Source organism: Ursus arctos, unplaced genomic scaffold (assembly GCF_023065955.2).
Source record: "Ursus arctos isolate Adak ecotype North America unplaced genomic scaffold, UrsArc2.0 scaffold_31, whole genome shotgun sequence".
Taxonomy (NCBI): domain Eukaryota; kingdom Metazoa; phylum Chordata; class Mammalia; order Carnivora; family Ursidae; genus Ursus; species Ursus arctos.
This window is the reverse complement of record NW_026622997.1, coordinates 25,498,682-25,642,860: the sequence shown is the minus strand read 5'-3', so window position 1 is coordinate 25,642,860 and position 144,179 is coordinate 25,498,682.

Below are 144,179 nucleotides of genomic sequence, written 5' to 3'. Positions count from 1 at the left end.
AATAGTCTCCTGGACTTCAGGTTAATTAAATATAGCTCTCATCATCGGAACAAAAGACCTGGAGACTGTGACCCAAGAACCCTGCTCTATATTGGGAGGGAGGGATTTACAATTTTTTTCTTTTTAAAGAAAAATCACAGGCTTTCATCCCTGGGAGCTCTTCCCCCCTGTCCCAGGATATGTTCTTTCATTCTTGTTGTTCAATTAAATTAACCCATGCGGTGTTCTATAAGATAAAAAAATTCATGTAGAATATATTTATGTTTTTAAATTCCTTTCAGTAGCTGCCATACTTTTATTGCATTGTATTTACCTCTACTTGTTTTATTTACTTATTTACATCTTCTCTTCGATACTTCTGATTTAGAATAGTAGATTTCCATGTCTGATCTTCCATTCAGCAAGGAAACCAATGGTGGTAATAGCACTGAAAGTTATTCAGATGTTTATTTAGGCATTTGTTAACTGTTCGCGCACATCACTTGTCAAAATGCAAATTGTGCAGTTTACATCTCTGGCAAATGACTTTAAGGAAGCATACACGAGATAGAAATAAAGAATTATCAGGAAGCTTTAATTTTAGTTATCAACTCTAACCATTTTTACAGTCTTACCAATTCATTCCAAATATTTGTTAACAATTCAGATCTTTAAAATTCATATACTAAAATTTATTGGGGACGATTAGCAACCAAAGCATAGCAATATGATATAAGCTCCAAGAACTCTTAAGAGATGTTTAAATAGCGGGCCACGGAGGTACAGATAATAAGTCAGTAATTATATCTAGAACGAGTCGGAAAACCATCAGAGGGGGAAAACCTTTAGGCCAGAACTTTTTTAAGACAGAAATTCCTCTGGGTGCCTGGGTGGCTCAGGTCCTGATCCTGCAGTCCTGGGATTGAGTCCTGCTAGTCGGGGAGCCTGCTTCTCTCTCTACCCCTCCCCCCTGCTCCTACTCTTTCTCTCTCTCATGCTCTCTCTCTCAAATAAATAAATAAATAAATAAATAAATAAATAAATAAATCTTTAAAAAACAAAAACCGAAATTCCTCAGCCAGTCAAAAGGCAAAAGAATACCCCCTTCATGGCAGAGGAATGTGCATGGTCAAAAACAGAATGGACTTGGGAGCTCAGGGCAAGCAATCAGAGAGGCTGATACATGGTTTCTACATTAACATGGGGTTACAGAGGGGTGGATACCCCAAAGTATACAGGGCTGTCCGTGACGATGACACTGGAAAGGCTTGCCTAATGGCAAAGACTTTACCGGAGGCCAGTGGTTTCCAAAGTTTAGTGTCATAAATTCACAAAAGTAAGTTCTGTATTTAACGCAATATACAGCTTCAGGTGCTAGAAAAGATATTTTTCTCCAGTAGATTTCGTATTATTATTATTATTAATTTTTATGTCCTTGTTTGTTTATTCTGTGTTTGTAGCTTTCATGCTAAGCTTCCCCCTTCCATGTTTAGGAAATAGTGAACACTAAAAAAAATTAATGAACAGTCAATGCGTGGTTCACATCGAAGAAGGTTCAGTAGCACCTTTGCTATTTTCTCTGGCCTTGAAAACTTATGAGAGAGAAATGATTTACATGTTTTCTTTCCAGTAGGTCTACAGGAGCTAGGGCTAATGAGTAAATCGATTGCACTGCATTGGCAATAGGTAATTTAAAACAAGACTTAGGGTAAGGTTATTGACTTGTTATAGATCCGTGATCTAGTCTTCATTAAAAAATAATAAATGAAGCATCAAGGTATTCACTTCGCATATATCATTCAAATGAGCCAAGTTGCTTGAATGACTCGGTACACAGAACCACCAGAGGTCAAAATACTCCCTACTCGTCTTTCAGTTACTGTAAGTAAAGCTAAACATCTTTATTGCTAATAGTATGTCTCTTTTTAAAATAGGATTCTCTTGGGGTGCCTGGGTGGCGCAGTCGTTAAGCGTCTGCCTTCGGCTCAGGGCGTGACCCCAGCGTTCTGGGATCGAGCCCCACATCAGGCTTCCCCGCTGGGAGCCTGCTTCTTCCTCTCCCACTCCCCCTGCTGTGTTCCCTCTCTCACTAGCTGTCTCTCTCTGTCAAATAAATAAATAAAATCTTTTTAAAAAAAATAGGATTCTCTTGTGTCTCCATTACTTTTGTCACTCTTTTAAGAAATTCCTTTCTCTTTATCAGCTTCTCATTTGTAGCCTGCACCGTTGCAAACCTTATCTGTTTTAATTTTTTCGAGATACCTCCTGTTCTTTGCTTTTGTTGGTGTGTTCATTTTTCTCTTTTACCTTTGGACCATTCTTTCTGCCCCCTTTATCTTCTGTTTTCTTCGGTGTTTAGTCTTCTAAGAATTTTTTTTAAAATATTTTTTTAAGTCTTTGCCTGAGTAAATTTTAACCTCGTGAAACGTTATGTCTTCTTCAACATTCAGCCTGGACCTTATTTTCATTAGAGGGTTTTACAATATTTTTACATTTGTTGCTTACCATTCTTTAGTCCCTCATTTTCTCTGTGACTTAGTAATACACTGGCTTAGATGATTTATTGCATAAACTGGACTCTAAATATGAGTATTTAGAAATTTCATAAGCTGAGTTTTATAGGTAGCTTTATTACCACACCTTCAAATCAACTCTAAGAATTAGCCATGTGATCATTACTTCCTCTCCCTCAACAACAGGTGGTGAGTTTATATAAAAGCCACCTTAAGGAGACATAATCCGTATTAATCCCAATAAATAAAATGTGAATTACTAGAATTTAATAGAAACCAATTGTGATTTCGAGTGGCTCGGAGTATTTGCTTGCTACTTGACAAGGTTACATAATAGAAAATAACGTACCCACAGCATTTTATCAGTTCCCTTGGCTGAGTGTGCAAAGTTACTTTGCATCAGCCTAGCTTAGAAATTAATTTTCTGTACATACAGATGGAAGACCAATACTGTATTCAAACCATAAATTTGTAGACAGAAATAAAGATCTTTGAAGGTTCTATTAATCAACCAATTAAATTGAAATTGAATGTTCCAGAATGGTTTTGATATTACAGACAATTGGGGGAAGGAGAGGGAATTTGACACATGGTTAGAATTTTTCAAAGGGGATACAAGCTAAGATTTATAAGCACATTATTGCTACCTACATCATTGAAGTGATTTATAGAAAGTACCATGCCAAATCTGAGGAGTGAGTACAGAAGGTATGTTATCATTCCCATTTTAAAGTCTGAGAAAAAGTACAACTATTGGTCATTTAAATTATTCTGAGTGTATATAGATTTTCCTTACATTAATCCAGGAGTGTCAGCAAGCCCATTTTCATCATTGGATTTCACTGTAAGAAATTTCACTTTTTTACAGACATAAAGCTGCTTGAGCAAAATAATTTTCAAATCATAAAACTCCAGTTGATTTCTCTCTTTGCAGAGCTGTTAAAAATAATAATCTATACCAATAAATTTTAAAGATAAGGCCAGGAAATACAGCTAAATAAAAATATACTTGTAAAAGTGATATACCTAGTAATCACAGGAGTAAGTCCTCTGTTGCTGAAATATCATTTGTAGGTCTTAATTCAGTTATATTTATTACTATAGGATTCATAAAAGTCCTCCAAGTTTTAGGGATCTTTTAACACACAAATCCTTTGAAGAGAAATAGAAATGGTTAATTTTTTTTATACACATTACCTGTGGGTTTTTTTTTTTTTTTGAGATCAGATTTTATAATGTGCTAAAATGTACCCACATTTAGAGTCTAACATCAAACATGTAACATTTCACATTGCTTTTCATTTGCTTTATGATTTTCTCCCTTAGGATGTTTGACTTACCAGTACAGAAAAAGGATTTCGGATATATCATAAAAAGCTTATTGAGTTCTTTTTATTACTTTTCCGGTTTCCTAGTCATTGCTGTTGTATAATCAGTGGGTGGTGAGGTTTTTTTGGTATGATATATTATGTTCAAACGTTAGGTGTTCTCAAGAGTTGGGAAATTTTGGAATTAGAACAATACCCCAGCCGAAAAATGAGCTACCCATTTGCCGTTTCATTAAAGACTACACATGTTTTAGTAAAACACACACCAAAAAAAATCAATACTTTTCTAGTAAATATATAGAGATTCAACACCAAAATTAATTAAGAAGTGAAACAATCAAATAAAAAATCCAATCAAATAAACAATAAAAACATGTCATTATCGAAGAACCCATTTGGTCATTTCAGACAAAGCTAAAGATTCACCCTAACTATAAATTCTCAATATCTTCTGTTTATCCACTGCTCGTTCACGTCACTGATTCTGAAATCATAAGTTCAAGCACTAAGATACCACCACAAAACAGCTTCTAAGGAGCAGAGAGGCTCGATTTAGTCTCTGTTTAGAAATCATCTATCTATATAGCTAATTTCAGGTTTGTTTGGTTGTTTTTTCTTTCAGAATAATTGTACTCTCCTGAGTTTATAGCACCCTCTCGCCTGTGATTAGAATGTCTGTATCAGGTTTTTCTGGTTATTTTCTACCCTTGTCTTCTAAGTGACTGATTCCATGCAACAGAAAAGTCAGACTATTAACATACAGGTTATACACAGTTAAGTATTCAATATACCTTTTAGAAGTTGGCTGTAATTACATTCTTTACATTTTCTACCGATATTCAAGTTTATCTACTAACTGATGAACTAGAAACTCTTCATTGTGTGACACAGGAAAGATACCAGCATCTGCCACTTCTACAAGTGCCACTTGGGCATCAGGTGCATTTTGAGGTAAAAACATTTGAAAAGCAGGGGCGCCTGGGTGGCACAGCGGTTAAGCGTCTGCCTTCGGCTCAGGGCGTGGTCCCGGCGTTCTGGGATCGAGCCCCACATCAGGCTCCTCCGCTGGGAGCCTGCTTCTTCCTCTCCCACTCCCCCTGCTGTGTTCCCTCTCTCGCTGGCTGTCTCTGTCTCTGTCGAATAAATAAATAAAAATCTTTAAAAAAAAAAAAAAAACATTTGAAAAGCAAATCTGAGAAGAGTGTTTGACTTTCCCTTTTCTTCCTGAAAGCGGGAGATAAAACTCCTATATGAAAGGTGCCCTCCCTATGCCAAGACGAAAGAAACATTCTTATCACCGAAATGGGGAGTCAAGGCCAAGAGAAACCTGTACAAACAGACCCTGCTAAAAACACAAACAAAAAACCCCGAAACAAACAAACAAAAACCAAACTGCGCTTCCATTAGTTTCCCCTACATATTTCACTTACTTCTCAATGAAATCCTCTCTTGGTTCAATCTGATATAAAAACATTTAGGTTTGGGACTCCCTTCAGTCTGCATTTCCTTGGAGGGCTCCCATTACCAAAAACATAAAATAAATCTGGGTGCTTTTCCCCTGTTCATCTGGTTTATGTCAATGTAATTCTCAGGTCCCGCTGAAAACCCTGAGAGGGTCGAGGTAAAGTTTTATCTCCCCAGCATGTGCATGGTAGAAAAGCTAAGAAAAGTGACTAAAACAACCTCTGAATCCACATTTACTATGTTTCGCTTTATTATGAAAAGGCAGGAGGTAACAAGTGTTGGTGAGGATACAGAGAAAAGGGAACTCTTGTGCACTGTTAGTGGGACTGTAGCTTGCTGCACCACTCTGGAAAACAGTTTGGAGGTTTCTCAAAGTATCAACTGCCGCACGATCCAGCAATCCCATTGTGGGTATATATCCGAGGGCAATGAAAACAGGATCACGAAGAGATATTCACACTCCATGTTCATTGTAGCATTATTCACAATAGCCAAGATACAGACACAACCTAGTATCTGTTGATGGTTGAATATACATATATGTGTGTGTATATATATATATATATATATATACAGAGAAATTTACACACACACAGTGGAATATCATTCAGCCTTAATGAAGAAGAAAAGCCTACCATTTGTGACAGTGGGGACAAAACTGGAGAACGTTATGCTAAGTGAAATAAGGCAGAGAAAAAGACAAGCAATGCATTGTCTCTCTTACACGGAAACTAATAAAAGGGGGCAAACTCACTGAAATGGGGAATAAGATACTGGTTGTTAGGGGATGGGGGTGGGGAAGAAGTGTGGATATTGGTCAAAGACTAAACTTTCATTTTGAAGATGAGCACATTCTGGAAATCTCGTATACAGGACTGTGACTAAAGGTTTTTTAAATTTCAGCCTTACTGAAGTATAAATGACATCTAAAACTGTAAGATATTTCACGCGGACATTGTGGAGATTTGATACATATACAGATTGTGAAAGAATTCCCCTCCCATCTAATTAAATAACACATTCATCACTTCGCTTCTGTATCTTTTTTTTTTTTCTTTTTTGGTGAGAATATCTAAGATCTACTATCTTGGCAAATTTCAGTTATACAATACAATGTTATCTATAGTTACCATTTTTACATTACAGCCGAGACCTTATTCATCTTGTAGCTGAAAGTTTATACCTTTCGCTGACCTTTTCTTTTTTTTTTTTTTTTTAAAGATTTTATTTATTTATTCGACAGACATAGAGACAGCCAGCGAGAGAGGGAACACAAGCAGGGGGAGTGGGAGAGGAAGAAGCAGGCTCATAGCAGAAGAGCCTGATGTGGGGCTCGATCCCATAACACCGGGATCACGCCCTGAGCCGAAGGCAGACGCTTAACCGCTGTGCCACCCAGGCGCCCCTCGCTGACCTTTTCTAATACCCATCCAGTTACTGGCAATCCCTTTTCTACTCTCTGTTTCAATGCGTTTGACTTTTCTTTGCTTTTTAAAAAAATATTTCTTATACCATGCAGTATTTGTCTATATCTATGTGGCTTATTTCATTTAGCATAAAGACCTTAAATTCCATCCATATTGCTGCAAATAGTAGGATTTCCTTCTTTTTCGCGGCTGAATAATATACCATTGTGTATATACATGCACCTTCTTTATCCATTCATCCACGGAAGGACACTTAGGTTGTTTCCATATCTTGGCTAATGTGAAGAATACAGCAATAAACAAGGGAGAGCAGATCTCTCTTCAATATCCTGTTTTCATTTCCTTTAAATATAAACCCAGAAGTGGGATTGCTGAATCATATGGTCATTCTTTAAAAATTTTTTGAAGAACCTCCATACTGTTTTCCATACTGGTTGTGCCAATTTCCATTCCCACCAGCAGTGGACAAGGGTTATTTTCTCCACATCATTGCCAATACTTGTTATCACTTGCCTTTTTGATGATAGCCGTTCTAACAGGTGTGAGATGATACCCCATTGTGATTTTGATTTGCACTCCCTGATAACGAATCATATGGAACACCCGTTCATGAACCTGTTGGCCATTTGTATGTGTTCTTTGGAAAAATACCTATTTAGTTCAAATGCTCATTTTTTCCAGATTGTTTTCTTGCTATTGAGTTAGTTGTATGAATTCATCACATGTTTTGGATATTAACCCCTTATCAGATATATGATTTTCAGACATTTTATCCCATCCCTTAGGTCACCTTTTCATTCTGTTGATGATTTCCTTTGCTGTACAGAAGCTTTTTACTTTGATGTAGCCCCATTTCTTTATTTTTCCTTTTTGTTGCCTTTGCTTTTGGTGTCAAATCCAAAAAATCATTGCCAAGACTTATGCCAAAGTGGGGTTAGTCCCTGCTATCCTTGTGTTGCTATTTCTCTCTTCAGGTATGTCTGTATTTGCTTCATATATTTAGGTGCTTCTGTGTTGAGTTCATAAATATTTATAAATGGTGTAGCCTCTTATGAATTGATACCTTTATTATGATATAATGACCATCTTTGTTTCTTATGACAGTCGTTGTCTTAACGTCTATTTTGTCTGTTATAAATATCTACTCCTATTTTCTTTTCATTTCCATTTACTTGGAATCCTTTTTCTATCAATTCATTTACAGTTTGTGTATCCTTAAAGCTGAATGAGTCTCTCGTAGGCAACATATAGTTGGGTCTTTTTTTTTTTTTTTTTATCTATTCAAATCTTTGTGTCTTTTGATTGGATAATTTAGTCTATTTGCATTTAAAGCAATTATTGGTAGGTATGGGCATAGTATTACCATTTTGTTAATCATTTTCTAGTTGTTCTGTGATTCTTTTTTTTCTTTCTTTCTTACTCTCTTCCTCTTTGATTTGATGATTTTCTGTAGTGGTATGCTTTGATTTCCTTCTGTTTATCTTTTGGTATTTAACACAGGTTTTTGAACTGTGGTTACCATGAGGCTTATAGAAATCATCTTTTACTTGTAACTGTCTATTTTTAAGCTGATAACAAACAATTTGGAAACATACTAAAACTCTACATTTTTATTCTCTTTCCCACATTTTAAAACTTGGATGTCACCATTTACATCTTTTATCTCTTGTTTCTGTTGAGAAATTATTGTAGTTTAGTTATTTTTAATACTTTTTTCAACCTCCATAGTACATTTATATGTAGTTTAGCTACCCCTTTACATTAGAGTATTCTGAATTAAAATATATATATATATTCACCTTTATGAGTGAAACATATGCTTTCACTTCAACTTGAAGAAGTTCCTTCGAAGTTCCTTGAAGTCCCTTGAAGAAGTCCCATTTTTTTAAGGCAGTTCTGTGGTGATGAGCTCCTTTAGCCACTTGCTTGGAAGACTTTATTTTTTTCTTCAATTTTGAAGGCTAACTTAGCCGGGTAGAATATTCTTGATTATTGGGGTTTTTTGTTTGTTTGTTTTGTTTTCCTCTCAGCCCTTTGAATATATTGTGTCACACACTTTTGGCCTACATAGTTTCTGTGAAAAAATCTGCTGATTGTTCCCTTGTGCATAACAAGTTGTCTTTCTCTTGCTGCTTTTAAAACTCTCTCTTCGTCTTTAAATTTTGACAATTTAATCATAATGTGTCTCAGTGTGGGTCTCTTTGGATTTATCTTATTTTGAACTTTCTGTGCTTCCTGGATTTGGACATCTGTTTCTTCTCCCAGGGTAGAAAAGCTCTCAGCCAATATTTCTTTAAATAAGATTTCTGCCCCTTTCTCTCTCTCTTCTCCTCTGTGATCCATATAATGGGAATAATGGTCCACTCAATGAAGTCCCCCAAGTCCTTTCATCTATGTGGACTCTTTTTCAGTCCTTTTTGCTTTTGGTTTCTCTGGATGAACGACATTGTCCTGTCTTTGCATTTGTTGACCCTCTCCTCTGCTTGATTTAGTCTATTGTTGAACATCTTTACTGAAATTTTTCAGTAAAGTCATTGCAATCTTCAGCTCTGTGATTTCTTTTTTAGCATTTTTAGTATTTTCTATCTCTGTCGAAATTATTCCTTATTCATCTGTTGTTGACCTTGGTGAGCATCTTTATAACTATTATTTTGAATTATTTATCAAGTTAATCACTCATCTCCATTACATTAAGACTGACTTCTGGTGTTTTATCTTATTCTTTTGTTTGAAACAGATTCGTCTGTTTCTTGATTTTTCTTTGCATATAAGATACAACAACTGTCTCTCCCAGTCTTGACAGGGTGGCTCATATAGAAGATAAAGTTTATTGCTACACTCATCCCAACCTCTTGGTTTGCTCTTAAATCTTTGTGATTATCCAAGCTTCCTTCCTTGTTTCTAGTGACTTTCAGCACATGGGGTTGTCCTATGAAATTTCAGTGTCCCAAAAGGGAGGATCTCAATTTGGACCTAGATGTAGGCTGATTGAAGTCAGACACTTGAAGAACATATTTTAAAGTATGCAAGCAGACATCTTTCAGGGAAAGACTATCAGACTATCAGTTTGTCTCTTCTCCCTCTGCACTGAGCACCATTTTTTGATCTGGATATTTTCTCATTTATCTAATCTGTAGGAATAAATCAGCTAGTTTTTGGATTTCTATCAGAAGGAATTTCTTCATGTATAGCTACATATTCAATATATATATTGGTCCATGGGAGGATGTGAATTCAGGAGACTTTTATGTCACCATCGTGGACCAGCACTCATATAAGCAAATTTAAATAATTCAACTTAGAATAGATTACTCTGTATTATTTGTATGGACCCAATGTAATCACAGGATCTGCATGGGTTGGTAATGGGCGAGAAGCTCACTCCTGCTATGCTACAACATGCTAGGTAGCTCTTGTCTGAGGAGGGTGATTCTCAGAAGGTGCAACTGCGAGAGTTAGTAGTCAACACTCAAAGCAGCTGAAGAAGGGTGTACTCACATAATGGGGCTATTTAAGAAAGTCCAAAATCCTTAAGGTAGTGTATCAGGAAGGGCAGGCTGGAGCTCTCCACCTGGGGATAAACCTCAATTCACCGATGGAATATGTTCTGGTAATCTATGTAAAGGATTGTGGTGTAGTTAATAATACCATATTGTATACTTTAAATTTACTAAAAGAGCAAATATTATGTATTCTTATCACGAAAAGTTATAACTATTTTTAATTTTTAAAATTTAATTAACTTGGTTGTGGTAATCATTTCATAATGTATACATACATCAAATCATGACATTGTATACTTTAAATATATACATTGAACTTGTTAATTTTATCTTAATAATGCTGCAAAGAATAAAGTAAAATTAAATTAAAATAAGCAAAATTAAGTTCCATTAACTGGGCAATGAAGGCCATTGTTGAAAAGAGAAAAAGAAAATGAGGCTTATGTTTTAGTAAAAATTTATAACTTGATTTCAGAGCTCACACTAAGTAGGTAACCAGCATTTTTGGTTTTAGCATGAAATGCGAACAACATTATTGTGGTGAATAAAACAATGATTTACTAATGGTTCTCATAAAAATAGAATATTGCCTTTTAAGTGCAAACAGACTTCTGTGTTGATAATTACAGACTGAAATATAATAGAGGAAATACTAGTGAGTGTTTATCATCTAAGCTTCACTTTCTGTATTCTTACACAAAGTTTAAGACAGAGGAAGTGTCTATTTCAGCATGAGGCAATGAGAAAGTGACTATATGGTATCCACCATTGAGTACTGGGAATGGAGCTTTCATACCCAGGTTCCAGTCACTTGCCTCAGCCATGTGGCCTTGACGTTTAGCCTTGGTGAGTCATTTATCTCAATTTTCTCCCTAGGTAACTAAGGTTAATGGTAAAATCTGTCCTGGTCCCTTCTGGTGTTGTTGTGAAGATCAAAAAGATAATTCATGAAGGTTATTTAACTTTATATAACCATGATATTGGTGTTGATACTATCATCATCCCTCCCCCCCACCCCACCATCAATATACAAGGAAGTTAAATACTGATCACTTCCAGTGTTTGGAAAGGAAATATATTGACTTTCTGAATACATATAAATATAAAAATGGTAATAATCAATCCTGTTGACCAGATTGGGCAGTTACCCATGTGAAATTGTTCCAGTGACAGTGCAGAATTTAAGAACTTAGCTCAGCAATACATTTTTTTTATTTAGAATATTTATTTTACTCATTAAACTTCTATGGTCTCCTTTCTTTGTCTTTATTACCTGGCTTCTAAGCTCATGCATTCGTTATTTGGGATGTTACTGTTTTTCTTTTTGATGACTCTAGAAGAAGTTTGAGGATGAAGAACATAATTCTTGTTGCATTCCCATCTTTCCATGTGGCACTTCCAACGTTTCCAAATCTCAAGTCAGAGGTCAGGTAGGGATTAGTTCAGGTAGCATAGATCTATCAACTACTTCAAAGTAGGTGCAATAACTCAAGGTCCATTTAAATTAAGTTATGGGGAGGCTTGGATGTTTTAAATTATTTGACAATGGATCTGAACTAAACTAATTACTTTCCACAGTACGCCTTTTTAAAGGAAGTGGATTTCAGAAATACCATATTTATTCTATTCAAACAAAATTTTAACTTAAAAATATGGGAATAAGATATTTTATTAATTCATACTTATAAATGATTATTACCATAGTTGCTATTGTGGCCCAATATTCAAAAGGAAATCGTATATGACTATATTTTATGTTAATCTTGGCATGCAATATAATTTGTCACTCTGAAAGATTTGGAGTAATTACTCCTTCTTAGTAGACAAGCATACCATGTTTTTAAATATCATTGCCCTAAAGAAAGAGTAAGTTCCTCCAAACAGCTTCCAAATCGAATATCTAACTTGGATTTTATAGGATTTTTTCCCCATAAAATACTAGATGGAATCAGTTACAGTTGTCTTCTGCAATGGAAATTTTTGTGGAAAATTTAGCATTGATCTTCAGGAGCTAAGCCCTAAAAAGATCAGCCTTGCCCAAAGTTTGCAAATGTATGCAAAACTGGTTTTGTTTCATAAATAATTATATAATATAATTATAAATAATTATAATTTCCATTGTGTTTTATTTTGTTTGTTGCTTATAGATTTTTATATCACGAGTGATATAAAGTCATCTTGCTAAAAGAGAAATTTTCCTGTGTCTTGTTAATGCCGTACCACATTCCCACATTGCCCCGAATGCTATATTGCCTACTTGGTACTTTGGTATGGATTTTGAGTGATATGATAATAATAGAGTGTTATTCCTGATTGTAATTCATTTTGCTTGCATATCAATCTTGCTGTATTTGAATGTATACAAAGAATACTAATCACTGTACTGTATGTCTTTAATCTCTGTCATAAAGAAGCATCTTTATTTGCATATGCATGAATTGCAATAATATTTGCATAAAGAGAAAGTCAGACACTTTGATTACCAGTAATCTTTTTACGATTTATAAGGTTTTACACTGATTTTTCCCCCTTAATTATTTTTTTCTTGTCAGGTTGAGTTTGTTCTCATTTTAACGCCCATCTTAGAGAATGTGTCAATAATAGCTAATACGCAAGAAGGCAGAATAATGAGAGAACATCCAGCAAAAATTGCCAATGTTGATTAATAAACTGTCAATTTAGGTATACGCTCAGAACAGTTCTCAATCCAAAGAGGTGAAAAATGAATTATTTACCCCTTTAACTATAATATCTTTCTCCTTCCCATTCTCAGATCATAAAAAGTAAATTATCAAAGATCCAATGTTTAACATATAATAGGTAAAATGTTTCAGAGCTTGTCTAACAAAGAGCTGAAACAACATTTTTTAAAAAGCTACAAAACAAGTTACATCTCATAAAAGTTTCCATGAAGCAACGAGTCTGTATTTTGTTTCTCCTCTCTTTAATGCTACAATTAACCTTACTCTGAAATGTGTGAAAATCTGCAATCACTTCTTGTCCATGAAAAATGTGAGGCTTCTCTGTTCTAAGGCAAGAAACAGGCTAAACCAGATAACTGTGGTTGAATTTTATGAGGGTTTTCAACTACAGTTATCCTCTCTACCACAGTGACAACTTTTGAACATCATGTTGCTGCAAATCCACCTGCTACTTTGTTTTTCTCCTAATCCCACTAAATCTCTGAAGATCAGATCCGAGGTCTCCTTCCATCTGCTTCAATCTAGCCAGTGAAGTTCTGTAATCACTAACACTCTCCTGTTTTCATTTTAGTGGCTACTTTCATATAAAATTGTCTTCATAGTTAACAACCGTTTAAATATATTACACACTAAAGTTTTGATAACGTTGGATATAGGCTACTATAAAATATAGAAGAATTGATGGAATTTACTTATTAGTAACCCAAACTACTAACACATAGAGCCTATAGAGTTTGTTACTCTTTTGTTTCCAAAACAATCTGGATTCACCTCTCCCACCCCCACGCCACTACTTCGTTGGGTCTCCTATATGTATAGATATGTTTCAGACTTCTGCAAGTGCTTGGGGTTCTACCACCTGCTTTATGTTGCAAGAAAACACCTTCACAGTAGTCCTGCTCTCAAGTACCCAAGCTAGTGTTTATTTGTGAGATGTTTTGCATTATCTCACAAACATGAGAAATAAAGTTTAGTATAGTTATACCCATTTTGCACACAAACTAAGAATGAGCATGTGGAGTATGTTCTCCAAGGTAAGTTACCTGGTAAGCCAGGACCTCTAGCAGCCCAATCACATTCTGAACCAATGTGGTTCTGGTGGGCTTCATAGCTGTCTATTTTCACAGGTAAGGTGCATTCAGGCTGGCCTTAGATGCAATAGAATGATGACAATGGCATGATGCATTTTCTTAGTTGGTGCTACTCATTCTGTGAAACAGGCAGTGAGAATTTTTTCCTCTCTTTTTACATATCAGGAAATTTTTGTTTAGAAAGATTCTATGAATGGCCCAAGGCCACAAAGTTAGTTTATGTAGAGTTTAGGTCAGAATCCAGGTCCCTTGAGCAGAAATTCCAAGTATCTAGAGTTTTTTCCCATAGTTATCCCGTGATTATCACTGTTTTAATGCCCTGCATTTGATTTGACACACATTTTCAAAGTGTGACAACCACAGGATGCAATGTTAGCCCAAAGAATATGTTAAGTCCAGTCGTCTATGGGGAATGAGAGTGGAAGTTGTTATTCTGAATTTCAGGACAATTATTTTCCAGAATATAATTGAAAATTAAAAAATTGGTACTAAGGGATGTATTTTGCTGTTTACTTAGATACATCTTGACTTTCCTAGATTTCTAAGCTGCAGGTGTTCTTAAATCACAAATAAGGTTGTCATATAATTTGTTGTCCAAACTAGAACATTTTTAAAGGTGAAGAGAGGCACTATTAAAAATGTTGCCAGGACAGGCAAACCGGGATAGGTTCACCCTAATTGTAAAGGGCACTGACAACATTTTTTGTTGTTTGTTGGTTTCCTAGAAATAATTGCCTGCCTTCAAGTCCTTATGTGCTTATCTGTAAAACCCCATGATGGTATTTGGAATTGGTTCTATTATACTTTATCCCTTTAATTTTTTTTCTTCTAGGTGAAATTGTAATAATTCCTATATGCCTGAATACAATGGTCAGCTAGTTTGGTAAGGATGAGAACTTCAAGCCAGTATGTTTTAAAATATTTCCCATTTGTATCAAAGGGTTTAGCTTGCAATGAACTTGGCTGCTATCTTTTGAAATTGGAAGGAATAAAACATGTCCTTGACTTTTTTGTATGGTGGCTACCTAAAAAATCACATTGTAAGAGCCTGTAATCACCCCCATTTCTTCCTTTTATTTAGCCTAGAGACACATATAGGAATTAAAAACATTCCCAGGGGACACCTGGGTGGCTCAGTCGATTAAGTGTCTGCCTTTGGCTCCAGTCATGATCCCAGGGTCCTGGGATCGAGTCCCACACTGGGCTCTCTGCTCAGTGGGGAGCCTGCTTCTCTCTCTTCCTCTGCTGCTTCCCTGCTTGTGCTCTTTCTCTCTCTCTCTGACAAATAAATAAATAAAATCCTTAAAAAATAAAAAAAATAAATAAAAATAAAACCATTCTCAGGAAGATCAAGTCCATCAGCTTTTCTCTCTCTCTCTCTCTCATAAACACTGGCAAGTGTGCAAGAATCAAAATCTGATTAAAAAATGAATTAATTTCCTTAAACCTGACATATCAATGATACTGAACTGTGACATACTGTCAGGTGTTCTTATTGAGAAGGACCAACATACTTCCATGCATTCCATTTCTGAGGGAGAAAAATACACACAACTAAGCAAAAATGCATGCAACTTTTTTAACCCATGCCCTCTGCATCTGTCCTGATTGCCTATCAAAGTAGTGAATTCATGCATTCGACAAATACATGTTTGAGCACCTGCTGTGTGCCAAAAGTAATGCTTACCATGCAAAAGGAATAAAGACTTTATATCTGTATTCAGTACAAAAGGAAACACCAAACTGTGAAGACTGCCATCTGAGTCAGATAATAAAGAAGAAAGAGGTGGCACTGACCTGAACCATATGATTGGGATTAGGGGACAGGGTGAATTGTCAGAGCGAAGGGTCAAGTGTCATCATGAATAGAGGTCTTGAACCAGAAGGAGCTTGGAGACCAGGAACATTGTACCTTTTTGCATCATGATATGTCTCAATATAAGGAAGCCAAGACTTTTGTTTGTTTTTATCTATAAGCAAGAATTTGTTTTACAATATTCTAGGCAATTTCCTGTTATGCAAGATGAACAAGTTCCGGAGATCTTCTGTATAAAGCAGTGTCTGTAGCTAATAATCCAGTGTTGTGCACTTAACGATTTGTTAAGGGGGTAGAGCTCATGTTAAATATTCTTACACACATGATGAAGGTGCAGGGGGAAAGTTTTGGGGGTGATGAATGTTTGTTACCTTGATTGCCGTGATGGTTCCATGGGTACATGCATATTTCTACGTTCAACAGATTATATATATTTAATGTGTCCAGTGTTTGTTTTTGTTTTTGTTTTGTATATCAGTTATACATCAGTAAAACTGTTAAAAAAAATCCAAGGCAATGGAATAGAAAAATCTGATGTGTAATGTCCAAAAATGCTACATCATTCTGCCGACTCTTGCTCCTAAACACTTGTAATATCTTTATATTCATGTGTGTGTGTGTGAGAGAGAAAGAGAGAGAGAGACATTGCACTGCACTTCCAAAGATTCAATGCTGAGATTTTAACTGCTCTTCTCAGAACAGGGAAAGGCCTGGGTGACAGCTAGAAAGCAGCAAAGTCTCATTCCCTTTTGCTTTGATTATATTTCCTCTGGACTGACTCAGAACATACAAATTGGTAGAAGACATTTGCAGAGATTTTAGATGTTTCTGTGGAACACAAAATGCTATGAATTCATAGTTCCCCCCACCTGTCCCCTTAGAAAGTTCACTGTTTAGAGTTCTTAAATGAAGACATCACATCGGTGGTGGGGGGCCATTAATGTTATCTAATAGTTACTTTTACTCTGAGCTAAATAATTCAGGACTATTGTTTGTGAAGATTTTGTTTCTTTGAGAAACAGAGGGCGTGCACATGAGCAGGGGTGGAGAGGGGCAGAGGGAGAGGAAGAAGGCTGAGCAGAGGGCCTGGCTAGGGGGTTCAATTCCAGGACCCTGGGATCATGACCTGAGCCAAAGGAAGACACTTAACTAACTGAGCCACCCAGGTGCCCTGGAACTATTTTTTTAAGGCAGTCATTATTTCATTAAAAAATGCATCAGTCTTTTCAGGGAGCAGGTTTAAGTTGTCCAAGATTCTAATTCTGTCACAACATTGAAGCACCAGCAGGGGGGTTCCCCAAGTTCTAAGATAATAAAGGTCAATGGGATGGGACAATGAGCGGATATACTGAAGATGCTCCAATGGACTGAATTATGTACCCCTCCCATTCATATGCTGAATTTCTAACTCTTAATGTGATGGTATTTAGAGATGGGGTCTTGGGGAAGTAATAGGTTTAGAAGAGGTCCTGAGGGTAGAGCCCTGGTCCAGTAGGAATTAGTACTTTTATAAAAAGAGACACCAGAGAGCTCGCTCACTCTTTCTGTGCACATGTATCTAGGAAAGGCCATTTGGGTGCATAGCAAGAAGGTAGCTCTCTGCAAGCCAGGAAGAAAGCCCTTACCAGAGACCGACCATGTTGGCACCTTGGTCTCAGACTTCTAGCCTCCAGAGTGGTGGACAATACATTTCTGTGTTAAAGCCACTTAACCAATGGTATTTTGTTGGACAACCCAAGCCAGACTAATACAGATGTGGCTCTCAGGATTCCTATCCCTGAACTATCTGAGCACATGGGCTACTTCAAGCAACACCTTCAGGAAACTTACTTGAAAGTCACATGGACACCTGTTAAAATGCAGATTCCTGAGCCTACGTGGACTTATTTGATCAGAATCCCTAGAGATGGAGCCCCAGAACTTACATTGCACTGTTCACGGGTGTTCCTTGAAAAGTTTGATTGTAAACAGCACAAGGACAGGGACAAATTCTTGTTTGTTCAGTGCTATGTGTGTCATAAGCATTTGGTGAATCTGGAACAAATGTCCCATTTGAATTCTCTAGGTTACGAGAAGGTGAAACAAGACTGTGAAGATGAAGAGCCATTTGGGGTAGTATGGAAGTCCAGTGAACTATCAGAGACAAACCATGTTGTCATGTATTCTGAGTTGAACTACTCTCTTACTTTCAATGCCCAAGTTGGAAAAAGGTTGCTTTTCACGAAGCTCTCTGACTAGCTATGTAAGAAGCTCTTTTCTATTTACTAAGTATATCCCATTTATTTTTATTATTTGTTTATATATCATGTACTTATCAATACATGTAGCCAGTGTCTTTCTTGCTCCATTTCCCACTGTTAGTGCAATGGGGCAGGCAACATACTGAGAATAAAAGTTCTAGAATTTTATCCCAACTCTGACATGGGCTACATATTCAAGGGCAAATCCATTAGAATTCTATAAATCGCAGTGTCATGGTGTTAGACTTGTGCTTGATGGTCTAAACACAGTAAAATTCAATGATTCTATGATTTCATCATCAGATAATTTTTCTTTTCTCCCAAATACTGGTAGCTTCACCTGGAAAGTTTTAGGAGATTTCAAATGACATTCTGAGTTCGAATGGAGCAAGAACTGGGCACCTGACATGGAAGGCCTTCCAGGTTTTTGAAGAGAAATAGATCTCCATATCGATCATGTTTGCGTCACCATAAACATTTTGCTTTTGTTATTATTATTATTATTATTATTATTATTATTATTATTATTATTATTTTGCAGGGACATCAATGGGGCATGTAAGTGGCAGAAGAAAATAGTTACCTGAGGGTAATCTGGTATGTTCAAATAAATCCTCTGTCACCCTAGTATAGATCCCAACATGTCCCATTCGAATCCTCTCGGATACAGTCAACTAGATTCAACTCTGTGTAAATATTGGTTCATAAACTGAAAAACAAATTTAAACTTGGTTTACAATGAAGGGATAACTTGATTTTTATTGTTCATTTGCTCACTCTTTGGGTGGGAAAGGACAGTTGCTGATGGAGGATGTGATTTCATCTGGAGAAATCAGGAAGTATTTGCAGGAAATAGAAATAAAATGACATGCAAATTTGTACAAATTCTAGGTCACCACACAAAGCCAGATCTGCATCCTGTTTTCCCCTGCGGAATGGAGAAGAATCAGACCAACACACTCTCAGTCATTTGCTATCAACTGCTTTCAACAATTCTTAGACGCTCCCGCCATTTGCCTCTGTGATGGATCTGGCACGTGAATGCAATGGAGAAGGTAACAGATCACTGGGAAAATCAACAAACATTCCCCAAACCAGCTCTACGATTTCATTACCATGCCTTTCCCACTTCTGTTTATCCTCCAGATCCAGGGTTTTGAAGTAAAATAATGACCACCCATTGTTCTCAGGAGCAAAGAAGGGAAGGACTAAACCATGGAGCACGCATGACTGCTGTTAAGGGAGAGTGGAGACAGTCTTTACTGTGTCATTGTCCCTCCCATGATAATTTCCTGCCTGCTAAGAGGGAATACAAGGGCCTCTGGTATTCTCAGAAGGCCTCCAAGCAGTGTGGGAGAAAATAACCTGATCCAAGAAGCAGTGGTAAGATTAATTTTGTTTGGAGAACACTGAAGAGAATAGAAACTTCTTTGTTTACTTTAGAGGTATGTTGCCATTTGATTGTATTTAGTGCAAACAGCAACTGTTAGGAAACAATATATAGATCCAATCTATTACCATAGCAGTAGGAGAGCTTTAAATGAGCCTACTGAAAGCCTTTACTAAATGAAATACTTTGCATATTAGCAGCATATCTGCACCTCCTTGATTCCTGAGGAAGGGTGCTTACACAGAGGGTGTGTTACCTGGGGAGATGGATTACTGTTTGCAAACAAGGCGCACTTTTAAGCAGCGCTTTCAAAGCAAGGCTGCAAATCTGGCCAGCCTTCCCAAGCGCCTAGACTTGGCCATCCTGTTGGCACTGTTCCTTCTAGGGCAGGGGTCCAGTTCATCCTCTCTCCATTCGCTCCCTTGGTATCTCAGTCTTTCCATCAACGGTCCTCCCACCCCAAACATACGCACGTGCGCACACACACACACCCTTATGTGAATTTCAAATAGAGATCTCCCCTTAATATTCACCTACCTTTAAATTAGGTAGTTCTTGAGGCCATTCTAAGTCATTAATCTGTAGGGAGACGATTCTGGTTTTGGTTTTACTCTACAGAAATTCTCTTTTCTTTTCTCTTTGTATTGCTATTTTGCCAGGTAATACCTTAGGGTATTTTTTTTCTACAATTTTGAAGCTGTATTAATTTAAACAGCATTATTGATGATTTATATATAATGAAATTTACCAATCTTAACAGTACATGGAATGTGTTTGGACAAATGCATATAATCAAGTAACCAACACCAGAATAATGTTATTGAATATTTCCATCGCCCCAAAGGTACCCTGTGCCCCCTCGGAGTCACTATGCTACTCCCAGCCTCAGCCACTTGCAAACATATCTACTTTCTGTCACTATAGTTTTACGTTTTCTAGAATTTCATTCAATAGAATTGTGGACCGTAAAATCTCTTGTGTCTGGCTTCCTTCTCAGCATAATGCTTTCAAGATGCATGCGCTTGGTTGTGTACCATTAATAGCTAGTGTCTTTTTATTGCCGAATAGTGTTTTATTATATGTGCATACCACGCTTTGTTTATCCGTTCACCAGCTGATGGCCATTTGGGTTGTTTCCACTTTCTGGCTATTGGGAAAAAAGCTCCTATGAAAAGTAGACTGCAAGTCTTTATGTAAACATATGTTTCATTTCTCTGGGGTAAATAGCTCAGAATGGGATGGTGGAATCCTAGAGTCAAGTATGTACAACTTTATAAGAAACTATCAAAGTGTTTTCCAAAGTGAATTATACATTTTGTATCCCTACCAGCGATATACAATGCTTCTTATTGCTCTATCATTCTTGATGCGATCAGGCATTTTTATTTTAGCTATTCTAATAGGTATGTAATAGCATCTCATTGTGGTTTTAATGTGCATTTTCTTAAAGATTTTGTGCATATTTTCATGTGCTCACTGGTCATCTGATTTTCTTTTTTAAAATGTCTGTTCAAATCTTAGTGTGTGTGTGTGTGTGTGTGTGTGTGTGTGTTTAAAGATTTTATTTATTTATTTGAGAGAGAGAGCATGAGTGAGGGAAGGGGGCAAAGGAAGAGGGAGAGGCAGACTCCCTGCTGAGCAGGGAACCAGATGTGAGGCTAGATTCCAGGACCCTGGGGTCACGACTGAACCAAAGGCAGTTGCCCAACCAACTGAGCCACCCAGCTGCCCCCAAATCTTTGGTTTTTAAAAGTAATTTCCCCCCTTCTTATTGATCGGGAAGTGTTCTTTATATATTCTGGATAGGAATCCTTTATCAGATATGTGTTATGCTGATATTTTCTTCCAGTCTGTGGCTAGTCTTTCTATATTTTTAACAGTTTTAAGTTCAACAAAGTCCAATTTATCAACTTTTTTCTTTTGTGGTTAGTGTTCTTTCTGCTTTAACTAATATTACTCTATGTAAGTTTGTAAGATTTTTTTTTCCTAAGTTGATGTATACAGGTTTTAGAGTCTCAGTTCTTATACGTAATTCTATGATCCAATTAGAAGTAATGTGTGTACTTTTTTCAGAAATGCATTTTTCAGATGTATATTGTTAAATTTCCAAATATTTGGGGTTATCCAGATATTTTTCTGTTATTGACTTCTGCTTTAATTCTGTTTTGCTCAAAAAATATATGATTTATGTTTTCAAATATTTAAAGTTGTTGAGATCTACCATTCAAAATATGATCTATCATTGCCAATATTCTGTGTCCGTTTAATAAATTATCTTCAACTATTGATAGGTGGAGTATTTTATAAACATCAATTATATTAATTTCATCAATAATGTTCCTCAAGTCTTTTGTATTTTACAGATTTTCTACCAATTTTTTGTATTAATTACTGTGAGCTGACTGTGATAACTAATAATATATATAGACTTTTTCTTTCTATTATATTAGTTTTGCCTTTATGTATTTTGAAACTCTGTTATTAGGTACATATCCATTTGGAATTGTTGTCTTTTTGAGTTTTAACTTCTTTATGATTATAAATATCCCATTTTATTCCTGATAATTTTATGTGCTTTTTGCACAAAAGATACATCAGGGACTCACTCTTTTCTTATATATACAATCTGACTTCTATTTGCATTGTTTGTATAATTTATCCTTGAAGTAATTATCACTATGTTTGCTTTACATATTTCCTCTTGCTGTATGATTACTACATACCCATCTGCATATTATTGCTTTTCCTTTTTTTTCTTTTTTCGTTCCTTTCCTTTCTTTCTTCCTTCCTTCCTTTCTTTTTTTTTGACTCACTTTTGCATTGACATATTGTATGATTACATTTTTTCTTGATCATTGTCTTTAGTTATAGTCTTGTGTTTTTATGTTTTTGGTTGTTCTAGAATTTATAGTGTAAATCTTTAATTTTTCGTGGTTGATTTCAAATAATATAATGCTACTTTACGTACAATATTGATTGCCTTAAATTGGAATATTTCCGTTTACCCACCAGTCATTGTGTGATTGTTTTCATATGTGGTTATTGTTTTGTTTTAAACTGTCTATGGTCTTTTAAAGATATCTGAAAATGAGTAAAATTTCTTTTTCTATTCATCATTCTAGTCATTATTTCCATGACGTTTCATTTTTTTGTGTAGACTCATATTTCCATTTGGTATAATTTTTTTCTACTTGAAGAACATTTTTCATTTCTCATAGTGGTCATCTGAAAAGTAATAAGAATAAATTATGGAGTTGATAGTACATGAAGAAATAGAATGTATGACAACAAAAAACAAGTTCTAGGAGGGGAGAACTTGAAATATACTCACACACAATGTCGGAGTGGCAAAAGATCAATTGACTGTGATAAATTAAGATGTGTACTATAAACCTAGAGCAAACACTAAAATAAAACAAACAATAGTTACAGGTAATAAGCCAGCAAAGGAGAAAAAATAAAGTCATAATTAATACTTACTTCAAAATAACAGAAAAAAAATTATTCTAAAGTAAAAAAAAAAATAGAAAGGACAATAGAGCAAATAAATAGCAAATAGCGTGATGCAAGATTTAAACTCAACCATACCAACTATCATGTTAAATTATTTGATCTACATGTTATAGTTAATGACAGAGCTCGTCAAATTAGATGCCATATAAAGAAGCCAGTGGTTAAGATAAAGTACCAAAATAAGATCACTCTGGCCTAACTTTGTTCCAAATAAAACTGGAAGGCCTCAATAGTGGTAGAAACAAATATTTGACATTATTCAACATCCATTAATGAGAAAACCTCTCAACAACCTAAGAATAGAGGGAAACTTCACTATGCTAAAAGGCGTTTACATACACCTACAGCTAAAATTAAAATTAATGATAAAATATTGGCATTTTCCTCCTAATACCAAGAACAATGCTGGGATGCATTCACTCACCCATTTTATCCAACACTGTACCAGAAGTCATAGCCAGGGTAACGGGGAGGAAAAGGGATGATAAATGGCATGACGATTGGGAAGGAAAACATAAAATTATCTTTACCCACAGGCAGCATCATTGTTTACCTAGAATATCATCTGGAATCTTCAAAATAATTGCTGAACTTAGTTTATTTAACAACTTCTCAGGATATAAGCTCAATATTCTAAAATCAACTGTATTTTTTCTAGACCAGCAGCCAATATTGGAAAATAAAATCCTAATATTCCATTTCTGATAACATCAGAAACAAAGAGCTAAAGAATAAATTGAAAAGAGATGCAAAACCTCTAAATGAAAACCACAAGTCTCCGTAGCAAATAAGTAAATAATAACTAATAAGTGGAGAAATGTACTATGTCCATAGATTTAGGAAACGCAACATTTTAATGCAAGGCCAACCACAGCCCACAGGCTGCCCGACCCATTACCTGTTTTGGTAAAATTGTGTTTGAACACACCCATGCCATGTGTTTGTGTATTTTCTTTGACCGCCTTCATCCCACAACGGCGGGTTGATTTGTTACAACAGATGTTACAACAGTACGGCCCAGCCACAGAGCCGAAATTATTTACTCTTTAGTTCTTTACAAAAAGGATTTGCTGACACATTTTTGATGTGTGAATTGCCCCCAAATTGATCTATGAATTTAACATAATCCAACTCAAATCCCAACTGCCATTTTCATAAAAATCAACAGGTTAATTATACACATTTTTATGGAAAAGGAAAAGATTTGAAATAGCAAAAGGAATCTTGAAGAAGAACATGATTGAAGGACTTATGCTACTGATTTCAAAACTTGTTATAAGGTTAATTATGGAAAGACCACGGTGTTGGCATAGAAATAAACAAAAAGCACTAGTAAAACAGAGTAAGGAATTTAATATTAGGCCTTGGCCTACATGTCAATGGATATTTTTCACAAAGGCACTAAGTCAATTCAATGAGAAAAATATAGGTTTTTAATTGCTCTGTAAAAATTAAAATGGTTCACTAAAAATGAATCTAGTATTTTTATCATATGATACACAAAAATTGATTTGGGGTATGTAAGAGTAATGTAAAACTTGAAACTATAATATGTCTAGAAGAAAACATTAAAAAAAAATCTTTATGACCTTGCAGTAGGCAGAAGTTTCTTAGAGAGGACGCAAGAATCACGGAGCAAAAAATAAAACACTGGCAAGTTGAACTTAATGCAAAGTGAAAATTTCTATTCATCAAAAGACACTATTAAAAAATTAAAAAGACTGGCCCAAAAATGAAATAATATATTTGAAATATACATAGTTAATAAAGATCTTACCCAGAATATGCAAGAACACTAACACAGCAATAGAAGAGGCAAAGAATACCTCTTCCCCAACAAATATGGGTAAAAAACAGTCATGAAGGTATATGAACAGGCAATTAGCACATGAAAAAATCCTCAATATCATTAATTATCAGGAGAACTAAAGCCAGACTATAATTCCATTTCACATCCATTAGAACAGCTAGATTAGAAAGACCAAATGTTGGTCAGGGTCCGGACAATTGGAAATCTCACAGATAGCTGCACAAAATGGTACTACCAGTTTGGAAAACTATTTGGCCATTTCTTATAAAAACTAAACTACTTCATCAATTTCACTTCTGAGTATTTTCCCAAGAGAAATGAAAACACATCCCCAGAAGACTTGTATGAGACTTTTTCATAGCAGCTTTGTTCATAATATCAAAAACAAGAAACAAAACCAACCATTCATCAACAGGAGAATAAGTAAATCAGAGATATTCATACCATGGTGGACTACACAGTGAAAATAAAGAATCCACTCATGGTATGCCCATAGCAACACAGATGAATCTCAAAACCATTATGTTAATTGAGAGAAGCCAGAAGAAATGAGCATATACTGTAGGATTCCGTTTTGCTAGAAGTCCAAAAACAAGCAAAATTAATCTATGACAATAGATCAAAGTGATGATGGCTGTTGGGGGTGAAATTGATGATGGAAAAACTGAACTATTTTCTTGGGTGTTAGCAGTGTTTTATGCATTGATGAAGATAGGACAGGAGTGTGTTGATTTATTAAAGCTTATTGAATTATACACTTCATTTCACTTTACACATTTTACTTTATGCAAAGTTTATTCTAATACAAAGGAAAGATAGATGATAAGCATTGGGTTGATGAATAGAATTGTTGAATCACTATATTGTACCTGAAACTAATATAACACTGTATGTTAACTATACTGGAATTTAAAATTAAAAAAAAAAAAAGAAGCATGCCCAAGAAGGTATCAGATATAAACATGGCGAGATGGGGTCTGTTCCTTAGGTGCAGGCTTTAGCCTGGAAGTTACTGTGGTGCTTGGACAATGCATGACCAAGACCTGCCTATAACATTGTCAAATTAAGCACTGAATAAATATTGTTAATGAAAAAAAAAGATTTATAGTGCAGTGTTTTCTAGATTAATCCTGCAGGTAAGCCAAAAATTAGTACTTTAATATATTTCATATTTTCATGATCATTTTCGAACTACTTAGAACCTAAGACTTGTTCAATGACCACTGCCTCTAGTTGTGAGTGGATAGTAATTGGAAAATTGAAAAATATATATGTCAGAGGAACAGCAATTCAAAAGCTCTGAAGCCAAGTGAGGCTTAGAGGTGGTCTCAGGGTCCCCAGATGCCCCATGGTCTGTTTGTAGGCTCAGGGCTACATACAGAGCTCAGCGTCTTGGGCCTCTCACCATGCGGTGAGAATTACATAAGTATTCAGGTGTTTCATGCATCATGGGCTTTACAACAGAGGGAGATTATTTGTGCAAGATAGCAGCGTATATTAAGGCACACATGCGTTTATATTGTTTTTGGCATCCAGGGGCCCTTTTTACTAGATTTTGTCAACCATGTTTCCTTTTTGAACAGAGGCCGCATACAACAATTGGATGAACAACTTTGCAAAATCTCTCAAGGGGCCTCTCTTGAGGCTAAGCCTGTATGAGATCACGATATGAGAATATGGCTTGGCTGGACTTTTATTTCAGTAAGTGATCTCATTCACTTAAAGCACTAATCATTTTAACAGGGAAAAGTATAGCCTTCCAAAATCACAGCAGGAAAAAATAAGAGAAAAAGCATGTTAGAGTGATCTTGTAGAGGTTCCCATGTGATCTTACCCTGAAAATTTTCCATTTATACATCATCGGAATGGATGTATAGTCTAATATTACTGGTGAAAGATAGATGAGAAAAGCCAACCTAATGTAAACAAATAGGATTCCAGGCTGCAAAGCTGACTTACCTGGTTTGGGTTTGTTACATTTGACATGAAGAAAACCACGTTCCCCTTTTGGAAGTCTTTCCATTGTAAGACACATAACATCTGCATGAGCGTAATTCGCAGATGAGAGAGAACGGAATATGCTTTAGAGCAGGTTTGATACTAGTAACTGGGTCTACCTGATGTATCATACCTAAATGAAAACTGGAAATTTTAACATGGCTACTGTACCATGCATCCTGGTTTAACTTTATGTTTATATTCAGGATGGCTAAGCAGAGCTCTTTCATTTATATTCCCTATCTTTCCCACTGTAAATCTGTCCCTTTGCTTATTTCTGATTAGCCACAGTAAAAAGCTGCTCCGTGTGTGCAGCAAAGCACTTTTAAACATCTAAACACTATAGGGAGTAAGATTACTTCCAGCTAACCCTAACAAGTCTGGAAAGCACATCAAACCCAGAAATAACATTGGCCTAATTCTGTTTTCCATCAGTGAATGCATCAGGAACAAATTCAAGCTAAGTTCATGAAACGGCTGTATTTTTAACAAAAATATGTCTCTATTGGGGAAAAAAAAGAGGGTGAAGGGGTGATGAGCATTTCTATAATTGCATGTGCAGCAATCATCACTCCCGGATTTCTGAATAGAGTCCCAGGTAATGCAGCCCGCTGTGCGATATGTCAATTAGAGCAAGACTGAGTACTATAAGTGGAGATGCTCGTATTTGGTGGCTCCTGTGGATTTATGAAGCATGGATTCATGATGAGATTCTCTCAGTTTCTATGACCCAACCTCTGAGCATTCGAACTCCTCCTTAACCCTTCAGCACACACATCACAATGGAGGGGGCTTCAGTGTAGGAATCTCATGCCCAGAGCCTTGTCATCAGAGCCAGTACGGTCAATGCAAATCAGAAGCTCCTCACTGAGTACCCCTTTTACAGTAACTCCAGCCATAGTTGGTTTTTCCCAGATGAATAGGAAACTCTTACAGCAAATCTTAGAAGTATGTGGCCAGTTTAGTCCACCATTACTCAAGTCTGTTATCCTTGTTTATTGCCTAAGATCTGAGTCTTTCTACTCATCGACAGTGTACATTGTCAGTTAATGTACTCTGCTCAGTACTCATCCTCTACGTGCCTTAGGGAGACCCTGATCTGGTTATCAATTTCTCCCTCATTTGTGAGTTGTTAACTGAACATACTGACTCTTTGTGATCTTAACTGAAAGTAGACTTTGCCATGCAAAACTATTTTCCCCGCAACCCTTTCATTTGGATTCCATTTTTTCTCTGACATCTCATGGACCTCACATCTGGGAATTAGATTGGCATCTCTCTGACTTCCATTCTGGAATCTATACTACTTTTCCTTGTCTGTGGAGTAAAAGTCCTGCTCTTTGGAGCCTTATACAAACCCCTCTTCACCCATCTCATAAATCACCCATGGACTTTCTAATCACTCTTGCTCATTTACTGATACTTTACTAATATTTTAGTACCTTGTCATAGTGTTTCCTCCTGGTTAAGGTGGGCCTTTATTTTAGATGACTTCAACCTCACTTTGGCAACCATCTAACATAATAGCCTTTCCATTTCTTTATTTTTCTCATCCTGTTCCATCTGCCTCCAGTCTACTTTACAACTTATCGCCATGGGCTCATGCCAGAACTTGGCTTCTTGTGAAACTCTTTTACCACTGGACTAACCTTTCAGAAGCTTAGTTGAGATGGACAAAAAAGGAAAAAAAATAGAGGAAACAGTAAAAGATTGTTTTAATTTCTCTTTTATACACAGAATATTTTCAAATACATATTCAAAAAGGATTCAATGGAGAATAAGTGGTAGAAAATGACGAGTTTCATTCATTAGTGATGGAGAAAAATGTCTAAGAAAGGTGAAGAAAAATACAAAAGCGTAAGTGGAAAGATTGGACTTGGCTAGAGGGAGAACAACGTGCCCTTTGAAAGAGATGGAAAGAAGATAAGGACAAATGTTTACATTACTGGCAAGTTTAGGGAATGCATGTGCAATGGTTTCTAATTTCTCTATAACGAACAAGAACAAATTTCCTGCAGAGAGTGAAAGAATGTGGTTGGAAATGAGGCAAAAGAACTAAAAAAATTGTGAAAATTTGGAAGAGAATTATCACACATTGTTGCATATCCAGATGAAAACTCAAACCATAAATGAGTTGGAGTAGATGACAAAGGAATGGCACCTACATAGAAATTTGTAGCAGAAGGCAAAGAGGCTGACATTGCTGGTGAGTGTGTAGTTATGGACTGGTGGGTTGACACTTGGTAGGGAGGGAACAAAAGCCATGCAAGAAGGCCAAGAGACTGAGCGTGAACAGGAGGGATTGAAAGACAAAATGCCTCAGAAAGATCAGAGAGAAAAGCATGAGGAAAATAGGAGAGAGAAATTGAAAGGACAAGAGATATAAAAGAGCAAAACACCCCAAATGGCCACCACCATTTCTTTCTTGCATAAGAAATGTCATGACAGGAGGCTCACGTTAACCAGTACAGGAATGTCATTTCTGCCTAACAAGTTATTAGGGATTCACATAAAGCAGATAACAACCATATTTTAGTGACACAATCCATTTGTAGTTTGGAGACTGATTGCTTGTTTGGCCTTGTCGCAGCCTAAGTGAAGTGGGACCTCTAATCCAATAGTTTGTTTAAAGAGGAGAAATGGGAGCTACAAAAGGCTCCTTAAAGGAAAACAATGGAGAACACAATTCCATATCTAATTTCCTTAACCACAAATTGCTTTAATCCCCACCCTCACAGCAGACAAGCAGATGGCAGTCATTCCTTTCAAATATTGTTGCCGATGAAATACAGATTGCAGATTGAATCATCATTCTTTTTTTAAAAAGATTGTATTGATTTATTTAAGAGAGATAGACAGAGTACACAAGTAGTGGGGAGGGGTAGAGGGAGAGGGAGAAGCAGACTCCTTGCTAAGCAGGGAGCCCAATGCGGGACTCTATCCCAAGATCCTGGGATCATGACCTGAGCCAAAGGCAAACACTTAACTGACTGAGCCACCCAAGCACCCCTCATCATTCTTTAAAAAAAAAAATGCATTAATATAAAAAACAGAATCAAGCGTCTACTTCATGCAATATTTTACTTAAAAATCAAAAAGATGGTTTGACATAAGCCAAATGAAGCCAACCCCAAGTAAGAGTAAGAGTCAAAGGAAGAATTAGACAGCCCCACGAGTAAATTGAACAAAACTATTCTGAGTTTGTGTGTGTGTGTCAGGAATTGCTATTGTCCATCAAAAGGAGAAGGAGAAGGCAAGCAAGAATAGTATTTTCAAACATTAAGAAAAGATGTATTTGTTCTGTGGAACTTAGCCCTCAGGGTAAATGCAATGGATCTTCTAAGAACGGCTTCTTTGATAAAGCCTGGAAGTTCAGCATTTGGAAATATTCTCTATCTGATAAAGTATTTCTTGCAATCATATTTTGTTCTAGGAAATTGGTAGACAGCAGGTGTTTGCATTGTGTTTTCCAGTAGGTTATGGATTCCAGGCAAACCGTTTTTAGCCAAAGGGGATATTGATTATATCACTGCTCTACACTCAACGAGTTCTCTTCACTGGGGACTATGACTCAAGTCCAACTTGTGCTCAAAGAGAAATATACTTGCTGGTGTCAACGAAGTCTCTGGTAGACTATCAGCTGCACAGAATTCAGTTGCAGTGACAAAAAACCTTGGCCAAAGCTCTCAAAGAAAATGAAATATAGCAGAATTCAGTCTCTTTGGGTCAACCTGGAGGCCAGTTGTTTGGGGAGTGCATTACTGACAGAGATGGAGTAGAGCAGAGGTATGTGTTCTGTCCAGATTTATTGAGAGATAATCAGAGGTGAGGGGGTCAGCAAATGCTTTCCCTGCCCTTGAATTGGGTAGAAGGAGTCACAAGGAGAACTTTCTCATTCTGGGAGTCAAGTATGCAACCTTAACATCATAATTCAGACATGAATTATGTAAATTATATCTTCTCCCTGATCTCTGCTAGAGTAACAGTTATCATAATCAATCTTATCTAAACCTGGTTTAAGTAACCTTTTCCTCTGGAAGGACAAGGAAGAAAGGAAGCAACCAAAATACTTGTGCATATTTGTTCATTTATTCAACGAGTATTTATTGACACCTGCCATGAGCCAGGTACTGTTTTAGATGCTTGGAATACATTGGTGTTCAAAATAGATGAAGCTCTTAGTGGAGATTACATTGTACTGAGGAAAGTAAGCAATAATAGCAAACATTGTAAATAAATTAGACAGTATATTAGAGAGTGATTGCTTTAAGAACAACCAGGAAGACCAAATGAGAAGAGGAAGGAGATGCTTTGAATTAAATAAGGCACTTGGAAATGAGACCAAAAAAATGGCATGTAAGCCAAGTCTTTGAAAGAGTTCAAGGAGTGAATCCTGCAGATATCGGGGAGAACTGACATAAGCCCATGGAGGAGGATGAGTTTTGAAAAGCAGGGGCTTCAGTCTTCTACCTTCTCTGTAAGGTAGAAAACAAGATCAGATACTAAGAACAATATGGGCTTGGAATAAGGAACTAGTGAGAATAATTAGAGTTTGGAAGAGCCACTATGGGACAAGCACGATGAAGTAACCAGGGAGAGTAGAAAATAGATTCTTAGCAGTGCTGGAGGCTCAGGTAAGTTGGGGGACGCCAACCACGTGTAAAGACACACACAGTCTGAATGGTGGCATGCTTTTCTGAACACTGTGCTTGACAGAGTGAAAAGTGATTAAATCAATTCTAAATTGGGAATTGAGTTGGCAAGACAGAGGGACGGGGGCTGGGGGAAGCCAAGCGTGCTGGTGAAGGAGCACTTGGGGAGATGGGCCAGCAGATTCAAGTTCAGTAGAAAAGAAAGTGAAAACACACATGGGATCCATCAATGGAAAGAAAACAAGGGGTTTCAAGGGCCAAGAGATCAGGAAAGTGAGTAGGAAGACCAAAAAACAAAAAAAGACCATGAGTAGTAAACAAAATGTTGTGGTTTGGGTGGACGGTAGATTCAAATTTTGAGGATTATACTTATTTCAGGCACTGAAAAGGTGTAACCTTGGGAGTAAGTTACTTAGAGGCTGTTGGAGAAAGCAGTTTGGATTATAGGAGATCATCAAAACTTCTGTCCCATCCAGCACTCCTTGAGGCTGGGAGGCAGGGCGTTTCATCTACCATACCTCCAGGAGGGAACACATGAGCTTGGCAGTTGAATTTAAAGAACATAGGCCTTTCTTTCACTTACTAGCTCAGTAACCTTGAGCAAGTTCATTAGATATAAAGAAATTCAGTTTCTTCATTTGCAAAATGCTTAAAATTAGATGCAAGGCAAGACCACTGAGAAAAATAAGTGAGTTAATGCATGTAGTATGTGCCAACACAGTGCCCGGCCCAGTAAAAGAGAAACAATCTACAGATACAACGTTTTTTTCCATGCTAAGATATTTTGCACATTTAAAACACCTGTGGGATGCCTGGGTGGCTCAGTTGGTACAGCGTCTACTTTCGGCTCAGGTCATGATTCCAGGGTCGTGAGATCGAGCCCCACATCAGGCTCTCTGCTCAGCGGGAAGTCTGCTTCTCCCTCTCACTCTACCTACTTGTGCTCTCTCTCTGTCAAATAAATGAATAAAATCTTAAAAAAAAAATCTGTGATATGTTTTATAAGATTCCTCCTCCAAAGCTAATACTAAATCAGTGATGTTTCTCACTTTCTTACAGTTGATCATGTTTTAGAATTGAAGCATTATGACCATTCCTTTCCCTCTCCTCCATCATTTTTCCCTAGTGAATGTGGAGGACTAATTATAAACTAGGAAAATTATAGCTGTAAGCACAAGCAGAGGCTGAAAGAAAATGTCTAGCTGGAATCTGGAAGGAAACAGTGGCTTTGCTGGAAGGTATGAAATCCAATAATCCAGGAATGTCACGGTGATGGCATTGACACTACCACCTGGTCTGACATAGAGCTTGATTTCCCCACACTTAACTTTGAGCTCTTGCCCAAATTCTCAGGAAAAAAATTGTAGGAAGTTTCAAGGATTTGAAGTCAAGGGATCCAAAATTGACTGATAAGAATGCCAAGAAAAGATTGAGCTATAGTGGAAGAGCACTCTTTCCTGTAGTCCAGAAAGAAACAAGCAACTGGAAACATTCTTATTTATCCACTAAACATCTTTTCTGTCCAGATATGACAGGGAAGGGATGCTATGTGATAGCCTGAATAAAGGGAGTAACATAATTATAGATTATACATTAATTTGAAGAGTAAGAGGGGCTTTGGACCTTCTTGTGAGAGCAGATATGTGGGGCTTTTACTAAACTAATGGACGAGTATTAAGAGGAATCTTTACAATACCTTCATCACTATAATAATGTGGGCCTCAAGTTTGAAGTTAGAAGTTATATCCAGAAATTTCCTCAAGTTGAAGGCTCCCCATGAGCTGGTTCCCCAGAAAATGTCATGGACATCTGCCTTCAAGGGTGGGTGGTGAGGTGTAAGTTTTCAAATCCTGGCTGGACTATTTGGGTTATTTACAAAGAGTAATTCATAGCAGTGGAGACAAAGAAGAAATCCATCTCCTGGTAAAGAACACAACAGGACAGCATTGGCAGTGATGCTGAGATGAAATCAGGAACAAATAAAGCTGTAAGTGTAAAGGAAAACAAGTTCAGAACCCAGAATCATCAAGAATAGATCAGAACTTGAGTAGGGTCAGTTGGGTCAGTCTGAGTTGGGTCAATCTGAGGACTCAAGGCAGAACTGAGAATAACAGAGAGAGTCAATAGCCACTTTTTAGTGTTAGCATGAATGTTAATCTGCTGATTGAGAAAAGACTAAGTAACTGGGACACATCTTTAGGACCTAGATGTGCTGGATATAACCCTGGAGAATCTCAATATTATTTAAACCTGATTATAGTTGCCCCTATTCAAATTTTTGTAAGTAAATATTTATTGCAAAAAAAATTTTTCCTAACCACAAAAACTACCCGTTTGCCTGGTAATTAGGTAATACTTATCCCTGAAACAACTATAGGTCTGATGGAATGGACTATAACTGATATATGGATAACACATGAGATTATCTTGCACTTATGCAACTGTAAGAGTTGAGGGATTTTAATACCAAAGCACATGGCATTAGGATTTTGTCTATTTCACTTAATTTTTTTGAACTGTTCTACATAACATGTGATCCATGATTTATGGAGTACAATTTAACTCACGTTGAGGTCACAGGGCCACGGGTTATATTTCAATTGGTGAACTGCAGAACATAGCTTTTTCATTATAACCTGATAGATTTTTACAATGGAGCCAGGATTTTATGTCATTTTAAAATCCTCAATCTTTGACTTGGCTTCTGTGTCAATTTCATACAGAATCTTACTGTGTAGTACTCTTAGTCACAGAAAAAACAAAATCCTTTTTTTCTATTTTTTTTAAATATGTCAAACTGGTGTCCAAGTAGCTCCCTGATTTAAGATTGTATGCTAATAATAACCGTAATGTGTCTATGCTTCTATATTATTTATTGACCTTTTATAAGTACCAGGCACTGTGCTAAGAGTTTCATAGGTATTATCTCATTTAATCTCCATATCAATTAACTATAACAAGTATTACATATATAAAATTTTCTCCGTTGCACAGATGAAGAAACCAAACTCTAATTAACTTGCTTAGAATTCCAAATCTTGTCATGGAAGGAGCAGAAATGTGAGGCCTGACGGCTGAGTTTTAATTCTTATAATTAGCCACCATTTTGTGCTATGTTCAGCTGTCTTTCATCGAAATCCCCTTAAATCCTTTGTGGATGGCTGTTGATCAGCAATTCTGATGTTCTCATGTCCTGTGGTTTTCCTAGCTTATTCACCCCTGGTCAGCTAATATTCTTCATTTTGATATCCTATGTAAGTCTTCTATTCCAGCTCTAATAAAATTATCTTGCTTTCAGATCTCCAATGTACTTATCTCATTATCCCGGTCATTCTCTTAGTGCACATTTCTGGGCCTTTACTTCAAAGACACAGACCAGTCAATCCTGGTTAGGTCACCTGGCAGTCCATCCTTGTTTGTTATAAGCATTAGTAAGAATAAGGCTGGCACAGGCTCATGATGGCGCCTCCCTTTAGCAGATAGTACTTATATTTAAATCTATGTCTCTTTTGGCAATGGCTTTTCTTTGCAGAGGTTATTTTCCCTCAATTGTGTCCTATGAAGTTTATGAGCAGTGACTTCTTTGCTTTAAACAGAAGCATCTATCTAGGTATTATTTTCATTTTAACCTTCTCCGTGGGTCCCTCCCAAATGAAAACATTGTAGGTCAAAGCAAATGGACACCAATAGCATTACTGAGACAATAACTTTCATACCCTTCTCCCTGGTATCCATTCAGTTTGGCTTAAGTGACTCATCTTACAGTATACTCCTAGTAAATATGAGGTAGAATTTGCAAAGCCACATAAGCGGATGTTGTCTAAAAGCCTCATTGAGATTGTGAATATCTTATTGTGTGTCACTAGTAATATTTAAATTTTAGAGTTAGTGGAAAGTATAAAGGGATATTGGGTTCCATTTCAAAATGGTAAAGCTGTTTAATATCAACACGTCTGGAAGCAATCAAGATATTTGGAAATGAAGTTGCCAAGATCATTCATTCATTTTCTTTCCCTTAAAACTTACAAAATTTTTATCCAACACCTATTTTGTTGTAAACGTTAAGACATCATGCTAACTACTGGGTATTTACCCAAAGGATACAAAAATTCTGATTTGAAGGGGTACATGCACCCTGATGTTTATAGCAGCATTATCAACAATAGCCAAATTATGGAAAGAGCCCAAATGTCCATTGGCTGACGAATGGATAAAGGAGATGTGATATATATACAATGGAATATTACTCATCCACAAAAAAGAATGAAATCTTGTCATTTACAACAATGTGCATGGGGCTAGAGGGTATTATGATAGCAAAATAAGTCACGGAAAGACAAATACCATATGATTTCACTTATATGTGGAATTTAGTAAACAAAACAAATGAACAATGGGAAAAAGAGAGAGAGCCAAACCAAGAAATAGACTCTCAGCTACAGAGAACACACTGATGTTTACCAGAGGGGAGGTGGGTGGGGGGATGGGTGAAACAGGTGATGAGGATTAAGGAGTGCCCTTGTCAAGATGACCGCCAGGTGATGTACGGAAGTGTTGAGTCACTGTATTGTATACCCAAAACTAGCATGACACTGTATGTCAACTTACTGGAATTGAAATAAAAACTAAAAAAACCAAAATTTAAAAAATGCTTAATTCTAAAGACAAAGCATGATTCCTTCTTTCTCTTAAGAAGGGGAAACTAGATGAATAAGTGATTATAATACAGTGTGAGCGTGCTGTAGTAGAGGCAGAACCATTCCTGGTAAGTTATTTTACCTCTAAGGAACCTTTTATTCCAATTACAAATCAACATCTGATGCAAATAATATAATGTACTCATGTACGAACATAATAGGTGTATAATACCATCATATATTTATATTTACAATGTATTTATTTATTTATTTATTTATTTATTTAGAGAGGGAGAGATGTTGGGGGGGTGGGGCAGAGGAAGTGAGACAGAGAGAGAATCCCAAGTAGGCTCCACGCCTAGTGTGGAGTCTGACTCTAGGCTCCATCTCACAACCCTGAGATCATGACCTGAGCTGAAATCAAGAGTCAGACGCTTAACCAACTGAGCCACCCAGGCGTCCTACAAACTTTTTATACAAATAAAATATATTTATTTACATGCATCTTTATATTTTTGAGTAGTATGATAGCATCTGCATATGGTTTAATTATTTATTTACATGTATCTTTATATTTTCGAGTATCATGATATAATCCGTATATAGATTAATTGCACTTTTTAAGACAGTGTCTCCAACTTCTTTTCAGTCTGAAGTCAGGACAGCCACCTCCCCATTAAAAAAAAATAGAGTGGAAGAGAGAGGAAAACATAACATCAAAGTAGGGAATTTACTGGGTCAGTTTACAATGCAGCCAACGCCTGTTTATCACCTGATGATAGTTCCTTTGCACTGTTTTTGCCATTCCCTGATGGAATGGAATCATTTCTGTTGGTAGAACTGAAAACCTAACAACTGTTGTTATACTTTCTCTGCCTGCCTGCCTGCCTGCCTGCCTGCCTGCCTTCCTCCCTCCCCCCTTTTCTTTTCTTTCTTTCTTTTCTCTTTCTTTCCTTCCTTCCTTCCTTCCTTCCTTCCTTCCTTCCTTCCTTCCTTCCTTCTTTCTTTCTTTCTTTCTTCTTTCTTTCTTTCTTTCTCCCTTTCTTTCTCTCTTTCTTTCTCTCTTTCTCTTTCTTTCTTTCTTTCTTTCTTTCTTTCTTTCTTTCTTTCTTTCTTTCTTTCTTTCTTTCTTTCTTTCTTTCTTTCTTTCTTTCTTTCTTTCTTTCTTTCTTTCCTCTTTACCCTCACAAATTCACCAGCACTGGAAGGACACGGCACTGTAGTCACCCCACTGGTTATAAAGAGAACAAAAGCACAAATTGTGATGAGAAAGTAGTTAAGGTATAGGTTTTCTTTTAGGCAATACATTTCAGTTTTTAAAAAATATTTTTTGAGTATAGTTTACAGACATGTTACATTAGTTTCAGGTGGACCATACAGTGATTTGACGACTCTATATGTTATGCCTCACTCACCACCAGGGTAGCTACACTCTGTCACCCTACAACACTATTATGATACCATCGACTATATTCCCTCGGCTGCGTTTTTTATTCCCACAACTTATTCCTTCCATAAATGGAAGCCTGCGCCTCCCCCTCCCCTTCACCCACTTTGCCCATCCCCCCACCCCCTCCCCTCTGGCCGCCATCAGTTTGTTCTCTGTTTAGGGGTCTGTTTCTGCTTTTGGTTTTTGTTTTGTTTTGTTTCGTTGGCTGTTGTTCTTATGTTTTGTTTTTCAGATTCCACATATGAGTGAAGTCATATGGTATTTGTCTTTCTCTGACTGACTTATTTCACTTAACATAGTACCCTCAGGTCCATCCATGTTTTCTATTCAGTTTTATTGGAAAATATATCCATTTTGTTACAAAAATAGTTTATGTTGGAATCCTTGTAATTCTCATTAAATGTTTTCATATATTAAATGCTAATTATTAATTATATTTTTTGGAAATTAATTATCGAACCTCTACTAAATTAAATTAAACTAATTAGAGTGAATACTAATGAAGTCTTGCAAGGGTAGTGTTTTATAGACCTTAATGAAAATTGTACTGAATAGAGTTATACATGTCCATGGACAAGTGAAGAGGGGGGAGAATGTTCTATGAAAGGAGAAAGCAATAAAAATGCCCAGATGCAAGAAAAAACAATAAAATATATTCTTAAAACTAGAACAGATTTGATGTTTTTAATGTATACAGAAGGCAGGTAAATTCAGGATTTTAGGCCACAAAGATGGTCCAGGGCAAGTTATAAACATGGTGCAGGTTGTTGAGGCACAAATAATGACTTCAGTTTATAAGGAAAAGGAAAGAAAAGAAAACTGTCTCCCTCCCAAGAACGAGTAGGGAGCTCTTCTGGGGCATTAGGCTTGAGGAGAAAGTCGTTAAAAAGTGTGCAAGAGTGTCAAGGAAAATAAGGTAATTTTTGCATCTTTGAAATACCTGTGAGTTTGAAGACAAAGACTTCAGAAGATCAAAATCAAGGGGGTTGTTATAGACTGAATTGTGTTACCCTAAAATTTACTCATTGAAGTCTTAGCACCCAATGTGACTGCGTTTTGAGACATGGCCTTTAAGGGGGCAGCTAAGTTCAATGCGGTCATAAGGGTGATGCCCCAATCCAAGAGGACTGGTATCCTTATAAGAAAAGGAAGAGACAGGGGTGCCTGGGTGGCGCAGTCGTTAAGTGTCTGCCTTTGGCTCAGGGCGTGATCCCAGCGATCTGGGCTCGAGTCCCACATCTGGGATCGAGTCCCACATCAGGCTTCTCCGCTAGGAGCCTGGTTCTTCCTCTCCCACTCCCCCTGCTTGTGTTCCCTCTCTCGCTGGCTGTCTCTCTCTGTGAAATAAATAAACAAAATTAAAAAAAAAAGAAAAGAAAAGAAAAGGAAGAGGCACAAGAGGTCTCTGTGTACACAGAGAAGGGGCCATGTGGGGACACAGGGAGAGCATGGCCATCTACAAGCCAGGAAGAGATACCAGAAACCGACACTGAGGGCACCTTGATCTTGGACTTCCAGCCTCCTGTGAGAAAGTAAATGTGCTTTGTTTAAGCTCCCCAGTCTGTGGCAACTCGTTGTGGCCGCCTGATCTGACTAAGATAGGGACCATCTAATTTAGGGGAAAAGAAGACATTGTAGCATGTATCAATGTTGGGAGTTTTGCTGTATATTGTGATGTGTTAGAATTTTAGGAGGGCAATAAACAACAAAATAATTACATACTGTATTTAATACAGTATGTAATAAGTGTATGTTATTTGTTATACACTCAATTCCTTTCTGAATTGAGTCCACTGAGATAAATGTGGATTATACAGATGATGAGATTATTAACTATCACTGTTAAGATAGTTGGTGTTTATACTTCTGATTTCCAAGTTAAAGGGCTCATAAACATTACAGTCCTGCATTAGATAGATCCAACCCTCATCACCAACATGGCTAGAGGACCACATGGCACAGACCAGAATGCATACCTCTTACAGACAGACCTTGATGCAAAACAGAAAGATGATGGAGCTCTTCCCTAGGGTTGCTGTAACAAGTATCACAAACTCAGTGGCTTAACATAAGAAGTACTTATTCCCTCACAGCCCTGAAAACTACAAGTCTGAAATCAGTGTGTTGGAAGGGCTATGCTCCCTCTGAAGGCTCTAGCAAAGAATCCTTTCTTGCCTCCTCCTTATTTCTGGTGGCCCCGGCAATCCTCAGTGGTCCTTGGCATGTAGATGGATCATTCCAAGCCGTGCCTCCATCCTTCTATGGCCTTCTTCCTTATTGTCTCTGTGTGTTCTCTCTTCTCTTACAAGAACACTAGACTTTGGAGGTAAGGCCTACCTTAATCCTGTATGACCTCATCTTAACTTGATTATATCTGCAATAACTCTATTTCCAAAAAAAAGGTCACAATCTTGGATTCTGGGTAGACATGAATTTGGGAGGGGGTTACTATTCGATACACCTCAAGCTGGACTAGTAATGCCCACATATTTCTTTTAAATTCCTTGCCCCAATATATAATCTCTTCCTCTAAGAAAGGAGAGTGAATAAGAGGTGGAGAGTGAGACCAGGAGTGTTAGTCTAGTGGAAACAGAAAGATGAAAATAGGAAAATGAGGTCAGAAAACTAGAAATTTTCCCAATTACATTTCAGCTTTTTGTTTTCTTAAATGATTGCATTCAACTCTCAGATCTGCATTCCACTGGCCATGTGGGTACTCCTCCCAGAAGAGCCAAGCCCCATTCTATGAATACTGTCCCACTTATCTCTCTTGAGTCCATTCCCCTAATTCCTGTTACTGTTTGGCCTTCCTTCTGCTCCTAGGAGTTTAACTTTGCCCCAACAGATGTCTGAAATGGGGCACTTGTATATATTTAAGGGAAGACTCTGCCATTCCCTAGGGCAGAAGAGTATTTCTTATTCTCATTTTTCTTACTCAAAGTACGTTCAGCCACATTTCATAAGATAACTTAACCATGTGTTATGCTATTAAATCAAGTGACAGCATGAAAACATTCTAATAACTTGTCAGCATTATAGAGATCTCCCAAATTTAAGTACAAGCACCCCTCATTACCACAGGAAGAGAAATGAAAATGTCATAAATTAAATCTTGCAAATCTAAGTCCACAGAAATCAAAGATCAAACTCTCAAGTTAACACCAAAATAAATTTCAAAACACAATTATCTTGCCTTTAAATACTAAGTTCAAAAAATGTCCAAAATCTTCAAGTTGAAGTCCAGCAAGCATCATTGCCAATGCTCTTGTTTGAAGACTGCTAACTCTCAGCCAGAAAGCAGAACCCTAAATCAGACGTCTGAGTAGATGCCTGTCTGTCTCTCACTGGAAGGGATGTCGCTTTGCAGTGCCTTTGAGATGGGATTACTCCTGCCAAGTTTCTTATGTGCTCCTATTTATAAAAAGTCTAAAGGAACAAAGGAATATCTTAGCATTAAGCCACACACTCACAAAAAGAAGACAATAAACCAATCCTCAGCCCTAATAGCAGTTACCCCAAACAAAAGGAAGGTTCTAAAAACACAATTAAACTAGACCCACATTCTTCTTGCCTAAGACTTAATGATATCTGAGCAACAGAGGAGAGATAAAATCAAGGAAAGTCTTTGTTTCAGGCTCACCAGGTTGCCATTCATTCTATCCCGGGGGTCTAGGCTTCAAGACTTGAATTAAAATTTCGTAGGGAGAAGCATCTCACCACGGAATTAATTATGGCGCTATTTAAATTCTCCCTATATTGGAGAGAAAGCCTTCCCTCTCAGTGTGTAACATTAGAATAATCCTGCTATCTTGGGGAGTTCAAAATTTGCAGTGGCAGTAAGCCCGTTCTTCAGACTTTGTTCTCATCTACCACATTCAAAATACCTTCATTTCTAGTTTCTCTCTGAACTTCAAGGAGTTGGTGTCCCAGTGCCCCACAGAGTGTGGAAAATTCGCAGTAACAAGCCTCCCCACCCGCTGCACACACTTTCTTGATTGGAAGGCTTGTTTACTCTAGTTCATGACAGCTTCCTGCAGCCACAGACTCTTGCAGTGGCTTTATGCCTCCAAAGCAGGGTTCCCCCAGCCCCATCATTGGAGAATCACCATTAGCACATTACCTGAAGAGGGCTGCTGTTGTTGGATATGTAACTCATGCCCCTCGGGCTTGATAACTACCAGTCACTCAGCTGTCCACTCTATAAGACACTATCTTTACTTAATTTTCCTTAATGGTTGGGTTTTGAGAAATGTTTTTGAACATACTTTTATGCAATAGTGAGATATGTCCACTATGTCTCCAATGGCCTTTTCTCCCCCTAGAGTCCTTACTCTTTTGGGGAAAGCTCAGCTGGATTTTAGACACCCAACCCTACTTTTTGACCTCATGCAAGACTAGCATTTTGTGCTAGATCTGGGTGTCTCCTTATCTTTGCCTTTCTCTTTGTCTTCTGGCTCTGACATATCTTTTGCTAACATTGTCTTCTAAGCTTTGTCTTGTGTGATTCTTCATAGTGAGAGATTTGGAGTCAAGGGGTCCTAATTTCACTTGAAAGCACTAATTGTTCACAGAATTTTTACTCTAGCACAATATCCATGATCCCCATCTTAGTCATTAACAGAACCCTGATTTTGCTAAAAACTACTTACCTCTTAGGCTCTTGCACAGAAAGAATGACTGTGAGACCCAGTTCTAGCTACATGATGTATATGGATATGATAGTGTGGGAATTCAAAGAGGCTTTAGAAGAAGACAGACTTTGTCCCTTGCCCACTACCCTTTCACTGTTTTTCCTCCTGGAATATAGACTCAATTTCTGTATATACAGCATTACTCTTGATCAGCATTTTTTATCTACCAACACATATGTAGAAGTAATACCCTGTGAGTACAGTGGCCATTTGACTAACATCCAATCAGGGCTAGGTTCAACCTAACACTGACCATACTCAACACCTTCAAGACATTGTGTCTGATCTCTATGCCTTTATAAACTTGACTCCATACATTTCGTGGATGGATTCCAGTAGGCAAAGAGTGATATCCCCACATGTAATATTTCAAGCTGAAAAATTATTTCACTAATTCCATGCTGGTATTTTTTTTCTATAACTCTCAGATCATCCCAAGTATTATGGAAGTCCTTGGAATAGGTCCCCAGTCTTCAAGGGGTCATTTTCTGATAGCTCTTATTTTGAGTCGGCTTTAAGAGAATGACTCTCAATTCTTGCCTGTATTTGGGCTAACTCTGGGGAGTAATTCCACGTTATTTATGAGATTTTGACTTCTCTGTCTTGACAAATTTCTTTGGGGGCCCAGTTTCCATTTCTGGCTTTAACATCTACTAAATCAGCTTATCCCTTCTCAAGACTCTTGGAGAGTAACCAGACCTGTGTGCACCCTTGCTCAGCTTTCATTTCTGCTCCTGTTGCATTCAAGGCCTCCTCTCTCTCTCTCTCCAGATCTGTCTTGCAAATCTTCCGTAATCGCAAGCATTTTTTTTTCCATGGGTGGCCCCTTTCTCCACCTTAATGTTTCTAGCATCATTCTTCTTTCATCGTCCCACAGCTCCTGTGCAGACAGTAAGGCCAAAGGATAATTTTCAGACCTCCCCAATTTGTCTTTGGTTTCCTTATTCTTAAAGGCAAGGATTTCCAAGAATAGGGCATTTTACATTGCCTTTTTTAGCCTTTGGATTCCCAATAATTTCTCTGAGTTGTTCAAATTATCCAGAGAGGGAATTTGCATGACATCTCTCATTGTTTTGCTCTAGTCCGATCTTCCGCCTCTGGTCCACTCACACACTGCTTTTAGAGCTGGTGGCCTCCCCTAATTAAATCACACGGGAAGCATTCCAAGTAAAGCTGCTCCTTCACTGCAAAATGTGGGAATCATTTTTCTGAAGCAGTTCGGGAACTGGCAGACACTGAGCTAAAGGAAGGAAGATCTGAATGAGGTCCTAGAGTCCAGGTGGGCACTGAACCAACCTCTGTAAGCAGGTGGGTATGGGTGTAAAGGAAACATCTGCCTCCACTCAAGGGAGAAATTGCTTTTCTCAGTCACGTGTCAGTGAAAGCTAGAAGATAGGAATACACCCTTGGAATAGAGTATTGCAGTGGTACTTATTTATAGGAGTTCTAGAAGAAAAGCATTAGGAAAGAAAGAGGCAATGAAACATAAAGCCAAGGGAGGCCTGGGTTAGCTCACTGTGTTAATAAAAGAAAAAGAGAACACTGGTGACCTGATAGTGAGCTCACCTTTCAGATGGCAATTAACAGTGTCAGGGATGTGAGCAATTAACAGTGTCAGACCCAAGGCTATCATGGGTCCAGATCACAGATAACTTCATATGCACCATGAATACATCCAGTTTTATTCTGGAGATTATGACATTGCTTGCAAGAAGTCAATACAGGGACCCAAGCGCTTTTTAAAAATACAATATCTTGCCAGAAGCTACACCAGAGTTACGATATGGCTGTTGGTCACAATATACATCCAAGCAAACCTGTATTATCTGATTTTAGATAAAAGGAGAATATGGCTCAGTTATGAAGTTCTGTAGGTACTTTATAATAATATAGAAACTTGGTGACAAACACCAGAGTAAATAGCCCAAAGCAACATAATATTTATAATATACGCTTACGATTATGTTGGTGAATGGCCTAGACTAGTGTACAATCAGGCTATGTACAAGTGACACTTTGGATCAACAGTGGAGAGACTGCCTTTTTTTTGCACAAAATATATTAAATGTATTTTAAGTGTCAGTAATGTGAAAGCATGAAAAACAACATAATAGTTCCATTTTTAAACAGCTCAAGAAGGCTGCCTGCCTTGATATATATTTTAATAGATAAAATATTAGTATCAAGCTGGAAGACCAATGAATTCATAAAGCAAATACTCCTGAAAAGCCATTTCCCATGTTGTAATCATTTCTTCATTTAAACCATTCTGCTTAATAATCGAGCTTACTGGGAGCATAATGAGGCAAAAAGCTATCGAAGTGATTGTTGCTATGAATGCTGAGATTGAATAATTGTTCACTTTTCAGCAAGGTCTAGCTATAACCATAGGCAAAGAGGAAGTCAGGACAAACATTTACATTTGAAACAGCCTGCTAGGAAGTAACAGACAGACCTGCCTACAATTAACTCTGCCCAGAATGGAGATTTTTAGTTAGCATATGCAATGAAATGTCAGGAAACAATGCATGTTTTGTTTTGGTTTTTGGTTTTTGTTTTCTTTAACAATCTTACAAAAACTCTGATATATGATAGAAATCTAAGGAGTTTGATCCTGGCTGGTATGAGGTGGGGCGGGAAGGGAACCCTACTGATTTCTTCTTCCCTTACTAGTCTGTTATGACATCTCAGGAAGTTTTGGAAGACTCTAGGGCTCTGCAGAAGGAGGCTTGATAAGCATTCTTCTAAACTGACAATTGGAATGACTCCAGGTAATTAAAACCACTGTCAGGATAGAAAACCCTTCTTTGATAGGTCATGTTAAAGGAAGCATAGAATTATGAATTCTAAGCACTAAAGAGAATGTAGAATGCCTGTCCAACCAACCACATAGCCTAGGAGTCCCTGCAAACTATTTCTAATAGACAAGTCATCCAGTTTTCTAGGTATTCAGCCATCCATCCTTGTATTCTCTACTTTGATTTCTCATTTTCATTCATCTGGTAAAAAAAGATCCAGTCCCGGTTTATCCCCTGCAATCAATATATATATATAGATATCTATATATCTATATAGATATCTATATATATATAGATATCTATATAGATATATATATCTCCTAAAGCAAACATCTTTGTCCTTACTCTTGATAAGGAGGAAGCAGCCCAGACATCACGGACCTGGGCTGGTCTATAGGTCAGGTCTTGGTGTGGCTGCAAGCTTATGTGACCCTCACAGCTCGACCTTGATGTTCTCCTGTTGAACATACACAACATCACAGGATGTCGATATCATTCAAGGCTGCTCTGGACCCTGATAGATCAAGACAAAATCAAGATGACTTTGCAATCTTATCTGAACACAGAGAAAAACAATAATGCTGTCCAAACCACAGAAATGGCCCAAAAGCTCATATGCTGGCTAATATGTGTGACTGCTTCTTTACCTACTATATCTATATCCTTGAATCTTCTCTTCTGCTGGATTATATTCATTATGAAACCCAATTTAGCCCCACTTCTTGACAACATCCAGTCCAGAGAAAAGCCCGATGTCCTCCCCAAAATCACCTAACCCAAACCCAGATCCTATAAATCCTGCCATTCTCTTACTAAAGCACCCCAGAGTCCCTTGCTGCAAAGAGAAATTGGCCAAAGCTATCTCCCTGGTGGTCTTTGGATGAGATCGGTGCTAACATCCGTAGTTCACAACCTTTCTCCATGTCACCATCATCCACGGCATCACATCCTGTCTAGATATTTATCATGACTCTGAAGTTCTGCCCTGATTTCATCCCCAACTTTATGCCAAACCTCATTGCCATTACTATTTTTCATGTAGCACTTAGGAAGTCATGCTAGGTATGAAACGATGTATCTGAATTGCCTCATTTACTCCTCACAACAATCTTGAAAGATCGGGGCGCCTGGGTAGCGCAGTCGTTAAAGCGTCTGCCTTCGGCTCAGGGCGTGATCCCAGCGTGCTGGGATCAAGTCCCACATCGGGCTCCTCCGCTATGAGCCTGCTTCTTCCTCTCCCACTCCCCCTGCTGTGTTCCCTCTCTCGCTGGCTGTCTCTCTGTCACATAAATAAATAAAATCTTAAAAAAAAAAAAAATCTTGAAAGATAATGTAAAATTATTTCCATTTTTCACCAAGGAAACAGAGATGCAAAGAGGTTAACTAGCTCTTGCAAATCCACATGGAGAATTGGGGAAAGAAGCAGAATTTTTACCAAAGCATGTGTACAAGTCCTGTGGGCTTTCCATTGCACTATGCAAGGGACAGACTACTTGGAATCACTCAAACATGCCTTATACTTTCTAGTTCCTGTGCTCCTGGTGCTGCTACGAATGTGTTCCACTGTCTTCAGTATCCTTCAGGAGTCTAGCTCAACCTGCTGCTGACTTTCCATGATGCCTTCCCTCCAGCATTCATTCACTTGCTCATTCACTTCATTGACACTCACTGGGCTCTACCTATATTTCCATTAGAACCAAATCTCCAGGAAAGCAGTGCTATGCTTTTCCAGTGACGTTAGTAAGATGCAGGGGAAGGGTGGAGAGGAGGTGAAGCATGATGAAAAAGATCCTCCCCCAAAGAGTTAAGAACCATTCATATGTAGTTTGCAATGATTAGTATCATGAATCATTTCTGCACACATGTGCATTTCATGGTTCTCCTTTTTTGCACCTCTTTCCTAGAAATGTGTTTATTATTCACAGATTTTCCTTGCAAATAACAGGTGAATGCTGGCATTTGCACTGGGCATATTCTCGTAGCCAACTCTCTCTCTGCTTGGCCGGATGCTGGCAGCGCTCCGAACAGAGCCAGCCTTGCAGAGGCTCCTGCGGGCTGCACCATGGAGTCCCGACTTCGTTCTTCATCCAGCGCCAACCAGTGCCTACCAGCCTCTGCTGCAAAATCCCCTTTCACTGCCTCATGGTCCTGGGGGCGACCCACTTGTCCCCAGATCGGTGTCCATACAAAAGGAACACTGCAGTGGCTCAGGAAGTCTAATGAAACCCCCACACTTCCTGCCACCGTGCTGCTAATTTGTGACCTTGCTCCGGAGAGGTGGGGAACAGCCTGGGGGACGGCTCCTATCCAGAGTTCTAGATGGGGAATGGGCAAGAGGAGAAAGAGCATCCCTCACCCCCAATACAGCACCCAATTCCATACGGCAGCTACGTGCAGACTGCTCTCCCATGGCCATTCCTGCCTACACATGGGCTCAGGGCAGGCGGCCCCCCAGGAGCCTCTAGGACAGCACTGGAAGGAGGAGACAGCACCACTGCCCTGAGATAAAATAAACCACACCCCCTACACCAGGCCACGTGAGGAAGAGATGGGGGAGAAATACCATCGGAGAGGCACTTTATCCCATATGGACCTCACCATCTGCGGGCATTGCTAAATACTGGGAAGGGACAGAACACTTTAAACTGAATACAAATAAAAGTGCCTTCTCCTCCTGGCTTTAACGAATGAGTATGGCCCCTGGCAAAAGGTCAAGTTAACTATTAGAAAAACAGGGATCACAATCCTCTCCGTGCATTCTGTCATTCTGTGTCTGGACTTGGCCTGAGACCAACAAACCTCACTGGCAGGTCGCACCTCTAATTCGTGGCCAGTGACCACAGGCACGCAGGACTCGCGATTTCGGCAAGCCTGTTCACTCTTGGACTCTCGTAAGTGACTATTTTATGTTTTCTCCTCTTTCCTGAAACCTCCTCCCTCTTCCTCATTCTCAGCTGCTGAGCTTGCTTCTTTCTTCACCCTTAAACTAAAGCAGTCAGAAGAGAATTTCCGCAGACTCTCAACGACCGCGTTCCAGCATCTGGGCCCGGGGAAGGTGTGTTAGCTCCAGGTAACACAGGTAAGTGCTGTGCCAAGTCAGCCCCTCGGCTTGTCTACCACGCCCCCTCCTTTCGGCCCCACCCCATCGCTTCTTTCTTCTGTGCTGGATAATTCTCATGGGCATATCAAATATTACCATTTCTCCCATATTAAACAAACAAACAAACAAACAAACAAAATAAAGCTTCCTTTGACCCTACGTATCTTTCTCAGCAGCTCCCATTTCTGGCCCTTTTGTAAAAATGATCTTCGAAGCTGTTGTCATTATTCGCTATCCCCAATTCTCTCCTCCCATTCTTTCTGAAGCCTACCCCCAAAGATTTCCCCTCCTCTCTGCTAATTTTTTTTCTTTTTTAAATAAAGGTCACTGGCGATCTCTACCTCATTTAATCCAATGTTCAAATTTCAATTCTAATCTCATTAAACTATCAGCGACATTTCACATAGTTCATCACATTATTCTTCTTGAAATACTTTCCTTGCTCTTCTGGGTGATGTGCTCTATTGCATTTCCTGTGATCTTAGGGGTTCATTCTCAGCCTCCGAATCCTACGCCCCTCCTCAGCCTCTTATCCTCAGAGTGACTCAAGGCTTCATCCTCAGTCTCCCCTCCTTCACGGCTATCCTCTCTCCTTGACGACCTCATCCAGGTTCATCATACCATTTTATTTTATTTATTATTATTACTATTATATTTATTTATTTACCTATTTATCTGTTTATTTATAGTATTTATAACTTTAGCCCAGACCTCACTCCTGCATTCTAGGCTTATGTGTCCAACAGCCTGCCTGTCAGACAAGTATTAAGTCAGTATTATACTGGTTAAGTATCTCAAGTACAACACACGCGAGGATTAAACCCTCTGCGTTTGTCAAACTTGTTCCTATATGTCATTAAATAGCGGGAAAAAAAAATCACTCCAATTGTTTGGGACAAAACTTCAGTCATTTGTTTCTCCCTTTGTCTTCCAGCCCACATGCTTTCAGTCAGGAAGCCCTCTGTCTCTGTCTTCAAAATAGGACCAGAATTCACCCACTTCATACCATCTCTACCAGTAAGATTCTGGTTGAAGTCACTCTAAACTCTCACCCACATGCTTTCAAAAGCCTCTGAATGATGTTGCTCTTTCCATCTTACCCATTTGCAGTCTATTATTCACAGTGTAAGCTTTTAAACATGTCAGTCATGACTCCTCTACTGAAACCTCTAAGAGTTCCCGATTCTCTTTAGAGTAACCCCCTGCATTCTTACAGGGGTCTACAGAGTCTTAAGGGTCACAGCCCGTTTCCCTCTGACCTCATCCCTTGCACCCCCTGCCCATCCACCCTATTGTCCCTGCACCACTGTCTCAGTATCCTGGGCACAGTCTCTCCTGAGAACATGCGCTCTCTGTCTCTTCTGGAATATTCTTCCCCTCAACATCCATGTGATTCATCCTTCACACCTTTCCTCAAACGCCGCTTTCTCCATGCTACCGATCCTGACACCCTGTTTCACATTGTACTTTCTCTCTCTCGAATTCCCTTAGGCTACTCTAGTTCTTGCTTCTTTTCCTATAGCACTATTTGGCTTCTCACATAGTATTAAGATTAGTTATTATATTTATTATGTTGTCTATCTTTTCTTTCCAAAATATAAACTCCATCAGATCAGAGTTTGTTTGTTTGTTTGTTTTTAAACTGTTTACCAAAGCGCTATTGTATCACAAGCGTTTAGAATAAGGTCTGAGGGGCGCCTGGGTGGCTCAGTCGTTAAGCGTCTGCCTTCAGCTCAGGGCGTGATCCCAGCGTTCCGGGATCGAGTTCCACATCGGGCTCCTCGGCTGGGAGCCTGCTTCTTCCTCTGCCACTCCCCTGCTGTGTTCCCTCTCTTGCTGGCTGTCTCTCTGTCACATAAATAGATAAAATCTTAAAAAAAAAAAAAAAAAAGAATAAGGTCTGAGACAGGAATGAGTGATTAAATGAAAATCTGAGGTAGGTATTTCACAGAGAAAATGTCTTTCATGCTCTAAGTTCTTAATAAATATTCCTTTCCTTCCTATCCTACCTTCCCATTTATTTCAAGCATCTTATATTGTCTATGTTATTGATGAGTTCCTTTCTACATATATAGTATCATTTGGCTACAAAACCCACAATTTTGTCCTTATTGAGTGTAGACCATATTTAGGACAAACAGAACCATCCACGTACAATCCTGGCTTGCAGAATTAGGAGGAATTATCCCAGATTTGAAAGATCAGCATTCTGTTTCTTATTTTAAAGTGGGATTGATTGTACGGAGCAGAGTGTCTGTGCAGGGAGTTGGTCTTTTGATTAATTCAAAATTGTTTATCAAACTCTGCCATGGAAACATTGCAATTGTGACTACCCTGAGCATTTTCAGCTTAGAGAGTGTCTTAGGAATACCTGATAGTTTCATCTTAATTTAAGCTTCTCCCCACCCCCATTTTTCCATTCCTACCTTAAAAGGTAGCTTTCCGATAAAATGTCTTAGACCAATGAATGACTAAAGTAGCAGATAAATAGCTCTATATATCCCAGTGCTAGTTCTGAGGTCCAGGCATGAATCTGCTCTGGGATGTCAAATTGGATTTGTACCATTAGCATATTTGAATTTCATTGTATGTGCTTTTGACACAATTTGTTAACAACAGCAAGAATGTTTCTACCAGTCACAGTGATTTGCAGGCTGCCAGTCCCCTGATAGCAAATTTTCTCTGGTTCCTGGCACTGATGTTCTTTTATACAGTAGCATGGGCAACGTGACATAAATGACTTGTCCAAGAAATTTATAGAAAATTTGGAAAGATAATGGGGTAAAGAGAGAAAAAAAAAAAAAAAAACCAACAACCCACAGTTAGATGAATTAAATAGACAGCATCAACTAAAGTATAGATTATAGAACATGTTTCATCACCTCCACTATAATTATAACCTTGATTATCTGAGGGATCTTTCCCAGAGACAGCATGATATTTCAAGCTGAAATTTCTGTAGTTTTGAAATTTGCAGTTCAAAGAGAACGCTTGACAAATTGGCCCCCAAATTAACTTGGCATCTGTTTTAGGTCATTGGCAACTATCTCCCTGGCATGCTTTTCCTTTTGCCTTGCATTTTACCCTAATTCCTCATGCAACCCCTCCTTATGTGTTTTTAAGCAAATAAACCATGTGATATTTTTGCGGCAGAAAGAGGGGTTTTATTCATGGCTTTCTGTGATCTGTGCCTTATTCTGACAACAGTACAGTTTTCACACTTTCCAGATTTTAGATATTTTCTCCTTAAATTTATAGAGATGAGGGAAAGGATTTTTCAGGGAGGTCCTAGATATGATGTGTTTAATAAAAGACTAGCCTACTGCCCCACTTCTCTCCCAAAGACGCTCTGAGTAATCTTCTTTGTTGGAAACCGTAATTCATTATCTCTTCTTACCTCCTATAGAGAAGGGATTGGACTTAAATCTCCAGTTTGCACAGATTTATACGGAAGGGAAAGAACCACACACACACACACACACACACGCACACAAAGAACATCTATATTAATGTGAGACAAAATTAGGAATGCAAGGAAGATAGCAGGACTGTGTTTCTGTTTAAGTTGAAAAGATAGCAGTCTGAGTAATTCCAGAAATTTCTGTCCTTCCCCAAGTAACTAAAAACATTCTTATTTCATCAGTTGATAGCTGATATCCATGACTAATAGGTATTTATTTCAGTTAGATATTGGGTTTAAAATAAAAAAAAAATAGCCCTTGAACTTGCAATCATTGATTTACATTGATTGGGGTTTGTTGTTGTTGTTGTTCAGTTTAATCCTTTCTGGGTTAAGGCGCAGAGTAAATACATAGATGAAAGATAGATGGATAAATAGATAGATATTAATTTTAATAACATCTAATCTTTTCAGACTTCAATTGTTATGGGAAGAATGTGGAGGTGATAATAGTCACAATTGCCTAAAAGGGAAGTAAGGATTTTTTCCACACAGAATAGAAGTTTAGGCAGCAAAAATAAACTTTGGTCTATCGCACTATTTTTTTTGCAGGTTAAGCCTTAATATTTGAGGCTCCCAGAACTATTTTAACATTGCTATACCTGATTTTGAGTTCAAATTTGGAAATCAGAAACCTTCGCCATAACAGTGGCAGAGTTGGCTAAAGGGAAAAAGGAGACTGGAAAGGAAAATGGCAGAAGTTTAAAGATAAAAGGAACTTTAGAAACAACTCCTTACAAATGAGGAAACAGAATCCAGAGTAGTTAAGCCAAATGGTTCTCAGGTTATTAATTAAAAGGAAGAAAGTTTTTGAGTAAGACTCAAGTTTTCTAAACTCCAAACTTCACAGTTCACTTAATAAAAACACGCTAATAAGTAAATAGATCACATTAGTCTGAAATAGATCACATTGGTTTAAAATTTGACCTTAAATTTGAATGTAATTGCTGAGTTCAGGATGACCCCACCATCTGATTATAAAAGAAACCCTAAGTGAAGACCACCTGTCTAAGCCCAGTCAACCCCCAAAACCATGAGACATAATGATAAAATGATTGTTGTTGTATCCATGAAGTTTTAAATTGATTTATTACATGGTATTAATAGATAAATAGATAAATAGAACTTCCATGAGTTCTCCAACTTCACTGGCAACTTCTAATCATTTTCTCTGGCTTTGTCCCCGCATTTTCGTCTGATCTCTTCATGCTGGAATGCTCCAGCATTGAGTTCTATGCTATATGTTCTTCTAGCTCTATGTTCTACCTTGCCAATCGATGGCCTTAAATATCTATATAGCAATGACTCCCCAAAAGGTATATCTCACCCTCACCTCTCTGATGAATTCTGTTTGTAGACTCAGCTGCCATTTTGAAATTACTATTTGAATGTCTCAAATTTACCTTCAAATATTCTTCTCCAGTCTTTCCTATCTCAGTAAAAGTTACTGTCATCCACCTAGCTGCAAATGATTGCTGCGTCTAGAAATAATTCTTAATCTTGCCCTTTCCCTCCACACCCATGCTATTCAGTGCAGCAGTGACTCTACCTTCAAAATATAGCCCAAGTCCTGCCACTTTTCTTCATCTCTACTGCTACCAGTCTTGGTCTGTTGCTTTAGGATTGCCACATTTGCCCTACCCTGAACCTACAATCCATTCTCTCCAAGGTAGTAAATGTGCTTTTTAGGAAGAGAAGAAGAAGAAGAAGAAGAAGAAGAAGAAGAAGAAGAAGAAGAAGAAGAAGAAGAAGAAGAAGAAGAAGAAGAAGGAGAAGAAGAAGAAGAAGGGGAGAAAATGATACTTTGCTTCCTGTTTAAAATCTTTCCTTGGTTTGTGATCAAAATTAACATAGAATCAAAGTTCAGAGGGCCTTCTCTGACCACCTGATTGAAAGTGACAATCTTCCAATCATTCCCTTGTACAATTTCCTTTTTCATTTTCTTCATAGATAGCAGTTATCACAGTTACTATCTGTTTTATTTATTATTTATTTACTTGTTTATTGCTACCTTTCCTCAGATCTTCTTTTTCCAAAATATTCTTTTAAAGATTTTATTTATTTGAGAAAGAGAGAGAGTATAAGCAGTAGGGAGGGAGAAAGGGAAAGGGGAAAGCAGACTCCCCACTGAGCAGGGACCCTGATGTGAAGCTCGATCCCAGGACCTGGGATCATGACCTGAGCCAAATGCAGAAACTTAACTAACTGAACCACCCAGGCGCCCCTCCTCAGATCTTCCTTAAGAGCAGGGACTTGCTTGTCCTATCTGACCCTGTGCTGTATTCTTCTACCTACAAGTATGAACTCAGTAAATTCTGCTGAATCAAAGAATGAATATATTTGTATTTTTCAAGGTAGATATATTGTCCCTGATATGTCAGAGAACTATTTTGGAATTTAGAACTTAAAAAGAGTTGTCACGGGCGCCTAGGTGGCTCAGTCAGTTAAGCGTCTGCCTTTGGCTCAGGTCATGATCCCAGGGTCCACAGATGGAGTCCAGGGTCAGGCTCCCTGCTTAGCAGGGAGTCTGCTTCTCCCTCTCCCTCTGCCCATTCTCCCACTTGTGCTCTCAATCTCTCTCAAATAAATAAATAAATTCTTTTTTAAAAAAAAAAAAAGAGTTGTCATATGCCCATTTCACCTTCTTGCTCATAAATGGGGGGTGATATGAACCAGAAATTCTAGTTCTATTGGTAGTGACAATCATTAGTTTTTAAATGACTTCAAGCAGTATTCTGAACATAAACAATGATAATTTCATTCTTTTCACATTTCTAATGTAAGATCTTCCATTTGGTTATAGCTCTGTGTAAATGAGTATATTGATTCAAACTCAGTTTGACTTGGCAGTTGGACTCTTGGTGTCAGAACTAACATAGCAAGAAATGTCTCTTGGCACGAGCTGGGTTAAGTGACAGAATCTTCTCTTTGGAGCAGTTATGCAGGTTTATGTTTTAATGGTCGGATATTGCATGCTGACCTACCTGATCTTCTTTCTTGAACATTGAATGGTTCTGTAGCTTCTGGCCTTTGGCAGCCGACAGTCACTTCAGAGTTTAAGATCTGGAGGGGTATTGACTGTGGCATCAGTCTCCAGTGAAAATATAATTGTGCTAAAAAAAAAAAAAATGCCACTTGTATATAGAGAACACAACACCCTAAAATAGCCAGAGTTTCTGGTTCAGTTTGATTGTTTAATAAAGAATAAAATCATTATTGGCACATTTAAGTGATTTAAGAAGGATGGTCTATTGTGAGTGTGAAAGAACCAGTTATCTAGAGATTCAAGAACTATCACCGCTTTGGGGAATTTAAAAGGAGGATTTGGAGACTACTTCAGCTTAATTTTTTTTTAGTATGAATAATTGATAGCTTTAGGTTGGAAAATCTGGGAAAAGCCAATAAGAAGCAAAAGAGTATTTTCGTAGAGAGCAGAGAAGCACTTGAATGAAAACAAAAAATAAAAAATTCAAAACGAGATTTTCAAAGAACACAGTTACATGTTTATATGTTTATATTTATTTGTTTATACTGTAACAATGCCATAGAACTTTTAAGTGACCAAATGTATATTTCAATTCAGATAATTATACATAATGGTACATATTATTTAAAACAGGTTTAGTCATTTCTACTGTTATAACAACCCAATGAAATGCACTACTCTCTCTTCCTCCCACTGACTAGGAGAAAATTCATAGCAGGAGCTGTCTTGCTCATGGGACTAAATCAAACAAGAGAGTCCAAAGAAGTAATTGACATTGTCCAGAGCAAGACTTTCTTAACAATAAGGCTGAAACCATCACAACTAAAATATATGTAAACATAAATGAGATTAAATTTGCCAGGATTTTTCTTTTCTCTCCTCTCTTGGACAAGCCAATGAGAACTTTCCAGCATGAGGTAATGCTCTTCACTCATATTTTATTGGATGAATGAGTTCTGTCCCGAGTCTGACTGGAAGAGCTTCCTCTAGGAGACTTTACAGCTGCTGCTAGACCTTTCTCCCTGCAGCCAGTGTGGTCAATTAAATTACATTTTTTTTATAGAGTCAATTATTTTTTCTACCTTTGCTCTTGCCTCTTAAATAATTCGATGCTAAAGACAAATGCCTTTTCTTGTTTAGCAGAAGTATTGCAAAATGGAATTTTTACTGACATTTCAATATCTCCTTGTCTTTTGCACTGCAGCTCAGAGCAGTAAGAGATCACTGGGTCTGTCAGCTCAAATCTTTTAATGTTTCTTCATTCAATTTACAGTTTAATAAATGAGACAGTTTTTGTTTATGGCTTGGATTTATTTTGGAAAGTTTCGTTGTTAGTTTTGGAGGTTTAGTGTTTTCTTTCTTTCTTTTTTTTTTTTTGAAGGTGGTGTTTTTTGTAAGCTTGCATGTAATTTTGCTTTTAAACATGAGGTTTTAGTTCAAAAAGATCAGCATCTCATATGCTTGTTAACAAAAGCCACAGAAACTGTATAAGCCCCTCTCCCCTAAGCATTATATTTTTCATAAAAATGGATAATGCATGTCTATAGCTTGTCACAATTATGTGCTAAACTCAATTTATGAACCGGAAGAGAAAAATTGGCTTTGGACTCATGAATACTAAATGAGATTTTGGATTCATTACACTTTCCAGTTACATTCCCCCCCAAAAAGCATTGATCTGGTTATCAATAGTACATGGGAATAAAAACAAAGGTGCACATTATACATCCAATTACAAGCCCTTTTTTAACCTGAAGCTCTTATGGAGATAATTTTTAATACATACTGTCTGGGGGAAGAGTTTTTAATACTTTTCTCCTTAAATGGAAAAAAAAAATGAACTGAATAAATAAGAAATGACCCAATGAATACGTAGACTTACAAACCATGCGGACACAGGGTGGACGATGAGAAACAGAACTTAAAGAGTTAAGAAAAAAAATTGGAAACTAAAAGAATTATCTCTTTCGTGTTATATCACAAAAGAAGAAAAATATCGTTTATCTTTATATTTACTTTTCCTATATGCGAATAGTTCAGAGTCTATCAGATCAGAACATTACTCTGCAGTTAAGAAATTCACATTTTGAGTGGCACATTAAAGAATATCAGTACACAGAATAACATATGTGACATCTCAAAGCTTGAAAACATCACTTTGTCCTCCAGTTTGCATTGCATGAACTCTGGTAATAATTTTTTTTTTTTAATGTGCTATTGTGGCATGAACAGACCCTAGTTTAATCTTGAAGGTGTTACAAAGGATTCTTAGAAAGCAAACTATATAACAGAACGCATTATGACACAGTAAGGTAATACTGCTGAATATATTATCACTGGAATTAGGGATTAGAAACCCCCTAAAATTTTGCTAATGCAAATGAAACATGCTGTGTGTTTTCTGATTCTTATTCTGAAGATTATGGGGTGTTTTTTTTTGGTGTGTTTTCCAGTGTTTTCTGAATATAAATGATCCGTTACATCAATAGTGTTTTTAGGATATTTGCTCTTTCATATCCTTGGAAAACATAATAATTAATATGCAAGATGACAGTTTGGGATATCTGATCATCCAGAAAAGAAAAGACAGGCTAACCTGTGTGAATTTCAAATTTTACTAGAAAAGGACTCCATTTGAGATGGTTTTACCTAGGCAAAATTGCTAGGAAAGGGGCACATTTTACATATGCTTTTTAAAATGTATAAATTCTAGATGAAAGAGCAAAGATTCATTGCATTTTAAACACGTTTAAGAAGCTAGAATTTTCTATATGCGCTGAGGTTAAAGCTAGTTAACTTGATACATTCAAAGGAAGAAGGAGCTTAGCAGTGCTATTGGCAAAACTATTGAACATTGGTATATCTCTAGCCATTGAACCCCATCACACACAATGAATCTAAAATAAGAATCATGCTAAGTAGTTTAGGTGGGTTGGACACAAATATTAATGCTCTGCATAGGGACCACTGCCCTGTATAAAACCAATTTTATTCTAATCTTCAGGCCAGTATTAACATTTTTTTGTGTGCGAAAATCTTTATTTGCCATTCTCATGCTTAGAATTTATTTTCCTGGAGCTAAATGTATGATGGAGGCACAACCCAATGTGATCAAAGATTCTCATTGATTTGCTTTGCAGTAGCAAGTTTTTAGGTTGTTAGATAGACCGAATAAATAATATTTCTTCTGCAGAAACTATTCTATTGAACTCGGGTTCTCATCACTTTCCACAGTATATGGGGATTATCATATAAAGTAGTAGAGCTGATTGATTTTTTAAAGTAAACTTTAAATTTTAGAACAGTTTTAGATTTACAGAAAATCGTGAAGACAGTACAGAGAATTCTCATACATCCAACAATCGATTTCCTTACATGTGGGCTGTCCCAAAGAGGACAGTATGAAAAGGAAGGAGTGATAAGAATAACGTTTCAGGGGAGAAACCTGACAAATACTACCTAAGCTGGCTGACCGAGGTCAACACCAACAGTGCTAAGTCCTGTTGAAAATATGTACCCTTGATACGATGCCATGAAAATGGCACTTTACGTCTGCAGTCTTCCTCTCAAGAACCCACACCAGTGTAATCATGAAAAAAATATGAGACACATTTCAATAGAAGGGCCTTCTAAAAATACCTGACCAGCACTCTTCAAACCAGTCAAGGTCACCAAAAAAGAAATAGAAAAACTCTGAGAAATTGTCACAGCCAAGAAAGGGAAGCCTAAGGAGACAAGACAAATAAATGTAATGTGGTACTCTGGACGGGATCCCGGTACAGAAATAGGACATTACAGTAAAACGATGGAAATCTGGGTAAGAATAGGGTTTGTCAGGTTCCTACACTGTAAAATCCTGTTTTCTCTTGCTATCCATACAGCACCCTCTGGAAGGCAGTCAGCACCCGCAGCCAAGAGGTTAAGAGTGGGGAGCTATGCTCCACCTTCCTGAAAATGGAGGGTTTACATAAATTATTTGGAATTCTTCTGCAGTGGAAATTTGTCAATTCTTTCCCCATTTTTAAAATCTATCCAGTCACTTATTTGTATCAGATACTGTATCAAATCAGTATGCTGATTTGAATCAGTATTTATTCAGTCACTTAACTGTAACAGTATCAACTTGGCCACTGTGAGCTCTTTCAGTTGGCCTCCATATTCCTTTGACATACTCTCATCAACGTGAACTGTCTTTTGCTTTGTCTTGTTTGTCTTTGAGCAGATCCTTTTCTGACACTATAGGATGCTCCAAGTGCACCTTGTATTTCTTATGTTGTCATGCCCAAGAAGCAGCCATTTCTCCAAGGAGTTCTGGTTACTTTACTAAGAGGATGGTATTAGAGACCAAGATCTAGGAACTAGGTATGTTCATTACTGCTGGAAAACAGTTGCCCAAGATAGGGCTGCTTTCTAAAGCACAAATAGTATGTCCCAATAGATCATTTTCTTTATTAAATTACTCACTCTGGGTTTTTCTATAATTATTCTAACAATCTTATATTTTTTCAACCCCAATTCAGAAGTTCTGATTTAGAATAACTTTGCAAATAATACCAAAATGTTATTGTCAAGTAACACAGAGAAACATTGCCTTTCTTTTGTAATGACTTCCCCTCTTCTTAAAACATAATAGTCTTATGAGGCTTGCTTGATTGAAAAATCAAATCAACTCCAGAAGAAAGACTTTTCACTCTCATTGCTGCTCCAAGTAACATGCGTTAAGTCTGAAAATTCATTTTTAAAAATGATTTAGAAAAAGAGGATTTAGAAAAAAAGATAAAATATATTCTTGTAAGATTAAATTTACCTCTTTCTTTGTTGATTATTTTGGAGGGGGTCACAAGGAGCATTAAAAAAAAATGTGTAGAGTCAACAAACAAAGAGGTTGGAGTTAGGTCATTCTTCCTAGGTAGGGAGCAGAAATTTCCCTTCCCTCGCTGGATCGACTCTGACATTGTGGGCTGGAGGGTGCTACGCAACTACAAGATATTCAAAGGGAGGTGGCTGGGAGCAATCAAGTTGGAAATTATTGAGATTTGCAAATCAGAGCCAGGGGATGGTTGCCATCTGGTGAAGTGGTGGATAGAGTATTGAAACTGTGGAGATTTAAGGGATGTTGAATCAGCTCTGCATTTGAGAGTCAGGAAGCAGACCGTAGAGATGGTTATCTAGGATCACGTGGACCAAATTCGAAGGCCTTATAATTCAACAGTAGAGAGATTTCATATAGTAGACAGGCCAGGACAAGAAAAAATATTGAGCCAAATGGAATAGCTGGGGCTCAAATAACATATATTTATTTTTTAAATCTATTACTTTCTCTAATTTTTTTCACTGAAGAGTTCTTTGTCTTTCTGTGGAAGAGACATGTAGCATAGGATCACCTAGGAAGATTACCTTCTGGGGACTCTATGGTCTGGGTGGATGAAATGTTCCTTCCAACTATGATTTTATGAAAAAAACAAACAAACACACAAAAACTGCACATAAAGCGAAATTTCCCCTGAGTGACTCTGCTTGACTTGGAGCAATTGAATTTGTTAGGTGATTGCCAGGAGCACCCCTACCCTATGTTTGCTTTAGCAGAAAGCCTAGGCTTTTGAACAGACATAGGTTAGGGTTATTATTCTGAGGTAAACCAAAGGCCGCATTCTGGATTCCATTTCAATTTGCCCTTGTTGTTCTAACTTCGTCCCTAGATTCTGCAAACAGGAGCTTGAGTGTGATGAAAGATAATTATTCCAATAAGACCAATATATTCAATAGCCTGTTTATAAAGATCTTTGAGGAAATAAATGACCGGGCTGGACTCAGCGCATTAAAAGGTCCAGGTCTGTCTCAGTTGGAATTCACAGGAAAATGCAATCTTAATTTTTTTTTAAACCCTTAAGGAACAAATTTTGCTGAGTGAAAACTCAACAGAAGCAGGAAAAAAAGAAAGAAAAAAAGAAGAGGAAGAAGACAGGACCTTCTCGATTTCCCATTGTGTTTGAAACTCTTTGCACGGCTTCTGCTCCCCTTTCAATGGCTGACTTGTGAGTAACTGTGTCTAGGAGAGGAAAATGAGGGGACAGGTAGGGACTCAAATGAAGCCTTACAGGTGTCTTTATGCTTCCCCACCCTGAACCTTTCATTAAGCTTTTGTAGGCACTTGGGATGTCAAGCCCAGGAAAAGTTCCTTTTAATTTGCTCGCCTAAAAGCTTTATCCCAATTTTTGTAATCACATCTATCACATGGGCTAATTGGTTGTGGTGCTTTGTCATTTATAAATAGCTTACGCTATCTGGGCTGAAAATCTGTAAGCTGAAAAGTAACACAAGTTTATCAGTGTGAAGGCTTTGGCATATTAAGTTTTTCAAATTAAAAAATAAATCTTTTCTCAGTAACTAAACTGAAAATGGTTGTCTTTGAATGACAGCAAACCGGACTATTTTCTAAAGTCAGTGACTATGTTATGAGTTAATGAAGAAGAAAAACAAAATGCATCAGCATTAGAAAGCATTTCGGGATCACAAAATTCAATTAGTCCAATCCATTGAGGGGCGAAATCTGACTTAAATTGGAAACATTAAAAAAGAGTTAATAATCAATTAGAAAATATAATGGAGAAACAGCTCCATGTGTATTATCAACCAAAAATACAAAACGCCAGGAAACTAACTTAACCAACAGTCCATGGGGCAAATATGAAGAGACTACAGAATTTATTGACATATTGAAAGTCGGAACTAAAAAGACAGCTGTAGCCCTTAGATGGAAATACTAAATACTTTAATAATGGCAATTCATTCTTATTTTAAAAATAGCTTTAAAATAATTTCAAATAAAATCCTAACACAATTTCTCTTAGAAAATTGTGAAGCGTTTTAAAAGTTTACTGGAAAAAAAAAAGTTTACTGAAAATTATAAATGAAACAGATGGACCATGGCAGTTTATTTTAAAGAGGTGTGAACAAATATTGAAATATATAATTTTGTTTGACAATTAAATAAGTAGAGACTAAGTTGATACAAAGTAATACAAGCGAAGAAGTATCTTGAATGCAGACACTTATATTTAAAATAAGATCGTATTTAATACAGTAGTCATTTCAAGTCAATATGAAAGGGAGAATTATTCAATGAAAACATTGGACAATTAATTCAATATCAGAGGAGATTAGAAATCAATGTCATAACATATATCTGTATATTTCCTATGGCAACATTGACTGAAAAGTCTATTAAAAATAAATTATAAGATAAATATAAGTAAGAAGCATCTTCCTAAGCATCAATGCCTGCTTTGGGACTCATCTTGGGAAAAGATTATTGGTTTAAAAACTACTTACATTTAATAAAGATTAAAAATACACTAAATCAGGGTCACCTGGGTGGCACAGCGGTTAAGCATCTGCCTTCGGCTCAGGGCGTGATCCTGGCGTTATGGGATCGAGCCCCACATCAGGCTCCTCCGCTATGAGCCTGCTTCTTCCTTTCCCACTCCCCCTGCTTGTGTTCCCTCTCTCGCTGGCTGTCTCTATCTCTGTCAAATAAATAAATAAAATCTTTTAAAAAAAATACACTAAATCAAACGACACACTCTAAATGTTAATATATTAATAACAAATATACTAGTAGAAAAATCATCAAAGAATTTAAGTAAGCATTCATTGGAATGTAAGCTTCAAGAAGACAGAAAGGGTTATGCATCATTCATTGCAGTAGGTGCTCAATAAATATTGTTCACATTAACTGATGAAGAAATCCAATAGCCAGCAAACACATGAAAAAAAAAATTTCAGCCTCACTAATAATCAGACAAATGAAAATTAGAGGAAATGCCATGTTTAGGTCACTCAATCAGCAAATGTACAAAAGTAAAATCATGGTTATTTAGTACTTGCAAGAATGTAATGAGCATAAGCTGTCCAATCTGGGACAAACACCGCCCTAAAGAAGTGTATGCAATTGATAATTCTCCAACTGGAAATTTAAACAGATAAAACTTTTCCCAAAAATGTATGCTTGTCCTACTCAATTGGGTTTCCTGACTAATTGTCCTTTGATGGAAATTTTTTTTTTGCAGGACTATCATCTTGTGTCTGCCATTGTGTTCATTTAAATTATTTTATGAACCCATATATTTTTTTCTTTTCCTATTGTTGAGAGCTTTGGTTTCTTAAATTACTCTATTTTAGTTTTTCACTATTTTATTTTCCTAAAATATTTAAAAAATTGAGATTTTCATGTTGCAATATGGAAATGCTTTAATGCAATGAGGAAAGGTGCCAAACCGTGTAATCTAATGGCATAAAGAACTTTGGTGATATAAAATGTTAATGATGCCGAATCACCTAGTGTCCCATACAAACGATGATTTGTAGTAGTTCTGAAAGAAAAAAGTGGTGGACAAAAATTACGTCATCAAAAGACTACGTAAGCAAAAACACAAAAAACATTCTTTACTAGCAGGTGGTAATATACTCAATACAAATAGACTCATTGTTTGATTTCTTTCAGGATACGTAATGTAAATAGAAGTATAAACTGTTAATGTAAATAGAGCTCGCATTCTAAAGTTGAATTAGATTATTTTCCAATAATAATTCTAGGATCTGAAATGTGGGGGGGGGGGAGAAGTGTAAGGACTAAGTTAAAGAGCTTAATCTGGGAAAAAAAAACCCCACTGTGATTAGTGTATTCAATTACATTAGAAAGTTAAACACAAGTCAATTATTTTGGCTGTCTTAATCAAAGTCACTAATATGTTCTAAAACAGGAGATCGTATATTTGATGTTGTTCAAAGCTAAAAATTGCTTTGTGTATATTGTATAAAAATATTATTTTTCCTCTTTATGACAGAAATGTGACCAAATAGTCACTTTGTAGCTTTTGCAGGCTTGAATATGTAGGAAAAGACAAAATCATATCTTTAATCAACTTTATTCAGATATGATTTACATACAAGTAAATTCCCATTTTAAATCTTCAATGAGTTTAAAAATGTATGTACTCATGCATCCACCACTATACCTCTATTTTAGGTAGACAGATAATATATAGTGTTTCCTTTTGTGTGGATGGTTCTGTGATTATAAAGGCCCATACAGACTGGTACAATCATCCCCCCAATCATGTAGTGAGTAGTTCCATAATCCAAGAAAATTCCTTCATGTTGTCCCTTTGTAGTCAACCATCCCTTTTTGATCAATGCCACTGTCAAACCAGTCTATCCATCTGTAGTTCATCTTATGCCATATCTATACCAGTGGGCACTGATCCCAGTCCTACCGGGTAAAATTTACCAATTCTCTTTCTCCATTTATGAAACTATTCTTTCAAAAAAAGAGAAATGTCAGCTTTCAAAATTTATTATAATTGCATAGCAAAATTACACAGTATCCAGCAGACAAGTAATTCTGTTATTGAATATATGAAGCAAATACTTCTGGAAAATAGTCCTCTACTCAAAAACATATGGCGCACAATCTGTAGAAATACATTTTGGAAACCACGATGCCAGATGAAAAGATAAATAATCAGACATTGAACTTTAGTCAGGATTTAAACCAAGAGCTTCAAAGAATTTCACCAACAGAAACTAGGAATCTCGGCAAAAGGCAAGATTAAGATACGAATGTGTTCTAAAACTCTCTGGACACATTTGGGCTATATCATGTGGCTCCTTTTGAAATAATCCATTCAAATTTACCTCTTGGCATAATCAGATTTCTCTGACATAAAAGAGGCCTTTTAGTATCTGTGTTTGTTTGTCTTCCGTGCAGAAGGGAAACATATCAAATGAGTTTCACATCAAGAAGATCTCTTGTAAACTTGAAAAAATAGAGACCGTAATGCTGGTTCCCCTTCTCCAGGGTGATGCGTCTCTGGCCCAGTGATTTGAAGCAGACTAGGGCTTCTGTAGGTGTCTGTTTTGCATCTCAGTTTATTATAGTCACTGGAAGACATTAGTCTAACAGCTCTTTTGAATTGATTGCTTCCTCCATTTGCATGAACTATCCTATGAGTTCTTGCGTTAAACAATTTCCAATGATAAAATGAAATCTTCCTGCAGACAGATATGCCTTGAACTCAAGTTTAGCTCTTATATTAAAAATGACAAAATGAAGGGAATTTTTTTTCCTATTGTAATAGTTCCTTTATTTTCCCTCTGTTGTCATGCCCTTGGGCTCTCCAACAAGTAGACTGCCATATAAAGATAGATCTAAATATCCAACCTGAGGGACCCTACTTTCATTTAGCTCTGCCACAGATCCTTCCATAGGCACAGAGACTTTCTAGCAAGTGGTGGGAAATGGCCAGCAAAGCCAGGTTCTTCTCAGAGTGTGCTCCTAACATGCCGTCTCTTCTCCATTGTCAGATCGTCTTGCAGTCATCAAAGAAAATATAAAGACACCGTGAACATTCACTGGTAGAGAGATTCAGCAAGCAGATAGAATTCTGGGTTTACCTTTACACCAGCCAGATAGATGGATATAAGTCTATGGTAGAGACATTGATTATGTTTTTCCTAACCTCCAGATTGAGATTTTGCACTAAGCTAATACTCTTTTTATTATTCTGTATTTCCCCATTTGTCCATTACAATGCAAGGTATTTCAGGGAGGGTAAACCTGGAAGGCAGATAACAAACACAAGCCTAATTTCCCTTCCAAACCCCCTAAATATTCAGTAGCTCTTAATAGAAATGTGCTTTAAAATTATGATTATTATCATAATTCTTAGTATTTTATTAGTGTTTACTGTGATTTTTGTAAAAACAATTGTCTCTGGAAGTTAATTTCATTTTTCCTTTCTGCTTGGCCCACTGGAAATTATTAAATTGACAGTGATGGGAAGAGGAAAAATATCTAGAAAACACCTGCACAGTGCAAAGCAACGTGGAATATTTTCTTCCCTGTAGAAGTCATTTTTAATATTTTATCTTTATTTTCTATAAAATCTTAATAAAAAATATATATAACGTCTCCTAGTTTACTCGGAACACGTAAATTAGGGTGTATGTTTCTATTAGTTCCTGTTTCTTTATCTTCATTTTGGCAACATTCACCTGTCGGTTTTGTAGAACTGTATATATGAGAAGTTGGCATGAGAAGGGAGCACTCGTATCCACTTGTTTTGACACATCCTTGAATATAATATTTTATGTTTTCTAATCCAGTTCCTTTTTTTCTGATTGTGTAATTAATGATATTATCTCATACAACATATATTTCATAGAGATTCCTTTGCAATTTTCCCACATGAGTGATCTATGGGGAGCTCCCTATGATGATTTTATCCATTTTTATTAAAAAATCTCCTGTAAGTTTATTTACAGTATGTTTTGTTGGGAGACTGAAAGAAGTCACAGAGATGTGATGTGCCAGTCTGTTTTCTGCTCCATGATTCACCAGAAATGCTGTCCATAACATCGCTGATGATCTTGATGTAAACCATTCAGCTGCCTGTTTTCAGTCCCTGTAATGCTGGACCTTTCTGTCTTTCCTGAGACTGTTGGCCAGTGGCTTCTTTGATGTGTTTTCTCAGGTGACTTTGTCAGTGTCTTCTCTACCAGATACTTAAGTGTTCATATTGCTTTGTCACTATGTTTTGGCTGGCTTCTCTTACCCTACCACATCTCAGCCAGTCTCAAATCTCTCAATTGCTATCTCCACATCAGTCTATCTCAGAGCTGTTCCTTTGGATGGTGCCTGACTCCTGAGCTCAGTATGTACAGATTAAAGTGTGTGTATATATATATATATACACACACACACATAGTATAAACACACATATGTATATTAAAAGATATATATATATATCTTTGCCTACACCCAGAGTGTGGAGATAATTTCTTTTACTTTCTTCCTAATTTGATGGTTTTAACGTTCACATCAAGGACTATGATTTATCTGAAATTAATTTTTATATATGATTGGAGATAAGGATGGAGATTAATTTTTTAAAATTGATGCATCCATTTTTTTCATGTATTTATCCAGTTCTTATAGCACCATTTGTTAAAGAAATTTCCCTTTCCCCATTAAATGGCTTTGGCACCTTTGTCAAAATCAATTTGCGTTAATAATACTCACCTGCTTCTGGACTCTATTTTCTGTTCCATTCCTCTCCTGTATATTTTTATGCCAATATAGCAGTGTCTTGATTACAGTGGCTTTGTAGTAAGCCTGGGAGTGAGTCGTTTAAGTTTTCAATTTCATTTTCCATTTCTAAGATTGCTTTAGGTTCTCTTCAGCTTTTGGATTTCCATATAAATTTTAGAAACTCTGTCAGTTTCTACAAAAATGTTTGTTGAGATTATGATTTTGATTGCATTGAATCAATAAATCAATTTTTGGATAACTTATTTCTTAACATGTGTATACATTCATTTGGTCTCCTTTAACTTAGATTTTTTTTTGCATTTTTTACAGTAGTGTACCTGATTTGTGATTTATTCCTAAGTATTTTTTTCATGCTATTATCAAGAGAAATTTTAAATTTCATTTCCCAATTGTTTACAACTGCTATATAAAGATACAATTGAATATGGATATTGTGAAATCTATCCCACACATTTAAATATTTTTAGGTATTGTTTTTATTTCAATTCCCAATTGTTCCTTGACATGATTTAAAAAAATACAATCGCTTTTGTATTTTCATCTTGTATTCTTTGATCTTGTTAAATTTACTTACTATTTCTAGTAATTTCATGTAGGTGTCTTATGACTCTTATGTAGACATTCAGGTCATTTTCAAAGACAAGCCCCATTTTAAAAATATATATATATTTCTTGCTTTCTAGGCTTATCTTGTACCTTCTCTGTCTTTGAACTGGAATCACCCATTTCCCCCAAAAAAACCAATTTCACAGGTGGGAAATGGTACAAGAAGACACACTGGTCTCTATGGGATCTCAGCTGTACTGGGACAATGTTACTCCTAGGCTCTTTTACTGGAAAAAGGACATCTATTTTCAAAAAATATTAGTTTATGTTGGTATTTTCAATTCGATTTTAATATCTTAGTATTTCCCTTAATTATATTTCTTTTTTTCTTACCCTGAAAATCTTGACCCCTAACATCATTAACATAATTTGTAAATTATATCCTCCTTCAAAGATAAAAGGACTAGTTTCAAAATAGCAAAAAATAAAATTAGCAAGACTTTTTTTAAATCAAAACCACTTTTAACAAAAAACTATTTCATTTTTTTAATTTAATTTTTAAAGTGTTTTGCACTTTAAAAAAATTTTTTTAAAGATTTTATTTATTTGAGAAAGAAAAAGAGAGAGAGTAAGAAGAGCATGACTGGAGGGAGGGACAAAGGGAGAGGGAGAAGTACTCCCAACTGAGCAGGGAGCCTGACGCAGGGACCTGGAGATCATAACCTGAGCCAAAGGCAGACACTTAACCAACTGAGCCACCCAGGCCCCCCGAAATTTTTTGTCCTAAACATCATCCTTCTAAGTGTGTATAGCCGAAGTTGTTCTTTATTATAATGCTTTTATTTCTAGTTTAGATACAATAGATTAATTTTAATGGCATTTGATATGACTATTTTTCTATGTATTTATGTTACCATTTAATATACATTTTGTTTTATTTTGTATTTAATTTGGGCCACTTTTTAGAGTTTTGACTAACTGAAAACAAGTTTATTTTTATCATTCAAATCTCAAAATTCTATAGATAACATTTTATGTAGAAGTCTTGCTGCCACTCTTGAACCTTTCCCACATTTCACGTATCTGTCCAAACATAACTGCTGGTGGGAGTGAGAAACTGCACTTTACATCCCTCTCCCAACACACACATTCCCTATAAATACTTTCTTTAATTTAAAGATTTTATTTATTTATTTGAGCGAGAGAGATAGAGCACAGGAGCAAGGGGGGTGACAGGCAGAGGGAGAGGGAGAAGCAGATGCCCCACTGAGCAGGAAGCCTGCCATGGGCTCTATCTCGGGACTCCAGGATCATGATACGACCTGAGCCGAAGGCAGATGCTTAACTGACTAAACCTCCCAGTCACCCCTCTCTCACCCATTTAAAATCCATTTTCCCTCCTCAGCTGCCTGCCCTACAGACCTCAAGCTCCTGCATCCGCCTTACAGAGACTCTCTTACAATTAGGTAAATTCATGTCCCTATAAGAAATCATATCTATCTATCTATCTCTCTATCTCTCTATCTATCTATCTCTATCTATCTCTCTATCTCTCTATCTCCCTATCTATCATCTATCTATCATCTATCTATCTATCTATCTATCTATCTATCTATCTATCATCTATCTATCTAAAGGTTTTGTTCCCTCACTAAAATTTGTAATTATTCATTTGAAGTTCATATTCTCACCCCGTCTGTAAGTCCAAGGTGTCAGGGATCATTCTCCATTCCCTTCTGTCTAAAATTGGCCCAAATAAGTGTCAATTCTACCTGTTGCTGTGAGGTTAAGACGATGCCTTCCATGGCCGGCCAACGTTACATACTCTTCCTTCTCCTCTGGTCATAAAGCATTTGGCATTAGGAATCCATTCCTTTCCTCCTCGCGCCCTCTTTCTCTCTCTGCCTCTCTATCTCTCCCTTCCTTTCTCCCTCCCTCCCTCCCTCCCCCTGTCTCTGTCTCTCTCTCACCCTCACTCTCTCTCTCTCTCCAAGATAGGGAATGAACAATTTCTTTTGCAATGGGACTACCACTAGAAAAGAGCATTGACCAGGAATTTTCTCTGTGAAAAATGGAATTCTCTTTGGAGACTTTTTAGTTATAGATCCTTTAGCCCTTATAATAAAATAATGTGGAAAATAAGATGGCACTTTTAAAAACACTCAACTGTATCCTTACAACATACTCTATTTGGATCAACACCACAAAAATAAAGGGTTATTTTCTCTGCCCGTGGATCTCTCCCAGCAGCCCCCTCCCAACCCAACTTCCAACTGCTATGATTCATTCAAGATCTTCTTATGTTTATCAGTTTAAACCTTACCTACTCCTCCAAAAATCTCTTTTTGACTTCTCTCTCTAAACTTCCATAAGTGGTTAATTAGACTAAATTACCTTATGGCCAGACACTCCATCACATTTCTCAACATACCATATAGTTATAGTTACTGCTGTTTACAAGAAGTCTGATTCCCCACTTATCCCTAAGGACAGGGCAACTGTCTTATTCTTTTTAGAATTCTCAGAGCACAGCACACTTCTTGGTGCCTTTGTTTTCTAAAGAATGAAAAAGTAAATAAATTCTAGTCTAGATACCTATTCTTAGATGCAAGTGTAATTGCAAGTAGACCCTGTCCATATCACCTTGGAAGAATACATAGGAATGAAATAAAGCCAACTGCTATTTCTTGGAAGCTATCCATAGAACAGTGATGAGATCACCTGCCAGGCAGAAAATGTCGTTCTTTCCCAGTGACATGATTTTTCCACGATTTGAGGGCTTTCTGCAGTCAAGCCTTTGTGGTTTCTGGGGTGTATAGATTCTTATTAGCCTCGGGAATTGAGTTTGTGTTGGCAATATCAGACCCTGCACCTAACGATCTTCCAAACCATTGTCTTTCCTCCCCCTAGTAGTGGAGACACTCCAGTCCCTTCCTCGTGAGTCAAATGTCTCAGGGCCCCAAATGGACTCCTCTCATTGTAGACATCCCCCCAGTTTTCTTCTCTTAAATCCAACTTGCAAAGCCTTGTGTTTGTCTTCATGTAATCATGCTGATTTCTGTTGGAATTTTGGCAAGGTTGGAGGGAGGTGTGGTGTAGAGACTGTTGGTAGATGCAGGCTGAGGGACAGTGTCACCATGGCTAAACAGTAGGCTAATACTTGCAGAGGGAGAAAGAGTGCCTACATAGCCGCTCCATCATGGAAGAACTCAGAGAAAAAGATCAGTTGAGAAAATATCCACGTGAATGAGAGAAGAGAAATAGAGCCCCACTACCCTCACTACGTAGACATTAGAACGGACTTACATTAGAACGGACTTACATATTAGCATCAGCACTTTTCATTAGAATTACATGAGAGTTACTTAGCCTCTGTCCTGCCGAGCACTCCTCATGTTCACAACCGTGGACCACTTGTCCTTTCCGTGTCTTGTTTATCTGATCCTTATAATGCACGGGTAGAATCAATTTATATTTAAAAAATCCCTTTTGTTGAGGTGCTAAATAAATTCTACTTTTTACCGGGGCAGAAAACTGAGGTGATAAGCAGGCAAATTAAAATAAGAATTGAAGGTCATCACTGTAAAGGCTCCCACCCTCCAAGAGGAAACAAGCTTCTGGCTCAGGTTTTAACCAAAGCAGAGGCTGTAAGAGGTTGATTAGATGTCTAGGGTCGGAACGTTTTGTATCTCACTTTCAAATGAACTGTGCATTTCATGCACATTTCTCACTAGACTAACAAAGATCACTTTGCAAGTAAAATCTTAAATACAATAAAATGTTTTCCAATAGAAACATTTACTCAAATATACTATTTTTTGTTATTTTGTTTTGTAGTTAAATATGTAGATAACATAAAATGTGCCATTGTAACCCTTTTTAGGCATACGGTTCGGAGGTATGAATTACATCCACAATGTTGTACATCGGCACCATATCTTAGTCCCCACTTTTTTTAATCACCCCAACAGAAATTCTTTACCCATTAAGCAATAATTTTCCACCCATTCCCCCATCCCTGCTCCTGGTAACCTCTACTTTCTGTCTTTATCAGTTTGCCTCATTCTAGATACTTTATATGTAAGTGAAACCATACAATAGTTGTTCTTTTTTGTGTCTAGCTTATATTACTTAGCATAATGTTTTCAAGGGTTCATCCTGTTACAGCATGTATCAGAACTTAATTCCTTTGCATGGCTGAATACTATTCCATTGTATCTATGTACCACCTTTGCTTATCCTTTCATCTGTTGATGGACATTTAGGTTATTTCCACCTTTTGTTTATTGTGAATCATGTTACTATAAATATTGGCATACAAGTACCTGACTCCCTATTTTCATTTCTGTTTGGATACCTAAGAGTGGATTGAATATACTATTTTACATTGCATGATGTTAAAAAAACTTAAAACGTTTAGCCCTCTGCCAGATATATTTTTTTAAAATCTGAGAAATTTAAAAAAATGTTTATCCCTACATATATTTCGATTGAACATTAGAAGACTATAAGGCTTATCAACTAAAATAAGGCATTCAAAAACTTGCTTTTTTCCATTAAAACTTGAGGCCATTGGACATGAGTAGTTTATTTTTTAAGGATTTATCAATAGTCGAATTTAATTACCTATAGTTAAAATTAATAGCTGAGTAATAATTGACAGTTAAGAAACACCCATCCAGGTGCCTCTCCTTCAACTCTCATGATAAACTAGTAGATATGTTACAGTGTTTATCATGATCAACTCCGTTATTGAGAATGCTACTGCACAAGAAGGGAAGGTAGATTTAAAAGATAAATAGTAGGAATATTTATATTAGTAAAGACGACTATGTGCAAATCAATCAGTCATTGAGACAAAGAGTGAGACGCTATGAGAGAGAAAGACACGAACCTGAGAGGAGAAATAATAAAACTGGAATTTTCTGCATTCTTTTGGCCGCAATAGAAGGAAAGACAAAAGCATAGAAGGAGTCTGAGTAAGCTAACTGCCCATCTTCCCCTGCTGGTTGTCTTGGTGATGACATTCCCATTTCCTTTTACTAATGACCATATCGTAATAGCAAATGAAAGAAATACTCTGGATTCCATAAAGTCTAGCTCTCTCCAACTTATCAGACAATCTGAAGAGTATTTAAGGGGAATTTTGCTGCAGATAACTGATGATGTTATTGAATGTGGTATGACACAGTGGCTTGCCTGGGAAAAAGTGAAAAGAAAGGCAAAGGTCCTGTTTTTTTTTTAATTTTAAATAAATATATATCTTAAATATATATTACACATATATATAATATAAATATATATATTTATTATTATGTTCAATTAGCTAAAGGTCCTGTCTGGTGTATAGTTACCTCTCACATCTCTATGGATAGTTCTAACACGCAACTCGGAAAAAAAATCCTTACGTATAAAAAGCTTAACATGATCCTGTATGCTTGAAACCTGTTCTGGACATTCCTGGGTTTTACTTCTCCCACTGAATGCAAAGAGAGACACTTGAAGAATGAGACATCTAGTCATGCATCCACATGGTATCACCTGTCCAGCATCACTACTTGGGAGAGAACCAGAAGTCTGGGATCTTTGACAAGAAAGTGAACTAACGTTCTCTCTGTCTGTCTAACTCTCCTGGAGCTCAGAGTGATCTAAGCTGGCTGCTCGGCTCTGCCTGCCATCACCCCACCTTTGAGGACTGTGGAAGTGGGGGCAGAATATGGAGCCAATGAATGTCTGCAGCCTATAACTTCATGACTGAGCGAGCAAATGAGTGGAGTTCAGTATACTGACTCCTGTTCTCCAGGTTAGAAACATGTAGTCAGGATTCGAACTCAGGTACTTGGCCCTGAGATTGGACGTATATCCCCTGAATCACAGAATCCATAATGTGTCTGATTAGCCAGATTGTTTTATCAAACGAGGAAAAACAATGAGGTACAAACAATCTAAAACGACACCCAACAGAAGCCCACTCACACTGTGTCTCAGAGTATGAGCTGCGGAGCTGGGGCCATTTCACGACTGGCTGCCTCTCCTGCTCAGTCACATCTGTGGGGACTAATGTGCTTTTCCCCTTCCTGCTCAGCTGGCTTTGACTTGTCCTATAGACCCAACTCAGCTGTGGCAGCTCCAGCCACCACTCAACAGCACAAAGCTAGAAAAAGGGAGGAGAATTTGTCCTTGACTTGTGTCTCTTTCCAAGAGCAAGAATAAGTTTCCCAGAATCCCCCAGCCAAGGGGCCTCAGGTCGTTGGCCAGAATTGCATGACATCCCTCTTCCTAAATAAATTAGTGACAATCGGGAAAACAAATCATTGGGATTAAGATTCAGCACCGGGGTGAGAAAATGTCAGCTCCTCTGGAAAACACACCTCCTGATACCTGAAAAATCAGGCAATCTGTTGATTCAACTTGCCAACCTTTGCACCCTACCAGAGTGGGTAAGAAGTAGACACTGGAACAATTTTGAATTGTTTTGCTTTCTTTCTTCATAACTCCCTACTAGAAGAGGAAAAAAAGATGAAGTCAAGAAGCAGGATAACTCACTTGCTTGACATCCTACGCCGAGGTTATTTGAGCTTAACCTGTAATATTTGCTTCATCAGTTTATGGTGGTTCTCCATAGAAAGACATCAGAGTTTCCCACTTTAAGTGCAAGCAAAAAATCACTTTGAGAGACAAAACGTTGCCATTCTCTTTTGATTCAACTGAGGATATTTGACATGCAGGAAGGAAGAATGCATCACTTGTGTGAAAAATAGCCTGGGTGGTCTGGCGTTACACACAGAACGATGCGGCTATAGGACACTGTGATTAAAACACCAATGAAATAGCCTATCATTGATTCGGAAATATGTCTCCCGTTCCCATTTGTGCCCTCTCAATTCTCGAAGTGTAGGCAACATTTCTCCCAATGTTTTTCCCATCTCAAATGGCTCTGTAATTTAGACCACGGCGAGCAGAGCGCATGATTAATGGGCGCTGAGAATTGAGGATGGGACAGCTGCTGGGTCACGAAGAGATGCTTTGTGGGCACATTACTACATGTACAAGAAACTCAACAAATTGGTAACTTGTTAAGCTAATTGAATCTCTCTGTGAGAGTTATTGTAGCTTTTGGTTAGGCTAGGACATAACCGAGTGTTTATACCATTTAGGGCAGCTAAAGGCAAAGCCATCCTGTGCTACTGGGACCAGCATTCAGAGCATTCAGCAAGAGCCTTAGCAAAAGAGCCCAGTGTGTGCATCCTTATCGCCCTCAGTGCCCCGCTGGCCTCCTTCCATCCCCTCCATGGAGGATCCCATGCTCATCCAAGAAGATACCATTGTTTGTTATGCGTTTCCAACCCAGCCTGCTGATAGCAGGGATGCATGTTAGTTTGTTCCCAAATTTCTTCTAACCTGTATCAGGAGAGTTGATGGAAGCCGTTAGACCCTTTCCTATGTGGTCATTGTTAATTTTATTGCTGTTATTATTTTAATTATTTTCATAGTACTTTTTATTATATTCTCTAATGTTCCACTGTAGGTTCGTTGGAAATGTATTGATTTTTGCAAACAATGACTTTTGGATTTTTCAATAATAGTTGTTGATGCCTCCTCTTTTCCTCTCTCATTCTATTGACCAGGACCACAGGTATAAGGTTGCGTGTTGATAGAAGAACTAAGCATCCTCGTTTTGTTTGGGCTTACATGGGAATATGTCTCATATGTCAGTATCAAATTCAATATTTTTATAGGTTTTTGGAAGTTTCCTTTTATCAGGTTATCAACAATCAATTTTTTTATTTCCTAAGATTTTTTTCATAATTATTAATCATTGACTATTATCTATGATTATTGAGAGGCTCTGATTTTTTTTCTCTTTTAAATCTGTTAACTTTGGGTAGTAATATTTATCATTATTTTCTTGTTCAATTATTTTTGCATTCTTGGAGAAAACTCTATAGTCTTAATAAGCTAACAGATTCAGTTTGTCAAGATTTTTATTGATTATTTTTGCATCTATTTTTTAATTATTTAAATTTTTACTACCATTTTCCAGTTTGGTGATTTTCTTAAAATAGGAATTATTTAATCCTTGATAATTTTGTAAAATTGTTTCTTTTGAAGGAATGGAAGATTTTTTACCTCAAATCCTCTCCCTTTTAATATTATTCACTAATATACGTTTTCCATTTATTCTTGATTAAATTTTGGTGATTATTTTTTTAAATTGTCAAGTCCAGGAAGTTTAAAAATTGATTGAATAATATTGAATGTACATTTATACTTTGGTTTAATTTTCACTATATCTCTCCTAATACAATGTATTTGTACCTTCTCTCCTTTTCCCCATGTGTGGGAAATGGGTCTATTATATTTGTATTTCAAAACCCAACTCTGAATTTATTGGTCATCTGTATATTTTTGCTTATTATATTCTGCTTTTATGTTTATTATTTTCTTCCTTGTATTTCCTTTAATTTTTTAGTATATGGGATTGTCAGTTGAGAAATTAGCAAACTTACTTTACTCATTTTTGTTACATAATGAATACATTTATATATATAAATTTATCTTAAGCACCTCTAAGTGGCAGTCCACAAATTGTTAAATGTGTAATATACCCATTGTCGTACAGAATTAAATACTTTGTAACATCCATAATGTTAATTGCTTTAGTTCACAGTTTATTACATAATATATATTAAATAAGTATTAATAAACTAGTATATAATTATTAAGTCATAATAGAAAATAGAAACTTTTTTGAATTTCGTTGGATTTATATAAATTGTCCTTTCAGTATAGATTTCTATATTGATGGCATTAGTTCAGAAAATGTAGTATACATATTATTGATTCTTTGGAGTTCTTAGTTTCCTGATATATAGTAAATAAACTGAGTTCATTTTTTTCCCATTTTTACTGGAGCTTAATTTACATACAATGAAACTAACCCATATAATTCAACAAGTTGTGACAACCATATACGCCTTTGTAATTGTCACTACAATCAAGATATAGAATATTGCCTTCACCCCTAAAGTTTTACGGGAAATACCCCCCCCCCCCCAATCCTGGACACAGATCCTGCTTCTCCATTTTTATTTACATTAGAATACTTTGGGCTTTCTAGAACATCATGTAAATAAACTCATTCAGTAGGTACATATGTAAAACATATGGCTTTTTTTTTTTGGCTCAATAAAATGTTTTTAAGATTTATCCATGCTATTGTGTTTGTTATTAGTTCATTTTTATAATGCTAGATAGTTTTCTGTTATATGAATACACCTTTGCTTTTTTTTTTTTTAAATGCATTCCTCCAATGATGGGTATTTGGATGATTTCCAGCTTTTGGCTCTTATGAATAAACATTCTATTAACACGTCTGTTTTCGCGGATGTACTTTCATTTATTTTTATTTTGTAGTAAGAGCACTTGCTCTCTCAAAAATGTTTTCAATGTATGATACATTACTGTCGACTAAAGGTACAATGCTGTATCACTGATCTCTAGAACTTATTCACTAAAAATCTTTGCCAATTGATTAGTAATTCCCCATTTTGCCTCCTCCCAGCCTCTGGCACCTACCCTTCCACTCTTTGACTCTATGAATTTGGCCATTTTAGCATCTGATGTAAGTAGAATCATGTAGTATTTGTCTCTCTGGGACTGACTTATTTCACTAAGAAGAAACTATAGGACAGGATAGAGTGGAGCAGGGAGGTTACTGAAGTTACCCATGTGAGGAAAAATGACAGCTGGGACAAAGGTGGCGTCAGCGGGGACAAGGTAGGACTTTGGGCACATCTGAAGGTACAGTCAATATAAACCCTAGTGCAGAGAGAACGAGGAGATTCAAGACTGACTTAGAGTTTCCCCTGAACAACTGATTCACCATCAACTGAGACGGGTAGGCGAACTGTGAGAGCAAATTTTGCAACAATATCAGGTCTGTCTTAGACATGAGATGTGTTTTAGCAAGAAATCCACGTGGGTATCCAGGTAGGCCCTGCATTTATGACTCTGAAGTTCATGGAAGAGGCTCCCGCCAGTGGGATCATTAGTGGATAGACCGTATTTAAAACTATAAATCTGTTTTACTGTTTTATTTTGTGCTCAAGGTAAGTGTGTTTTCTTTTCTTTTCTTTTCTTTTTTTAATTATCTTTTGAAACCCCTCCAGTTTTCCTGCCACTTCATAGAAATAGCCACTCTGTTTGGTAATTTATCAGCAATTACATCTGTTGACACTCCAGCTGTTACTTACGGTAGCTTCCTCTCTCTCAAATCAGAAAACTGAGAACAAAATGACAGCTGACAACTTTGCCATCTCAGCACGTCTGGAGACACGAAGTGTCTGACTAAGGGAATGTGCATCTGTCTTATGGGGTGAGAATGTACTCGAGACATCAAATAATCATAATTTTCCTTTTTTTAACGGCTTGAAAAATAATTAGGGAAATGAATTAAAAACAATTATATTTTAAGATGATGAAAACATCCCCTCCGACCATAGACTCTTTGAGGCAACTTAAGAAACCATGTGTGTACCGAAGAACACTTTAGCTCTTCGAGAAAACATCAGAATCTCAAATGGGTATAAGGTTGTATGCATAGAACAGCATATTCAGCAATTCAAATCTGGAGCAATAATTGCAATGAAGGCTAAATTTGGTTAAGTAAAGAAAATCTTTTCTATCATCCTCTAGGAGATCTGAAATTTAAAATAGCCATATACAAATATGTCGGCTTCTCTGCACACAGTTGCTGATGCAAAGGTGAGGTCTTGGTGACAGTACTTTCCCAGCTTTCTTCGTTTGCTCAGCGTTGGAGGGAACTCACCATAGCAAGGTGGCTTGAGATTTCTTTGTTGTGCAGTTTTATCCCGCTGGGCTTTTCTTATGCTCAAAAACACAAATTGCAGTTCCTAATCAATATTTGTTCTTGGTATTCAGGCAACGGTTTCTATGTTCTTTTGTACCCTGTGTACTTGAAATCACATTCTCCACTCCTTCCTAATCAATTAAAGGTGGTTGCAGGCCCTTGTTACATGATTTGTGATGAATAAAGTAAACCTCTCTTAAGAAAGTGGGGGCGATGTACTTTTCCTCTGGAACAACTACATACGGGTGTCTACAAAAAGCCTTGTGCCCTATTTCTAACAAGTACTTAGAGTTCTCATTTACAATATCATTGCAGTACTTGCTTTTACAGTGGCTCACAGAAAGCTTGGAAAGTGATGCTAAATTTACTTTTACCTCATGGGTCATGTCAGCTTGCTGAATACACCCAAAAGTATGTTCAGCTCTATAAGGAGGACCATGTTTTTGTTTTGTTTTGGTTTTTTCTTTTTATTTTGTAATAATTATAGACTTACAAGAAGTTGCAAAGGTCGTACTTGGACTCTTTACTCAATTGTACCCAATGGTGACATCGGACAGAATTAAAGGACAACATGGAAACTGGGAATTCGAGGTTGGTACAATGTATGTGAGAGTTCTCTTGTCCTATGTCATTTTATTACACATGTAAATTCATGTAACGATCAGAGTTACATTTATATGAGATGTAATAACATAGTTTTTTTTAAATTAAAAGTGTCAGTGCTCATGCATATAATTAAGGACTGCCCCCCAAGATAATTAATTACCTTAAAAGACTACAATTTTTTCAGGGATGGATATTACGCTCAAAATATTTCTGAAGCTCTCTTCTCTTGCAATTGTGCTTCTAACTCACTACAAAACACAACAGAAACTCACCCAGAGGGTGTATTCCGTCCTGCAATTTTATTGCATTCCCTCTTAAGGTTACCCTTTCGTTCTCTGCTTTGGCAGTGCTGAGCCCTCAATTCTTTTCTTAAACCTATGACTTTCCCATTGCCTGCTTCACTGGCAGCAAACTACTTTGCTTCCCAATTTTCTGAGAAAATAAGACCCTTAGACATGAACTCCTTCGACATCTTATCAAAGCCCGCTAGGATGGAGGAAGTAGCCTTCTTCTCATCCACACCCACTACTACTTTCTCCTATCACCCTTGTAAGTGACAGAGTGATAACAAGGGCTTTCCTGCTGGAGAAAAGTCCTGGATGATCCTCTCTCCTCCCTCTGCAGAGTTCGTTTCTGTGAACGATGCCATGCCTCCCATGTCCCGCTCAAACCCAAGGCATCCTGCTTTTGGTTGGCCAAAAAGTGCTTTCTCTGCTTGAAGTTAAAAGATGTAACTCTTTTAATTGTAAAAAGGGATATATACATATATCTCTATAATCTGAAAGAGGAAATGTGTATGAGATTTTGTACTGGGGACTATTTCTTACCAGTGCCATGGCTTCTAGCTCTGCTTTGTAACCCTGGCATGTGATGTCTTGGCTTCGGAGAATACACAGTCATGTTCTTCTGGTGAGGGACACAAGCTTAATCAAGGCAAAACCATACTGGAGTCTCCCTTTATCAAATCACCAGGGTAGAATGTTTTCCTGTGATAGAGTATTATAGCAAAGCATTCAATGGATACTTTATGCCTGGTAATATACCTCAAAACAGCCTCTGAGACACAATGTAGAAAATGTAGGTAGTTTTATTAATATTTGAACACATTTTTTCTGTGTGAAATATATACCTTCAGTGTGTAAAGACGTTTTAAGTTATATTTGAATATGCTTCCCCTTGCTGTTTGAATATTTTCATTGTGTCATGAGTATGGCATATTTCAATATTTTTAATAAGAGAAGACAGAGAACAGAATATTTGATTTGCGTGAGCCTGCGATGTATATATCTATCACGCTTTCTCAGAGGAAGCACACCTATTTTTGTGACCCAATTAGCAAAATGCTGAAATAGTCAACAGTAATTTGGAGAGTCCGTGAACCCAGGGCTCGGTCTGTAAGTTACCCGTGTTGGCCTCAAGATTGCCCCCATTTCCGAGGCAAGTGCCCTTCAAAATTTTAAACCACTTCAGGCTAAAACCTGTTTAATCCATGGTCAGTTCATTTGCAAATTTTCCTTTCTCCCTAACCTGAAAATGTTTGGATTCGTCAATCCATGTAGTGCGCAGCTGACTGTGGATTTTTGCTTACCCTAGCCAACTGGAAATGGCCTGCTCCTTCCGGATCCCATCCTTCGACTCACTCACTGCACATTTTGTATTTCGTTCCCAGTTATGTTTTGCATGGTGGTGGGGGGGGGTCCACCTGCTCTGTCTCCAAGGGACAGTCAGACGTATTTAGAACATGCACTGATTTAATGACAACTACCCTTCTATCCAAATCTGCTATAAGACCAAGGCGAAGGTCTGGTTCACATTAGTCAGCGAACCACTGATTTAGAGGTGGTTCAAGTGTTTGATTCTGTGACAAAAGTCACTGCTTCTCAGCTCCTCAGAGACACCGTAATGAAGTTTCTTGGTTGGAGCAGTGCGGAAAATCTATTTTGTGGCATTTAGGAAAGATAATGTTGCAGGTGCCCACGTGCACAAGTGCAATTCCAATCAGATTGTGTCTACATAGGCAAAAATGAAGGAGTAGATTGTATTAAAACAATCCCCTCGTTCACAATCATCTCCTGCACCTGCCGAGCTAATGTTGTCTATTAGCATCCCAAAATAATTAGTATTTTAATAAAGCCATGATACCTGGTATGGTTAACACCAACTCGGTTGGTAAATGCTCTCTATTTATTTTTTCAGCATCCGTCACCACCCTCATCAAAGCTGTCGGTCCATGTCGCCTCTAGTCTTATTGTTCTGAATATCATGACATCATGTAAGGATTCAGAAAAAAATTGTCATTGTTCCCGGATACTAATGATACTGAATTCTGCCCAGTTATGAAGAGGGGATTTTAAATGTACTCCAACTTGAGCAATAGGTAGCAAGTAACCCTGTAATACTTTTTTGTTTTAAAAAAGCAAGATTGTCTGACCCTGATCTAAAATGGGTAGGTAAACAATGTAACAAAGCCCTTGGCCAAGGAAGTAGAGATGTCTCCCAAGTTGCCTCTCTATTCCTACTGTTGCTTCCCTGTCCTGTAGTCCCAGCAGAGTGGCAAATATTCTTTTAACATAGAAGTTGGATCACGTTACTCTGCCTTGACGGTCACCCCCCATCTGACTCAGAATCAAAAGCAAAGTCCTCAAACTCCCTACAGAGCCTGTCTGAGGGGGAGAAGTGGATCTCGCTCTTTCTGTGACCTCACTCCCATTCTTCTCCTTACTGACTAGTCTCTGGCCTTAGAGCGCTCATGTTGACTTTTTGTTCTCAGTGTGAGATATTCTTTCCCCAGTATTTGCATAGCAACCACTCCAAGTCTTCTTAATGTGAGATACTCCCCATGGTGCTTAAAATTAGGACCCTCCATGCCACCTTGGGACATGTGTTCCCCTTACACTGTTCTCTTCCTTCTTTTTTCCTGTTGAGTTTCTCCTTTTCCAGCATATTCCATAAGTAGTTGATACACTGTATACAGATGGCTCCCGACTTTGGATGGTGTGACTTACAATTTTTCCACTTTATGATGGTGCAAAAGTGAGACACATTCAGTAGAAACTGCTCTTCGGTCAGACTTTGAATTTGGGTCTTTTCCCAGGCTCCCTTGTTGGTACAATGCTCTCCCGTGATGCGGGGCAGTGGCAATGGAGTCAACCATGTGATCATGGGGGTGAAAAACCAACACACTTACAGCCATTCTGTTCCTACATACTGTTCTGTCTTCCATCTTCTGTACAGTTTTCAATACACTACATATTCAACACTTTATTATCAAATAGGCTTCATGTTAGATGATTTTGCCCAGCTGTAGGCTAACGTGAGTGTTTTGAGTACATTGGAGGTAGGCTAGGCTGAGCTATGATGTTGGGGAGGTTAGGTGTATTAAATGTATTTTTGACTTAATGATTTTTCAATTTAATGATATGTCTGTCAGGATGTAACCCCATTGTAAAGTGAGGAGTATCTGTAATTCTCAAGAATTTTCAAGCTTCTACTCTACTTGAAAGCTAACAAGTTAGCCTACTGTCATATCATCAGGCTGGGTCAGAAAGAAAGGATTTTCTTACTTTCTAACACAGTGAGCCACGTGAATGTCAGCATATTTGCACCAGTTCCCCCTTGCTTTGAGCCCCATGGAGGCGATGTAAGTGGGTCCAGATGGATGCCTACACACCCACGGTATAGTGTTACAGGCAATGAACCCGAAGCTTAGAGAATTCAGATCCTTTTATAGTGTGCAATAAATGTGCCTACTCTCTGTTCCAGCATGAGATAGTATCTCTGTCTTCCAAGGCTGTTCACAGGACAGATATTCTTGTTAATAATGGCCAGAAAAGAGGCAGTCAAAGCTTCACCAGCAAGATGTGTGAAAACACAAGAGATCCATGGACAATTGTCTTCCAACTATAATATAATTTTTATACTTCATGATATATGTTCCCCAAAGTAAATTCCCTCAGAGATTTTATTTATTCACTGATACACTCAAAAGGCAAAGAAAATGGATTTAGACTTTGTTTTTTAACCCCCAGCCCCCAAATCTGCCACTTCCTCCCTTGGTGGCTGCAGTCAGAGTAATCTCTATTAGTATCAATTTTCTCAATCATAAAATGGGAATGATAACTAATGCCTCTCTAACACATTGTGGTACAAATTTAATGTTAACTGTCATTAAGTGTTGGAATTCTCCAAGGCTCAGATGTAGACAGGAAATGAAATCTCATCTTGAGTTTCATGGCCTGACTTTGGCCATATGTGATGACTTTTGAATTTATTTTGCTAGCCTAGCCCTTTTCTCTGACACTTAGTCCTATCTAGCCTACGTATACCCAAACTGAATTCGTTTTGATCTTTCCAAGCTGAGTCCTCTTCCAGGGTCTCTTAACACAGTAAATGGCCCCTCCATCTATTTTTTGATGCAAGCATAATCCATGAGTCATCTCCCACTCTTCCCTCACTTCCCATTCATCCCACACTCACAGTCAATCACTCATCATTTCTTGTTAATTTTACCACTTACATTTCTTTGGACTCTATTCACATTTTTACATGTCTGCCGATACAAATGTAAACCCAAGGCCAATGATTCTCAGCTGTCTCAGATCAATGCCTCCCACTTACAGAAAATATTTCATAATACCTCCCTTACTATACTGAAAAAAAATCATACTTAATATAACCACACTTACATGTGAAGTTTCAACACAAAATGAAAATATTTTAATTATAATATGAAGTACAAATAGAAGAAAATTATATTAAAGCAATATGTATTTCAATATGTCAATATCAGGTGTGGCTGGACAAGAAGACCTAACAATGCTGTCAGGGGCGTGTGTCCACATGAAGAATCATTCTGGATTTGAAAGCTACAAAGTCAGGCTGATAGCAGGTAAACCGTATTGGACTCAAATGTCAAGTACAGCTTACCTTCAGGGATATGACTTTCCAAAATGACCAAAACTCTTAGGAACGTCCCAAATAAACTGAAATACAGTTATGTCTTCATTTACATAGGGGGTGCATTCCAGAAAATTCAGTGTATACTTAAATCACACAAAAATACTGTGTGTTTATATATAAAACATAATTGGATTCTGTACAACGTACATGAAAGCCTATGCTTTTAAGTGGCCATTCCAAAGTTTTATAAGACAGAGACAATTGTCCCTTCACTTGTAAATATCCTGCACATTTTAAGATATGCCTAGTAGACCTGGATCCCACCTACCATTAAGTGCCACTAACCAGTAGCCATGGCCTTGAAAAAATAAAACAGAACAAAACCATTTTCATTACTCTCTAAAATTGTCATGGAAGGGTGTGGCACTCCCATTAAGAACTACTGCTTTAGATCAAATTATCTTTGTTCCTAACTCATTAGCTTCCTGACTGTCTTTTTGGCTTCACTCTTATCCCCTCGAATGCATCATCTCCCTTAGCCAGTGCTGTCTCTCAAACCTGGGTTATTTCACTTCTATTAGTCTGGGTTCTCCAGAGAAACAGAAATGATAGGATATGGAGGTATACATGAATTTATTACAAGAATTGGCTCATGCAATTATGGAGACTGAGAAGTCCCAAGATCTGTAATCACTAAGCCAGAGACCCAGAAGAGCTGATGGTGTGAGTTCCAGTTTGAGTCCAAAGGCCTGAGATTCAGAAAATCTGATGATATAAGTTCAGGTCCAAAAGCCAGTAAATTCAAGACCCTAGAAGAGCCAATTTTTCAATTAAAGTCTGAAGTCGGTGTGGGGGGGGGGGGCGAATCAATGCCCTAGCTCAAAGCAGCCAGGAGGAGTTTCCTCTTACTATGGGGAAGGTACATCTTTTGACCTATTCGGGTCTTCAACTGATTGGATGAGACCCACCCATATTGGAGAGGGCAATCTCAGTTTTACTCCGTTTACCATGGCAAATGTTAATATCATCTGAAAACACTTTCACAGGCACACCCAAACATATGTTTGACCAGATATCTGAGCACCTTGTTTCCCAGTTGAGTTGATGCGTGAAACTAACCAGCATTATTGCCATTTCATTTTCTTAAGGCACAAAAGTTTTGCATGACCTCTAAGGCCTTAAGTTACCTAATTCTTGTTTGCTCTCAAGCCATATCTCCCCACTTGCATATCCCACTTATGCTTTAGCCACACTGACCTTTTTATTCTACAGCTACAGTATGATCCTTCATTCGACAGGGCCTGTGTGTATCTGCTCTCACCGTGTACCCTTCCTAACACACCAACTTTCCAAGTTAACTCCGAATTATAGCTTCTCTGCTTAGAAGCGGTAGGCTTTTGCTTAGAAGATACAATGCCCTTTCAGAACAATTTATCTTAAACTTATCTGTATGGCCAAAGGTGACATTAAAAATATTTAACAAGCAGGGCATGGGAATCCATCAATCAAAACGCATACCAGCTACCGGAGAAGCATCCAAGGGACAGTAATCTGTTAACTGTCAATCCATCAGTTGCTGGATTGTGTTGTGCTCTCGCTTGGGATGATCCAGGACATTCCTGAGGAGAGAGTAGAACATTCAGGGAAGGTGGACACGAACAGACTTGGAGAATCAAGTATTTGCCAACTCTTAACTATTTCAATATTTTAAAACCAGTGTGGCTGTTGAAAGTAAAACAAATTATATTATTACTATTATTATTATTATGTACCATCAGTTGCATGCCAGTATTTAGACTGAGGTGGAGTTTACCTATAGACGTTGGTAGCAGTCTCAACCAACTACACTCCAGGAAGAAATCGTTACAGAGCAGGTAGCCAGGGAATTCTCCTTTATTACCCTTCACACGATTATAATTTTACTCTTGTAAAATGATTTGATTGAACTTTCTACCATAAGATTGTAAATTCAGTGAAGGCGGGAGCTATATTTTTGCACAACACACAATACTAAATAGCAAAAATACAGTATGTGGTACCTATTGAAGCTGACGGGATGAAGATAAACATCTTTGGTAGAGTGAGTACTCAACACACCTTAGTTTCCCTTTTCCCCCCGCCTTACCCCCAAGCATGACATGATATTTATTTACTCACTCATTCATTCATTTATATCAGCACAGATCGATAAACTTCCAGATATTAGCCAGCTGAAAATTTAAGGAGCAAAACTTGAAATTACCTAGTAAGTCTTGGAACTCCGCTCCCCAGTTCTAGTGTGCTAAAGGCCAATGGCATGGAGACATATTTGCTTGATATAATTGCTTCTGTTTCTTACCTTCTGAGCTTTGGGTATCCCCAGATCTCAACTTTTGTTTTACCTCCCACACCAGGTGCTGGGCCTCTGTTATACTGGAGGTATTGCCAACAGGTATGCTCATGCCCAGCGATTTTATCATGGAGGAAGTGGAACTCTGTGCTTCCACAGCCTATGGGGCTAAGATTTAAATAACATCCAGGGTAAAAGGCAATTAATGATCCTAATTATCAGCAGAAAAAAAAAAAAGTTGCACAAAGAAGAAGCTGTTTCTAAAGAAAAGACAGAGAAACAGTTATGCCTGCTACCAAAATGAATTAGGACTCCACAGTCCAAGACAAATGCTCGGGATTAGGAGTCATGGCTGGTCTTCAAGCATCATTTATATACTTTCAAAGCTCCAAATTTCCAAAACAAAAGAGATCTGCACTTTTTCTTGTACTTATTATCTAGTCTGTTCAATGCTCCATGTGGTTTATGCTTCTGTGAAATTGAATATAATTGGTTTATGGAAACCGAACAAAAGCCTAAATTCAAAGCACATTTTTAAAATCAAATTCATTAATTTGGTTCACTTACTCATTGACCCCATCCCACCAACTCTACCATCCTTTGTACTTTCCTGTGATTAAAACTAAAAATATGTTTAGATAAGTTCACAAGTAACTGTGGTGAGAAAATATTTTTATTTATTAGCCCATGACTTTCCCACTATTTCTGCACCTCCGTTCTTCGCCCGCCCTCACCCCTGTTCCAACCCCAACCAAACTAGAAAAGGCATTCTGCCAGCCTTGCCTGAAGAGAGCTATCTGCTGAAGACGAGAATGAGTGAGGAATAAAAATCTTGGCTTTTGACCTTAAAATAAAAAGGCAAGACACAGGAAGAAAATAGATTTGAAAGAAAACAAGAATACAAAACCAGAGCAGTATTTTTAACCCCTAGAATCTAGAAAAATTTACTACATGGGGAGAAGAGAAGAACAAGCAGAGGAAAAAAGAGAAATAGAGAAAAATTTGGGAGAAGTTCTATGTACCTTATCCTTTATCCTTAAGACCACACTGGGGATGGGGGGGATATTAGAATTCTTGGATTCATCTGGAAATCTAAGAGCACAGAAGAAGTGTATCTTTCAGCCACAGAGAACATTCTGGAGCAGGTGAGATGAAACATGGCTCAAAAGATGTCAGCCTGCAGTAATAATGACCAAGAATCAGATGTTTGCCACCCCCAAGCATAGCACCATGAAAGTCCATAGAATTCAGAGGGCATAGAGAAAACATCGGGGCAGGAAAACTAATTTGACTGCAGTTGCTTTTTACAGCCAATAGGAAGGAGCACAAAGTGGGAATTAGCGTGATGTAGGAAAAATTAGAAGACATTATTTCTTACACCTTTGGGGAGTTTGATGGAAAGGTCTTAGAGTGTGACATCAAGTGACTCATGTCTCCTTTACAAACTTTGGTCTTGTCTTAGTCAACTCAGGCTGCCGTAACGAAGTTATAAACATCAGGACTTTATTTCTCACAGTTGTGGAGGCTGGAAGTCCGAGACCAGGGTGCCAGTATGGCTGGATTCTGGGGAGACTCCTCTTCTGAAGCATGGATGCCAACTTCTCCTTGTGTCCTCACAAGGTGGAAAGAGAGCTCACAGGCTCTCAGGCCTTTCGTTTTAAGGGCACTAATCCCTTTTTTGAATGCTCCGTACTCCCGATATCACCACCTCTCAAAGGCCCTACTTCCAAATATCGTCATATTCAGATTAGGATTTCAACATATGAATTTGGGGAGGGAGGGGCACAAACACTCAGTCCGTTGAAGATCTGGACAAGGACTTCAAGATTTATTAACATTTAGATTTTCCTACAATGTGCCATGATAACAAGTTACAGAACATTTTTTTTTTAAAAGTTTAAACCAGAGAAAGTTGAAGCGGCATACCGTGGAGCAATGTGAAATTCATACTCTATTTCCTCAGGCTTCAGACAATTCCATATTATGGATGTAGACAAGGCACCCACAGTGTCCCGCCTTCCCCAGAATCACTACACTAGAAAGTATGTAGGACTCAAGACCCAAGAGTGGAGGGGACAGAGGACAATTAAGTAGACAGTGTCTTCTGTCAGTCCAGAGCAAATTCCTTGCCAGGTACATGAGAGGGACGTTGCATAAAAAAGGAGCCATTTTTGACGAAAAAATTAAATCAGAAGTTAATAAAGAGGCAAATCCATGACTAAAACAAAAAATTGTGTAAAGACGCAGGGCATATCTTTGGTTCCATGTTATCCATCAGTCTGGACTTACCCTGAAGAGAAGCAGGTGGAGTAAGGACCCTCCACCCAACACTCCCTGCCCTCTGTGTTCTTGGCCAGCAAGAGCCACAGATTCGTGGATCTAACCTTATGGGTTTCCCAATTCCTCTAATTCCCTCCCTTTACGCTCCAGTTTGCAAATGATATCACATAGACCTTGACTTTTAGAATGAATGTTCTGGAAGGGAGCACTGAAATACTTTGCATGAAGTCAGAGGTCTAGCTAACCACCCCTGAGTCTGTCGGGACACAATCCACCCACATGGAAGCCACAGGCCAGGGGTCCAGGGGTGACCCTAGGCACATAAAGAGGAAGATATTACTTCTTGAAAATCCCTTCTTGTGCCTACATGAATTTGAATATATAACCATTTAAGATATGTTGCTGGAGTGTTCTAACCTAAGCAGCTAGTCCTATTCCATCACGCATGTCCCCCGCCCCCCCCCCCCCCCCAGGATGGAGGACGTTTTTCTTCCTGAGCAAGGTTGAAAGAATAACTCTTAGAAATACTTGCGATGCTCCTAAATGCACCTACGTAATAACCTATCCAGTCCGCGTTTGTCCCCGTAAGTTTCCTGCAGCCAGAAGAACTTCGCAGAAGTTGCATGGGAAGCCCTCTTCGAGCTTCCCGAGTCGGCAGAGAGGGGCTGAGATTGAGAATCTTGGCTTTTTTCAGCAGCCCATTTCTTCCCACTAAAGGCTGAAAGCAGCTTTCCTAGCTCTTGAGAAACCCCGCCCCATAGCCGTGATTCCCCAGCGTAAGCCTGGGCCGTATCAAAGTGATCTGTGGTTTCTCTGGTGTGAAAAACCTCCGAGTTTCATTAGGGTGAATTGATCCGCTGGGATTCTGCCCCGCTGGGTGAGCTGAGATTACCGCTGACAAACAGCCAGGGGAGCACACTGCGGCCCCAGAACCCGCTGACTAAGCCGCAGCCGTGTGCGCAACGCTGACTGTGCGGCCCCATCCAATTTATGGCCAACTCTGTTTATAATCTTGTGGCATATGCCTCTGTAGTGTTTGTTTGTAAAGGGCCAAGGCTGGGTGTATTATGCATCACAAATGATATACTGTAGAGTTTCCCAGGATAAATGAAATATGTCCATTTTGTCCCATCTGGATCTTGTTATTTTTTTTTTCTCCGTGATTAGCATTTTGGCAGTTTTCACTCTTCCATTCTGCTGTTCTATGTACCCAGGGGAGGTGAGGAGTTGAGCTCTTTCCAAATCCGGGTAGTGCTGTGTGGAGAAAACCCACAGCTGAAAGGGTCCTTTCTTTATGGTGCATTTTCCAGGCTTGGGGCGCAGGAAGCAGAGGTGGCGAACGCGCCCCGCGGCCAGGGAACGCACCATGACATGAAGACGCGCGTGAGTCACCGAGGGTGGAAACGTTCTCACCAGATGATGGTCAGGATACAGATTTTCTGTGCCCCAGAAGCAGCTGAGTTTGTGAAATTCTCCACATCCAGTTTCGCTGAGCTGCGGGACGACGCCCTGCTCTCAGTTACGAATTCCGTGTGCTTTGCTTGACATCCAAATGGGGTCACGATGTTCATTTGACACCTTGTTAATTTACGCTGCAACAAAAACCAAACCGAACCAAATTCGCTTGTGTGCAGTAACATGATTTATTCTTTGTAAATAATGCTAGAACAGACCCAAAGTCTGTTTTTCATTTTGGGTGAGTTACTGGAGGAGAACATGGAGACAGAACAGCCCGCGGGGGCAAAGGTCTCTTTTCCACTTGTGAAATTGATAGAACCAGCTCAGAAGTCACAGCCTCCCTGTGCTTTAAACCGCATTGGCTGTGGTTCTTTTTAGTTTTTTCTATTTAAACGATAATGGCCTGTAATTGATATTTTCAGGTAGGACTTTGTGTTGCAGATTTGAAATTGCTTGCTATTTTGTTTCGCAAAGTATATTTCTATTCAGATTTTTATCCATATGCATAGGCTAAATTTTCACTTGCATGATAGAGATTCATTTTAAATGTGTAAAATCGGGAAATTAGAAACAAATGTGATAATAAGCACTGCATAATACCCAAGGTAAGGGAGAAAAATAAAAAAACAGCTTTTTGGAATTCTGATTAAGGTTTACTGCATGGGACCATCTGTTTGAGAAGGTTTGTCAGGTTTCAGTTACTGGGATACCTTTATTGTTTTCATGGTATTGCAATTATGTGTCATATATAACTTAAACACTTCATAAATTGTTGATACATCGTTAGAGATGATGTTGCCACTTCAAATGATGAGATAAAGTATTTAATTCAAAACAAACCCCCAAATTTTCCAGTTAAAATATTGTTCTGATTATTATATATATATTTTAAATTTTATTTATTTATTTGAGAGAGTGAGCGAGACGGATGGAGCTAGAGCAGAGCGGCAGAGGGAGAGTGAGAAGCAAGATCCCGGCTGAGCAGGGAGCCCTACTCGGGGCTCCACCCCAGGACCCGAAGGCAGACACTTAACCGACCGAGCCACCCAGGCACCCCTCTGATTATCATATTTGTATGGTTTCTGTAATTACCGATCTTCTTTTGGTACAAATCACTCTGCTGATACTATCCATCAATCTATCAACCTATCTCTATCTATGTAATATATTATGTTCTGTATTATGTAATATATTGCCAATTGATGTATTAGTTCAATATATGAATTCCCTCCATTTTTTGCCTCTGCAGAAATATGACTGATTGATTCTATTTCTAAAAGCAGACATAGCTCCAGCTCCTGAAACAATCCATGTCCACGGGCAGGAACTGTAGAAAAACACACAGCTGCCTCTCCTCATGTCTCCCCTGTCTCCCAGTCCTCTGGTGGTTGATGATTGTAATCCCTTAAGGGAGTGCAGTATTTAGCAGTCCCCTGGAAAGCTTGTGTAAATTAGTCTTAATTGCCATCCTTCCATGAGCCTGAGATGGAGCCCAGCAATCTGTATATTAAATGGCCTCCTAGGTGCTTCTGACCCAGATGGTCCTGGAATCTCAAAAGTGTGCCTTAAAATCTTTGTGATCCTGTAATCAAGACCAAATCACAGGCTTTCATATGACACCTCAATACTCCTGGAATTGGGTTTCTCCGGAAGAGAGAGCCAGTACGCTGTGTTTTGTTCATTTTCTCTCCCAGAAATGAGTACCATCAAGTTACCGGTAGAATATCATGTTAGCTCGATTTCTGACACCAGGGGGCAGACTTTTCTCCAGTGCATGGATCCTTACAGCCCTCACCCCATCGCCATCCACCTGTCTTATGATGCCTTGTTGTTGACCCTTACTTGAATCGCATTTGAATGTGCTCTGCCTTTTTGGACACTGTGTCTACTTGTGTGTTTATCCCTAGGCAGTCAGACTCTGGACTGGTCGTTCCTACCAGGGCTCTCTGGGTCTAACAAGTGACACGAGCCCAGTTCGAGAGGCTACCTCTTTTATGCCTGCTGTGCAGACATCATCACCAAGCCTTGTAAACTTACCTCAAGGTAGTAAATATTAACTTTTCCTAGCTCTTTGGGATCTGGGGTTAGGCAGTGGTTAAAGGTCTCTTAGCAGGTAAAGCACATGAATCATAAAAGAAAAGTTTGCTAAAGTGGACTTATCAAAATTAAAAGCTTCTGCTCTTTGGAAGAAAAAAACTATTAAAAATGAAAAGAAACCACAAACCGGTAGGAAATAGTCACAAAACACATATGTAATAAATATATGGTAACTAACTGGTTTTCAGAACATATAAAGATCTCTTAAGTACTTGATACATCAATAATAAAAAATATATTTAAACAGGCAAAAGACTTGAACCCATGCTGCTGTAAATAAACATGTCAAAATATGCTCAACTTCATTAGTTATTAGCAAAATGCAAATTAAAACTTCAATGAGATATCACTTAGCCTATAAGGATGGTAAAAAGAAATAACAGTATCATGTTTTGTTACCAATATGGAGCACCAGTAACTTAATAAATTTCCATGGTGATGAAAATGGTAAAACCAGTTCTAAAAACAGTTTGGCAATTTCATACCAAGTTAGCGTATGCTTACTACACAACCTAGAAATCCCACTTACCCAAAAGAAATGAAAAATCTATATCTACACAAAAACCTGTTTTCCTGTGTGTAGAGCAATTTTATTTATAATTATCAAACACTGAAAATAACTCAAATGCCCACCAACTGTGGAATGGGTCAACAAATAGTGTTGTAGTGAAACAATGGGATACGACTCAGCAAGAAAGAAAACGTTTCACGCAGCAAGGAGATGGATGGATTTCAAATGCATTAGGCTTTGTGAAAGAAACCAGACCCCCAAAAATGAAAGACAGTATAAATCCATTTGTGTACTATTCTGGGAATAGCGCAACTACAGGGACAGAAAGTAGACCTTGGGCTGCCAGGCTCTTGGAGGTGGGGAGATGGTAAAGGCGCATGAGGGCTCTTTCGGACACGTTGGGTACCATCTGTTTTTCTTATCATGATGATGACATGACTGTGAATTTGTCAAAATGCATAGAAATGAACACCTGTAAAAAGGTGAATGTTTTTACATGTAATTTATATCTCAAAAAAACTTCAAAAAATTAAATTCGGCCAAATATGGCAGAAGCAAGAATTTTCATTGAACCATTGCTGTGACTTTGCAAGTGTAGTATTGAGCCCCTTTTCCTCGTAAGCTCCTTGAAGATAGAAGCGTAATTTTTGCAGTTAAGTTTCTTCCAACTGAAATCCTGTAATTATTAAAATCAGACTTCTCCTGATCTCATAGTAATAGACCATGAATGAGCTGAAAATATCTCATTTTAATAGTTTTCAAGGATCTGAAGAAGGGGAAGAGAATAGAGATTGTGATAATCATAACGTTTTAAAAAGTTTCATTCCATTCCATCTGGAACTCCTGGTTTCTGCTGGAATGACATGTGTTTGCCTTGTGGTACAGGATAGACCTGCTCGTGACAGAGGAAGTGAACAGTAACAACATGACACCAACAAGGACCCCGTTCCTCTTGGCTTATTCTCATGTTTAAGTCACGGTTAATATTCACCTTGCTGAAATCCTTTAAGAATCAACCCACTGCTTGCTGACCATGCTCTGGCCACCTGTGGGGTCACCAGAAGATTACTCCTAATTCAAATAAAATCCAGCCCGTGCCGTCTAGCACATCATGGAGATTTAGTTATCACGGCTATTGGGGGCTGGGAGGAGAAACATCACACAGATGGGCTCTTTGAAAATCCACCACATCCTGGCTTTTTCAATCTTTAGAACTGATTTCAATCTTAAGAACTTGGTTGGAGAACCCCTGTAGCGAGGATAATGGAGCCCAACTGTATGGGAATAGCTTTCCATGTCTTCCCGTGTGAACTGTAGCATCTTGCAAGAAAAACAAATTGTCCTGGATTCTGCAGCTAACACTATTCAATACTGCAAGATAGAATGAATTTGTTTATTTAAGTAACACCTCTCATGAATGCACTAATTTCCAACATGATGGATGCGGGTATCTTATCACCATTTGAGTTTCTCAGTGATGAGAAAGGGGTGCTTGGAGCTTCGGCAAGGCTTCGTTGAAAATTAAATATTCACAATTGTTAATTAAAAATGGATTTAAGGAAGGAGAAGGTTATGGATTTATCTGCATGAGTGCAGCCATCTGGGTGCGTATAGTTGCATTTTCCAGCAGAGGGAAAAACAAAAAACAAAAAACCCCACACCATTTCTGGTAATTCAGTGGGAGGCAGGATGAGAAACAGAGGATAGGAAAGGTTTGATATTTTTGAAGGCTGTACTCATCACTCATTAATCCAACCATCATTTATGGGGTGCTAAATATGTACAAGACACGGTCTTAAGCCCGATGGAAATAATAAGAACAATTCCTGCTTTCAGATGTCTCCATAAAGAGGTGCATGACCTCACTGAAGGGTCAGCACTGGGTCCTTCAACTATGAAAATGCCCTGCCAACCTCATCAAAATCATAGTGTCCAATCCAATAACTGAACGGCTTCACTTAAATCCTCAATAGTTAAAATATCACTGAGGGACTAGGGGCAACAGCCCTTTAAAGAAATGGAAAATTATGTAGAAAATATGTCTTTGGGTTAAAATAAAACCAAACTTCTGAAATTTATGCCGGAGCCATTTTTAAAGCAAGTTCTAACCCATTAATAATGGATTTTAATTAGAACATACATAAACATGTCAGGAGCATTTGTTTAATGAGGCAAACCTTGCTGACTAGCAGTAGACTTGCCTAATACCTTAAATCTATAGTATTCTATAGGGCATTGCTACTGTGCATTAAATAAAACAATTGAAAATAAAACTCATGGGGAGAGTAGAGATGTATAGTCATGTCTTGAGTGGGAAACAAATATCTGATTTGAACATGTTCTATATTAGTTGTGATTGATCCATAATTATCACCAAAAATGCTCAGTTTTTAGCCCAGAATTTATTTATGTTGTTTTTGCTTCCAAAACAAATGCCTATCAAAAAAAAAAAAAAAAAAAGGTGTGGAGAAGCATCCTTTGTTTGTGATTAAAATAAAATAGAGTCAATGTTGTATTTATGTGGAATACCAGATGGATATGCTGTTTTGGGATTTGTTAGTTATGGGAGAAGGAGAATAGGCATGCAATAGAGAATAGGAATAGAGCTGGGTTTTATTTTTATCAGTTCAAACTCTGGTTTATTATTGTGTGTGTTTGTGACTGGGTGCGATGGGGAAAGGCTCGGAGAGCCATGACTTGGCACACATTAAGGTGCCTACTGAATGTCTGCTGAGGTCAAAATATGTATTCAGAGAATATAACATTCACTACACACCAAAAATATCAACCAAGACCAACTGATTTTCAGAGTCAGAAAAGAATTTGGTATTCATACTGAGCAACGTGTGGGAATGCTATTTATGGCAATAAAGAATTACATCTTTAATTACAATATGTAAGGAGAAAATATGTAACTAGATTCACAAAACATTATTTCCATATCTATGAATGGTATATAGCAAAATGCCTATATTTCTTTGATTTCATAAAATTACTCCCTTCATCCGCACCAAACCTCTTTGAGTACTATTTGCAGGTAGCTGAGTGTTACCCAAAAGGCATATTCTTTCTTCAACAAAAACCCAAGTAGTTTTGAGTTCAGAGATTATGTTAGGAATTTTTAATTCAGCATAAGGAAGAAGAGTTGGGAATTAGCTGTTTTTTTAACTGTATACCTATATAGTACATTAACTGTATAATTATATTTAACTATATAAATATATATTTGTACACACCTTCAAGAAAAAAAAGTAGTGGGTGCCATCCTCAAGAAATAAGCCAGTTTCTTGGTTATCAATGACAATATTTGACTCCAGATTACAACTCAGAATTCAGTAAACAATTGTAGCCTCTCTTTGAGCGATCTTAATTTAAACCCAAGCAGAAAACACTTTTGTAAATTAATCTAATAGCAAAGTTTGTACTGCAATAAATCTTAGGACAAGAAATAGCCAAAGGGCCGGGAATATAAAGGCATTAGCTCCAGCGCTAACAGTTTAATGTTAACTTTAAAAAGAAGAGGAAACAAAAAATCCTAAACCTTGAAATGGTTAAGGAAATATTTAGTAGTTTCCTACTAAATTGTTATCCAAGCATTTTCGGAAGAAAGGTAAGTGCTATATAGGATTTGTCCGGACATTATCAACCCACGAAGATATAAAACGTCTGGTCAAGGCTCATTTGTCTGAGTATATGAAGTCGGAAAGCAATTATTCCAATTTTTAAAGGAAGAATTTGAAAAAATACATCAAGTAAATTTTTTACTAAAACTTTTTCACAGAGTTCTTCCTTTCACTAGGATGATGACACTTAAGGATATAAAAGCTGAAGAAAGTTGGTTGTTTTTTAACTTTTGTTTTCCAAATGAAACGTACTTCCAGTTGTATTTAGATAGTCTTGTGTTCCAGTAAATGTATGTGAAACCTCTTTAATAAGACAAAGCTCAGACATTAAATGGAAAGTTGTTTGTGAGATGACAGAATGGGAACTCCTTTTATACAGATACAACATCATTTAGACCTTGAACGAATATAAAAGTAAATTGCCATCAATGTCCCATCTCAGAATGAAATTGCTTTTTGTAAAACACTTAAAAAAGTTTATACTTGGCAAAAACATTCCAGATTGAAACTACAAGCAAATTCTATGAATACACTGACAAAACAGTTATTCTCATGAACGTTTCTAAGAATACAGCATATCTTATTTTCCTGACAATGTAATAGTACCCAGTCTAAACTAGGATAGCTCAGTCCTACTGTCTACTTGAACATAGTGAGATTGGGGTGCAAAAATTTCTTTAAATTTTATGGGATATTTAAGTTCCTCAACCAGGTATCTATTTTCAATTTTGAGTATGTATTTTTTATTGTAATAGAATTTCAAAAATAAAATAGACCAAAAAGAAATAAAAAGAGTGAAAGAGAGAGAAAGGTGTCTTGGATTCTGGTTTCTGTAGGATTTTCCATTTTCCATTTTCATTTTTTTTCCCTTTATACTAAAAACCTAGAAATCCTAGTTTTGAGTTTATGAAAAATAGAACGAGAGAGAAGAATTAGATACATACACTAACATTTTTTTCTTTCTTTCTATCATTTATTTGGTTTTGTCATTTTTTTTACAAAGGAAGTAGTATAATGTACAAACCATGTACTTGAAACGAGATTGGAGCTCATTTCCCAGGCTTGTCACTTTTTATAGCCATGTGATCATAGAAAAGTGCTGGGGGGAAATTAGCACCAGTTTTCTCACTTACGGAATATAGATAATGATACTTTGATTGTAGGTCTATTATGATGAGATACTTCAGCGGTATACTTAAAATAACAATGTAAAAAAAAAATAAAATAACCAATGTATATTAGGTGCTCAGCAAAAAGATTCAATGTATTATATGACAATTTACTGTATGCTATTCAAACAAGAATAAATCTATATTTCTGCACAGGTTGTAAGATTCAGAATGCAATAAATCCATTAGAATAAATATATACTACATACAAAATACAGATGAAGTAATGGTTTATACAGTGAATGATCACTGCTTGTCAAATCTAATTTTTACAGCAAGAAATGTATAGTTAGAAAAAAAAACTCCTTTCATTCATATGCAGACTCCTTTTTCTGCATTTCCTATAGGCAGTGATCCAAGAGTAAGTTTTAAGGGGACACCAGACAGATAAAAAATATTAAGTCTAACGGTGCCTGGGTGGCTCAGTTGGTTAAGCATCCAACTTTTGATTTCAGCTCAGGTCATGATCTCAGTATCATGGGTTTAAGACCCGTGTCAGGTTCCATGCTGGGTGTCTAGTCTGCTTGAGAATCTCCCTCTCCCTTTGCTCCTTCCCCACTCTCTCTAAAATAAATAAATAAATAAATAAATAAATAAATAAATAAATAAATAAATAAAATTAAGCCTAGTAAGCATCTTATATTTAAAATTCTAAATTACCTTTAAAATATATAAATAAATAATACCTGTAATAAACATATACAATACATATATAAATAATAATACATGTAAAATAAATAAATAAATAAATAATGCATATAAATCATATATGTACAGTTTAAATGATACTAAGGATACTTCCAGTCTGGACATGACAGCATACACTTCTTTATACTCACTTCTTCATGCAGTGTTCCTATAAAACCTGGAATTAGCACAAGGGTCAACCAAACTGAGCTGGTTTCAAACACCAACCAATGGGCGTTCTCCCAGATCCAACTCTGCCTAACCCCTGACTCAGGAAAAGAAGGTAGCTTAGATAGGTCTATTCTCCTTCCAGACTGATTGGACATCCTTCTGGCAATATTAAGAGAGCCTGATAACACCAGTAAGAGGAATCAATTGAGAGCCCCACCAACAATTAGCAGCCAGGAGAAGCATTCTCATTTCCACTGGGAATGAGCCTTACCTATCCCATCGAAAGGTACCAAGGGGACGTGGCAGACCTGAGAAGGGAAACCCAGCTACAGAAAGCAACTTGGTCCAAGAAGCCTTTTTGTCCCTGTGGGTCCAAGACTCTGCACCCAAAGAGGAGTATAGGTCAGCAAGAGCAGACAAGGAGGATGCGGCCGGAGCAAGTTGCCTGGTCCTGCATATCCTTTGTCCCCATGGATGGAGATAGTTCTCCTTACCCACAGACACTAGGCCACCTCAGAGCGTCCCACCACATTTCTCCCCCTTCAAGAGATGCTCAGTGGCCTGGCCTGGGTAACTCCTTTGTTCCCCTCAGGTAGCATAGGCAGAGACCTGAAAAGGGAGCTCCAGATTAATGAAATAGAACAAAATAACACCATACATGCTCTGAAAATTAAACTGCCATTGGAACCACAGCCTGAGAAAGTAGGCCAAGACCACATCATAAGCCTAAAGAGACTGAACGCCTGTGAAGATACAAGATTTGAGTAGGACCTAGTCTCCCACCTTAGAAGACAAAATGTAAGATGGTGTTCTTGGTGCACTTGAAAAAAACACCCTGAGTATATTCTTCACCTGTTGCATGCATTAGATTAAGCCTGTTGATTGTTATTATTACTTTTAAAGATTTTATTTTCTAATTTATTTGAGAGAGAGAATGAGCGGGGGGGGGGCAAAGGGAGAGGAAGGGAGAGGATCTCAGGGAGACTCCCTGCTGACTCCCCAAGGTGGGGCTCGATCTCACAACCCTGAGATCATGACCTAAGCCGAAATCAAGAGTCCAACTCTTAACTGACTAAGCCACCCAGGCACCCTGAGCCTGTTAATTATTTTAGCAGCCATTGTCCTGTCCAAGAAAACAGAAACTACTCTAAACACTCCAAATTAAGGTTTTATTAAATACAGAAACTTGTCACAACAGTATTGCAAGAGCTGGAGAAGCAACAGAGAAGAAAACGTTGCCATTGTTGATGAAGCTCTTTTTGCTCCTGGCTGCTCTTGCTGCTGTTGGTGCTAAAAAAAAAAGTTCTGGAAATCTGTTGGAGCCCACTGTTGCCCCTGTGAACTATGGCGGTCACTACCAGAGTCGTGATCAGAATGACTTCTCCCTGTACCCACCTTGTCTCTGGTGTATGGTGGTGCCATTCTGATGTGAACGGGTCTGGATTCCTTGATTATATACTGCATGCTACACATTGGGATTCCTACCTCTGTATATTTTAACCTTTCATCTATTCAGAAATGTTCTCTGTCACTCCCTCTTTAAATGATGATGTAGCCCCCCATGTCCCGACTTCTCTCCTTCTGGGAATCTCCACCACTCTATCCATCTCTTGATCTCTCCATTATAGTTGAGATAATTCCCCGACATAATCTTTCCGAAAACTAATTTTTCTTTCAGCTGTATCTTCTCTGTCACTAAATTGGCCTGGTTAAAAATGACTCTCATTTTACTTTTCATCTCTGATAGGGCTATTTGTTCCTGCTTCAAATCTGCCTGCCCATTCTTTTTAGATTTTTATTCTCTGCAGAGTATTCAAATGTTCTGTTTTAAATACATGGTCCTTTAATATTTTGTTTGATAATCTGAGTCAAGGAAGCATTTGCAGATGTCTTTCTGCACTCTGTTGTGTTGGTTTTCCCTCAGGATGCTTTCTTCCCTTCTGAATTTATTAACTTTGTTCCTTGGGCTCCTTTTAGTAAGAATTATACTCGTGTGATTTATTTGAAGTCTGGAAGATAGTGAAGCCTTCCAGAGAGGCTTTGTGCTTGTTTCTTCTAGGCATTTTGGACAAACACAAATGCAGGATTACTTTAAAGTTAATCATTGATTTATGGTTTTCGGACCACAGAGCTATGAATTCAGCCTGCAGATCTGAAGGAGAGCTTGCTAACTTATGGGTACAAAGTCTCAACGGTTATCCCAGGTCCCAGCTCAGCTTTCAGGTTAAAATAGCCAATTTTTCCTTGTAATCTTTTTGAGGTAGATATCTTGAGGGACTGGTTTATTCCCATTTTTACATCTCTTTCAAGGCACAGGCTTTTGGCATCCCAGATTTATGAAAGGAAGATCCTATTACAGGCAACGAACTTTTCCTCATGTACTCCAAGGCTGGGGGCCTTGAAAACAGATGAACAGGATCACTTGGCTTCTCAAATTCCCTTGGATAAAACCAGTTTCAGTGCTCTGCTAACCTCTTTGGGGACCCATACTCATGCATTCCCTCACTTGAGTATTTCTTGATCGCTTGCCATCTCATTAACACTTTTAAGGTGATGCTTTATATGTTTTTTCCAGCATTTTGGGATGGTTTTCCATAAAAGGTTCCTACTTAGAACTTATTACGGGTTATTGAAGTCCCTTTCTTTGGACAACTGAAAAAAGTGAATGGCATGCCATTTTATTCTTTAGACTTTATTAAAATGAAAAGACTGTAGTAGAGCTAGGGCTGATAGAGATGGAAAAGAATACATACAAAAAAGGACACTATTTTATGTAGAGTGGGTACTGTGCACCAGATTAGCAGTATGTATTGCTGAAGTTTGCCATTGACTGGTTTCCTCAACGATTAGTTATATATAATCTGAAGCAAAAGTGTAATGAGTGGAGGATTTCAATGTGATCCTAATGGTATAAGCTTTTATAACTGAGATTTATATTCCAAGTACCAATCACCTCTCCCCTAAATGATATAATAGTGTCCCATCAGGCTTTTTGTTTGCATATGCCCTAAATAATTTGATTCTTTTTGTAGCAGAGCAAAACCATCAGTATCATAAATTGGTATTTCTGCTTAAATATTTCAGAAAAGAAGGTGTTTCTAAAGCACTCTTCTGCCTGAAACTAAAAAAAAAAAAAAAAAAAAAAAGAACAGGAAAAGAGAAAAGTGAAAGCCACTGGTAACAGCAGAAATTCAAAAGACGTGACAGAAAACAATATCACAAGTATAGAAGACAGTGTGAGTGAAATTAATTTTTAAGTGGAAAATGATAGCTATAAAAGTTACCTAACACATACATAATTCTCCTTTCAGAATAAAACCCTGAAAAAATAGAATTGAATTATATGCCTTACCGCAATAGAAGCAGTAAACTTTTCAAAAATAAGTAATACCTGAATCTGCAAATTGAATTTACACCACGTCCGCTAAGTACACCGTGTACCAAGAAAAATTGATACAAGGCAATTAATACTAAGTCATGTTCTTAAAGTAATTGGACTTTAAGGCAAAGAAATATTTTCTTGGTGATCTGTGCATTAAAAAACAAAAAGGTATCAACAAGGAGAATCAATAAGCTCAGCGTCATTTTTCTCCAGGGGAATATTAAGTGACAGAAGGGAATAAAACAATCGATACATACAGAGTCCTTGGGGAGAGGATGTGTGAACCAAAATGCTTTTATATAAAGGCAACAGGGAGATATTTTTAAATATACAAATACTCAGAAAAAATGGTCTCCGGGATCCCTGGTGGGAGTAAAGGTGGAGGAAACTCCTTGGTGTTGCTATTTAACTAAACAAAAAATGAATAGGGGGTGCCTGGGTGGCTCATTCAGTTAAGCATCTGCCTTTGCTCTGGTCATGATCCCAGGGTCCTGGGATCGAGTCCTGCATCGGGCTCCCTGCTCAGCAAGGAGCCTTATTCTCCCTCTGCCTCTCTCTCTCTCTCTGTGTGTCTCTCATGAATAAATAAATAAAAGATCTATAAAAAGAAAATGAATAGAGGGGCCATGGTAAAGTAACTTTGTCCTGCATCATGCATTCCAGTATAGAGTTAAGGATAACAAACTGGGTACAGTGCTTATAAGAGAATGTTAATGTTATAAAATGTTATAAACCTTGACACAAAAATTTCATGTACATGAATATCTCATGAAATGAAGAGATAGAAAGGTGAAAGGAGGTTGAAGGTTTTCTCCGTTTTCACTTATAAATGCTTTATAATTTTCATTACCCTCGTCTTTAACTTGTGAATTATTTATATGTTGTGGGCTGTCTTTTGTTTGTTGATTTTTAATTTTATTGACATATGAATAATATATTGTTGCAATATGAACATAACATTTATTCTATATTATATTATATTTATATTATAATATTATGATAGTGTAATATTATTATCAAATTTTTGCAATCTGAACAATACTATAAGAATCAGCAGGTGGAGAGGTATGAGAAGGTTATACATTTTCATTGTTTTGCAGGTATAGATATCTATAATATTATTTTTTTTAGCTTTATTGAAGCCTAAGGGACAAATAAAATTGTAGGCTATTTAAGTATACATAGTACTAGTATACATACACATTGTATATACATACACATTGAATCAGAGTAGTCCTCCATTGAGTTAATTAACAAATCCATCATCTCATACGTTTGCTTTTTTTTTTTTTTTGATTCCACATATAAGTGATACCATATGCAACATCTGTCTTTCACTTTATTTCATTTAGCGTAATGCCCTCCAGGTTCATCCGTGTCTCACAGAAGACAGGATTTCCTTCTTTTTTGAGGCTGAATAGTATTCTATTATGTATATCAGATTTTTTTATCCATTAATCTGTTGATGGGCCCTTAGGTTGTTTCCATACCCTGGCTATTGGGAATAATGTTGCAATGAATATGGGGTTACGTGTATCTCCACAAGAGGATAATTTCTGTTTCCTATGGAGAGAAATCCAGAAGGGGGATCACCAGATCATATGGTCGTTCCGTTTGGAATTTCCTGAGCAAACTGCATAGTGTTTTCCCCAGTGGCTGCCCCAGCTCACATTCCCATCGACAGTGGACGAGGGCTCTCTTTCTTCCGCATCCTCACCACCATCTGTTAACGTCTTGCCTTTTTGATAACAGACATGCTAATAGACATGAGGTGATGATATCTCATTGTGGCTTGGATTAGCATTTCCCTGACGATGAGTGATACTGAACATCTTTTCATGTACCTATTGGCCATTTGCATGCTATCTTTGAAAAATGTCAGTTTGGGTCCTTTACCCATTTTTCTTTTTAATTTGGGTCATTTGTTTTCTTGCTATTGAGGTGTGTGAGTTCCTTATGTATTTTAGATATCAGCCCCTAATCGGATATGTGGTTTGCAAATATGTTCTCCCTTTGTATAGATGACTTCTTAATTTGGTTGATGGTGTTCTTCTCTGTGAAGAAGCTTTTTAATTTGATGTGGTGTCACTTGTTTATTTTTACATCTGTTGCCTTTTTTTTTTTTTTTTTTTGCTATCAAATCCCCCCTAACGTTGTTGTCAAGACTGATGTCAAGGAGTTTACCTGCTGCTTTTCTCAAGGAATATTATGGTTTCAGGCCTTACATTTAAGTCTTTAATTCACCTTGAGCTGATTTTTGTGTATGGTGTAAGAAAGTGGTCCAGTTTCATTCTGGTACATGTAGCTGTCCAGTTGTCCCAACACCATTTATTGTAGAGACTATCCTTCCCCTGTTGTATATTCTTGGCTCCTTTATTGTAAATTAATTGACGATATATGCATGGGTTTAGTTCTGGGTTCTGCATTCTGCTCCATTAATCTATATTTTACGCTCACTTTATGACATTACTGTGGTGATTACTATAGCTTTGTGTTATAGTTTGAAATCTTCTTTCTCAAGATTGCTTGAGCTATTCAGTCTTTTGCGGTTCCACACTAATATTAGATTTATTTATTTTTTTATATTTCTGTGAAAATGCCATTGGAATTTTGATAGGGACTGCATTGAATCTGCAGGTTGCTTTGGGTAGTATGGACATATTAACAAAATAGATTCTTCCAATTTATGAACATGAGACATCTTTCCCTCTATTTGTATCACCCTCAATTTCTTTCATCAGTGTCTTATAGTTTTCAAGGTATAGGTCTTTCACATCCTTGATTAAATTTATTCCTAAGTATTTTATTCTCTTGGATGCAACTGTAAATAAGATTGTTTACTTAATTTCTCTTTCTGGTAGTTCATCGTTAGTGTATAGAAACACAACTGGTTTTTGTATATTGATTTTGTGTCCTGTGACTTTCCTGAATTCATTTATCATTTCTAATAGGTTTTTGGTAGAATCTTTAGGGTTTTCTATATATAATATCATGTCATTTGCAAATAGTGACAGTTTTACTCATTCCTTACCAATTCAGATACCTTCAATTTCTTTTTCTTGCCTACTTGCTCTGCCTAGGACTTCCAGTGGTTTTGAGTAGACAAATAACAAAGTCCTTTTATAACAACTGCACAGCTAACATCATACCCGACAGTGAAAAGCTGAAAGCTTTTTGGCAAGATTGGGCACCTTAGATACCCTAAACACTTAAGACTCCTACGTGCTGGCACCTACCTGTATTTCTACAGTGTTGAACTCTTGAATGAAATTGTTGGATTGAAAGGACATTTTGTATTTTTAATTTTAACATATGTTATCATTTTTTTTTCCTAAAAAGACTGTAATGCTTCACATTTCATCTTTCTTTGGATAAGCATGCTCTTTTGTCTATAATCCTGACAAGGAGGTCTTTTCTTTTTAATTTTTGCCAGTTTATTGTGTATAAATAGTCACTTTTTTGTTAACTTATATATTTTTATTGATCAGACTACTAGAAAATATGAAAATGTTTTAGTGTATTTCTTTTCTATAAGGTTTTAGTTTTCTGTGGATTCTTTAGTTATGGTTTTATCCATTTTCTATTGAACTATTTGTTTTTCTATTTTTAAGAAATGATAAATATTGACTCTGCATGTCATCAGATTAGAAATAGTTTCATAGAGTAGTTTTTTTTAATATGAGATAAACTGTATTTATTTGTAATACTTTCTAGTCTTGCAGAACCAATCATAATGGTCACCCAACCACTAAAGTCTTGGTATGTATAGTCTTCTAGATTTCTTATAAAATTTTTAGTTTTTTCTTTGTTTGTTCATTTGTTTTTCATTCTAGGCTTTGGTCCATCTGGAATATATTTTTGTATATGGTGTAAGATGGGGTTTCATTTTTATTTCCTTCCAGATGGTTGGCCAGTTGTGCCTGTGTTGTTTGTTTAAAAAAATTGTCTTTTTGTCATTGAATTAATTATTGCTTTTCTCTGTATTAAAACTCTACAAACTAAAATCCTCGTTCTATGCCTATTTCACTAACCTATGTGCCTTTTCCTACAACCATCTCATATTTACTTCATTTAGTGACAATATGCTCTATGTGATATGATAGGCTATTTTCCGTGTGTGTGTGTGTGTGTGTGTGTGTGTGTACATGCATGTTTGGCTGTTCTGACCCATTTTTCATTGTTGATGTTCCGCCGTCTAGTCTCTTCTCTGGTAAATGGCCCTATTCAGTTTTCTACTCTGTCATTTTTGGCTAACTGTATTAATCAAGTAGCATTCTCTTTTTAGCCTATCTTTCTATACTTGGTTTTGTTTCTTTTCTCATACTTAATCTTATCCACTTTGGCTATCCCCTTCTAGATAATCAGACTTCCAGGGGCTTATCTATTTTACTGGGTTTTCTCCTAGGAGAATGGACTTATTGATCCACACTTTAAATGTTTTTGATTGTTTTCTATTTCATTAACTTAAATTTCTCTCTATTAATTCTTACTTTTTGCATTTTTATTTTCTAATTTTTTAAAATGGATATTTAGTTCCCTTCTTTTCTTTAATTTTAAAGGCATTTAAATCTCTTTATTTCCTTCTGAGAAAAGAAGGAAATACTTAGGTATTGTTTTGCTATGTTACATAGATATTCTTTTGAAGTGTCCTTTTCCTTGCTTTCTAGATAGTTTTTTTTTATTTCACCTTGAATTCTTAGATTCAAGATTTCTTAATTACTATTCATATTTACCTTAAAAACTGGTTATCTTGACTTTATTCTTTCCATTTTATTGTATTTTATCTTTTATTATGTATTGCTTTTTTTCCCCCCTCTTTCTTTCCTTGTTTCTTGCTCAGTTGACCAAGTTCCTTCCATGCTTCCCTTGTTCATTTGGGAATTCTACTGAAACCTTCCAATCAAAAGAGTTACTATTCTTATAATCAGACACTTTAGTTTACTGAAACTAAAATAGTTACGATTTTTCCACCAACCTGCACTTACATCCCCACAGAGGCCAAAGCCAGGATGTTTTTTTCTGTTTCAAAAGTCCTTAAAATCTTCCAGGAAATATTTTCCCCCAGCAAATGGGGTCCAAGTATAAGATTCGTAGACAACACTTTCTCCACTTCACTCCTCTCCATGTTGCTATTTCATTTTTTGTTACTCACAGTCTTCCAGTATTAGAGATGAAAAGCCTGCTAATGGCCTGTTTTGGGTCCCCCCCCTCTTTGGGGGATATTTTATTAATTATGCTTGGATAATTGCCACTTACAAAAAACTGTACTTAGAGTCAGAAATTTTATTGGGATTTTCCTAGATGTGTCTTTTTCTTATCCAGATAGCTTGGTGCAAAATCAGAACTTTTTATTTCAAGGACATTTGATTTTTCTTATTTGTTTCAGTAATGCTTTTTTCCATAATTGCTTTTGTTCCCCCCTTCTGGAACTACTATTTTTATTTATTTCCTATCCACTATAATTTTCATTACACTGTATTTTTGCTCTGCTTTGAGCTAGGTTGGCACTTGGTCTCCCAGGCCTCTCATGCGTAATAACCAACCTCAATTTTGACTCATCTAATAAGTTACTGTGGGCAGTTGCATTGCTGCTGGCCACTATTCATTCTTCATTCTTTACAAGAGGATGATACAGTCCTGTCCCACAGCATTCGGGTTTGGTTATGCGGCATGTTTGCTGGATGATGATGAATTCATGGGACAGCGCTGTGTCTGAGCCTCGCCCGTGAGGGGAATGGGCTTCACTAGCACCCAGCACTCTGGCCCAGCCCTTCTGAAGGGCATTTTTCAGAGCAGCACCTGCTTCTTCTGCTTGGGCTACAAAAGGAAAATACAGGGGGAAGACGGCTGCAGCTCCCCTGCAGAGGAGTCCATGTAATAGGAGCCAGAAACAAATCTTTGTGACTTGGAAGCCATGGAGGCTTTTGGGGGGTGGGGGTGTGGAAGGCTTGCAACCGCATGCTTGATCAATGAATTCTTCTCTTCCAAATGTACACAGCTGCAGGTAATAACATAAGTAAATGCTGTACCACTTCATGCTTTGGCCCCTTTACCACTGGATATAGAACCAGTGATGCCTTTAAATCTAAACAGAGAATCAATTCTAGAAAACTCTGGAATAATTTGGAGAAACTATCAGTTTCAGATTCAGCTCTTCTGGAGCCACGTCCAGTACCAAATTCTGTATCACGGTTTGTTCAGGGAAGTAGAAACTCCAGGGATGATATCTAACCAAGGATTGATTTGTGGGGATTTGACTTTATGAAACTATGAGAGTGTCTGAAGCTATGACTCCCAAGTCTAGATGTGGGGCCCACCACCGGTAGGGCAGGCAGCTCTGAAGGAAAGATGGGTGTGAAGTGGAGAGTGGGGAGTGGACAAGGATCAGTGGCGAACTGGGAGGATAAGCTGGAATCCATAAGGATGGATTGGAACTCACACTGGTCTCTAACAGTCTACTTTGGTGGCGTTGGACCAGCAGAAGAAGCACGGACGTTTCAAAATGGTGGTAAATCTATAAGTGGTTCAGGAATCTGAGAAAATGGAAGAATATATCCAACTGAATCTGGAAGTGCTAAGGCTTTGGCTGTTGTCCCCTTTCACAGGGTGAGCCAAGTGGTAAGTGACACAGTGCCCAAGAGGACATGGCTGTGTTTCACTGCTGTCCTCCAAATCTCACATAAAACATCTCTTGTCTTACGGCTCACACGAATCTGGAACTATGCAGAGAAGGGAATTCTGGAAACGTAATTCCAGCTCAGCTAAAGGTGGACAACCATATGGCTGATGAAAACGTCTCAAATAGTTAATAAATGAAGGAATGCACGAATGAGCAACTGTCCACATTGAAGATTTAACCACAGGGCACTTTGGATGTGTAAATGATCAATTATCTTCTTTTCCTCAGGAAAATTTAAACTTTCTTTTGCTGGGAAATGTATTTATTACCATTTTGTTTGTTCATTTGTTAGCATCAAGTCTCTCACCTAACTCCTTCCGTAAAGCGTCATCTCAGCCCATCGGGTAGAACATACACTTGCATCTGTCTCAACCCATTTGTCTGTGTCAAGGAAGCTGTATTGCCATAGATTAAGCAAGCATCACTTTCTTGATGTTTTGATTATTCTAAATGTCTATCTCAACATGCAAGAGTAATCAAGTAGCATTTATAGAAAGGGTTCGGGAAGAGATACAAGATAATAAAAACTGCATCTTGTTTAATGGAGCGTGTGATGTTCACTTCTTTAGATAATGAAAAAGAGAAGACAAGGATAGATAAGGAAAATAAAGATTAGCTGCTTTCCCTCATCCCAAACCTCAATCGTAATACATTTATAATAAGCCACCATCTATCAGAGTAAAGGTAAATATGGAAAAATTAAGAATGAACTGATAGCGTTTTATTAATATGAAATGATTTTCCAGTATGGTCCAATTTGGATATAGGAGGTTAATTCATTAAGAGTAATTAGAAAAGTGATTCACATTGAATTGTTCTGTGCCAAAATAGAGTGTGTGTGATCCCAGTGTGTCGGGGACTCTCTTACTAGCTGTGGTTCTCAATCTAGCATGGGAAAGAATCACGAGGAGGGCTTGTTAAAGCGTACATTACCGGACCCTGCTCCCAGAGTTTCTGATTCACTGGGTCTGGGATGGGGCCAAGAATTTGCATTTCTGACAAGGTCCCGGATGATGCTGATATCGCTTGTCTGAGGACTGAACTTTGAGAAACACTGCTAGACAAAAACCACTGAAAGGGGGTGGATAGCCCGTATTTTATTTGTCAGGATTGCTTTAAGGTATGTCTTGCAGGTACCTGCAATTAACTCCACAATTAAAGTGCTTATTATCACAAATGGCTAAACACTAAGCTATATGTCAAATCATTGCTTAGCACAACCTTAAGTTAAAGCATCCACTGTATGTCTTGTTATCCAGCCAATACAGAGAGTTGAGCCAGGCATTTAAAACCCTGTTTAAATAGACACAGTTACTATATCTAATCAACACAGCAGTGGGGCTTGCCAAAAACCTATAAAACTAATGGATTTGCAAGAAAATTACATCACCTTCAAATCAATGCTGGTAACACAGGTGGCATTTGTAAAAAGTAAAGAAATTGACATTAACACAGCCCATCTCTGCTGCCTGCCAATGAGTATTCCAGCTTTGTTAAGGAAAGATGGTCTCCCTTCCAAGAATTATATTTAAATATTCCAACTTAAATCATTCTAAAATGGTGTAGTAGAAAAATCTGTCTACTGATAGGTTGGGAATATTTGGGTCGGAGGACCATAGGGCTGTCCTTATCCAGCAATGGGTGAATGCTTTTTAAAATATGTGGGTTTTTTTTTCCCCCTGTTGAAATGATAAATAAAAGAATGAACGTCTAACTCAAACATCCCTTGCTCCATCACCAAAGAGCCCCACAGAAATTGCCGAGCACAGTTTAATGAGAAAGCAACTGAGGACATGCATAACCTCTGCTCTGGGGACCTGCATTGCTTAGCAGGTGGAATTAAAATTCTGATAAGTGATATAAGAGGTTTGTAAGGGAGGAAATTGGTGTGTGGTCACATTGTCTGCCTTAATCCTCTTCACTTTGCACTACCCAGGTTGTTGTTAAAACCAATCCGCGAGGAATCATTTTCACCTTGAACACTACAGATGTTCATGTGAAGCTTAGAAATAAAGCTCTCTGGAAAACGCTATCCCGGATAATCCTGGAGAAATAGGAAGCACGTGGGGAAAGTGCATGCATGCGCGCGCGCGCACTCACACGTGCATGCTTGAGCACCACCATCATAAAACAGCAATATAAAATTAGCATATTTCCTAGGAAGAGATATTGTGATATTGTACGCTATGATTTAATCAGCTACAAATCTATTCAAGCATAAAAAAACTCATATTCCACTGACTGAGCTGCTTAAATGTTCTACCTACGTGACTAGATATTGACATAGAAATATTTGGATCACTTGGGTTTAGAAATACCTGTGCATTCTGCTACGGACATTTTGTTACCTCCTTCAAAAAAATAATAATTAGAGGGAGAAATTCACGAGCATGAGCCAACAATGGAAGGACCAAGTAGTGACACTAATCCTATTGGGTCCGGGTCCCACTTACGATATCCATTTACCTTAATTACTTTCCTTATTCCAAATACAGCCACACTGGAGGTTAGGGCTTTACCACAAGAATTTCGTAGACATATACATTCAGCCCATAACAGGCATAATGCCCATTAACAATGAATTTACTCAGCATTCACCTGTATGTTTCTCCGAATGTAATCATGCAAAGAAAAGACAAACTATGAATTTTAAACACATTTTATTTTCATCATTATGTTTCTTTACTGGGCTTCTAAGGTTGCTATTTGGAAACTAAATGTGTAAGTGTAGCTTTTGAGGAAATGTTGCTTCCTGCTTTAGACTGCATCATTTGGTTCTCCCACTGGCCCAGAGAGGATGCTGGCATCATCTCCATGTCATACCGGAGAAAACAGTCGCAATTCTCGCAACCAAACTCCTTCAGAACTTGAAAAAAAGAAGGGGTGGGGCATCGGATCTTTCACAGATTTCTCCTTGGGCATCATCTGAGCTAGAGAAACTCCCTTTTTCCAAATTAGGTACTAATACTTTTTTGACATAGAAACACAAAATACTTGGCTTCTTTTCTGGTCCAAGTATCTTCCAATTGTGTTATCTATGAAAGAGGCAGATGATATCACCACAAAAACAATCAAGTGAATTAGGACCATTTTCTCACTTCAAACCCAAAGCAAGCACCCTGCCACTCACCCATTTCCCGTCTCTGATTTTAGATTCACCTTCCAGTCACTCTCTCCTTATGTCTTAGCCTTTGATATGCCGTTTATTCCAATGACTCACATTCTTCTCAATTAACCAATTTCCACACACACAAAACGATGGGCATCCTCATGTCCAATACCGTCCTTTTCTCATGTAAGTTGGGTGTCACTTGGCCCCTGAGGTGGGGGTGATGATTAGGAAGCCTTTACCCCAGAGCTGCTGCCTAAACCAGGCAGTTTGTGCACTGCAATGTCAGGCGCCACCCTCCTCCTCTATCTGCGATCTGAACGGTGCCCTCTGGAACAGCACACGGTCACTGTTGCAGCCTTCTGAAAAGAACATGTGAAAAGATGGCGGAGAAAGGTGGAATAAAACACTACTGGACAAATCTCAAAAACCAATATTTGTTAGGTTCATATATGTTATTGCTTTCATTTATTGATGCAATTATATTTAATAGTGTGCTACAGATTTCCCAGTTATTGATCCCACAGATAATCCTTCTGCACACGTATATGTTGGTGCTCTCAGAATGAGGAAAGCAGTAACTTCGAAGTACAGATGGAAAACTTTGAACATGGAACATAAAGCATATATAACAGAACATCAAGTGTATGACTGAGCTAACATTTTTCTGGTGGTGAGTGTGTCAACACAAAGCAGATCAAAGACTAAAAGACAGAGTGATAATGGTTTTCATCAGCTATATTCACACAATTCAAGTAAAGGCACAGATGGAAAACATTCCAATTGCAAAATGTTAACAGGCGGTATTGAGAGGAGAAAGAACAATTAAGTCGAGCAATGAGCTATTTATGATTTCAGCTGCCTTGAATCTTGAATTTTCTTTACTACCATGTGGCTGTGGTTATTTCTTGAATGAGTTTTGGCCTAGTGTATCCTAATGACAGGTTTTCAGTTTGATGAAAAAATGACACTTTTTTGGTAAAATAATAATAATAATAATAATAATAATGTGTTGCTATCAATATAGGGGACTTTTAGTATCTTTTCATGTTCCCTGATGTCCTTCTACTCCACTTTTTTTTTGTACAATGGCTGTGAATCCATCATCTTAGCCAAATGTAATGGTAAATGAGCCAGAGTGATACGACAAAACCAACAGGAAGTTCTAGTTCTAATATATCAGATTTTAAGCTTCTGGAGGGCAGGGGCCAATCACTTTATTTAACTCCCAGCATCTAGCATACTGCCTCTCAAACAGGGGAAAAGATGCTTTTTTAAATAAATGAATGAATATATAACATAAACACGTTTAACCAATATTCAAATAAACAGAACATTATCAAACATACGAAGCAATAAAATTGTTCCAAATTTAATTTTTATTCTGTGATTCAGAAAGAACTATGGTCTTATCTCTAGTCTTCCATCAATGGTATGAGTCACGGTAGCAATCAGATCTGGATTATTTTAGCTTTTGGTTATTGGTACTCTTGAATGGCACTGTAAAATTTAAGTTATCTTCTGATGGTCTTTAAAGAGCATTAAAAGCCTTTAAATCCCTCCCCTTTCCTGTAAAATGGCTAAGAATGCCTTTCTTTGTTTTTTAACATGGCCTGGGATTTGAGGAATGTCTCTAGCAGTAATTAATAAAGATGGAGCACAAGGCAACCTTTCTCCTAGAAGCCGTTGTAAATAGATCATTACTAAGCTTTTGGTTTCCCACAAAAACTCTTCTCTCATCAAAAGAGTTATCAATCCGTATCCACAATGAATATCTACCAAGCCCAGACTGACGTTTTTTATTTGTTTGGAGTTTTTTTTGGGAGGGGGGTCAATTTAAGCTATATGTATAGAAGGGCGAGAACTGTCAGTTAAAAAGGAGGCTAGCCTACAGGGAGGCTCTCTCATGCTGAAGAAGGCCTGTTTCAGCAGCTCTCTTCACGGTCCATCCAACCGGAATAGCCTATCAGCAGCTGGGCCTATTTGGTAGGTCCTTTTACTTCTAGGACCTTCACTTAACAAGAGCTGAAGGGATTATTTTAATATGGAGTTTACAATAACCAATAAAGGACTAATATGGGGGAAAGAAAATTACCTTGTGGAATAAACAATTTACGACATACTCATTCACTCCATAAATATTTATGGAGAATTGTCCATATGCCAAGAAATGTGCACCTAAACATTGTGCCATTAGCCCCTGTGCCCATACATTAAATAAAAAATGAGCAACGTGTGGGCATAACTGCAACCCAGGGTATGGGACTGCCTCCTTACTGTGGTGTTTGCAGACTTAATCTAGAAGCAGTGGGACAAGGGGTCCTGACTAGTGTGTTCATTCAGATCTTCCTTCATCATTACAATTCTATGGCTCTAGTTTCTACAGTTGTCTGTGCAAGACTGGCTGTGTTGTGGTGTGAAATCTTCTAAGATAACGATGGAGTGTTCTCGATCTCTGCCAACTACAGCTCTTTAAGTCTCATCCATATGTCCTCTGTGCGTCTACTGGTGACAGTTCTTTGCTTGTACCACTCCTGATCCCTAATTACCACTGCCTAAATCTAAGCAATGTTTGTAACCATTAAAAGGTACAAAATCTTTGCGGTGGCTTGAAATGTTTGTCAATATGTCCCAACTTCAAGCGGGTGTTGGGGAGAGATTTAGAAGCCTCTCCAAAGTAAGAGGAAATAAAAATAACTTCTGAGATGAAAGCTCAGGTCATTTGCCCTCATGTTTTAGCTTTGATCCAGGAGAAAATTCTCTTCATTCTTCACCCCTTCCCAACACCGTGGTCACCCTCCACTATTGCAGCAGAAGTCAAGAGATGGATTGGACCAGTTTGACACTTCATATTTTTCTGCTCATGTACAAGGCAAAGCCCCTTTTCTGGTGAACTTCTCTTTACTGGTTAAGGCCAAGTTTCTTCTCTGTAAAACTATCAGTAGGTTGTAAAGTCTTTATTGTTTTACACAGTATTCATTCATATTACTGCAAAAGTACTTATCATATCCCACTGTAACTTAATTTTGAGTGTCTTCTCCAAGACATTATAACCCTCTTGAAGGCAGAAGGGATGTTTTTGTATTTGCACTCCTATTGCCCAGGTCGGTGACAGATAAATTGTAAGTATCAGTAATAAATATTTAGAAAAGTAATAAGCAAGTTAATTAAAAATACAACTTTTTGGAAAAAAAAATCTGTCTTCCTGGGTTTTGCAGCTTAACCGTTTCATGCCTTTTACATATGGGATACATTAGTAACTAGAAGCAAAAGGCAAACACCTATTTTTAATTAAAAAATCATGATGTGATGAAAGTTAAGAGGAAATCATATTTTTATTTTGAATAGCTTTGTAGCACTCAGGATACAGGCAAAGTTCAGATCATGAAAAGTCTTGGTATTTTCCACTTGGCATTCAAGCAAATGTGAAGACTAGATAACCGAGTGGCCCCACTTCCCTCTGCTTCTTTTGACAAATTTAGCCAGACCACACTGTCATGGATCCACACTGAACAATCTAGGGTAACCAGAGGGCTAATGCAAACGGCCAACTGCTTGACCGAAAATTAGTAAATGTAGACTACGCTGCTATCCCACTGATAGCCATTACGAGCTGATTAGGTCAAATGCAGACCTTCCTAGAAGAGTGATATTTCCCACTGCATTCCTCATTCTTACAATGTGTTGAAAGACACCTGACTTCACATTTGCATCCTACTTAACACGGTGATTTAGTAGTCGGAAACAAAGAGCCAGTATAATATTGCTTGCAACTTGGGATAAATATTTTCTGCAAATGTGAAATCATGCTTCATGTGGGAGGAGGATATTTTAGAATAACGTCAACTGAGTTATGTTGGCTGATATTCACTTTGTTTTCAACTTGGGCATAAACAAATGAACAGACTTATTCCTTCTGTCACCATTACCCTGACACAAGTCATAATGCTCCAGAAAGAACTTAGCACTTGGAAGAGTGTATTTTAGAATAGGAACATTATACCTTATTTTTATTTTATAAAATTTTTTTATAACCATTGGAGTTTTGGGGACCATGTGGCTCTGGAGGCATATGAACGTATCGAAAGCTCTTCACGTCATGGGCACTGACTGGGACATACTTTCATTCATGATTCAGTCAACAAATGCCAAAAAAAAAAAAATCTTAAATCTTAATCACCTTTGGCTATCTTTTATGGAATTCTCTGGATTGATGCTCTAACTATATTCTAAACCTCTTTTCACCGCCTCTGGATTCTGAAGGGAATGTTCAAGCACTTTTGGACTGAAGAGTGTTTGCCACTCATTCGTGGCCATTTTTCATAATCCTCTCTTTATACTTTATATTGAAACTGTTCTCCATCCTATGTCCATATTACAGACTGCTAAGGAAAAGAATAGGCTAGTCCTGGGAAAAGGGATCATCTTCAAACTGGGAGGCTTCTTGCTACTAATATTTGAAACAGTAAGAATAAAGTTTCAAGGAATGCACACAAAAGAAGAATGGATGAAAGACAAAGCTAGGATGAAGCATAATCCCAGAGCAGTATAAGATTGAGATTTGCAAGGACAACAGAGGGGTTAGCAAGCAGGACTGTGGATTCACATCATCTGCCTTCCAATCCCTACTTTGCTTCTCTGTGTGCGTCAGTTTTCACATAGGTAAAATAGAGATGACAATAATAATGTCTTGTAGTTGTTAGAAGAAATTAAATAAATTCATGCAAAGTAATAAAAATGTAACCCAGGTGTGCCTGAGTGGCTCAGTAAGTTAAGCATCTGACTCTTGATTTCCCCTCAGGTCCTGATCTCAGGTTCCTTAGATCAAGCCCTGCATCAGGCTCTGCACTCAGCATGGTGTCTGCTTATCCTTCTCCCTATACTCCTTCCGCTACTGTCAATCTTTCTTAAATAAATACATACATACATACATACATACATACATACATAAAATCTTTTAAAAATGTGCCTGAGAAAAATATTAAGACCTTAATTAATATGTTTATTATCAGTTTAAAGAGCTAGGTAAGAAATACAATGTACTACTTGCTATTTGGCAAATGCATATCATTGAACAAAAAGATTAAAAATACGTGAAAGCACATACATGAGAAAGTATAATCACAATTATAATAATGCATTTTAGATACTTGACCTGTATTCACTTAAAAACTATTATTGAGCATTTACTATGGACCAGGCATCGTGAGCTACTAAAAGACATGGTCCCTATCTCCTACCAAGCAGCTTATGGAGAAGGGAAAAGACGAACACCAAGAACAGTGCTGTGAGGAAATGCTCTGTCAGAGACAAGAGAGGAAGGGACTGTACAGGCAAGTTAGCATGTGTTCCAGACTGTAGGGTAGAAAGGTAAGAAATGACAAAGAGCCTTTACTGTCATATTAAGTGGTTCGATTTTTAACCTTACTAGTAGGAAATATTTTAAGACTGTTTTTCACCTCATGGTCTACACTGGGGGAAAGGAATAAAGGAACATATAGGTGAAGATAGGAAAACCGCTCAGTTTGCCATTTCAGGAATTCATACTCTGGGAGGGAGCCGATTGGTCTGAACTAAGACAGTAGAGTTGAGACAACGAACATTTGGGAGACATTAAAATGGAAGAATTGGTCGCCAATTGGACTGAAAACTTAAGGGGGAGGGAGAAGTTCAGAATATATCCCTGAGTTACCTGATTGAGTTAACTGGACGGTTGAACGTGTCACTAATCAAGAGGAAGAACATGGGAGGATTAGGTAGATTTAGGTAAAATGGTACTGTTTCCGGATTTGCGTCTAGTTAGACAGATTCATATGTAAATTTTTGCAAAATAAGCTTAGTTGACAGGAAAATATACTTGTTTATTACACAGAAGAGAGCTCTGCAGTTGGGACTTACCTCATAAAAATGGTAGTTGTAGCCATTGAGAGCCATATTTTCACCCAAAGGGAGTGGGTGGAACGGGACAAAAATAAAGTCTAATGGTGAAATCCTGAGGAATGCCAACATCTCACAGGTAGGAATGGGAATGCACTGAGACTTGTTAAGAATGACTGCAGGAAAACTGAGACAAAGTGGTGTCACTGATGCACGTTCTTTGTCATCAGCATCTGCAAAGTCATGGACAGTTTGGATGGAGTGTCAGGTGGGGTGGCAGAAGTGTGTGTTCACAGGGAAGGGGCGGCAGTGTGGAAGAGCTAGAGTGCAGGTTGCTCTTTCGAGAAGTTTGGCAGCGTAGGGAGGGAGATGTGTGGCCAAGTGAGGTTTTTTTGCTTTCTTCGGGCAGTTAGATTTAAATTTGAGCACGTTTGGCTGCTAGAAGGCAAAGGCTGTCTGAGCAGAGTGGACAGTGTTTGCAGTAAAATGCAATGGGATCCAGAAAATAAAGGTACAGATATAGGAAAGGAAAGCATGACGGTTTGGGATACAGTTTGTAGTGTTCTTGACTGACGTTCTCTATGAAAAAGGGAACGATGCTTATCTCTGGAGAATGATGATGAAGGAATGACGCAGAGGGTTTGAAAGGAGGGTTGACCGCAATAGTTGGTGTAAAGATTAGGAAAAAGAACCGATGAGGAAAGGATCACTGGTTGGCATCCCAAGCCCAGCTGAGATGGTTTTGTAATGGTGGCACCATTCCTTGGGCTAGACTAGAACGCAGATCTCACTTGTAGGCTTGGAGGTCTAAGAAGAAGGTACAATAAGGCAGCGCTATTTGCAAGCTATGTGTGTCCAGGGATAGCTGGGAAATGGGCCTGCTTTGATTGGCAGACTCCATACCCTGCTGTAAACACCTGGAGGTAAGTGGTTAAGAATTTGGGTATTGCTCTTGCAGAGGGAACTGCAGACACCCTTGAGTGATCTCAGAAGATCCATAGCTGGGTATACCTTGGCTACGCCTTCCAAAGCCATCGGCACACAAGACTTCCTTGAGAAACATCCATTATTCCTGACTTAAAGAGATGCCGCTTTTGAAGTTAGGTAAAGACCATGAAGTCTTACCCGCCGTGAGTTGTTTACAAGCATCATATTGTGACATTCAATCTAATTATATCTTTACATTTGGGGAGGAAGCCTTATAAAAACATCATAATCGCTTACGGCCTTGTCCCATGATATGTCTGTCCTTCAGTCAGAGAAGTCTGGATGTTCGTATATACCAGGCAATATGTTTTGTTTTCTGTTATTAAAGCATTTTTCAGATTCATATTTTTGTTACATTTTCTTAAACACATTTATAACATTTTTTGCAGTCACCATTTTTCTTTCTCAACAAAAGGCAGCATCCTCAAGGGAGACAGGAGCAGAGTACTAAGGAGCAGAGGAATCCTAGGATAGAGTCCCAGTCCGACCACTTATTAATGTGTGTCATCTAACCAGCCAGGTGACCCCTTAAGCCTTGGCTTTCTTCCTTGTTCAAAAAAAAAAAAAAAAAAAAAGGTTTGACTAGATATCATGATGGTTTCTAGTTCTAAAAATCTTGTATGAGATAGAAATTTCGCTTTGCCCATTTGAACTGTAGCATTAGAAGTCCAACAACCAGGAACACCTGCCATCAGGGTAGGTAGCAGACTGTGGCCGTGTATTCCAGAAGCCCAGTACTGACACCAGAGTTTTACACGGCAGCAGCATAATCGTTCCTACCAGCATGTTCCATTAAAGCTTGACTTACTGCCAGGGGATTCACCTGCTGACACAGTAAAACTTCTAACTGGAAGCATTAACATTGCCATGTCAGGTGGGGGAAAAATTGTTCATAAACTCCACGAACGTGCACTGCTTTATTTGGGGTCCTGGTTGCAAACTCATTATTTATGCTGTGTACAGTAGGCCATCAACATATCCCACTGGGAAATTAGTTTGCAATTTAGAATCGTTTCAAAGTACAAGTGATTCTCAAGTCATTTTCCGAGGTTAAATGAGAACTCTTATTGCTTTCCGTGGGCTCAGAGGGAATTTTGACTCTGCGTGTTCCCTCCTCCCTCCAGCTCTGCTGTACTCCCTTGATTTTTCTTCCTTGTGTGTGTGCTTCCATGCTACATCTTTTTTTTTTCTCCCAATTTTTGAAAGCCAGTAAATGGAATGATATTTGTTGCCTTTTCTCGCTTGCTGGAACGGTGGAAGTACCTCACTCCTGATTACTGCTTTTATTCGTCTGAAACTCCTAGGGGGTCGCCGTGTGCTCTCTAGATGGGATCCCTCCCTAACCCAGGACTGATTTTGGAAGATTGGGTGGCATCCACTCTAAGAGGCAGTGAATCCGAGCCATCATCCCTGAGCGTGTTTCAGCCTTCTCACTCCAGGGGCCAGGCTGTGGAGGAGGGATGTGGCAGATGGGCTGAGGGCAGGAGGGTGTCTAGTAACTCCAGGTAATGGGAATCATAGGTTCAACTTTGCTTATGAGCCCAAAAGCACAGAGCAGATTATTAAGATAAAAAGGTTCCACTGACCCTTTCCACTTTCATACACCCCTCTGGCTGTTCAATTCTTTCTTTTAGAACTTCCTTAAGCATTTTTTTCTAAACTTGATTTCACTGGTAAAATGTGGGCATACTCTCCCCCTGCCCCCAGTCTTACCCTAACCTGGGAAAACTAGCCTCCAACCTCCTGGTAGGTAATTTATAACCTGAAATTATCCTTAGGGAATAAATAGCATTATTTTAAGTGTATCGGTTTACCCTTTATCATTCCCAGAAAGTAAAAAATAATCCATAGGGTGAAGATCTTGTAGGATTGTTTTTCCTTTCCTCTGTTCCCAGCAAGTGTCTGAAATTATTAGATATAATAAACCAAGATCAAACAGAAAATAAACCAGTGTTGTCAAGCCACATCAAGTGGCTCTCTTCTCCCCCTGGCAAGAAGCACTAGAATTTATCTGAAACCAGGATTTCAACATCTCTAATGCATTGGGGGAGTGCTTCCATAGGCACAGACTCGAAAGTATACAAACCAAAGGAGATTAAGTGTTTAGTTTCAAAACACATGAAATCACTAGTTTAAACATAGAAACTACACACAAAGAGCGCAAAGAAACAATGAAAGCAAGAGATCAACAGAGTAAATATCACCTAGAAAATACTAACAGTCTTAAAGGTCAGAAATCCTTAGTCAAACAAGCAGACCCATTCATTAAAAACAATCAGTTAGGGGATAAGCTGAGAACAGCACACTGCAAATTCCCTTTAAAAGCAGAAGTTATTCAGCAAAAAGCTATTAGCTACGTGCCCTCGAGGTAACTAAATAGAGCAGGAAATAAACAGAAACTGAAACCCAAAGAAGAAGCAGCCAAAATATAGGTGAAATTGGGAACTGCTTAAGGCAAAACTTCAAAAGCACAGGAGGAAGGCTTTTGTTGTGTGGGTATCCATTCCGAAGGATGCTTCGGGGTTGGCCAAGCTCTTTCGTACTGCACGGAGGAAGAACCAAACTATTCCCTCAATTCAGTGTCCTGAGTCAGGCTTCACGGTTGACATTGGCTTTACATGCTTTCCTTGATCATTCGAGTCTTTTTCTATCACTATTTGAATGTGAAAATACTTCAAAAATATTCCCCCTTTTCCTTCAAGCCCTGAAAGAGGAAAGGTTTGAGGTTAGATTGGTTTGCTGGTGTTTGGGGTGTGTTTTTGTTTTTGTTTTTCAACTCATCTTGGCCCTTGCTCAGTGAAATCATGCTAGATATGATACCTGGCATAGACAACATCTTTGAACCTTTACGAACGCTCAAGTTAGATGGTATTTGTAAAGACATTTCTCATGTGTCCGGCAAGTCCTTTTCCTAGGCTTTCATGTCACGATTTTTGCTTTTAGGTAGCATACTAGTTATTTATCATGAAAGTCCCAAGTCTTCTCATGGGTGTGGAGATAGGCCGAACCCATTAAAACCTTTCAGCTCACAAGGATAGTGTCTTATTATTAAGGCAACTTCAGAGATGCCCACATGTTGAATGTTTCATGAGAAAGTAAGTAGTTTATAAATAAGTGTCCTACAGGGTAGCAGATTTTTTTAAAAAAAAACGCAGTAAGGCCTGCTCTCAGGACTTTTCCATTTTCATTTACATTTTTGGAGCAAGGGAAGAATTAGTTCTCTAGAAGGAGGATCCCACTTCTAGCCTCTCAAACTTGTAACCTACTGTGGCTCTGTGACAGAGCTTTCCTTGGCAGGTCAATCATAAATTGCAAAAAATGGGAATAACTATTTCTTCCTTTCCTGCCTCCGCAAAATGTTCGGCTTTGTTTAAAAGCCTGATTCTCAACCATGTGCCAAAGGATGCTTTCTCTACCTAAAGTAGAATCTGAAAGATTATAGACCCAAATCCTTGAAAATAATTCCATAGAGGCAACATCCATGGTGGGCGAATGTTTTCTAGATCACTAAAACCTAGTGTAAAGGTACGCTTGCAGATGAACTTTTCTAAAACGTATTATTGAAATCACTAAAAACTCAATGACTGCGGAGGAACAGAAGAATTATTCTCATGTAGGTGGGTTGCACTGAGGCCGTAACAATGCTGCTGAAAGTCAGGAATCCTCTTCTTTAAGGTAAATATCCATCTAAATCTAAACGTAGGTGTAAGCCAGTGTAAGCTGACCTTTTTTTTTTTTAAGTTCATTAGCATTATTAGGCCATCCCTCTGACAACTCAAGCATTTTGTTGTCAGTTATGAATGTGTCATTTCTGGGGATTATTGATTTTCACAGGAGATGTAATTCTACATTTTGTAAATTGGCTTAATTGTCCTGACATCTTCCACCAATGGGAAAGGAAGAAAAGAGGACACACACATCCTCGATCTAAAGCAGGGATTTCCATCAGCTGTGCATCCTTCTCTTGTCAATCCTGTGGTCAGGATCTGGAGCACAGACATTGTACACAAACTGCCTAATTGTGAGGTTCTCAGCAATCAAAGTGATTTTTTTTTTTTTTTAAGGACAACATAATTGGGCTCAAAACCTGCAATTCTAACGTACACACACATGGCCAAGGATCTGGAAGGAACGATGAGGTTGTAACATCTTTAGAGCAAATTGTTGAAATAGGGAGTTGAAAAAACACAGAACATCTTTTTCTTCATCTGGTGTTCACAAGTCTGTCCATGTCAGCAACTTGGTCTCAAGACAGTCAAAACAGAGCCCTTGAGTTGACCTCATTCCCTCAAAGCTTGCTGCTCTGCCACTCGGGGATCAACATTTTGGTGAATTTTTAAAAGTTTTATTTCTGAGGGCAGAGATCAGGGGAGACCGTAAATGCCCTGCCACACTGATTGGTGGGTTGCTTTCTTCCTTTTTCAAGTTTCGTGGAAACATGGTGGCCCTCCCTGTATAGATTTTCAAAGATCTTCTGTCTGCATGCCCTTGGAAAATGAAAAAAAGAAAAAAAGGGAAAGAAAAAGAAATAGCAAAGTCTCTGTGGCACGTAGCCAGAGTTGGCTTTAGAAAGTTGCTAATTTTGAACTCCCTTCTCCCCATTAAGACCGTGTAAGAATTATGCACACAAGGCTGAGGCTTTTCTCTGCTTAGAAAACATCTGCATTCAATTAGAAATATGCCTGAGTGTCGTGTTAATTCTGCAGAACCAAACAAAGTCATTTTTGTTTAAACTCTTTCCGTACTACGAGGATGAGAGGTTACAGGAGAAAAAGGAAAAAAAAACAAAAAACAAAAAACAAGCAGTAGAACAAAACTGCCATGTTGTCCCTAAAGGGACCTAAGAGGCAAATAAGAAGTTCCTTCTCCTTGAGAATATAGACTCTGCCATTTTTTTCCAGAATTTTCTTCTCTGCCATTTCTCTCTTGGGGATTGGAGGTGGGAGGAAGCCTACTCTTTCCTCTAAAAATGCACCTCTTGAAGCAATGGAAGTGATGAATCACTAAATTCTACACCTGAAACCAATTTTACCGTATATGTTAACTAACTAGAATTTAAATAAAAACTTGAAATAAAAAAAAAATAAAAAAATAAAAATAAAGCCATGGAACATTCTCCAGATTCCTCCAAAATGAATTTGCCCAAAGAGTTGATGTGTTTGGCAAATGAGCAGTAGCATTTTATTTTTAATTTTGTGGAAAGCCATACAAATCAAAAACTATATTTGCAGTCCATTGCATGCATTTCACATCACTTTCACAGTTACTAAATATAATCAGTGTGCTGACCTCAAATATACTAAAAACAACGATTTCTGTTGAGACCCCCATCTCGCGGTGAACATCGGTACCCATGCCTGCTTTTTGTTCCCATCAGTAACACTGTTTCTACTGGAGTTTGAGTTCATCGCTCTCAAAGAAGTCTTAGGCTAACCATAGATTTAGTTTCCACACAAGCGCACTGGAGCTTCACGTTGGTGAAGCTGATGGTCCCTAGAAAAGGAGACTTCATTTATTCCTTTGAGCTCTTAAAGTTAGGTCTTACTGTTTCTCAGGTAGGAAAGGCAGATGAAGACCCTACTTTTGTTGGATTGCGTGTTGAGGGATAGGACTCAGCCCTTAATCCCCAGCACCCAAGACTGCCTTCCGTTTCTTTCAAGCAGGTAAAAATATTTCAATCTCTGCTGTTTAATCCTTATCAAAATGCGAGCTGTGAAGAAATGTTTGCGGATGGACACTTGATGGGCATGCTAAATATTTATTCTTTCATGTATTTTGACTCTATCTTTGGATCAAACCAAAGAACTGGGCATTGTACCAAAATGTTTTGCCATCTTTTTGGTTTTCACTAAATTGTCCAGTAACTTTTTGCCAGTTGTCTGTATTGAAAACACCATAAGGAACAGCCCAAAAAAATGTGTCATTATACTTACCGTAGGATTATTTCTATTACATTTTTTGATACTTGTTTATGAGAAGCCATGAGAGAAATTTCTCGGATTTGGAGTTTGGGGTATTTTTTTCCTGAATTATGGTTTTCTCTGTTGTTTTTATTTTTGAGTCTTAGAAACACTGTGATTCTTGTAACTGATACTAGGTCCCTTTTTGCTTTAACTGCTAAAAGCTTTGAGGCCAAATTCGTGACTTGCCTTTAGTAACCACGGTGTGTCCATTCCATGTATTTATATTTCTATATATCAGGGGTTAATTAGAGCAGCGCCTGAGCAACCCCCTTACTCTGTCTCTCTCAACTGTTTTTTTAAATCTTTTTTATGTTTATCTTTGTAAACTCTGGCAATGCCTTTGTGGAAAAGAGTCAGAGAATTTATAAGTAAGTAAATAAGTAAATCTAGGTTAAGCCCTGATGTTGAAGTGCAAGACTATTGAACCGAAGCCTTACTTGTGAGTTCGTGCTATGTAATAGTTATACAAAACTATTTAATTTTTGTGTGATGTTTATACCAGACCACTTTTTGTTTCATGTCCAAAATGTTAAAGAGCGAATGAGATGAAAAAGTCAATTCTGAAGGCATAAGAAACTCAAGTACAACATCTGAAATGATTATATAATTGGCAAAAGGACATAAAAGAATAAGAAACAAATTAAGATTACTTGACTTTAAGGGGGGAAATGATGATAAAGAAATTAAATAATAGTATTCGAGATGTCAGCCATCGTGACAACTGTTGTCTATCTCTTTAGAAAATAAAGCCTATGTAAAAATAAGAGGAATTAAGCTTTGAAGTCTGAAATGCCATTCCATTCCATTGCAAAGATGGTGTTGTGTGCTTAAATAATATTTTACTTGAGAACTTTGTGCTGGAATTTGCCCATTACCTTCCGTGTTATCTCCGTTTGCTGGAGTCTTGCTAGTGTTGTCACCATGTTTATAAGCATGAAAGAAGTGTACGACTGAAGCACAAGGGAGTTAAAATGTTCACATTATTCTACTCGTCTTCAGATGTGAAAAGATAGGCCCAATCTCTTGACTATGGTCCAAACTGATTTTTCTTTAGTTTTTAGGAAGAAGAAGATGGCGATGTAAGCTCTAGCCTAAAGAGAAAAAAGAAGAAGAAAAATGATAAATATTAAATATACAGTCCATGTTTTTGTGTCTGCTCTACTGTCTTTATATATTATATATAATATATATACTGTCTATACTATATATATATATATATATATATGCTGTCTTTAGATTTTAGAGTGCAGAGAGATAGATTCATATTATTGAAAATAAATAATAAGAGCAGAGATGAAGGTCAGGTCCATATTGCCATACCCTCTCTGAATTTCCCTCACAGAGGTATATTTTGATCCAACGGCAAGAGAGAGAAAGCCCAAGTGGCTGCTGGTGAAGCTGACATTAGTGATGAAACATGCAGAGGCCACAGAGTTCCCACCATTTTGTCCAATCACAAAGGACTATTCTATTTCTCACTAAAAATTCCTTCTGTCTTCCCACTGTCTCGTAATATTTCATTAAATATTGAAATGAAAAGGGAAAATGGAGTATCAGTTATTTAGCTCTTTCCAAAATCTGCAAGTACTGGTCCTATGCCACCCAAACTCCATTTCTATATGATATCAAAAAGGGATTTTTGCTAAAGAAATAATTGGTGTATAAGCAAAAAGCCATCACCTATCTTAACATGGAAAGTGGTGTTTAGTAGACAAGTATTTAAATTCATATCTTCCTGGAGACTGAGGTAACCACAAAAAACTATCACTTAAATGACTTATCCCACTTTATCTCCAACAACAATCTAGGAAGTATTACCTAGTAATTGTATATGTCCCTTTATATTTTTCAAGGAATACTAATATTTCATCCTGAATCCATCTTTTTTTTTTTTAAAGATTTTATTTATTTATTCGACAGAGATAGAGACAGCCAGCGAGAGAGGGAACACAAGCAGGGGGAGTGGGAGAGGAAGAAGCAGGCTCATAGCGGAGGAGCCTGATGTGGGGCTCGATCCCATAACGCCGGGATCACGCCCTGAGCCGAAGGCAGACGCTTAACCGCTGTGCCACTCAGGTGCCCCCATCCCGAATCCATCTTAACACAAAAATTTTTACAATTTATGGAGAAGGGTAAGAACAGTAGTGGGGGGAGAACACTGAGAGGCAAGAAGATATCAAATCTTTCATGTTTCCTATGTGAATTTTTTTTGTCATGAGTTGCCCTAAATTTGCCATTATTCCCCACGTTAGTACTACCTGGGTAAATTATGGCTTACATGGCCCTCCACTTGAAACGAAAAGTAGATTGCATGGCAGACTTGAATTATCCTCTAATATTGCATGATATATGATCTATCTGGATGGGAAACTATGGTATATATTTCATAGTTATGATTTCCAAGGTATCAAACTCCTCATTATCTTCCCGTGCTAGCCAGCTATAAATGCCAAAACACTCTAGCTTCTAGTATGCGCTTTTTGAAACTTATGGTCCTATGCTCTGTGTATGTTTAGCATTTTACGGTGCTGCATGATATAGAAATGTCATAATACTTTATCAAAACCCCAGCAAGACTATTGACAGTATAGGTTTCATTTAATTCCTGGATACAGCAGACGTTCTTTGGCATTTTCTGTATAATATAATAAACACCAAATGCAGTGCTTAAAATGAATATTTAAAAAATCAATCAGGCTTGAAATTTAATTTTATCTAATTGGCTTGCTATATTCTAACAAAATTGAATGACATAAAAGTTTCACCTACCCTATATAATTTCATATTTTCTCCAATCATAAAAATAGATTTTTTTTCTCTTTTAACTTCCTTTGATATGATCTTTTAATTTACTAAGTTTACTTAACCCTCTCTTATATAGGCTGAAGAAAGTGTGTATCATCAACCCAGGGTAGTAATCACACGTGCAATATAATTTTACATCAGCCACTCTATTCATGCTTTGTTTCTGCTGTGAATCTCCAAGACAATTAAAGCACTTGAGGAGGACTTTGGTGCAGATGGCAAGAACTGGTTGTTTTTTATATACACATTCCTGGAATTGGCTGAGCTAGGAGATATGTACACCAGCTCTTCTGCTCCCCTAGAACCTTCTGGAATTAGGCATCTCACCTTTGGTTCATTCTCAGACAGAAAGGAGCCATTAGCATGACTCACACCACAGAAAATATTACCAATGTCTCCAAGAACAAGTAGGTCTCAACGAAAAATATGAAAGCAACAACTGCAGGTGGCTTTTAAGCAGACCACGGAGGGAACTATATTTTTTACATGTAGTAAGTATGTCTGCTTGAAAAAATAAATCTGTGGAAGTAGAAGAATATCTACATACAAACCCCCAGAAGAGTATGAAGCTCATGTGTGTTTCTGATTAGCTAACATTTCTGATTTAGCATACTGACATGGCTGTGTTTCCTTAGCCAGCTGGGTTTATTGAGTTTTTTCTTAAAATTAAAAAAAAAAAAAAAAGTGCATTTGCTGAAACCATTTTATTTTTGGTATTTTACCATCATACCAAATAATTACTTTGCTGGTGTTTTATCTCTTTTCATTTCTTTCAAATAGTAATATTACTATAAACTTATATCCAGAAATCACAAGGTAATGAAAATTCAAACATGTTGAGCCTGACCAATTATCAAACATTGCAAACCACAGTTAACATATTCAGGACAGGTAAGAAACATCTCCCTGCCAATCCTACTGTGTAAACACAGTAAACTCTTGGAATTCTCCTGCTTAATGTAGAAAATAAGTTTGAAAATGTCATTACCCAAGGATCTTTTTGAAATCCTGAGACTCAACACAGGGCTGAAAACTCTCCCAACCAATTCTCTATTATTGTCTAAGATGGTTCAGCCAGTTAATTGGTTGGCACAGGGGAACATGGGTCACCGTGTTTTCCTCAGAACAAAAATTTCTGTGATGAGCCAGACAAACTAAATGAGTTTATGGAACTAAAACGATAGCCTTAAGGTATGCTGGTTGTCCAAGCCTCTAATGGTATGACTAGACAAAACACTTTGAGAAACAAAGTCCATAGATCCCTCCCTCACCAAGATTTTGCCCTGACCAGTATCACTAACAATCCCGAGAGCCCATGTTTCTGGTTTATTTAATTAAGAAAATTCTTATTTAGCTCTAAGGACTTCGGTTGAAATTCTGCAACTGAAAATTATAGATAAAACGAAAAGGACTGTGCGCAGACAGTGTAAGAAAATTATTTTCTCTCCACTGACTTCATGTAGCTGTTTTTGGACTAACTGGGAATGTCTCAGTTTTACCCATGTATCTGATCCACGTTCAGATTAATCCTACTGTTGTGATTTATGATGCCCTCGGTTTCATATTTACTGCTAGCTCAGACTAATAAGCCCTCTCTGGACCAGTGCCATGACGCGAGGTCAACGCCCAGTTAATCACGCCACTGTGTTTCCATACATTTTGCCCTCTGAATTATCTACAATGATAATTGATTAAAAACACATCTTGTATGATGTCATTTTTTTAAAAGGAGCAAATTCAATTTTTCAAAGAAAGCTTGTTTTAGGTTTGTACAAGACTCTTGGAACATCTTAAATCATCTTATTAAATACGTTTGCATTCGTCTAAATATATATATATTTAGAATCAGCATTAATCACCATTAAAGTTTCTTCTTAGTCTCCACTTGTAAAACCACAGTGCTTTGAGTTCCAAATGTCAGCAAGAACTAGATCATATCATAGCATAAAGATAGAGAAAAGTATATGGACAATTTTATTTTTGACATAGTATTTCACACTACATAAATCTATTCTTCATATTCCACATTTTATTGAGAGTAACCATTTTTCTTTTTTTTGTAAATCACATTAAAATGTTCAGGATAACAGCATTACAATGTAGGATATTATATGTACTACTGATTTTTCAGTGTTGAGACTGATTTCTAGTAAATCTTTCCACATAAAGCATAAATAGTGTATTCCCCCCCTTAAGAGAATGCCTTATCTTATTTTGCAATTTTCTACCATATTCAGCAGATCGTAGAAGGAGAAAGTCCATTTTGGACACATCTTTTCCAAGTAATCCAGACCATTTCAAATGCTGCAGATGTATAAAGATACTGCCAAAATATGAAACCGGGAAACAAAAGGTTTTGTATCTATTTCTGATTTTCTACATCCTGACCTTAGGAGAGCTGCTTTGCTTTTGTGTCTATGTTCCTTAGAGTAAATATGACCTCTGTGTACTGACAACCCCAAATATATTACATTACGAAGATAATTATGAAGTTTAGCCACTGGCTGCCAGAAACGATCAGATCCACGAATACTGCGTGGCTGGTTTAACTACATTTATATTGTTTACATGGCACAAAATTAAAAGAACAAAGAGAACAAATCCATGTTCTATTGGCTTAGGGGTCTGCAGGAGTGCCTTGAGCGAATGGTTTTTAAATCAAACTGAAGAAATTCTTTTTGGAAAGGGGATTGAGTATGAGGAAGATGTGGGAGAAATTAAAAAGAGCAAATAGAGAAGTAGACCTATGCAGAGAGTACTGGGAAAAGTCCACCAGTAATGCAACATTGGCCCCACTATTGGCCTTCGTTTTCAAAATTTTTTTTGCTTTATGTCCATATTCAAACTCACCATTGCTTATTTTTGTAAAAACTATTAGCTCTGGGTAAGCCAGCAATTGTAGGCAAACCTTGATCGCTAGTATCAATGTATATTTTCCCTTGTTTGACTTTGTTTTATCTGCAAAATGACTGTTAGGTATTGATGACAAAAACTATCCTATGTTAATGGCTCCATGCACTCTACATTGCCATTTCTTTTTGTTTTTCCTTTCAAAGATCTGTTTTGTTTTACAGAGAGAGAGAGAGAGAGAAAGAGAGAGACAGCACAAGCAGGAGGGGTAGAGGGAGAAAGAGAGAGAATCTTAAGCAGACTCTGCAATGAGCTCGGAGCCTGATGTGGGGCTGATCTCATGACCCTGAAAAAACAACCTGAACCAAAACCAAGAGTTGGCTGCTTAACTGACTGTGCCAGCCAGGCATTCCTCCATTGCCATTTCTGTAGCAAACCCATTTCATATTATAAAGTCATTTAACTTGAGGCTCATAATATACAACTACATATACCATCATCTAATTGCTATCCTCTTTCTACGGAGTTCTCGGTTAGACCCTCATACTTACAGGGAACTGAGCAAATGTACCTCCAAGTTTCCGTCCTTCTCTCTGGATCTACAGTAACTCTTCAAATCTCAATTTACCATTTGGATCATTCAGTCGAAACCCTAGTTATTTCATCCCTGAGATGAATTACCTGAGACTTCAGTTTTAGTAAATCTGAGTTCTAAGATGATCTTTTCTGCTAATTCTATGGATTACTTGAGATTTGGAGGCCTTAGTTATTTCCTGATTAATAAGAGAATAGCTTGGGTTGGATGATCGCTAAAGTCCAGTCAATTTAAAGTTGTACTGATAACCTTCCTTGCCCAAATTTTCCTTCCTCCTTTTATCTCCATTTTGTCACACAATCCTATCAATCACCCCCATCTCCACCAGTATGAAAAACATAGCATTGTCTTTTCCCTTGTCTACAACCAATCCACCATTAGCTAGGTTGCATCTAATTTCATAGTATAGCTAATATCTGTTCCTAAAATATTATGATCCACTCTCATACTGGGTTCAAATATAAAGTCATTGTCCCCATCTCATGTCCCTGGCTAGCTCTGAGGAATACACTAATCCACATTGACCAACTGACCCATCCTCCATCCACCAGCAACCCACTCATTAACAGGTCCAACTTTAAGAGTCAGAGATATGTCTTCATAACTTCTGACCTTCAAGCCTGCCTCAGCATCTCCCATCTAATTGTCATTCCTCAATCCAACTTCCAGAATGTAGTTAAAGTGACAGATTTTTCCTCCTAAACCTTAATGAATACAACTGATAGTGAATACTCAAATTATCTGTTAGGTTTTGTTATTCAACTCAAGAATGTTAAGCAAACAGAGCTCATAGATCACCCTTTCAAGAATCTTGCCCAACTCTGGAGGAATCTCCAAGCTTTATTTCACTGGTCAATGACACATCACTGCCGCAGAAACCGTCATCCAATGTAAATGTGAATATTTTTTTTCTTTATTAAAGCAACATTTTAAATTCAACAAGTCATCAGTTTTGAAGCTTACTTTAAAGCATGGGTGAGCCCTGCACAGAACGAGCATGAGGATGGCTATGAATCCACTGATAAGGACTCAGGCCAGATGCTGCAAAAGAAGTTGAGTCAGCGGAACATCCCAGTCTCTGAGACTTTCTATTCTTTGCCATTAAAAATCTTGCTCAAACCAAATATTTTTCACCAGTCATTGGCATGGCTCTTTCTGCCAGTTTCTCAAGTTTCTGTTAGCAATTAGCTTGTATCAGTGGTTCCAAAGCCTGTTTATTTGAAAATCCCACAGCAATTTCCAAGTCCCCAGGGATCCAGTTTCACTTGTGGAACTAGAAACTTCGAATTAATGCAAACTTGGCCACCATCAATCTTCTCCACACTTCCAGAAATGACTCTAACTTCTTAAAAACTAGGGGTTCCATAGAGATTGGGTTAAATACTCCCAGGCAGCAAATGCAGGAAAGAATTTTTAAAGATTTCTTCTAGCTGGTGAACACATACACAGACTCATAGAATCTGTTCTCTCTGGAATATAAAGCCTCAGCAGCACATTCCCTCTTGTACAGCACTTTTGACCTCAGTGTAAACTCCACTGTATCTTTTTTGTTTTTATCATGTATGTGTGTGTGTGTTTTAATGTGTGTATTTGGGGATGAGTTTATGTGTATATGTATGTGTGCACGTGTGTGCGTGTATGTGCTTTAATTGTTTTTTTTTTTTTTTTGAGAACTGTTATGCTTCAAGAAGCTTGCCAACCCCACCCACTCCTTTTCCTTTACAGTATTTTTTCCCCAAATCTAAAAGTCTGATAAAAATAAACTCTTGTCTCAAACCTAGTGTAACAATTTAAATTGGAGGTAAAACCAAGAATCTGAAATTCACCAACCCAGAGGTTAGGCCTCATTAGTCACCCAAATAAAACTGGGCTTCATGGTTGCTAAGTGGACCTGGCTTTCAAAGGAATATAGCCCGGAAAACAAAAATTAAAACCGGATCATCAACTATCTACATTGAATCACAGGACATACGAAAGTCCCAGTATAAGTACATGCAGTACTAATGCACGGGATATTATCCCATCACTGTCGCCCCAAAAGTATTCACTGGAAATTCTGAAATTATCTTACCCACAATGCAACCTGGAAACAGAGGATTCTTACCTACAGCCAGTACAGGCATCCTTCTTTCTCTTTTCTCTTTCAGTTCTTGTTAAACTTATTCTAGTGCATGTTAACCAGGCCTCTATAACTTAATATTTTTTCCTTATTAACTAGAATATTACAAATAAATTTACTTCATCTTGACATGCCCCAAAAGTCTCATTCCATTACGCAATCATTGCAAAGTCCAAAATCTCATCTATGTCTCATCTCAAAAGTGCCAAATTTTGGGGCACCTGGGTGGCTCAGTTGGCTAATCATTCAACTTGATTTCAGCTCAGGTCATGATCTCAAGGTTGTGAGGTTGAAACCTGTGTTAGGCTCTGCACTCAGCAGAGAGTCTGTTTGAGATTCTCTCTCCCTCTCCTTCTGCCCACCAGCTGCCCACCCCCTGCTGGCACACACGTGATCTCTCTCTCTTTTTCTCTCTCTCTCTCTCGAAAAAAAAAAAGTGCCAAATTTCATCATTTAAAACAAGTCTGGGTATAATCTATCCTGAGGTACAATTTGTCTGGAAACTGAAGATATGTTATCTTTTGACAAAACACAAAAGGGCAGAGTGCACACAGGATAAGAGTTAGAGATATTCTTATTCAAAATGAGAGAAAATGGGACACACAAAAAAATAGGACTCACTAGACTAGTCCAAAGCACTTTCAAAATCTAGTCAACCAGACTCCATTGGGTTTCAAGTCCAAGGAGCAACACCACGTGGCCCAGCTTCACCTGTTGAGTAATTCTTACTTTTTCATGAAAATCAATGAACACAATACACTGTATCAATAGAATAACAAACAAAGCACACACGATTATCTCGACTGGAGCAGGACAAATATTTTGACAAAATTTAACACTGTGTCATGATAAAAATGCTTAAAAAACTAGACATAGAAGGAAACTTCAATTAAAAGGACTGTCTGTGGAAAAACCAGCTAAGGCCATAGTTATTGAGGGAAGACCAAACACTGTTTCCCTAAGATCAGGAACAAGCCAAGATGTCCATTCTTGCCACTTCTTTAAGGCCAGAGCAATTAGACAAGAAAAAGAATAAAAGCTATTCTGATTGGGGAAAAGAAATGAATATCTCTATTTGCGGATGGTGTTCTCTTGTATGTAAAAATCCTAAGAAATCCTCCGAAAAATGATTAGAACTAATGAATGTATTCAGCAAGGTTTTGGGATACAAAGTCAGTGTACAAAAATCAATCGCAACTCTATACTAGCAATGAATAATCTGAAAATAAAATTAAGAAAACAATTACATTTATAATAACATCAAAATGAATATAATACTCAGAAATAAATTTTTCTAAAGCAGTGCAAGGCTTATACACTAAAAATTACTAAACATCATCGAAAACAAAAACAATATAAATGATTGGAAATACATCCCATGCTCAGATTGGAAAATATAAAATGGTAATATTCTCCAAATTGATACACAGAGCCAGTACAATCCCTACCAAAAATCCCAGCTGATTTTTATTTTATTTTGTTTTGTTAATTTGTTCAAGAAATTGACAAACTGATCCCCAAATTTATATGGAAAATCAGGAATCCAAAATAGCTGAACTACCTTGAAAAAAAATGGAGGATTCACATTTTTTTTTTAAATTTTAGAACTTACTGTATAGCTACAGTAACCAAGACAGTGTCGTAGTAGGGAATAAAATTGAGAGTCTGGAAATAAAACCATACATTAATCATTAGTTCATTTTTGGCAAGAGAGCCAGAACAATTCAAGGAAGAAAAGTCTTCTCAATGAATCGTGCTGGGACACCTGTATATCCACAGGCAAGAGAATGAAGTTGCAACCCTTATTTCACACTATATACATAAATTAACTCATATTAGACCATAACCTCAAATTACAGAGATAAAACTATATAATTCTTAGCATAAAACATAAGAATGAATTTTCATGACTTTGGACTAGGATCATTAGATTTTAGATAGAACATCGAAAGTACTGTTGCAGGATGTGATAAATAAGACGGGACTGCCAATTGAGTGGTGAACTGGACCCAGACACTTGGAGGCTCTTCACCCTCTTCCCTGTCCTTGGATCATGGGTTCCACTTACCTTTCCTGCTCGCAGAGGCTGCTCCACGGACATAACCTTGAAAGAGTTACCTGGTGTTAAAAACACATATATGGTATATGTAACTGAGCCCAGTTAGGACCTCTTTATAAACTTTTAAGATATGGTGGGCAGGCGCACCGTTCCACTGGTTTGCTGGGATGAGTCCCACAACGGGCTCCCTGCTCAGCGGGGAGCCTGCTTCTCCCTCTGCTTGCTATTTCCGCTGCTTGTGTGCACGCGCTCTCTCTCTCTGATAAATAAATAAAATCTTTTAAAAAATGAAATGAAATAAAAAAAATAATATAAAATTTATATCTGAGGGGCTCCTGGGTGGCTCAGTCGGTTGAGCACCTGACTCTTGATTTAGGCTCAGGTCATGATCTCAGGGTCGTGAGATCGAGCCCTGCATTGGGTACACCCCCAGCAGAGAGTCCACTTCTCCCTCTCCCTCTCTCTCTCCCTCTGCCTTGCAGTGCACACGCTCACGCACTCCCTCTCAAATAAATAAATAAATAAATAAATAAATAAATAAAATCTTTAAAAAAAACCCTGCAACAATAAAAAGACCCAAGTTTGAAAAGGACAAAAGACTTGATTAGATATGTTTCAAAAACATGTAAGTGGCCAAGAAATACATTAAAACACACACACACACACACACACACACACACCGGTCATCATTAATGCAAGTCAAAACCACCGGAGATACACCTTCAGACCTACTGAGGACGGCTAAAGTTTTACAAGAGACAGATAATCACAAGCGGTAGCAAGGCTGCAGAGAAAGCCAAACCCTGTGCACTGCTAGCAGGAACCTAAAATGGAATACCTCTGTGGAAAACAGTTTAGTGGTTCCTCAAAAGGTTAAACATTGAGATACCACAAGACCTAGCAATCTCCACTGTACATATTTACACAAGAGAATTAAAAACATATGTTCGCATAAAAACTTGGACAGGAATATCCATGGCAGCATTATTCATAATAGTCAAAGAGTAGAAATAACCAAATATCCATCGACTGGAGAATGGATAAGCAAACTCATAAATTCACCCAGTGGAATATTATTTAGCCGTAATAATGAAGTAATGGCACTTTCTATGACATGGATGTCCCCTGTAAATGTCATGTTAAGTTTAAAAGCCAGACACATAAAGACCACCTATTGTATGATTTCAAGTATATGAAATGTTCAGAATCGGCAAATCCCATAAAGAAAGGAAGAAGATTAGCATTTGCCGTGGTTTGAGGGTAGGGGGAAACAGGGAATTTTGTTTGGGGTGATTAAAATGTCTAAAAATTATTAGAAGTGCTATAAAACTCTATATTAAAAAGTACAGAATTGGACACTTTAGGATGGATTTCATGGTATGTGAATTACATCTTGAGGAAGCAATTTTTTAAAAAACTCAATCTTCCAAAGGATGTTATGCCCAGTTATGATGATTTCTGTCATTGTTGTGTGCATTTGGTATTGAGTATCTTGGTTTTGCTCCCCCAGAAGCCCCACAACCCCCGTTTGCACTGCTCTGTGCTTTCGAGGACACATTAACTGACTTCTTGTCCTCTGGCTTTTTGCCGAGTGAATCAGTGGAGACTCTAGACAAGGGATGGCAGAAGAGGAAGAGAGGAAGGTCGAGCAGGTGTCCTAGTTCACCCTGCTGGGCCTTGTGATTGTTCAGTCTTTCCACCAAAGGCCACAGCCTGCCAGAGGCTCTCTTTCTAGATCCATTTTCTGGGTTCTTGGTCATAGCTTGCTCCCATTACCTTGCGGCTTATGGATGGTAAGTTTCCTTAGGCTGCTTGCTCTGGAATACTGAAGCTAGCTTGGTGATGTCCCTACACCCGCCCGTGCATTTTAAACAGCACTCTTATTAAACGACCCCCTTCCGCCGCTCATCCTACCAATCCCTTGTTGATGTACTGTTTGGTTTAACTTGTTTTCATTTTGTTATATGCTTTAATTTCAGTCTCTCTGCTTTTTCATTTTCTTCTGTTTTAGTAGAGTATCCATTTCAACTTTGTTTTCAGCAGGGACTTTCCACGTAAGCATTCTATCTTTAACTCCATTTGAGATTAGCTTAATGTCTTAACAGCATATCTCATACTATATTAAACTATCAATTGTAGAACAAAATCATTTTTTAAAAGATTTTATTTATTTATTTGACAGAGATAGAGACAGCCAGCGAGAGAAGGAACACAAGCAGGGGGAGTGGGAGAGGAAGAGGCAGGCTCATAGCGGAGGAGCCTGATGTGGGGCTCGATCCCATAACGCCGGGATCACGCCCTGAGCCGAAGGCAGACGCTTAACCGCTGTGCCACCCAGGCACCCCAACAAAATTATTTTTGATCCCTCTTTCTTCAAGGCAGAAGGATTTGGCCCTTACCCACCTCTCTCCCTTTCTCTGTTGTAGTTAATTTACTTTGAGTTTGTGGAGTCTTTCTTCATTTTAAAAACATTTCATTTGTTTATTTATTTTATACTGGGTTTCACGGTCATTTATTATTGTTTCTTTAAACTCTTCGCTGCGCCTCATAATGATGTAACAGCAACAACTGAATGTCAGGAGGAGCTAGGTCATTCACATCAAAGGTCAAAGGGAAGGAAGGCATGCTTCATTTACCTTGGTTAAAATAATTTTTGATTGTCTTAATAAGTATAGTAAATCAAGGAAGAGGAAATAAGCTGACACCACTAGACAGCTGGGCCTTCGGAGATTTCTGAGATGGGCACATCTGGTAGGTAGTCAGATGAAGCCTAGAAATTCAAAGAGAAACTTCAGTTACTGTGTCATATTGTATTTCCAAGAACAAGCGTCCATTTTTCCTACATTGCAATGCAGCCACTTGGCTATTGTATATTTTATAATTTACTTCTTAAACTTCGTTCCACGAGCACCATGGACTGTAGTCAGTTTGGCCATTGGCCGCCATTACAAACACAGCATCGAACTGGGAACAAGGACGGATTCAGCCAAAGCCTGGAATCTCCGAGGCATAAATATCTATAACTTGAAGGCCAACATTTTTCTCCACCGCAACGTTTTCACAAAGTTGCCTTTTTAGCCCAAAAATTTAAATGATGACTTTTCTCTTCCTGCTTTGGTTTATTTTTGCTGTTTATGATATTCCTTGAGACATTCATTTTGAGTTGCTGTTCAAATTTTGTATGATTATTTATTTTCGGAGCCATCATCTTATCTCTCCCAATTCATTTAAGCTTTTTGAGACCACAGACCTTTTCATTCTATTTTATATACATCACACACCTAACAGCTCAATGCTGGAGACACAGAGATGTTCAATAAATATTTCTTATTTTGATTTATTAGAGCTCTTATTAGTTCTGTCTGCTTAGTCTGGTAGTGCATTCTCTTCTGTTTGGTATAAAGCAGACTGCACTTGATATACTTTGAAATGCAGTCCAGAATTAATAATCTCTGAGAAACCTGATATGCTTTTAAACTTCCCAGATCTCTTGTTAGAAAACTCAAGAGACTCTAAGCATCGACTTCTCATAATCTGTTACCTCATTTGGTGTACTTTCATATCTACAGCAACATCATGAGGTGAACAAGGGCTCCACAAATCTTTGGATTTGTTTAAAATTGGCATTTAATATGTATATTTTTTCTTTTTAAAAGCATTTGGGGAGAGTTCAGCTGCCAGGTCCCTCGAGCAAAATGGTTTTCTTGACACTGCTTCTGTGTTGTCTCAAGGCCATATATCTGGCCCTGTAACTTGAACACAGGAAAAGGAGGGGGAGGGAGAGAGACCTTCTGTTCATTCCCTGTGGCAATCCATTAGGATTCTAAATACTTGAATATTTTCAATTCATTAGGAGGCTTGGAGCTATTATGGAAGAAAACAATGTATAGAAATTTTAAAATAGTAAGTCAACCCCATATAAATCATGATGATGTTCCCAAGGATGGAGGTTTAAATCACATTCCCCCTTGATAAAGCTTTAATTGTATAAATAGCTCTGTGAAATCATTTCAACTGTTTTTTGCCCCCAATCTAAGGGTACATCTACACAGTTCATAAAAAATCATTGAAGAGTATTACTTTATCTCGGTATGTTTGAATATCCAGATGTTTGGCAGGAAGTAAAACAAACATCCAGATGATTGACTAGAATTTTAAATATTTCTTCCCAGTCCTGACCAAGAAGGAAAGAATGCAATTTACTTACCAGATAGTTCCATGTTTAATAATCCTATATTAATCAGAAAACCATCTTCGTGAAGAAAAGTAACTTAGAACTTTGTCTCAGATATTATTCCTAAAGGTACTGAAATGCAGAGCTGCTGTTGTCCTCCTGCCCCAGCATGGAGAGTGTCCTAGGAAGCCAGTCTCACATGTAGACTGGTGAAGGGGCGTTTCTTCTGTAGTTGCCGCATGTGTGCTCATGCTGAAATCACATCCTGTAGACGCCATGTTGATAAGTCCTATAGAAAAGTGCCTGGACACCCAGAGATAAGACTACCAAATGTATATGAATTCCAAATGCTAGTGTAGGGGAGGAAAATTTTTTTTCTCTCCTCTTCCCGATTCTTTTGGCTGGTTTATTAATTAACAATTAATTAACATCCAAGACAGTTGAACAGGAGAAAAACAAATTTAATGTCACACACATGGGAGCCAAAAAGATATGAGGTTCAAGGGCAAAGTTGGGCAGTTGAGGCTTCCATGCCATCCTGAGCTAAGGAAAGAGGGGGATAGGAGTCTGGGGCTTCAAAGGGAAGGAGGGCAATTCACAGGAAGATGGGAAGAGCAAATGTTTGGTAAACAAATGTTTGCTATGCCAATGGGAGAGAGTGGGACACAGAAGAGGGCTTTGAACATATAGAGCCCTGTGGAGTTCCCCCCAGCTGACCACACCTGGCCTAGACTCTCTGTAGTTGTCTGGTGATAGCTCTCCTCCTGGACCAGGCCCTCTAGCTAAATTCCTAGGGGCACTTAAGGGGGGAGGTTACAATCTCTTCCCAAGTCTTTTGGGCCTCTACTGTCTTCAGCTCAAAATAACCCACATGACAGCGTGGCACGTTCTGGGGTGGCATACTCTCATCCCCGTCAGTGGCAATCTCTGAGGTCATTTTGCTAGAAGTCATTTTAAATAATTGGATGATTAATGGCCATAGCAATCCTAAGAACCACAAAAAATCCATTTAAAAGACATTTTTGTTTGGAAAGAATTCTTCGTTTTTGTGAGCATTAAATTTCCTATTACTTTTTATATGTCGTCCAGCCCACTTTTACAATAATTGGGAGTATTAATTGACGGCACTGATAGGACTGTCATAAAATCTAATGACGACCGACATTCAAGACTGAATGTTATTTGTATCGTGAACTTTCTCCGGCTTGTCACTGTTCCTTCTCCGCCTGAAGCTGTAATTTTCCAGTGACCTTTGCCCAGACTGACCTATTGTTCACGGTTGTCACCAAAAAGGCCCTCATTCAGTTTATTTAGGGAATGATGGCAGGTAACTGTGAAATAACAAAAGAATGAATACCATTGATCACGGTGGATTTTTTTTTCCACTGTTTTCAGCCACATGGTAAAAACAGGATGCTTCATTCTTGGGGACCAGTGGCTGGCATAACTTATCAAAGCTGCCTTTCCCCTTCCTCTGACTTTCCCCTTTGTTTCCTTGAGGGATGTAGAAATGACATCAAACTGTTCAAAATAGTTCTGACCTATTATGGATGACCAAAGAGATATTTGCTTTATTTTGGAGAAGAAATAATAGCTCTAACCTTTTGTTTTGTACAGAAAACAGACAAACAGGATATATTTTTTTTCACCGTCTCCAGGTTTTATCTCATCCTTTCCTGCTCTTTTGAAACAAAAGAAGTCAATTTTAAAAAGCAAAGAAGAATAAATAAATTTTAGAAAGAGAAGTTGCATTACAATTTCCCCTAGAAAAGTTCCAGTGACATCTTAGCCGCCATGACGGTAGACCTTGTTGTCCTAACAAATAAGGGAATCTAAATCATAACTATTTTAGGGACACAAGAAAAGGGAATGGAAATATCTCACATTTGTAAAATGAGTGGGTTTCTTTAAAAAAAATAAATGTTAATATTTATCAGTGAGTTCAATTTGTACCAGGTAGTGTCTTCACTTTGCATCTTTGAGGACTGTCTTTCAAAGTTTCTCAGGCAGTAAGGTCAAGATCTCCTTATATTAAGAAAATTTCCTGGTAGCTATAACCTTGTTATTCAGTGGAACCAGTTCTGTAATACACTGCCCGACTTGAAACCCTCCTAAATCACATCACCCAGAAAAGCTGAGCTGTCCCAGAAAAGGCATCTAGTCATTTATAGGGGGGCAAACCCTCAATTCTGCCTTTGAGGCCCATCCTAAGTAACCCCCAAACATCCCTCTGCCTCCCGTGACAAGGCGAGTATCTGATTTCATGCATATGGGTTTAATCTCAACATTTTCCTTTACTGTAGTGCTGTCCAACTGAAATGTCTATAATGATGCAAAAAATAGTTCTTAATATTTGCACTGTCCAATATGGTAGTCTGTAGCTAATTATTACTATTAGGCACTTGAAATATAGCTAGTGCGTGTAAGAACTAGAATTTTTAATTTTCTGTAAGTTCCTTAGCTTAAATGTATGTATCTACAGGTGGCTAGTGACTATTATAGTGGATAATGCAGCTTCATAATTGCCTAGAATGTGTTTCTTGGTGCTGAATTCCTTAATGTATATTTAAGTAACAATATTTCTGATCCTTTATGCTGTTAAATGCAAAACAGGATAAGAAACATCTCAAACTGGGACAAGAATGTTGACTAGTTTTTGATAACGCTCCATGAAAAGCCTAAGTTTGGGCATTGCAAACGGAAGTCCCAAAGGCCATCTGTAGATTTATCATTGTACAGTCCAATTATTTTAGTTTTACATAAGTATAAACCATATGCAATGTTATAATAAGATATTGGCAGATATAATAATGTTTCAAAGAGCAATTTTCATAAGTTCTCAGAACTAGTCAACAAACACACTTATCTCTACATAAACAAGAGTAGATAGGAAAATTTGCTAGTGCTATTTATGTGATGTTTAATTGAATGTGTCAAGTGCAGCACATCTTAAAGATGGCACCAGCTTAAGATTGGGGAGAACTTTTTTTGAATAAAGAGTACCCTGGACTATTCTTTTTTTTTTTTAATCTTAATTTTTTTTTTAAGATTTTATTTATTTGACAGAGATAGAGACAGCCAGCGAGAGAGGGAACACAAGCAGGGGGAGTGGGAGAGGAAGAAGCAGGCTCATAGAGGAAGAGCCCGATGTGGAGCTCGATCCCATAACGCCGGGCTCACGCCCTGAGCCGAAGGCAGACGCTTAACCGCTGTGCCACCCAGGCGCTCCACCCTGGACTTTTCTGAGCCTCCTCTTGCACACGTGTAAGGTATACATGAGTTTGGAGCTAGGAAATGGAGACTATATTTGAGGACATTTTCTGGAAGAGAGTGGTGTTTCTCTCCCAACCCGAAGGAGGGAAATGAGGATGTCCCTTACTTTAGGAGAATGAGGCTTTAAAGAAATCACCAAAATGAGCCCTGCCTCCTCAGCACGTCCCCTTTGCAAAAGGAAGTTACAGAGGACTGGTGACCAAGTCAACCTAGAGATGCATAAAAAGCTGACAGAGAAAGGGTGGTACTCCACCCGCAAAGACTTCACTGTGAAGGACGAATCCATGTTTCCCCTAGATAAACCCTTGAGTTCAAAAGGGCCATCTGGCAGAGGGACATCAGAAGTACCCCTGGAGTCCTAGGGCATTTGCCATGCTGCAGGGAACTAGGTTGGCAAGTTCCTTAGATGGGGCGTGGGGGAGGGGGGGGGCGTGGAGGAGGAGTGAAATGCAGGAGAAGCACTGAGGTCTCCAAAGAATTCACAAGTCTCAGGAGGAAATAAGTTTTAAACTCCTGCCAAGCCCTAGAACGCTGACACTAGCTCTGGGAGAGTTCTTGTTAATTGAAGGGCTTTCCTCTCAGCTTGCCTTGTGTCCCTGCGTCAGGGGGTCGGACACAGCAGGAACCATATGGAGGGGGGAAAGGTCAGGGAGCTGAGGAAGGAAGGAAGCTGCCACCAGTTCTTTCCCTCCAGGTCATCTTTCCCACCTGTGGAAGCCTGAGGGGAGGGGTGGGATAGGGGAGGGGTGGAGTGGGGGAGGGTGTGGGGCACGTAGTGCGTGGGGGGGGTGCGTTGGGGGGGGGGGGACGGGGAGAGGCCTTCGTACCAAACCAGGTTTGCATTTTGAGTCTTACAATGGGTGGGAAGTTTTAGTCCAGAAGCGGTTCAAGCCCTGGGTAAAATTTTTGCTATGCCAATATGGCGATATTGAAACAGATGGACACTTCAGTTTTTTGACCCAGGGCTTTGGGGGGAGGTGTTGTAGGAAGTAAAAAAAGGATATTTCTCCTTGCCGACAGGATTGGAGTCATTTCAAACTAGATATAAGACTTTAAACAAGGAGATTGATTGTGCTAACAGTACAATTTAGGAGTACCTTAAATAACCAATAAATATTGGAAGATTCAAGACTCAAATGAGTTATTTCTGCATGTATATATTCCTTTTCCTTATTCATTAATACAACAGCATATATTAATTCCTGTCTTCTACTATGTGAAAAGCTTTGTTCTAGAGCGAAGTTTTGCTGATAGGCTAAGCATATCCTGGTAACTTCCCAGAGGGAAATGAGAACAATACTCATGTATATAGGATCACCTGCTTCAGAGAGGAAGTGTATCTGACAAATGCAAACCAGGTCCTAAACCTGAAGCAAAGAAGGCAAATTTCCTTCAATGTAAATCTTCCGCACAGATATTAATGGCTTTATTTATAACGGATTGACGAATCACCAAACTTGCTTGAATGGACCTTACTACTCATTCAGCCCAACTTAGACAACGTAAAAATTACTGGACTTAATATATTTTTATTAAATTGACCTAAACTGAATAAGGAAACAGAGTTTAAATGTCTTAACAGTACTCAGAGATTGAACAAAGAGTTAAACCCAGGCCTTGTAACTTCCTATCCTGACGTGTCCTTCAGGAAACGCGCTTTGTCATCTGCCTCTATCCACTGGGTTCTTTAGCAATAATGTTTGTTCAACTTGACTGGGTCTCTCATGAGTATATGTGTCAACTGTGTGCCCCTTTTAAATATATATTCAGACCACTTGTCCATTAGAATGAATGAACTCTATAGAAATAATCCATTAAAATTATAGAAAATTTAGAATTGAAATATTATGTACTTGGATTTTCCCCTTCAATTTCTTAAAAAGCCAGTATTTAAAATACCCCAGAGGGGCGCCTGGGTGGTACAGCGGTTAAGCGTCTGCCTTCAGCTCAGGGCGTGATCCTGGCATTATGGGATCGAGCCCCACATCAGGCTCCTCCGCTATGAGCCTGCTTCTTCCTCTCCCACTCTCCCTGCTTGTGTTCCCTCTCTCGCTGGCTATCTCTATCTCTGTCGAATAAATAAATAAAATCTTTAAAATAAAATAAAATAAAATACCCCAGAAAACAAACTGGTAGGATATAGCGAGCTAGAAATTTTAATCTTTTGTTTCTTATTTTTATTCTTTACTCACAAGCTGGGTGAGAGTTGGCAGCTGTTAGTCACATCAGATTAATTTAAATTACTCTAGGTCATGAAGCATGTACCTACATAGACCATTAGCTGCCTTGATCAGCCATTGATGAAATGTTTTGATTGGTAATTCCTTTTACATGATGGGATTGGTTAGGAAATAAAACATTGATGAAATTGCTTCTTAAGCAACTTTGCCTCGCCTTA